The 144179-nt window shown below is 33.5% G+C and overlaps 5 protein-coding genes, 1 long non-coding RNA gene and 1 pseudogene across 7 annotated transcripts; 2 read left to right on the forward strand and 5 right to left on the reverse strand.

Moving 5' to 3' along the window:
- Nucleotides 1–21441: 21441 nt before the first annotated feature.
- On the reverse strand, nucleotides 21442–22167 carry LOC148770229 (uncharacterized). The gene has a single exon (XM_088819063.1). The coding sequence runs from the start codon at nucleotides 22165–22167 to the stop codon at nucleotides 21442–21444; it is 726 nt and encodes a 241-aa protein (XP_088675189.1).
- Nucleotides 22168–41613: 19446 nt separating this feature from the next.
- Nucleotides 41614–42312, reverse strand: LOC105971274 (uncharacterized). The gene has a single exon (XM_088819064.1). The coding sequence runs from the start codon at nucleotides 42310–42312 to the stop codon at nucleotides 41614–41616; it is 699 nt and encodes a 232-aa protein (XP_088675190.1).
- A 13059-nt stretch (nucleotides 42313–55371) lies between these two features.
- LOC148770230 (uncharacterized) lies at nucleotides 55372–56814 on the reverse strand (annotated as a pseudogene).
- Nucleotides 56815–79686: 22872 nt separating this feature from the next.
- LOC105972171 (uncharacterized) lies at nucleotides 79687–81167 on the reverse strand. The gene is made up of 2 exons (XR_016031856.1): nucleotides 80557–81167; nucleotides 79687–79905 (listed from the first exon to the last, which is right to left on the reverse strand). It is a non-coding gene; the product is annotated as an uncharacterized LOC105972171 (long non-coding RNA).
- Nucleotides 81168–82393: 1226 nt separating this feature from the next.
- Nucleotides 82394–84323, forward strand: LOC105962714 (protein MAINTENANCE OF MERISTEMS-like). The gene is made up of 4 exons (XM_012987032.2): nucleotides 82394–82509; nucleotides 82940–83586; nucleotides 83673–83816; nucleotides 83913–84323. Exons 1-4 carry the CDS (start codon nucleotides 82458–82460, stop codon nucleotides 84159–84161), a joined length of 1092 nt encoding a protein of 363 aa, XP_012842486.2. The 5' UTR covers nucleotides 82394–82457; the 3' UTR covers nucleotides 84162–84323.
- A 22103-nt stretch (nucleotides 84324–106426) lies between these two features.
- Nucleotides 106427–108468, forward strand: LOC148770231 (uncharacterized). The gene is made up of 3 exons (XM_088819065.1): nucleotides 106427–106607; nucleotides 107393–107631; nucleotides 108121–108468. Exons 1-3 carry the CDS (start codon nucleotides 106427–106429, stop codon nucleotides 108466–108468), a joined length of 768 nt encoding a protein of 255 aa, XP_088675191.1.
- Nucleotides 108469–135080: 26612 nt separating this feature from the next.
- Nucleotides 135081–139435, reverse strand: LOC105962713 (LisH/CRA/RING-U-box domains-containing protein). 2 transcript variants are annotated; one of them, XM_088819890.1, is made up of 7 exons: nucleotides 139067–139435; nucleotides 138513–138707; nucleotides 138066–138191; nucleotides 136302–136487; nucleotides 135739–135872; nucleotides 135442–135628; nucleotides 135081–135360 (listed from the first exon to the last, which is right to left on the reverse strand). In XM_088819890.1, the coding sequence occupies exons 1-7, from the start codon at nucleotides 139364–139366 to the stop codon at nucleotides 135259–135261; spliced, it is 1230 nt and encodes a 409-aa protein (XP_088676016.1). In that variant the 5' UTR covers nucleotides 139367–139435; the 3' UTR covers nucleotides 135081–135258. The 2 variants fall into 2 exon arrangements, with proteins under 2 accessions (XP_088676016.1, XP_012842485.2); XM_012987031.2 differs by having other exon boundaries at nucleotides 138066–138188; nucleotides 139067–139409.
- Nucleotides 139436–144179: the final 4744 nt, after the last annotated feature.

Genomic DNA, 144179 nt, shown 5'->3' on the forward strand with positions numbered 1-144179 from the left:
AAATGCGATACTGTATACTTGCGGTAATTTATACGTGAGGAAAACGCGTATCAGAAGCCCTCAAATAGAGATGGTGTTCTGCTTAGAATAAAATTAAGAATACTAGAGAATCTTTAGATTGAAACGGGAGGAATTAATGTCATTCCCATAATAAATTCATAAACCGGTCTTACTTTTAATGTTTTGAAAATGAACGGTCGATCCGATCGGTTGAGCAATGAATTGGTGACGGATCCGGTCCAATTAAGGTAGAAACCCGTAAAATTGCAAAATTGGGGTCGCCTTGTTACGAACCGGGATTTTTTTTTTCTATTATTTATTGTTGATTTATTTAAAATTCACCTTATGCTTATAATATTTTTATCAGTGCCTAAAAAAATGATTCAAGGATATTTTAGTACTCTTTGAAATTTAAACAATCTACTATTATATGTGAATATATTGCTTTTGTTAATTATTAAAATTATAGTTGAGTATATGATAAATTTGGTGTTCTCTTCTAAATTTATTATTCAATAATTAGTTAAGTTGGATATTTTAGATTGGTTTTTATTGTGAATAGAATTAATTTCAAATTGTATTCTTGCAATATAGTTACTTTAAAATATATAAGAAAGAAAAATAACGATTGAACCTAGGAAGAACTGGTCCAACCATGACCCCATGTGGCCGTGATTGAACTTGGGAAGAACTGTCCAACCATGACCCAATGTGGCCGTCCCGTTTTAAAAACATTGATTTTGAACACATTTTATGGTTTTCCATAGGATACCTCATTTTCAAGTAGTTTATACCTTCTTTGTCTAGACATTGTCGATGCTCTCTCTTTTGAGGGTGATCAATTTCCCAATTAGGGTTGTAACAAAGATCTGCATCTTTAATTTCTTCACATTTTGTATTTTTAATTAACAAGCCAATTCCATCCATTGGACCACTAGAACATACGTGGTGGGCACATGAACTATTTAAGAAGTGGTTCAAATGGGTTATATGGGATAAGGGGAACTGTGGTAAGTGTTAACTTTTCTTTTTTAAAGTTTGATAGTTTTAAATAGGAAGTTTTTTAATTTTGTTACTTGTTTTTTTAGCTTGTTGTTGGGCCATTGTCGCCGCGACTCTCGTATCCTGGCAATATGTGTTGGATACCGACTCTTGGAGCTTTATTGTTGCCTCGCCCCAAGAGCTGATCGAACAGTTCGAAAGGCATTTTGAAGTGAGGAACACGCATTTCCAAACTGATCAAGACAAGTGTGGATGCCGGAGAGGTGATCCACGCCGTGCATTTGAGTTCATAAAAAACCACGGCATCAATATAAATCCAAACTATCCATTTATAGCCCACCTACGCACGGATTCACAAATTCCCACTGTAAGTATTGTTTAAGTTTGCTTAAGTTTGTTTAATATTAACTAAGTTTTATGTTAATTTTCAAGTTTTCAATTTAATTTCTAAACAGCATTCTGTCAAGATGTTCATTAAGGATTGGCTTGATATGAGGGGTTATTCTGTGGACCGAGTGAGGGATGAATTAAAACTTCATCCCATTGCGGCCAGTATAGAAGCTACCGAAAGTTTTATGCAGCACCGCGGAAATAGTGTAAGTCAATAATTAAAATAACGACTGTATTTTTTCGTGTTTCTTTATTTTATTTTATTTTATTTATTTATTTATTTATTTTATTTTTATTTCATTTTTTATTTTATGTTATTGTGTTATCACAGGACATTTTTCTTGGAGATTATATCTTTCATCCATCTAGTAGTACTGCCTTGCATAACCACGTTGTAGTTGTATACTCAATTGATGAGCACGAGGGAGAACTTTATTACGAGGTTCAAGACTCGAATCTTGACTGGGGAGAAGGTGGTTTTGGCAAAATCTTATGTTCTTTAATGAACCCCATAGGTGCTTGTAGCGGTGCGTATATAAAAAAGGTACACTCAGTTGACGAGCACGAGGGAGAACTTTATTACGAGGTTCCAGACTCGAATCATAGAAATATAACCTTATACTAGTCTATCTATATTTTTTTTTTATATCTATATCTGCACTACTTATAAAAGTGAGAATAATAGGATGGTTTCTTCCATTTTTTGGTTGTCCTAAAATACCCTCCAAAACAACCAATAGCTAAAGGACACATCAAAGGTAAAAATAAACTTTTACCTTATAATAATAATAATAATAATAATAATAATAATAATAATAATAATAATAATAATAATAATAATAATAATAATAATAATAATAATAATAATAATAATAATAATAATAATAATAATAATATTAACAATAATAATATTAACAATAACAATCACAATTATTATATAAAATAATTGGCGAATAATTCAATTATCTTATTGAAAAGATAATATTTTAAAATTGAATAAATATTGTCTTCCATTGGTAACATAGATGTAATAACATAAAAAGCTAATTTTGTTGACCAAATAAAATTTACCAAAAACTAAACATTATATTATTGGACGAAAAGACTAATAAAGAACTGTATATACACACATATAGATATTGAACAATAATGATTGCAAAATATTATTAAAAAAATCAATGCTTTTTCAAGAAATCAATGAATAATAAATTGTATTCTTAATTATTTAAATATATTTTAATTCTTTAATTTCTTAAAGTATCTGATTACTCATAATATCTAAATATATATTTTAAATATATGTCCAATAATTTAATTTTATTTACTTTTCAATTTTATATAAATAACAAGAATCAATTTTTATGTTATTTATTTTATTGAGGAAAGATAATATTTAAATTTTAAATGTATTACACAGACTTTTTAATTGATTAAATTTATAGCATCATTTTTCGATTATTTTTATCCAATAAATAATGAGATATATTAACGGTATTATTATATTTTAATATTACGATACAAAATTATGCTTGAGGGGTAATTGTTACAAATTATACTTTAAGGGGTAAGTGTTACATTGGTTAGAATTTGGACAATCATCAAAGATAAATACGATTAATTATTACATACATGAAAAAAAGTAACCGACTACGTTTAGGAATCAATAAGAATTTGGACAGTCAACAAATAATAAATTTATAAAAAGGAGAATGATACAAGATTACTTCCTCTTGCTCCATTCGTTTATATTCATTTGATAGTATAATAATTATTAAACTGTTGTATTTAGATCTCCGATCGGTAATTGATAAATATCTTCATGCATGTTGAAGTGAAATACATATAATTTCATCTTCCATAATCATCAGATGTAAGTTTAGTCAAATGTATCTCATTCAAAAAGTTATTTTGCATCATCGATATGCACTATCACTTTCTACTAGACTTTTCTAAATTATATACTGCATTTGGTCGAATGAATTCAATTTAGTTGAAGATTATAAATAGAAAGTTCGGATGATAATAAATTTCATACTGTAAGTTGAATTCGTCTTTTAATTTCTATGTTGCAACCATCTATATTACTGGTTTCTGATGTTGCTGGCGACAGGAATTTTAAATTCCATAGTCTATTTGAAAATAAAAGACTGAGATGATAATAAATTTCATTATGTAGCTGAATTTGACTTTTAATTTCTATGTTGCTACCATTTACAGTACTGGTTTCTAATATTGTTGGGATGGGGATCTTAAATTCCATAGTCTATTTAAAAAGATTTATTGCATTCAACATTTACTTTATTTTTATTTTTACTGTTCAAAATTTCTTTAAATTATTTTATTGGCATCAACTTCCCTATAATTAATTTTTTTTAGTTTTATAAAAGTGAGAATATGGAGAGGGGTTTCTTCTATTTTTTTATGGACAAAATACCCTTGGGATTAAGTTTGTAAAATAATTCAGTAAATACAAATCAATTAGCAAATATAAATTAATTAGCTAGCATGAATATGAATATAGTAACGGACGGGATGGTATTATGTTTGATTCAAGGGTACAAAAAGAACACCTCTCACTTAGAGAAATTTTCATAAAACTACCATTTAAGTGGCAACTTAGAGCGTATATAGGAGAAGAAGGTCTTATAGGACTAATTGAAATTTCATATATATAGGGAGATAAAGAGTATTGCGTAAACAAATTAAAAACTACCATTCTTAGAGTGTATTATTAGATTTCAAAGCAAATCTTCACGTGACTACCATTCAAGAAGGTCTTATAGGATTGAGTGAAATTCTTACATTGAGTTAATAAGTGAAGGCTCAGTTCAGATCAACTGTACTACTTGCATTTAATCATACTTCATAATCTTTTTTTTGGGTAATTATTTTTGAAGTGGACTCATCTAATTATTTATTCGTAAAATTAATTTTCTATTATTAAAAGTAAAAATCTGAATTGTAAATGTATGACTAAAATAAGTTCATTTTGTTAATGAATTTTCTCTCTGATTGTTTCTAATATAGACTCTTCAGATAAGTCACCATGTTAAATAAAAACAAATGTAAATAAAAATAATTGATCGTATAAAATTATTTTGATTAAATAATGCAAATCAATTAAATAAATGACGATGCTAGAATTTTCAAAAATGAGTGTAAACAAAAGTTGGTTAGTTCGAAGATGAAGAATAATAAATATTACAATAATATATAACTTTATGTTACGAAGAGAAATCACTTATGCAAATTCAAGAACAAATATGAAGATTTGTTTTATTTATTTTTCTTTGGAATTTTGTGCCAACTCAAGATCAAGCTAAATAATATAACAACAAAATTTATATTTAAAAAATAAATTTGAAACAATACAATTTTTAATTATGTATATAGTGTTGTAGAATAAGCTTTTGTATTTATATTTTTATTAAATATTTTTTATAGTACCGTTGTTAATTTTAATCGGGTACATTATTAATTAATAAATATATAAATAAATAATAAAAATCATGAACCACGTGCAACGCACGTGTCACTTACTAGTTTTTATAAGAGTATGAATCTTAGGTGGTTTCTTCCATTTTTTGTATCAACAAAAATATCATTTGAATAAGTATGATTTGGAGGACAATTAAGTAATATAAGTTGAGAATAATTAATTCATATATAATCATATATAACTAATTGAAAATATGTCCACTTTAAATATGATAATTTAATGTGCATGGCTAAACATTTTTTTTACCTACACGACCTTTCATATGTTTCATGCACTGTCATTTTATATGGATAAAGTCATGGTAATTTATACCAAAAGTTTCATAACAAAAAATGGAGCTTTCAAGTATTTCAATTTGTTTTTTTTTTTGTTTGGACTTATCAGCTGATCTGATGGGATTTTCAAGAACGAGGATGGGTAATACATCGGTTACAAAAGGAATAATTACAGTTTTGATCCCCCAAATTTTTACGTTTTTCACTTTTGGTCCTCTATGTACTGCCGTCAACAAAATACATTCTAATGTTGTCAAATGCAACACATTGGTTCTCTCCGCCTGCTTGATCGCCAAGAATCAACAGTAAACGATTGAATTTGAAAATTTTATGTGAAGAAATTGCAAAAGACCCCTATATTATTTTTAATCTTTCTAAAAACCCCTAAAATTTCATTCAACCTCAATTTCACCAATTAACCGATTTTAACCAGGTCCCTCCTTTTGTTTGACCGTCAAGAAGCATCGATCAACGGTTGAATTAGCGCTAAATTTGATATTTTTGTGTGAGGAACTTGCAGTAAGACCCCTATATTATTTTAAAACTTTCTAAACTCCCCTAAAATTTCATCCAACCCTAATTTAACTCAAATTTCACCAATTAACCGATCTTAACCAATGAACCCAGTTTTTACCACCGATGATTATTTTATTTTATTTTTTGTTGATTCTTTTTCCGATGTTGACTTTCTTTTTAACTAGGTTGACTTTTTTTCAATTGATTTTCTTTTTTGCCGCCATTGACCGATGTTAAATGACATGTTTATTGCGTTGATTTTTTTTTTGTTTAAATTGTTGATTAGCGGAAAAAATATAATAAAAAAAAGTCAAACCAATAAAAGACGGGAAACATAGTATCATAAAAAATTCAAAATAAAAGAAAAAAAGGGAAAACTCAATGCGACTCAACGAAGGGAAAAAAATTGAAAAGAAAAAACAAATATCAACGGTTGGTGTTAAACCAAAAAAAACAACTGTACTAGAATGGTTTTCTCCTTTCCAAATTATTCCACACATACGTAATTCATCTTCTTCATATTTTCTTGGGAAGAAATTTGGAATGCATAGGCGGTTCCACCAAGAAAAAAATGAGAAGAAGAAATTAGGGATTTATAAGAATTTTTTAAATTGTATCTTGATCCAAAAATATTAGATTAAAACTTTGTTAGAAGTTTGAAAAAATGAGGTAACTATTGAATTGCATTGAAACATGTACAGTAGAACCTCGATATAATAATACATGATAAATTAACAACCTCTTTTATTGTAATAGCTTCTTTTGGTCCCAATTCGGTAAAACTGTACCAAATTATTACTTTGATAAATAAAATTTTGATAGTTTCGACTCTATAATTTGTAGAGGTTAAATTGTATAAACAAATTGTATGCAATATTATAGTAGCTAGGTGGCATTTTCACATAAGCTATCTAGCATTCCACATTTATTATTAAAGCATTCTTCATATATGTATCATTAAGGTATGATCCCAACAAGGATCATGATAGCGTAAGAGCATGTACAATGGAGCTCTCCAAAAATTCTCTCGATACAATGGGCTCCACATGCCACGTACTCATTTTCATTCACTTTACCTCCTCTTTAATAATGGGTTCGACATTTATCATTCTCCAAATTAAAATTGCTCAAATGGGTTTATTTTATTGCTCCCTAAAATGCTCTCGAAATATTAAATAGTAAAAATACATTCACTATTAATATAAAAAATCACAAAATTAAATTTTCAAGTTTTTTTATATTCAATTAATAAAATTGATATAATTAATTTGATTTCAAAATTATGAATCTTAGGTGCTATGTTCCATTTTTTGTATTGACAAAAATATTCTTTGAATAAGTATGATTTAAAAGGACAATTAACTAATATATGTTGAGAATAATTAATTCATACATAATCATATAATTAATTGTAAATATGTCAAGTTTAAATATAATAATTTAATATGCGGGGCAAAACATTTTTTTTTTTACCTACATGACCTTTCATATTTTTCGTTCATATTTTTCGTGTACTGACTTTTTATATGAAAAAAGTCATGTTATTTATATCAAAAGTTCATAAGAGGAGATAGAGCTTTCAAGTATTTCAATTTGTGTGTGTGTGTGTGTTTTTTTTTTTCCTTTTTCTTTTTGGACTTATCAGTTGATCTGATGGGATTTTCTACATTGTGATGGGTAATACATCGGTTATAAATGTATAATTACAGTTTTGGTCCCCCAAGTTTGCACGTTTTCACTTTTGGTTCTCTATTTGCTGTCGTCAATAAAATACACACTAATGTAATCAAAAGTTAACACATTGGTTCCCTCCGCCTGTTTGATCGTCAAGAAGCAACAGTCAACGGTTGAATTTGGGAATTTTATGTGTGGAAATTTCAAAAGACCCCTGTATTATGTTAAAACTTTTTAAAAACCCCTAAAATTTCATCCAACCTTAATTTCACCAACTAACCTATTTGAACCAGGTCCCTTCGTCTGTTTGGCCGTCAAGAAGCAACAGTCAACGGTTGAATTAGAGCTGAATTGGGGATTTTTGTGTGAGGAAATTGCAAAACACCCCTCCACATGTTTGATCGTCAAAAGCTGTCAAAAGTTAATACATTGTTTCCCTCCGCCTGTTTGATCGTCAAGAAGCAACATTCAACGGTTGAATTATGGTTGATTTTGGGAATTTTATGTGAGGAAATTTCAAAACACCCCAGTATATTTTTAAAACTTTCTAAAAACCCCTAAAAATTCATACAACCTCAATTTTACCAAATAACTGATTTGAACTAGGTCCCTCCGTCTGTTTGACCGTCAATAAGCAACGGTCAACGGTTGAATTATGGTTGAATTTGGGATTTTCGTGTGAGGAAATTGCAATAATACCCCTATATTATTTTAAAACTTTCTAAACTCCCCTAAAATTTCAGTCAACTCTAATTTAACCCCAATTTCACCAATCAACCATGTTTAACCAATGACCACATTTTATTCCCTTCGTTGATTATTTTATTTTATTTTTTGTTGAAAATAATGTTTTTTCTGCTGTTGACATTCTTTTTAACTAGGTTGAATTTCTTTCAATTCATTCTCTTTTTTGCGGCCATTGACTGATGTTACATGTCATGTTTATTGCGTTTTTTTTTTTTTTTTTTTTTTTTTTATTAAATTTTTAAGTAGCGGGAAAAATATAACTTAAAAAAAAGTCAAACCAAAAGCCGATGGAAAATATAATATCATAAAAAAAGTTAAAATAAAATAAAAAAGAAAAAATCAACGCTACTCAACGTCGGAAAAAAATTAAAAAGAAAAAGAAATTATCAACTGTCGGTGTTGGACCAAGAAACAACTGTACTAGAGTGGTTTTCTCCTTTCCAAATTATTCAACACATGCGTAATTCATCTTCTTCATATTTTTTTGGGAAGAAATTTGGGATGCATAGTCGGTTACACGAAGAAAAAAATTGATAGGAATAAATTAGGGATTTGTAAGAATTTTTAAATTGTATGTTGGTCCAAAAATTTTAGATTAAAACTTTATTAGAAGTTTGAAACTATAAGGTAACTATTGAAACATGTACAGTAGAACCTTGATATAATAATACCCGGAAAATTAATAACCTCATTTATATAATAATTTCTTTTGGTGCCATTTGGTAAAAAAATATCAAATTATTAGTTCAATAAATAAAATTTTGATAGCCCCGACTCTATAATATATAGAAATTTAACAGTATAAACAAAATGTATGCAATATTATAGTAGGTGGTATTTTCTCATGAGCTATCAAGCATTCCGCATTTATTATTAAAGCATTCATCATATATATCATTTAAGAGCATCTCCAACCTTGTAGGTTTTGGAGAGGCACAAGCTAAATTATAAATATTTTACCATCTTTAACCTACAAAACTTGCTCCAATGGAGAGAGCTATAATATAGCCGGCTGCTAAATATCTATTATAATCATATAGTAAAAAGTAATAAAATATGATAAAATGCAAAAATATAGATGATATGATATGGTTGCTGGGGACAGGAATTTTAAATTCCATAGTCTATTTGAAAATAAAAGACTTGGATGATAATAAATTTCATTATGTAAGCTGAATTTGACTTTTAATTTCTATGTTGCTACTATTTACAGTACTGATTTCTGATATTGTTGGGATGGGGATCTTAAATTCCACAGTCTATTTTAAAAAAAAAAATTATTGCATTCAACATTTACTTTATTTTTATTTTTATTGTTGAAAATTTCTTTAAATTATTTTATTGGCATCAACTTCCCTATAATTTTTTTTTTTTAGTTTTATAAAAGTGAGAATATGGAGAGGGGTTTCTTCTATTTTTTTTATGGACAAAATACCCTTGGAATTAAGTTCGTAAAATAATTCAGTAAATACAAATCAATTAGCAAATATAAATTAATTAGCTAGCATGAACATGAATATAGTAACCGACGGGATGGTATTATGTTTGATTCAAGGGTACAAAAAGAACACCTCTCACTTAGAGAAATTTTCATAAAACTACCATTTAAGTGGCAACTTAGAGCGTATATAGGGGAAGAAGGTCTTATAGGACTAATTGAAATTTCATGTATATAGGGAGATAAAGAGTATTGCGTAAACAAATTAAAAACTACCATTCTTAGAGTGTATTATTAGATTTCACAGCAAATCTTCACGTGACTACCATTCAAGAAGGTCTCATAGGATTGAGTGAAATTCTTACATTGAGTTAATAAGTGAAGGCTCAGTTCAGATCAACTGTACTACTTGCATTTAATCATACTTCATAATCTTTTTTTTGGTTAATTATTTTTGAAGTGGACTCATCTAATTATTTATTCGTAAAATTAATTTTCTATTATTTAAAGAAAAAATATGAATTGAAAATGTATGCCTAAAATAAGTTCATTTCGTTAATGAATTTTCTCTCTAATTGTTTCTAATATAGTCTCTTCAGATAAGTCACCATGTTAAATAAAAACAAATGTAAATAAAAATAATTGATCGTATAAAATTATTTTGACTAAATAATGCAAATCAATTAAATAAATGACGATGCTAGAATTTCCAAAAATGAGTGTAAACAAAAGTTGGTTAGTTCGAAGAGGAAGAATAACAAATATTACAATAATATATAACTTTATGTTACGTAGAGAAATCACTTATGCAAATTCAAGAAAAAATATGAAGATTTGTTTTATTTATTTTTCTTTGGAATTTTGTGCAAACTCAAGATCAAGCTAAATAATATAACAGCAAAATTTATATTTAAAAAATTAATTTGAAACAATACAATTTTTAATTATATATATAGTGTTGTAGAATAAACTTCTGTATCTATATTTTTATTAAATATTTTTTATAGTACCGTTGTTAATTTTAATCGAGTACATTATTAATTAGTAAATATATAAATAATTAATAAAAATCATGAACCACGTGCAACGCACGTGTCACTTACTAGTTTTTATAAAAGTAATGAATCTTAGGTGGTTTCTTCCATTTTTTGTATCGACAAAAATATCATTTGAATAAGTATGATTTGGAGGACAATTAAGTAATATAAGTTGAGAATAATTAATTCATATATAACTAATTGAAAATATGTCCACTTTAAATATGATAATTTAATGTGCATGGCCAAACATTTTTTTTTTACCTACACGACCTTTCATATGTTTCATGCAGTGTCCTTTTAGATGGATAAAGTCATGGTAATTTATACCAAAAGTTTCATAACAAAAAATGGAGCTTTCAATTGTTTTTTTTTTTTTTTTTTTGTTTGGACTTATTAGCTGGTTTGATGGGATTTTCAAGAATGAGGATGGGTAATCCATCGGTTAGAAATAGAATAATTATAGTTTTTGTCCCCTAAGTTTGCACATTTTTTACTTTTGGTTCCCTATTTACTATCGTCCACAAATAATACACTCTAATGTTGTCAAAAGTGAACACATTGGTTCCCTCCGCCTCTTTGATCGTCAAGAAGCAACAGTCAACGGTTGAATTGGGGTTGAATTTGAGAATTTTATGTGAGGAAATTGTAAAAGACCCTTGTAATATTTCAAAACTTTCTAAAAACCCCTAAAATTTAATCCAACCTCAATTTCACCAATTAACCGATTTTAATCAGGTGCCTCCGTCTGTTTGACCATCAAGAAGGAACGGTCAACGGTTGAATTATGGCTGAATTTGGAAATTTTGTGTGAGGAAATTGCAATAAGGCCCCTATATTATTTTAAAAATTTTTGAACTCCCCTAAAATTTCATCCAACCCTAATTAAGCCACATTTTGACCAACTAACCGATTTTAACCAATGACCCCATTTTTTACCACCGTTGATTATTTTATTTTATTTTTTGTTGAAAAGACTTTTTTTCCGACGTTGACTTTCTTTTTAACTAGGTTGAAGTTTTTTGATTGAGTTTTTTTTGCCGCCATTGACCGATGTTAAATATCATGTTTATTGCGTTTATTTTTTTTTTTTTTTTTTTTATATTGTTGAGTAGCCGGAAAAAATACAACTTAAAAAAAGGTCAAACCAATAACCGACGGGAAAAATAATATCATAAAAAAGTCAAAATAAAAGAAAAATGAAAAAATCAACGACGGGAATTTTTTTAAAAAGAAACATAAAATATCAACTACGGTGTTGGACTTAAAAACAACTGTTCTAGAGTAGTGTTTTTCTCCTTTCCAAATTATTCCACACATGCGTAATTCATCTTCTTTATATTTTTTTGGGAAGAAATTTGAGATGCATAGGCGGTTACACGAAGAAGACATTTGAGAGGAAGAAGTTAGGTATTTGTATGAATTTTTTAAATTGTATTTTGGTCCAAAAATTTTAGATTAAAACTTTGTTAGAAGTTTCAAAAGATGAGGTAACTACTGAATTGTATTGAAACATGTACTGTAGAACCTCGATATGATAATACCATATAAATTAATAACCTCGTTTATATAGTAATTTCTTTTGGTCCCAATTCGGTAAAAATGTACTAAATTATTGGTTCTATAAATAAAATTTTGATAGTCTTGACTGTATAATTTATAGAGGTTTAGTTGTGTTGTCACCAGATTCTGGAGATTAGTTTAAAGAATCCGGTTGATGGTGTAGAAGATTGTCATTTATTTTAATCCATGTTTTTGTTAGGAAATTATTTAGTCCATATCTCCTAGAGATTTTATTGTATATGACTTTATTTATCTCCTTATTATTTGTATTAGATTAGGAATGATACTGTAAAGATTCTTCCCAATCTAATTTAGGTTGCAGAGACCATGAAGGACTCTATTTCCTTTCGATTGATTTTATGACTCAAGTTAGGTTTAGGGCGGTGAATTCCGTTTCTATATAAAGCCCTCATACTCGGATGAATCCCATGGAGCTTTAATCGAAAAATCCCAGTATAAAGGCTTTGAAGGGTGTAGCTGGTGCTGCAACCCTGTATGCACGTCAAGTGTGGCAACAAAACGGGTTTCTTCTACCAAGCCCTAAACAAGATCGGCGTTAAAACATTTCAGGAGAGGTCGATCCGTCGTCTGAAGAGAGTTCAGCATTGGAGGGAGTCCAAGAGTGCGGATGGAGGAACTAATGTGAAGATCAACAAATTCGAGTCGTGTGCAAGAACGACATATAACATAAAAGAGGGAGTCTTTTAGTGCTTTTAGTAAATACAATATTATACACTAAAATCTAAACTAGTAAAATCTTGTTTGCAGGTCCATGTGAATGTATAGTACATTTGTATCCGAACCACATTAAATTTTGGGCAAATGGCAAATAGGCCCATGACAAGGGCACTTAATTAAAAGAGGGACATCCAACTTTTTTGTCTTTCAAATAAATCCAGCCCATTCAAACTTATTTGCAAATAAGGAAAATCCCTTTATATATAACAAAATTACCCCCAATTAACTGAAACCCAATTCAACTCCAATTTCATGATTTACACCCCAATTTAGCCCTATTTCATCAATTAACAAATTTTAAGTTTTTAACCATAATTTCAATTTTGACCCGCCACCACCGGAGACCGCCGGGCGCCGCCGTTGATCGGCGTTGACTTTTTTTTTTTTTTGAAATTTTTTTTCCCTGAAATTTTTTTCCGGCCGGTCAACTGCCGTTAACTTTTTTTTTAGTTTTGTTTTTCTTAAAAAAAATATTTTAATTAATATTATTGTATTGGCTGCTAAATTACTGTCTCCGGCAGTTATTTAACTGTCGGAGACAGTAATTTAACTGTTAATTAACTTTTTTTTTTTCTTCAAAAATATTTTAATTAATATTACTGTATTCGTTGTTAAATTACTGTCCCCAGCAGTTATTTAACTGTCAGAGACAGTAATTTAATTGTTAATTAACTTTTTTATTCTTAAAAAAAATATTTTTAATTAATATTATTATATTCGTTGCTAAATTACTGTCTCCAGGAGTTATTTAACTGTCGGAGACAGTACTTTAACTGTTAATTGACTTTTTTATTCTTAAAAAAAATATTTTTAATTAATATAACTGTATTCGTTGCTAAATTACTGTCTCCAACACTTATTTAACTGTCGGAGACAGTAATTTAACTGTTAATTGACTTTTTTTTTTTTAAATTTTTTTTCTTAAAAAAATTTATTTTAATTAATATTACTGCCTTGGCTGCTAAATTAATGTCTCTAACAGTAATTTAACTGTCTTAGACAATAATATTAATAATATTACTGTTCGGGAAAATAATATTCATAAAAATACTGTTCGAAATGTTCAGACATTTCATAATATGCAGACAGTAATTTAGTAGTCAAGACAGTAATATTAATTAAAAAAAAATTCTAAGAAAAAAAAATTCAAGAAAAAAAAAAGTCAACGCCGGAGACCAGTGGTCAACGGTGGTTAACCAGCCGGAAAAAAATTCAGGAAAAAAAAAGTCAACGCCGGAATCTGGCCGGAAAAAGTAAATTTCAGAAAAAAAAATATTTTCTGAAAAAAAATTTGGGGGTTAATGTGATATATTTGTTTAAATCTGAGTCAATGTGTAATATTAAGGAAGTTAGAGCATAATGGATGGAATTGATAAGAATTATATTATGGAGGGTATTTTAGACTAAAGACATGGGGATAGGTTTAAGTGAGAGACTGTTTTTTTGTGGACCAAAATGCATTTAAGTCCCATGTGTTAGACCTTTTTGCCATTCGCCCTTAAATTTTTGTGTATTTTATTCTATTTTTAGTAGTTTAATTCTGTATACAAATAAGAATTTTGTTGTGACACTTAATGTCTTAACAAACAATCTATCTCAACAGAAGTAGATTTTTATAGTCATAAATCATCAAACTGTATAAACAAACTTTATGCAGTATTATAGTAGGTGACATTTTCACATAAGCTATCAAGCATTCCACATTTATTATTAAAGCATTCATCATATATATCATTTAAGGTATGATCCCAACAAGGATCATGATAGTATAAGAGCATGTAGAGTGGAACTCTTTAAAAAATCTCTCTAAACAGTGGGCTCCATATGTCAAATACTCATTTTCATTCACTCTACTTCCTCTCTAAAAATGGGTACAACATTTATGATTCTCCAAATTAAAATTGCTCCAATAGGTATATTTTGTTGCTCTCGAAAATGCTCTCCAAATATTAAATCGTAATAAATTATTCACTATTAATATAAAATCACAAAATTAAATTATCAATTTTTTTATATTCAATTAATAAAATTGATATAATTAATTTGATTTCAAAATTATGAATTTGAGGTGGTTTCTTCAACTTTTTGTATCGACAAAAATATCTTTTGAATAAGTATGATTTGAAGGACAATTAACTAATATAAGTTGAGAATAATTAATTCATACATAATCATATATAACTAATCGAAAATATGTAAAGTTTAAATATGATAATTTAATGTGCATGGCCAAACATTTTTTTTACCTACACAACCTTTCATGTGTTTCGCGTCCTGTCATTTTATATGGAAAAAATCATGGTAATTTATACCAAAAGTTTCATAACAAAAGATGGAGCTTTCAAGTATTGCAATTTGTTTTTTTTCTTTTCTTTTTTGTTTGGACTTATCAGTTGATCTGATGGGATATTCAAGAACGAGGATGGGTAATACATCGGTTACAAAATGGATAATTACAGTTTTTGTCCCCCAAGTTTGCACATTTTTCACTTTTGGTCCCGTATTTACTGTCGTCAACAAAATACACTATAATGTTTTCAATTGTTAACACATTGGTTCCCTCCGTCTGTTTCATCGTCAAGAAGACACAGTCAACGGTTGAATTAAGGCTGAATTTGGGAATTTTATGTGAGGAAATTGCAAAAGAACCCTGTATTATTTAAAAAAAACTTTCTAAAAACCCCTAAATTTTCATTCAACCTCAGTTTCACCAATTAATCGATTTTAACCAGGTCCCTCCGTTAGTTTGACTGTCAAGAAGCTACGGTCAACGGTTGAAATATGGCTGAATTTGTGATTTTTGTGTGAGAAAATTGCAATAAGACCCCTATATTATTTTAAAACTTTCTAAACTCCCCTAAAATTTCACCCGACCGTAATTTAACCCCAATTTCATCAATTAACCGATTTTAACCTACGACCCCAATTTTACCAGCGTTGGTTATTTTATTTCTTGTTGAATTTTGTTTTTTTTTTTTTGCGGATGTTGACTTTCTTTTTAACTAGGCTGACTTGTTTTCAATTGATTTTCTTTTTTGCCGCCATTGACCGTTGTTACATGGCATGTTATTGCGTTGATTTTTTTTTTTTTATTAAAATTTTTGAGTAGCAGGAAAAATATAATATAAAAAAAGTGAAACCAATAACCGACGGGAAAAATAGTATCATAAAAAAGTCAATGTAAAAGAAAAAGGAAAAATATCAACGCCACTTAACGACGTGAAATTTTTTAAGAAGAATAAAAATGTCAAGGACCGGTGTTGGACCAAAAAAAAACTGTACTACAGTGGTTTTCTCCTTTCAAAATTATTCCACACATGCCTAATTCATTTTCTTCATATGTTTTTGGGAAGAAATTTGGGACACATAGGCGGTTCCATGAAGAAAAATTTGAGAGGAAGAAATTAGGGATTTGTAAGAATTTGTTAAATTGTATTTTGGTCCAAAAACTTTGGATTAAAACATTGTTAGAAGTTTGAAATTTTAATATTACGATGCTTCATATTAATATAGTAGTATTATTGTGTCATACAATAATAATACTGTGTTGATCGGAAAAAAAAATAACGAAAAACGTAAAAAAAAATCAAGAAAAAGAAAAAGTCAATGTTGTCAATCAGGAATCCAATGTCGGTGAACGATAGCAAAAAAAAATATTAAAAAAAAATCAACGCCGAAAAAAAAGTAAAAACAAAAAAATCGAAGGCGGTCAACAATGACGGTGGTAAAAATCAGTGTCATTGGTTAAAATTGGTTAATTCATGAAATTAAGTTTAGATTATGGTCGATAAAATTGTAGGTGTTTTCAGAATAATTTGAAATAATACATGGGTCCTTTTGAAAATTTCTCTAAGAAAAATCCCAAATTTAGCTATAATTCAACCGTTAACTGTTACTTCATGATGATCAAACAGACGGCGGACCCAATGTGCTAAAATGTGACAACATTAGAGTGCAGTTTGTCGAAGGGGGTAAATGGCGGACCAAAAGTAAAAAATATGCAAACTTGGGGGAATTAAAAACATTTTAAAAGTTTGCTAGCCGTTTTTTGTTTATATGGTGTAATTTCAAAGCAATCTTTTTTGGGATAATATGCTAGGAGCCCCTCAACACAAACTTAGTTTGAAATGGATGATAAGCTCAAAAAAAATATTTTAACTAAATCCTCAGTTCAAAATAAAATTTACCCACATTCTTCTATTTTTGTTTAACCCAAAAAGACCCTTTGTATAAATAATAAAAGATTAGGTTTACCTCTTATTGCTCTCATTCGCTCTTCCAGATCCGTCGCAGAGCAGTAGAGGAGGCTAAATATAATGTGGAGATCTGAAGATTTCGAGGTTCTTGGACGGCGGTGATGCAGTGGAGGGGGCGGGTGTAGAAGAGGGCAATGGAGGTGGCGATGTCTATGGCGATGACGATGGTGGTTGTGGTTAGTGATGGTTATTGTGGAGATGGCCATTGGAGATAGTGGTGAAAGGTTAGATCGATGGTTGGAGGTGATTGAATCAACATATGATTTTTTTTACGGCGCTAGGATTTTGGTTAATGGCTAGGGTTTGGTGGATAAAAGTTGGCGGCGGCTACGAGTTTTTGGCTGCTAGGATTTGGCGACGGCTGAGAATTTGTTTTGAGCCTAGGGTTTAGAATACTACGCCGTAGTAAACCATAGTACATCGTAATAAACCATAGTACACCGTAAACCATAGTACACTATTGTATATTATAGTACACAGTAGGATACCATATTAACAACAGATAAAATAAAAAAAAATGTAAATTGAACTAAAAAAAATGAAAAACATATTTTTTTTGTAACTTTCCATATTATATAGAAAAAAGGGATGTTTTTTTTATAGTTTTAAAATAGTGTAAAAAATGCTAAAATGAAGAAAAAAAAACATGTTTTCTGTAAAAAAAAAAATATTAGATAGAAAAATGTAATAATGCAGATTTAAAAGGTCATAAATGCAATTTGAATTTTACGTAATGTATATTTCGAATTTCTGAGTGGGAGGGCATTTTTGGAATAAATGTTATGAAGGATGTGTAGCAAAGGTTTAGTTAAGCTTGTCATTTAGTTCTAATAATTTTTTTCATTAGAGACCTATATATATCTTAAGGCCCCATCTTTTTTAGGAAAAACAAAATTAATGAAGAGAACCGTAACTAATTAGTAGTATACAGAAAAAACATATTGTATTTTTGGTTCATGTATTAATGTTTTTAGGTTGCAGTAAATTATTTTTAAACTAAAATTTCATAACATATGGGATTGAGTTGTTTGACTGATTATAAAAAATATAAAAATTAATTTTGTGTATCGGTTATGAATAGGAATATTTGTAAAATGTTATAATTTTGATTAGTTAAGTGAAAAGAGAAATTGTTGGGCCCATGTATAATACATAATACTCTACTTTCCCAATGCAAGAATTGCAGTAAAAATGTGCATAAACCAAGGCATAAATGTACATTAAATTAATAAATACTAGTCGGAATACTCTTCCAAGAGTAAAATTTGGTATTAAATAATCGTCTAGATCAATATTAATTTCATCAATTTTCAATTATACAATTCATATTTTTTCTTCTTTTATTCATTGTGCTTTTATACATTTCGGTTCGGTTCGATTTTGGTTCAGTTTAAGTTTATGTTTCGGTTTCAGGGTTTAGGGTTTAGAGTTTCGGTTTTGATTTATGTTCGGTTTCGAGTTTGTCAGGTTTTGTATTCAAATGATTTATTCATTTTGAATTGTCCAAACTTCACAATCCGCTTGGGGCGGCCCAATACTGGTGTTGGCCGATACATTCATTAAAGCCCAGTTTATGAAGAAGCTTATAGACTTTCATTTTCACCTTCTGATTTCCCTCTTCTTGTCTTCTTCAGGCGATTTTAGATTCAAACGCCACCAGCTATGGCAGACTTTGACTCTAAGACGGTTTATCCACCGATGACCGTTGTATCTCAAGGTATAAATGTTTGTTGTAGCGACGGTGAGAGAGGGTACGTAACATACAAATTCATAATTTTCCTTCATTTTTTTCTTCATTCTTCTCTAAGTGAGAGATACAGTCTTAGTGATGGGTAAAATGGAGAGTTATGAGTGTGTTCGAGATATTTTTTTTTTAAGTTTTGGGCTGTTGAGTTAGATCTAGAGTTTCTAGGTTGGTTCGAGGGTTTATCACTTTATAAGTTGAGTGTGGTGAATTAAGTTTCAAGCAGTGCTTGTCACCTATTGGAGTCATTGTCAACTGAATTTATAGACGTGGATTGGATAATTGCGGACTGAGCTGTTGATGTACAAATACAACTCCATGTCTATGAGTTATTATTGTTTCGAACAAGTTCCCAACAAGTTTTGGTTTCAGTTTCAAACTTTGGTTATGGTCGAAAAAAGAAGTCTAAAGAAATTCATTATTAACAAAACACAAAATACAAATAAGTGTTAAATGATCAGAAAATAAAGTATAAATATGTTTAAGTATTTCATTATTAAATAAAACTAGATTCTATGTACACTGTATTAACAAAAATAAACATTGTAACAAGATATTTATACATTTCATAAATTTAATGATATTATTTTGGTAAACTAGAGTAAGCACGATACATAACTAAGAAAAAGATAGAAAAATTCATAGGACACGTCCAACACACGTGCACCTACCTAGTCCACAAAATGTAAGAAAAATACTACCTAGACCTTGCAAACTAATAAACCAACAGAGACCTTGTAAACTAACAACATAATGAAAAATAAAGTGGAACATGAAGAACATCATACAAAATGGGCTACTTGGTTTAATTAATTGAGATTTTTTTTTTGAGGAAGAATAAATTATATTAGGATAAACATGGAGAAGGGAGATTGGAGATCCCAAAATCTTAGTTCAATGGGACAACTAAGTTATGAATATTCAAACGAGCACTTGGAATAAATCCAACTCATTCCTCTAGTCCAAGTGTAAACCTGTAAAGTGTGGTGAGGTTAAGTCAAATGACTTATTCCTATAAGGTGGAGTAACGTGGGATACTCTTAATAAGAAGTCACCTATGTAAGTGAGAAGTGGGGCCACTTCAAATGAGAAACACTTATGAATCCGAGATAAAGTCCAAGGTCGAAATAGACATAACCTGAGAACAAGAGGAGCTAGAAGTATTATTCTGTAAGTGCTGTTGACTTGGTTTACACAAAAAACTGATTAGTTCAAGACACCGCGTTCACTAAGCAATAAGGCTCTGATTGGTTCATGGATTTCAAAATAAGAAAAATGAAAATGTAAAGGAAAAGGAAATCAAAGACTTTTGAAATATCAGTTGTGTTTGGTTCCTAAGTAAAATGGGGATGTAAATGGCTTTGTGGAAAATTATTTTCCTTACTTTTATTTGGTTTCTAGGAAAAAAATGTGAAAATAACAATGAATTATTAAATGGAGTAATTTTATTTTCTGTAAAAAAGAAAATGAAAAACTGTTATGTTAGAAAAAAAACTGTCATGTTAAAAAAAGAAAAAAAAAAACTGTGAATATGAATTTAATTTAATAATTTTTTGTTATGATGTGTGTGAGAGAGAAGAAGAAGAGGAGAGAGGAAAGAAAAGAGAGAGAATAGATAGAGAGACTAGAGAGGAGAGAGAGCACTTCGAGAGAGAGGAGGGATAGAAGGAGAGAGAGAGGGGGGAGAGAAAAGAAGAAAAAAGGGAGAGAAGAGAAAAGAAGAGAATTACTATGCATGGCATTTTCCTTATTTTTTTTGGAGGAAAATGCATTTCCTAGTTTTAGTGTAATTTTTTTCCCACTTTTTCCTCTTAATTACATTACCTAACATTTTACCTTGCAACCAAACATGAAAATCAATTTACCTAATAATTTCACATTTTTACTCATCATTTTCCTTGAAACAATCAGAGCCTAAGTAAATCCGACAACATTTTACTACGGAAGGTTCAAAGCCACAAACTATCTCGCCCCATGCAATAATAATTCGCTTGGACTTTCAAAGTGTCACATGGATGCATTAATCTCATTCATGCGGGGATTATTGGAAAATTTGGGTATAAACCCAAATTTAATAAATATTAAAGTGAGTTCCGTTTATTGAACATGGAAATATAATTTAAAGTCATGATCTACGTTTCAAGTAGATTAATCTAATGTAGTTAATTTCTCAAAATCGATTTTGGAAGAATGAGAAATTAATGCATAAAGATTTACATTTAAATAAAATTAATTTATGGAAATGAGAAAGTGAAAAATCACTATCCCACATTGAAAAAATGGCCTTGATGAGAACATTTTAAATAGTGAAACGTGGTTAGCTAGTAGTATAATTAATAAACAAGTGTTAGCTTAAGTACAAAGTCACACGCGCGCCGCCGCTGCCTGCCTGGTCCGTGACCTGTTGGGCGTTGGGCGGAAAGTGACATGTGTGTCCACGTGCGCGCCTTTTGTACACAAATTTTTCAGTCCTATAAATGGAAAATAATCTAGTCTTACCTCAACTTCTTTTTCCATAATAAAGTTTTGTTGAAATTTCTTTTTCAAAATATACCTTCCAAATTAGAGGGAGAGCCCTTCAGAACAAGATGTAATATCCATCTTAGCTACAACATCCGCAAGCTGATTGTTAGATCTTTTAACAAATTCAAAACAAATAAAACTAAAAGCGGCATCGAAATTGATCTTAATCATTCCTGCGGAAAGGGGTTTCCATGTCGCCGGGTGATTAATTTTCTTAGGGATAATGTTGGTCATTCTTGCTTCACTATACGTTGAAAGAAGCGAAGCACTGGGTGCCATCAAATCGATAGCTGATTCCATCGTCCCTTCTGCATGGATCTCATTATTCCTGTTGTTCCACGCCTGCCACATCACCACAGTTGTCAATTGAAGGTGTTCCTTTGAGAGCGTTTGTATCACATGCCCCAACCACACGCTAAAATTCAGCGAATCCGTCAAGTGAGAATTTGAAAAGGGCTGATTCAACCAAATTCTGGACATGCCACGATACTCATGAGTAACATGAAGAATTGTTTCAACTTCATTACACCTTTGGCATAATGGAGAGTTTGCAATCTTCCTACGGTAAGGCTCGACGTTCGTGGGAAAAATGTTCAGGCATGCCCGCCAAATAAAGATGCGAATCTTTGGTGGGATGTCCATTTCCCAGAATTTCTTCCATTCAAAGTTAGTCAACTCATAAGTGGGCGAGGTGTTTGTATCATCATTGCCGTGCCCAAGGAGAGTGTTTTCCAGGATCTTGCGGTAGCAAGAATTGACTGTCATGTAAATTTACAGTGGGGAGTGAAATGCCAAATTCTTCTATCCAGGGATTGATACTATGATCGGAACTGCCAATATTTTAGTATCGACTCGCCAAAACACCTTCATGATAAGTGAAAGATTCCACGTGTGTGATAGGGGATCAATAATGTTAGCCACCTTGTCCGGAAATGGGCTATCCATCGGTCTCCTAGTAATAATTTTGCGACTTCCCTCGTCAACTAGCCACTTGTTTCCCCAAATAGACATGGTTTCACGATGTCCAATGCGCCTTCTCATTCCCGATTTATGATATGGCCGAGAAAGAAGAATATTCTCCATTTTGCCGACGGTCGAGACCCCACTTCAGCATTAAAGAAATCCCCATGCACAAAGTATTGGCTCTAAGAATCTTGGTCAAGAGCAGCTCGAGGCATGTCATAACACGTTATGCCTGTTTTGCCTAAAGAGCCAAGTTGAAGCTTTTCATTTTCCTAAAGCCGATGTTCCTGAATTTTTAGAGTAGAAAAGTTTCTTCCACGATACTCACGCCATTCGCTTGGAAGACCCATTACTCCACAAGTAGCGTTGTTTGATTTCCTTTAGTAGACTAAAAGAGAGCATAAAACAACTCATAACATAAGTAGGTATTGATTGAAAGAATCGACTTAATTAATACCTCATTTCCCGTATGTGAAAACATCTTCTCTCCCACCCTTTCATCTTATCCCAAATCCGATCCGGTCCGGGAGGTATGCGAATATCTCATTTTTGGTTCGCCCCAGGGTTGCTGGCATGCCAAGATATCTGTCGTGCCTTTCAACACTCTTGAAGCCAACTATGCTGTGAATGGAATCTCGGTTGGCCTGGGAGGTAGAGGGGCTAAACATTATTGTAGACTTCTCGAGATTAATTTCTTGGCCCGAAGTTCTTGTATATTTGTCGAGGATGGATCTAAGAAGTAAAAAAACCGTGGCGTCCGAATCCGAGGCTTCGCGGAAGAAGAGGGTGTCGTCGGTGAAGCAAAGGTTGGAAATTTTAGGGGTTGTTCGAGCCCCTTGCACTCCATAAAGATCACCCTAATTCACCTCCATTCGGACCATGGCCATGAGCGCATATGCACAACAAATGAACATGTATGGGGATAGAGGGTTGCCTTGGCGAAGGATATGAGACAGACGAGATACAAAGAATAATGAGTTCAATAAACGACAAGGGAAAACCAAGATGATCATTTTTTTTCCGGAAAAGTCCATTCAACCTGGTTGTAGGCCTTACTAATATCGAGTTTTATTGGCATATAATTTCCACGCTTATTAGAGTAACTTAATTAATTTTGAAAGCAACGAGAACATTATCAGTGAACCAAATGACATTATAAAGACTAATCAGTCTGTAATCAGTATTTTTTCATGGATTTTCATTTCAGGAATGAGAACAATATAAGTGAAATTTAGGGCTGGTGGAAGAACTGTGTTATTAAGGAATTCAAGGATACAAGAAATAATCTCAGACCTAAAATATGCCAATATTTAGTATAAAATTAAACAAGCAATCCATCGGGTCTAGAGGAAATCCCCGGCTCAATATAACCCATCACATCATCTATCTCTGCCATATCCATCGGGTCCAGAGGGAGTTCGTCTCAAATTTTCGTCGATTCTAATATGTGGCTTTTTAACAACTCTCTGATTCCATTCCGTAAGATCTACTCGACATCCCTTATTATTGCATAACCACTGCTCTAGGGTGGATGGTTGTTTTATATCCAATGCCTATTAATAACACCCTCGCAGTGATCTCTACGGATCCACATAACTTCAAAACAAAGTGGTTTCACTCCCCTTTGTACAGTCTGGATATACTTGCCCTGACACTAAGGAATAATTCACAATGACCCAACCCCAGAGAAGTCATGGGTTGTACCCAGGATTAAAATGTAGGGGGGCTAAGTAAAATTTTTGGGGTTCAGGGCAGCGCCCTCAAAAAAATTAGGTCCGTTAAATTATATATATTGATATGCCTATTTGCCCAACCCAATAGACCCATATTTACTGGGCCACATGCCCAGTTTTAAAACCTATTTCTACGGAGGCCCAATCACATTCAAATAAGGTTTGAGTCCGATAAATTGATCTCGGCCCAATAAATAAAGTATAAATAGAACTTAAATTCATTTAATTAAGGTACGTTTTTATTATTCAATCGATTCATCTGCTCGTATTCTCTCTACTATTACCGACTATCCGCACGTCTGACTTGAGCGTCGGAGAGGTTTCCGCTGGATCAACCCCCGGCTTAGATTCCGTGTTTTCTGTTCGCAGGATTCTTAAGTTAATTAGAGTGTTTCAGGACCATCTAGCTCGTGAACACGTGACGTACCTTGCTCTCCCAGCTCTTTCTAATCCAATAACATCGTCATTTTGGCGCCGTCTGTGTGAATGCATACCAGATCACGTAGCCTGCAAGATGCTCCTGAGTCATCCACTCGGAGAGAGAATGACACAGCTAACAACCTCCCAATTCGCGGAGGCTCTGGCTTGCCACCTCCTCCCCGTGCTCCGGATCCACCTCGCGAAGTCCAAGTGAATCTCCCTCGGGATCCACCACTCGCCGATCCTCCACTACCTGATCCACCGCTCCCTGCCCCCCGAACGTTTCAAATAACAGAGGAAGCACTCCAACGTATGATAGCAGAAGCTTCTACTCGTGCCGCCGCTGAGGTTGTGGCACAATACATCGCCACGATGGGAGAAAATGCTCCCCCCGCAATCCCAGCAAATGCTCCACTCGCGGTGCCACCCATGGCACAACAACGGGTCCAGAACAACGACCATCGGATAAGTGTGTCCTCATCCACCTCGGACCCACGGTCCCGGATGCAGCTATACACCAATCATAGGGAGGCACTGTTAAGTGTATTATTTTACACTTAATTTTACCCTTTAATTGGAGCTTTTGGTGTGTTTTAACGTTAATTGGTGCTTAAAAAGTTGATTTATTGTATTTTAGGTACAAATTGAAGAATTGGAAAAGTATGGGGTAAAAACTGCAATTTTGGAAAAAATGTGGGCCAAAAGTGAAGAAATAAAAAATCTGAAGGAAAATAGCCCGGGACGGCTGTCCCAAATTTACACGTAAAACTAGGACGGCTGTCTGAGAAACAGAAGTAGTCTCTGGTTTCGGGACGGCCGTCCGAATTTTAGTACAAAATTCGGGACGACCGTCCGAGATGACGAAAAGGCGCAGTAAAGGAATCCTAATTGCACAAGGAAACCTTCTTCTTCAAATTTTCCACCCTATATAAGACCAAGCCAAGCACACAATTGGGGATCCATCTTTTACGCAATTTCAAGAGCAACAAAGCAATAACGAAGACGAAGAATTCGAAGACTCCCAGCATAGACTTATCGTTTATGAATAATTTTATTTGCGTTTTTACTTTAATCACGAGTAGCTAATTTTCTTATTTCTAGGATTTTATTTGGAACCCTATGTGGGATTTATGAACCCTTTTCTATGATTTTATGCAAGTTTTAATTCCGGATTATTTCTTCTACTTGTTTTATTAAGTGCATGAACTTGATCACCTTATGTGCTTTTATGTTATTGTTAATCGCATTAATCGGAAGATCGGGTTAATAATTAGAACTGTGGTAGAAGAGCCTTTGTGGTATTAACATAGAAATATAGTTAATCTCTTAGGTAGCCATTATTGAGATTTGTGCTTAATGTTGTGTTCTAGAATTAATTGCATAGGAATACAATAATTGAATCTAGAGTATTATAATCGTAATACACGCGGAAGCGGGTTATGATTAATTTAGCATCTCAGGTTAATAATCCGGGTTAATTACTTGCATAATTGCAGGAATTGGGGGAATAATAATCACATAGGGGGAAAAATAAAATCCTAGGCTTGTTTACTCTGATTAAGTCTTCGTTTTTAATTGCTTTCTTGTTTTTGCTTGCTTTTTAATTTAGTTTAATTTAGTTAATTCTCTCCAATTCGACTGTGTAGGGTGGGCTTGATAATAATTGGTAGGATTTAGCGTCTAGGATTAAATTATTAAATATTCTCTGTGGGTTCGATATCCGGACTTAATTGTCCACTATATTACTTGTACGATACGTGCACTTGCGTGTAGGTATTACACCCAACAAGTTTTTGGCACCGTTGCTGGGGAATATTTTAATTATTTAATTTATTCTAGCTCTAAATTTGAACAATTTTCACGATTCACCCATTTTATTTTTTTTTTTTTTTTTTTAGGTATTGTGTATGCGCAGGAGACTCGATCTTGCTAGAGAACCGTTTGATCCCAAAATCCAACGTACTTTTCGAGCCGCTAGGAGACGTCAACGCGCAAACAATATAATGGCAGGTAAAGAACACAGAGACGCAGAGGGTCATTTACTCGATGTGAATGGAATTCGCATCCAAGACCCACCCCCTCAACTTCCATTACAACCAGTAGTTAGGCCACGAGCACTCCAAGTGGAAACAAGGCATTTGAGTGAGTAAAACTCCAGTTATACCAGAAAACACCCGAATGACCCTGTTTCAGTGCAGTATTGAGAAATAAATCATAACTAATTAAATACATACTCAAATCATGTAAACGACCTATAAAAATGATAAGAACAGAGAGATGCAGAGACTCCAAAAATTTCATGATTTTCTAAGTGGAGCACCTATATGAAAATAATTTTCAAACATCGAGACAAAACACAAAGAAGTTACTAGCCGAAAAGCGTGCATGCATATAGATAGTAAAAATTTGCTTTCGCTTACAAAATACTACGGATTACCGATTAAATATCCAAAAGAGGGTAATCCTAATTGCTATTACACATATTGTCTTTTAATAATTTCCACCGATCGAAGGAAGCGAACGGCAGAAAATACGTAAAACCGTATCAAAAGTCTTTACAAGCATATTATACAAATAAAACAACATAACTAAGTTAAGAGCCAACACAATCCACAACCCCTCCATATGATCTCCTTCCGATTCTCGAGTTCGATTCCCAACTTCACTCCTCGGGCTCCAAATCGGGTATACCTACAAACATACAACACCTATATGAGCCTTTGAGGACTCAATGAGAACCTTGAAGTATTATCGAATACCCATAACACATAGAGCATACATGTATATACATACATATACATTATACATGGACATGCAACATAAATTAAAGCAATCATATACTTCCCTTTTTCGTCGGAGTTCTTCATCACATAATCGTCACACGCATAGAGTGAGATAAATTCTCACTTTTATAACCCTATGATCCCAAGACCATAGAGTGAGAATATCCCACCTTTATAACCCTATGTCATGACACGTATTGAAGATTATAGAATGCGAATTTCCCACCTTTATAATCCTACGATCCCAAGACCATAGAGTGAGATTTTCCCATCTATATCCTCAACACCATAATGCAACATGCATGACATGAAAAATCATCGGGAATCCCTTCGGAAGAATCAATCTAAGTTCCCAGTAAATAACCTCATATTTTTCGAATCCGTCTATCTACGTGGAATCAAACCACCCTTATGCCCTACGGTACCGACTCGGCGTACCCGGGATATTTACCGTAACTCGAAAAACTTTCCATCATATATATATTTTTTTTTAAATTCATGACACTAATGCACCCACACATGCACCCTTCTACTTACCCTTCTCTCATCCTCACACCCAATGATCAACACATAAGCAAGCAAGAGCACATAGAAAGTTACAAATAAAGTTTCATAAAATCATTTAGCCATAAAAACATAATCCAAAATCAATTACAAGAAATAACCGAAATGTTAACATGCAAAGACAATCTAACATCAAAAGTTCATTAAACCTAGCATTTTTACAAGAATAAAATTCAAGACTCCCATCTTTACATTTATTCAAGTGAATACACTAGATCTTCACATGCAATAGGATTTTAAATCAAGTTAGCACAAATTCTTAGTTCTTTCATCATTTTTCATTGAAAACACTAGATCTTAACATGCAAGACTTTAGATCAACCATCAATCACTAGATCTTAACATGCAAGACCTTAGATCAATAATCAATCACTAAATCTTAACATGCAAGGCCTTAACACAACAACCAACACAAGATCAACACATGCAAGATACCAAATAAACCAAATAAGCAATTTTAAGCAACTTTACCTCAAAACTTTGAAAGTTCCATAGTTAAGCCAAAAATTCAATTTCTTTTCACAAATCAACAATCAAACACTAGATTAACACATGCAAGCTACTAATTAAGCCAAATAAGCAATTTAAGCATTTTTCCCCCAAAAATCCGAAAGTTTCATGGCTAGGCCAAAAATTCAGTTTCTTTTCACAAATCAACAATCAAACACTAGATTAACACATGCAAGCTACTAATTAAGCCAAATAAGCAATTTAAGCATTTTTCCCCCGAAAATCCGAAAGTTATCATTTTCTTTTCACAAATCAACAATCAAACACTAGATTAACACGTGCAAGCTACTTATTAAGCCTAATAAACAATTTAAGTATTTTTCCCCAAATTTTCGAAAAAGCATAAAACTTCAAGAACAAAGTTGTCTTTTCAAAACACTAACATGCAATCATCATCTAAGCCATATAATCACATAATATGCTAGAATAAACAATAAAATCACATAAAAACCGAAAATACTAGTGGTGTTGCATGTTTGAGCAAGAATTCAAGAATCCTCACCTTTACTCTTTAGGGGAAGGATTTGTTAGCTCTTTTCTCTCTAATACAAGAAGAGATTAAGAGTTAGATTATATATTAATAAAAGAAAAATAAGAACAAGAAGAACTTGGATGAAGAAGAGCTAAGCTCTTTTCGGAAAAAAAAGAAGAAAGAAGAGGAAGAAGAAGCTTACTCCTAAGCTTGGCCGAAAGTTCTCCTTTTGTTGAAATAGAAGGAAACCTTAAACTTATAGATAGTGAGATTGGAGGTGGAGAGTGTATTTTGATCCTGGGCATTGGATGTATTTATAGAGTTTTTTGAGAGTTCAAAGCCAATGGAGAAGAAAGGGAAATACATCTTTTTTGTGGGGGTGATTTTGCAATTTTCGAAAATGGGAGTGGTGGTGGTTCTTGGGTGGTTCAAGCTTGAGAAGGTGGTGGCTATGGTAGTGGGGGTGTGGCTGCCGAAATGAAGAAGGAAGGGAGAAGAAGAAAGACCTTTGGTCTACTTAAAGTTGAGTGTGGGAGTGAAAAAGCATGCCTAGCTAGGGGACTAGGCTTGAGTATTTTATTCTACGCTCAAAGTACAACCACACTAATGCATGTCTTTTCTTAATTAATATGCAAATTTTTAAATCATGTGTGTGTGTGTGATGTCCGAAAATTCAAAAAATGAGGGAAGGATTTTCTAATTTTCTACACTAATTAAAAATCCTCAAATGCATGAGAAAAAAATATTTTCTAAAATTTTTGTGCATGCATAAATATGATGAAATGCTTATTTAAATTCATATGGAAGAACAAAATCCTAGTTCATGAAAAATAATTTATTTCGACATAATGTCTCAAAATATTTCCTAATCATATATTTCACATAATCACATAATTCACATAATCATATATTTCACATAATCACATAATTCACATAATCATATGTTTCACATAATCACATAATTCACATAATCATATATTTCACATAATCACATAATTCACGTAAATACTAACCATGCAAGAATTATTATAAATTCTAATTTCACAAATATGCACATAAAGGTGGTAAATTAAAATAATAATATTTTACCGAAAATGCGGGGTGTTACACCTAAAGCGTAGTGCTCATTTGGGACGGTGAAAAAAGTCACCAACCGATATTACATAAGCTGAGCTCTTCAAGGCTCAGAGCATCGCTATACCAACATGGAGAAACTTGCTCTTGCCCTCATCAATGCAGCCAGAAAGTTACGTCCTTACATTCAGTCGCATCAAGTGATAGTTCTCACCGACTATCCTCTTAAACAAATATTGAGAAGTCCTGAGACTTCCGGACGACTAGCTAAATGGGCTATAGAGCATAGCGAATATGGGGTCGAATTCAAACCACGCCCCGCCATCAAAGCTCAAATTCTGGCAGACTTTGTAGTAGAGATGACTGCAATAGAGGAGAGCACCTCCATACCCACTTGTACCATCAATGTCGATGGATTCTCTACTGCTACAGGAGGAGGCGCAAGTATTGTACTTACAAGCCCATATGGTGATGAGTTCGAATACGCTCAACGATTTGATTTTAAAGCTTCCAACAACATAGCCGATTATGAAGCTTTGATCGTTGGGATCCGTCTCGCTTTAACACCTGGAGCTCGCAAACTCATAGTACATAGCGACTCCCAATTAGTGGTCAACCAAGTCCTTGGGACCTATGAGGCCAAAGAAGAACGCATGGCCAAGTATCTTGCTCTTGCACTTACCCTCCTCTCCAAATTGGATAGCTACGAGATAAAACAAGTACCACGAGCCAATAACATTGATGCAGACAAATTGACTAGACTTGGAAGTTCTATGACAAGCATTGGAAGCCGGAAAATCACACTCCTTACGGCTTTCTAACCAGAAATAGTCTCTACCGACGGGGTAAATTGCCTCAAGAGAACGAACCCTGTTGGATCACCCCCATCGCAAACTATCTCAAAAGCGGGGACCTTCCGAATGACCTCGTCCAAGCGAAGAAAATAAAGATAAGAGCGGCTCGTTTCTTAATGGTAGGTGAAGAGCTCTACAAGAGAGGGTTCTCCTTCCGCTTCCTCAAATGCCTTAACCCATCTGCAACAGACTATGTGCTACAAGAAGTACATGGAGACATCTGTGGAAATCAATTGAGTGGAAGAACCTTAGCTCTCAAAGTATTGAGACAAGGTTACTATTGGCCGACCATGTATGAAGATGCGAAGAGACTAGTGCAGCGATGCAATCCTTGCCAAGAACATGCCAACATCCTTCATCTCCCAGTCAATTGACAGTCCGATACCTTTCGCTCAATGGGGAGTGGACTTGGTCGGCCCTTTTCCACCAGCAATAGGAAGATGCAAGTTTCTCATTGTAGCTGTAGATTACTTCACCAAGTGGGTGGAACCCGAACCTTTAGCTCGCATTCGAGAGGAAAAAGTCATCCAATTCCTCTGGAAGAACATCGTATGCCTCTTCGGGATCCCACGTTCCATTATTTCAGACAATGGAACCCAATTATGTGGGGACAAAGTAAAAAATTGGTGCCTTGGCTTATCTATTAAGCAATTATTTACCTCAATCGCCAACCCCCAAGAAAATGGTCAGACTAAAGTAACTAATCGTAGTATACTCCAACATCTCAAGACAAGGCTTGGAAGTGCCAAAGGAAAATGGGTTGAAGAATTACCGGGTGCTCTATGGGCATATCGAACAACCCCACGAACAACAACAGGGGAATCTTCGTTTAATCTGGGTTTCGGAACAGAGGTTGTGGCACCCGTCGAGATTGGCGAACCCTCTTGGAGAGTCACCAACTATTCTCCAGAGGCTAATGAAGAAGAAATGCGAGCTAGCCTCGATCTCGTTGACGAACTAAGAGAGATTGCCTCTATCCGACAGCAAATGTACAAGAATCGCATGGCGAAAGCTTATAACTCCGATGTCCACCTTCGTTCTTTCCAAATAGGAGATTTAGTTCTCCGCAAAGCCAAAGCCTCACACCCAATCGGTAAACTCGACCCGAAGTGGGAAGGACCCTACAAAGTAACACAAGTGGTCAACACGGGATCATATCGTCTCGAGAACCTCGACGGACACCCTATAGCCAGAACCTGGAATGTAGTGAAACTCAAAAGGTTCTACCCTTAAGGTATATTCGAAGTTTATATCGAATAATTATAAGTCATTATCCAATCTCCCATATTACAACAGTTTCTTATAAATAACCACCCTTGCAGGCTTTGAGATCTTCTACGTTCCTTAGCTTGCAAAGATGTCAACAACGTACGGGATCTTCCCAATCCATGAAGAGGTAGGTAAACGCCTCACCCTAACTGGGGGGCTATTTCGTTACCCACCTCAACCTCCCATAATCTTCTAAATTTTTCTTCTTATAGATTACGAATCAACTATGATCTTAGATATCGCTCGAATCAACTACTAGAAGATGAAAGACACTCCGCATCTCCCCACGAAGGGTAAACCTACATTCATAATTTGATATAGTCTCAACACATACTTAGCATATCTCCTAATTTATCAACATCGTCTAATTTGACAGGCATGCAAAAACATTCGAGTATATTGAATCAAACATTGGCTATATATGTCGGTGTACGAGAGAATTACTCAAACCCCATCTCGGGTATACAAACCCCTTCCCTACGTTACATCAATAAACAAATATACGAAGTATCCACATCAAACACTTAAAATTTTGCTATCATATGTTACAGACATAAAAGACATCAAGTGTACCCATACATCATCAACATGGCAAGCATGGACAAGCACAAGAAAGACATGGAAGAAGAAGAATTTATCAGTTGTACTCCAAACAATTTTATTATCATTTCTATTTAGACAGAGTTTAATCATATCGAACGATTAATTTTTATATATTTCTCTCCCTTTGCCTCCGATAGGCTTGTAACATTCACATTCCGATTATATAATTCAAGCAAGTCATTTTTCTTCATTCCCCATATTATCATTAACTTACTACTGAGCTATCACATCAAGTGAATATCTTTACAACCCTTAAAACAAAATAGAGATATTAGGATGATCTATACAGCCTAGCCAGCTTGATCATCCAAATTGCTCTATTTCGCTTTTAACGGGTCTCCTACTTAAAACGTGGCCACAGTCTAAACAATATATACGACCCACGAGGTCCAAAATAAAGGGCATGATCCCTAACAAAAAAAAAAAAAAAAAAACTTAAGAGACTGATCCCCTCATCAAGTACATCACGCACAAGGCTAAATGTAAAACATTAATGCAACGCGTCACACCACGACAAAATCATAAAATGAGAAGGAAAAATAACTTCGATAGAAAAGTCAAGGTGTCAACGTGCAAACGAATATAAAATAATGAAGCATGCGGAAGTACTAGTGGATATACCCACTTACTACCAAAAAATAAAAAATAAAATAAAACTAAGTCCTCTTCTCAAGGAGAGTGAGGGAAAAATCATACCAAACTACACTTTACTACTCTAGATATCCTTATCACGAGCCGAAGTAGCTCCGGTAGTTTGGTCATCCGCCTCCGTATCCGATGCTATCTCAGTACCCGCAGCATCAATATCCTCTCCCTCATCGGGAATATCCTCCTCCATACATCGAATAATATTTTGGTCAATCCCACCTGTTGGGTTTCGGGCACGTGTACGCAGCGGAAAACAAAAATTTAATGCGATTTAAACGACTTTAAAGCACATAAGCACATGCCCGACAAATTAAAATCAATTAATTGCGTACCTTTGCGCTTCCAGCGAAATTAAAACAACATACATGCTAAAATGTTTAACTGAATTTAAACCAATTAACATGCTCGCGTTTAAACCAACTAACATGCTTGCAACGATTAACACGATTACATATAATCACATAAAATCATACGAAAGCAAACATGAATATTTAGTTTAAAAGTAAACGAATCGAAACATGGGATTCGTGTGTTTACCTCTTGAAGCGTGAGGTAGGAGCGCTAAGCAAGTCGAGATTGCTACGGAAACCAATCCGTACAATCCGGGGTTAGACTGATATCTGCTTGTGACACTCACAGCATACGCAATATCGGGTCTCGTACATAGCTTGCCATACATTATGCTTCCTATGGCAGAAGCATAAGGCGTCCTTTTCATCTCCTCGATTTCACTAGGTGTTTGCGGAGACATAGATTTCGAGAGACGAACCCCATGGGACATTGGCAAGAATCCCTTCTTGGATTCTTCCATGCTAAACCGTTTCATAACGGTGTCTATGTACAGGCTTTGGGATAAGCCAAGCATCTTCCTTGCTCTATCTCTATAGATGCGTATTCCTAATACGTAAGATGCTTCTCCCAAATCCTTCATTGAGAAACGTGTGGACAACCATGCTTTCGTTTGTTGCAGCATTCCTACGTCATTCCCAATGAGTAGAATGTCATCAACGTAAAGCACTAAAAATATCACTGCCCTCCCACTAACCTTCTTGTATACACAAGGTTCCTCCGGATTCTTCTCAAAATCAAACTCTTTGATAGTTGAGTCGAACCTAATGTTCCAACTACGGGATGCTTGTTTCAATCCATAAATGGATCGCTGGAGCTTGCAAACCGTTTGCTCACTTCCAGAAGATATGAAGCCTTCCGGCTGCGCCATGTAAATTTTTTCCTCAATATCTCCATTAAGGAAGGCGGTCTTCACATCCATTTGCCATATCTCGTAGTCGTACCACGCAGCTATGGCCAGCAAAATCCTAATGGACTTCAGCATCGCGACTGGCGAAAAGGTTTCCTCATAGTCAACACCTTGCCTTTGAGTGTATCCTTTTGCTACCAATCTAGCTTTATAGGTCGATACCTTTCCATCAACTCCAATTTTCTTCTTATAGATCCACTTGCAGCCTATAGGAACAATTCCTTTGGGTGGATCTACCAAGGTCCATACCTTGTTGGAGTACATGGAGTCCATTTCGGATTTCATGGCAGTTAGTGTAGCACCCCCCTCGGGTCGGGCGATAAATCGAACCGGTTTATCGGAAAACTTTAGATAGCGGAAGCAAAAAGGGATCTCTTTGTAATTTTAAAACTTTCGAACAGGACCAAAATGTAATTTCTAAAAATATCCTTTTGGATCATTTGAAAACCTTAAAAGAAAAACTTGAGAATTTCTAAAACTCCTTAGGGTGATTTTTGGTTGTTTAAAATCTTTCGTTTAGAAATAACTTTGGAAAGGGAGATTATTATTCGAGTGCTACATTTATCTAACTATCGGTTTCACTTTTGGTTCGAAAAGAAATCAGAGTTTAAAGCTATTTGGTGACTAGGGATTTCCGGGTAAGAAATGCAATTATCAAAATAAGCGGACCAACTATATTAATATCAAAATAAGGCCCGTACTAGGGTAAGAGTTTAATTCCCTTAACGAGGAAATATTAGAGTTTAAGTTAAACGGAAATACGGAAATTGTTTATAGTTACATCACCAAAATAAAATAAGCATAGTTTATAGACCCCTCGTACGACCCTCCAAAAGCTTCGGCCAAGACTCCGATCCACTACTCGGTCCATTCCGTGGAAGGATTCCTACTACTACCTGCAATCAAAGAAGTATCTATATGAGCTATTAAGCCCAGTAAGAAATCCGAATGGATAACTAGGTTTCAAAATATGGTTTTACGTATTTATATAATATATACACATAAGCATCACATCTTACTATTCGTCGGCAAACAAACATAAACAATCACGTAATTTCATTTAAACACGTAAATCACATAAATCGATTCAATTGCTGAAAATTACCGAATTACCCTTTTCGTGCAAATGCATGAATGAAAACATTTTCTGTTGTTCGGATCCGTGAAAAATTAATTTCTTTACTTGGATGATAAGCATATTATTCTGAGCCCGTTCTTTTGGTGGAATCAAACCACCCCTTTATCTATAGTAACTATGGTTGGAATACCGCCCCCCCGTATCCCGACTTATCTAGCCCAAGCATTCCATTAACTTTTCCTTTCGTAAGAATGAAATCTCTTTTTGTGCAAGACCATGAGACGAATGAGACTCTAATACAAAATGACCACTTTACGACATCACAAATATCAATCAACGAGCATACAAATAAAATTCAAGTATCCACATAATACTTACATACACACGGCAATCCCACACATATCATACACACATATCCATATAGTCATTTAAGCATATCACATAATTCACTTCATTATCATGTTATGCATTTATATAAAACACACATACACACACACAACACACACAAACACACGGCACACACATACACACATGCATGCAGCCCCCAAACATAATTTAGTTTAAATTAGCAAACCATGCTCTTAAAGCACCAACATTCCAATCTTTTCATTTATGGGATTTCTCCCCCTTTTATTCATTTAATGAATCAACATTCTTACAGCCTCTTTAACACATTTCAGCTGCAGATTTTTAACCATTAATTCACCTTCCCACAATTAATACACAAGACATAATGATTAGCACACAAGAGTTCTATTTATGACACATGCACAAGCATTATTTCGAAATAATAGCAAATAGCATCCAAAAATTCTCAAATTTAATTATAGGCTGCATAACTGACTAAATTAACAGATGCAAAAAGAATTTTTCAATTTTCTCAAAAATCGGAATTTTCAAAATTAAAATACTCGGCAAGTAGTGTTGAAGCCAAAAATGATTTTCCCAACAAATATTAATTCTAAACTAAGGCCAAATAGCAAATAATTCAATTCCACTTTTTCCTACTGAGATTTTAAAGATGAAAACATTTTTCTTGCCGAAATTTTAAGAAATTGCAGATTAGTCCTAAAGATTCATAGATCTACACATGCAACCCCAAAAATCTTGAAAACTCATTTTCTTTCTCCAAAATTCCCAAAAAATCGAAATATTAAATCTTTCAACACAAAATGCTTAGATTCACAGATTAAAACATGGATTAAACATGCAATAACACAAATATCAAGATTAGCACAAAATTTCGGATTTTACACAAAAAGCCCTAATTTTTCGAAAAGTGAGGAAATCTTTTAGGTAGTTTCAAAAATCCTTTTTTTCATACTATGATACCCTTCGATTGCAGCAAGAAATTCGAGATTTCTTACCTATCAAAGAGTGTTGGCCGAAGAAAGAAACCTTCAAAAGAAAAGAGGGTTTCTTAGAGGAACAAAAGGAGGATGAAGGAAAATGAAGAAAATAAAAATACAATGTTACCTCCTTCAAGAAGTGGCTCCAAGATTGAACCAAGCTATTTGAATGGAGAAGGTAAGAGCTTTGATATCAAGTTGGGAGGAGTTTAATTCTCCCGTAAGAGGGCAAGTGTTTTTGATGGTGTTCTTGGCATATTCAAGGGTGAAGCTTATATAGGGGATTTGCATTTTGATTTCTCTATTTCTTTCTTGAAGAATTTTGAGGTGTTGGCCGATGAAGATGGTGGTGCTTCGGTGGTGATGGTGAAGAGAACACAAGTGTAGGTGTAGGTGTAAGGAAAAGAAGAAGGAAGAGTGTCTCTTCACATTACTAATCCACATTGAGTGTTGGATTAGTGTAAATCATCACACTTTGACATGTGGACAAGCATGCATCTTTTTCTAATTTTATTTCTTAATTAATAAAATTATTAATTAACTCACACACACACATATCCGAAAACACACACACATATATTTAAATGCACATACCTATAGTCTAGAGTAACATAGCTTATATAGCATATGCATATATGTATGCATACATATACGTATATATGCATGTATTATGCATGTAATTATGATTAAATCATGAAATCACATAATTAAACTAATTATACACATAAATCACATAATTTAATTTAGCACACAATTATAAATATTTTAATCCACTTAAGCACATAATTACCGAAATAAAGTTGGCACATAATTATTCAATAAATTCCTAGCACATAAGTCATATAATCAAATCGGCATACAAGGATTAATAGTATAAATGAATAAGGCACTTAGAGAAATTAAATTAATAAGGTAAATAAATTCCTAAAAATTCTTACGTGAGAATTTCCGGGTTATGGAATTTTGGTTAGGGATTAGGGTTTCGAAAATGTGGGGTGTTACAATCTTCCCCCCTTAAAAAAATTTTGTCCCCAAAATTGTTACCTGACCCGAATAATTCCGGAAAGTGTTTACGCATTTCCTCTTCGCGTTCCCACGTGGCTTCTTCTAAAGTATGATTATGCCACAAGATTTTAACTAAGCGAATGGTTCGGTTACGTAGGGTTTTGGTTTTGTATTCGAGGATTTGAGAGGGTTTTTCTTCGTAGGTTAGGTTGGGGGTTAATTCGATAGGTTCGGGTTTTAGAACATGATCTGGGCTACGAATATATTTACGGAGCATGGATACGTGGAATACGTTGTGGAAATTGGATAGGTTAGGCGGTAGGGCTAGACGATAGGCTCGGGTGCCGATTTTCTCGAGAATTTCAAATGGTCCGATAAAACGAGGTGCTAACTTTCCCCTTTTTCCAAATCGCATTATTCCTTTGAAAGGTGCCACTTTAAGGAATACAGAGTCTCCAACTTCGAATTCTAAATCTCTTCTTCGAGAATTGGCGTAACTTTGCTGTCGACTTTGGGCGGTACGCATTTTCTCTCGAATGTTCTGAATTATTTCGACGGTTTGTTGGACTAGCTCTGGGCCGAGGAATTTTCTTTCTCCAATTTCATCCCAATGGAGTGGGGATCGACACTTGCGACCGTAGAGAGCTTCATATGGTGCCATTCCGATAGATGATTGGAAGCTATTGTTGTAGGCGAATTCGATTAGTGGAAGTCGCGATTCCCAATTTCCTCCGAAATCGAGAATACAAGCACGGAGTAGATCTTCTAGGGTTTTGATGGTTCGCTCGGATTGACCGTCGGTTTGTGGGTGAAAAGCGGTACTAAAATTGAGGCGAGTTCCGAGGGTTCCGTGTAAGCTTTTCCAGAATTTAGACGTGAATCGAGGGTCTCGGTCGGAAATGATAGAGACGGGAACACCGTGGAGTCGGACAATTTCTCGGACGTATAGCTCCGTTAGTTTCTCTAGGCTAAAGGTCATTCGGACGGGAAGAAAATGAACGGACTTGGTTAATCGGTCGACAATTACCCAAATGGCGTCGGATCCTCTCTGGGTCTTTGGAAACCCTTGAACGAAATCCATTGTGACAGCTTCCCATTTCCATTCTGGAATCAGATTGGACTGCAATAGACCTCCGGGTCTTTGGTGTTCTGCTTTGACTTTCTGGCAAACTAGACATTCGGCGACGAATTGGGCAATTTCTCTTTTCATTCCGGGCCACCAGTAGAGTTTCTTCAGATCTTGGTACATCTTGGTTGCTCCGGGATGGCAAGTGTACACGGTCTGATGGGCTTCGGTTAGGATTAGTCGGCGAATCTTGGGGTCGTTAGGTACATAGAGGCGATTTTGGAATCGGACAATTCCTTCTTCGGAGAGTCGGAAATTGGGATTCGAATCGAGGTTGTCGCGAACCTTGAGAACTTGGGGATCGGCTTGTTGAGCGGTCTTAATTGCTTCTGTCAGATTTGGCTGAACGACGAGGGCGTTGATTGATTTGCGGCTAAGAGCATCTGCCACGACATTTGCTTTACCAGGGTGATAGAGTATCTCGCAGTCGTAGTCCTTGACTAGTTCTAGCCATCTTCTTTGTCGCATATTTAATTCCTTTTGGGTGAAAAAGTACTTACGGCTCTTGTGATCGGTGTAGATGGTGCACTTTTCGCCGTAAAGGTAGTGTCGCCAGATTTTGAGTGCGAAGACGACGGCGGCTAGTTCGAGATCATGGGTCGGGTAGTTCCGTTCGTACTCCTTGAGTTGTCGAGAGGCGTAGGCTATAACTTTTCCATTCTGCATGAGTACGGCTCCTAACCCTAGCTTCGAGGCATCGCTGTAGACTATGAATTCTCCAGTTCTTTCCGGTAGTGCTAGAATTGGGGCAGAGGTGAGTCGATTCTTGAGTTCGGTGAAGCTGGCGTCGCATTCTGGGGTCCATTGGTATTTGACGTCCTTTCGAGTGAGTCGAGTGAGTGGCGAGGCGAGTTTCGAGAAATCTTGTACGAATTTGCGGTAGTAACCGGCTAGACCGAGGAAACTCGTTATTTCCTTTGCATTCTTCGGAATTGACCAGTTGGAAACCGCTTCTATCTTGCTGGGATCGACGGAGATTCCACTGGCTGAGACGATGTGGCCAAGAAAAGAGACGCTTGATAGCCAGAATTCGCATTTGCTGAATTTGGCGTACAATTGATGAGATCGAAGAGTTTGGAGGACGGTGCGGAGGTGAGAGGAATGATCTTCTTCGTTCTTGGAGTAAATGAGAATGTCGTCGATGAACACGATTACGAATTGGTCTAGATACGGATGAAAGACTCGGTTCATGAGATCCATGAATGCGGCGGGGGCATTAGTTAGACCGAAAGGCATGACAATGAATTCGTAGTGGCCGTATCTTGTTCGGAAGGCGGTCTTCGGAATGTCGGATTCTTTGATCTTGAGTTGGTGATACCCGGATCGAAGATCAATCTTGGAAAAGACAGAAGAACCTTGGAGTTGGTCGAACAAATCATCAATTCGAGGAAGAGGGTACTTATTCTTGACAGTGATTTTGTTGAGCTCTCGGTAATCGATACAAAGACGAAGGGATCCGTCTTTCTTCTTGACAAACAGCACTGGGGCTCCCCATGGTGAGTGACTAGGTCGAACGTAACCTTTGTCGAGTAGCTCTTGGATCTGATCCTTCAATTCTTTCAATTCGAGCGGGGACATGCGATATGGGGCTTTGGAAATTGGCGCGGCTCCGGGAATTAGATTGATTTCGAACTCAATTTCTCGGTCGGGTGGAAGTCCAGGAATGTCGTCGGGAAATACGTCGGGAAATTCTTGTACTGTTCGGACATTGGACAATTGAGGTTTGACGTCGGGTTCGGAATTCACGACATCTACTAGATAGCCGAAATGCCCTTTATGAATGAGTTTGACGGCTTTTATGGCTGAGATAATTGGAATCGAAATTTTGGCTTGGCTTTGGAATTTTAGGGTTTGGCCGTTAGGTAGAGGAAAAATAACTGTTTTTGGGGCACAGTCAATTTGGGCTTTATATTCGGTTAACCAATCCATTCCTAGAATAATATTAAAATTGTGGATCGGTAGGACGATGAGGTCGAAATTCATAGGTTGGGAATGAACTCGGATTGAACAGTTGGTCACTACTAGGTTCGAGATCATTTCTTCGCCGGAGGGAATAAGTATACTATATTCGTGACTTAACTGACTAGGTTCGATCTTAAGGCTTCTAATTATATTCTCCGATATGAATGAGTGAGTCGAACCGGAATCAATTAAGGCGTAGACAGGTTCGTCGAAAATGTATATAGTACCTGCTATCATTGAGGGATCTTGCTCAATCTGCTCCTTTGTCATAGCAAACACACGTCCTTGAGCACGATTCTGAGCGTTCGGACAATCTCTTGCCATGTGTCCGGTCTTCCTACATCTGAAACACGTGTTCGTTCCTTGTACACAAGCCCCAAAGTGTGCTTTCCCGCATTGTTGGCAAGTTGGTTTGGGCGGTTGTGGGAGTCCAAATTGATTCGATGGTTGGCCTCGGTTTCCCTTGAATTTGTGATTGCCGACGTTAGGTTTCTTCCACGGGCGTTGACTCGTGCCTTGGGATCGGCGGTTCTGTTGGATCTACTTTTCGTCTTGGGCTGCCATCAGGGCTTTGTCCACTAGTTGTCTGAAAGTCGAGGCGTCGGACATACGGATATCTCGTCGGATTTCAGGTTGTAGGCCACGGATGAAGTGATTCTTTTTCTCTTCAGGGTCTCGAGCGATGAATGGGGCGTAGAGACAGCCAAGTTCGAAGCGACGGATGTACTCGAGCATTGGTAGTTCACCTTGACGAAGTTCTAGAAATTCCTTCAGTTTGTGGGCACGTACGTCTTTGGAGAAATATTTTTCGAAGAATTGTAGTTTGAAGTCGGTCCATTGTATAGTGTCGAGGTCGACTCCTTCTTTGACTCCTTCCCACCAGTGACGAGCTTCGTTTCGGAGTAGGAATAGAGCGCAATGCACGCGATCACGATCAGTCATTTGCATGTAGTCGTAGATCACTTCTAGGGATTTGACCCATTCTTCGGCTATTGGCGGATCGGTTCCACCATGAAATTCGGAGGGGTTCATTTTGAGGAATCGTTCGTAAATGGCGTGAGGTGCTGCTTGAAGAGGAGGCGGAGGAGGTTGGTTTCGTCGAAGAAGTTGATCAATTTGTCTTTGGTGGTTTTGGGCTTGTTCTCGAATAAGGTTCGAGAGGTTATGGATGGTTTGGTTAAGGTCGGTTGGTTCATTAGTGGGAGTGCCTTGAGAATTCCGGGTGAGTCGTCTTGCCATAATTTCTATAACCTATTATGCAATTTTTAATTAAAGCACATAAATAAATAAAACATATAATACACATAATGTTACCGAATGGACGAGTCATCGTGTCTCGTTAGTCTTCAAGCCCGGCTTTTGGTTCGTACGAGTTTTCTATAAACAATGCTCTGATACCACCGTTGTAGCACCCCCCTCGGGTCGGGCGATAAATCGAACCGGTTTATCGGAAAACTTTAGATAGCGGAAGCAAAAAGGGATCTCTTTGTAATTTTAAAACTTTCGAACAGGACCAAAATGTAATTTCTAAAAATATCCTTTTGGATCATTTGAAAACCTTAAAAGAAAAACTTGAGAATTTCTAAAACTCCTTAGGGTGATTTTTGGTTGTTTAAAATCTTTCGTTTAGAAATAACTTTGGAAAGGGAGATTATTATTCGAGTGCTACATTTATCTAACTATCGGTTTCACTTTTGGTTCGAAAAGAAATCAGAGTTTAAAGCTATTTGGTGACTAGGGATTTCCGGGTAAGAAATGCAATTATCAAAATAAGCGGACCAACTATATTAATATCAAAATAAGGCCCGTACTAGGGTAAGAGTTTAATTCCCTTAACGAGGAAATATTAGAGTTTAAGTTAAACGGAAATACGGAAATTGTTTATAGTTACATCACCAAAATAAAATAAGCATAGTTTATAGACCCCTCGTACGACCCTCCAAAAGCTTCGGCCAAGACTCCGATCCACTACTCGGTCCATTCCGTGGAGGGATTCCTACTACTACCTGCAATCAAAGAAGTATCTATATGAGCTATTAAGCCCAGTAAGAAATCCGAATGGATAACGAGGTTTCAAAATATGGTTTTACGTATTTATATAATATATACACATAAGCATCACATCTTACCATTCGTCGGCAAACAAACACAAACAATCACGTAATTTCATTTAAACACGTAAATCACATAAATCGATTCGATTGCTGAAAATTACCGAATTACCCTTTTCGTGCAAATGCATGAATGAAAACATTTTCTGTTGTTCGGATCCGTGAAAAATTAATTTCTTTACTTGGATGATAAGCATATTATTCTGAGCCCGTTCTTTTGGTGGAATCAAACCACCCCTTTATCTATAGTAACTATGGTTGGAATACCGCCCCCCCGTATCCCGACTTATCTAGCCCAAGCATTCCATTAACTTTTCCTTTCGTAAGAATGAAATCTCTTTTTGTGCAAGACCATGAGACGAATGAGACTCTAATACAAAATGACCACTTTACGACATCACAAATATCAATCAACGAGCATACAAATAAAATTCAAGTATCCACATAATACTTACATACACACGGCAATCCCACACATATCATACACACATATCCATATAGTCATTTAAGCATATCACATAATTCACTTCATTATCATGTTATGCATTTATATAAAACACACATACACACACACAACACACACAAACACACGGCACACACATACACACATGCATGCAGCCCCCAAACATAATTTAGTTTAAATTAGCAAACCATGCTCTTAAAGCACCAACATTCCAATCTTTTCATTTATGGGATTTCTCCCCCTTTTATTCATTTAATGAATCAACATTCTTACAGCCTCTTTAACACATTTCAGCTGCAGATTTTTAACCATTAATTCACCTTCCCACAATTAATACACAAGACATAATGATTAGCACACAAGAGTTCTATTTATGACACATGCACAAGCATTATTTCGAAATAATAGCAAATAGCATCCAAAAATTCTCAAATTTAATTATAGGCTGCATAACTGACTAAATTAACAGATGCAAAAAGAATTTTTCAATTTTCTCAAAAATCGGAATTTTCAAAATTAAAATACTCGGCAAGTAGTGTTGAAGCCAAAAATGATTTTCCCAACAAATATTAATTCTAAACTAAGGCCAAATAGCAAATAATTCAATTCCACTTTTTCCTACTGATATTTTAAAGATGAAAACATTTTTCTTGCCGAAATTTTAAGAAATTGCAGATTAGTCCTAAAGATTCATAGATCTACACATGCAACCCCAAAAATCTTGAAAACTCATTTTCTTTCTCCAAAATTCCCAAAAAATCGAAATATTAAATCTTTCAACACAAAATGCTTAGATTCACAGATTAAAACATGGATTAAACATGCAATAACACAAATATCAAGATTAGCACAAAATTTCGGATTTTACACAAAAAGCCCTAATTTTTCGAAAAGTGAGGAAATCTTTTAGGTAGTTTCAAAAATCCTTTTTTTCATACTATGATACCCTTCGATTGCAGCAAGAAATTCGAGATTTCTTACCTATCAAAGAGTGTTGGCCGAAGAAAGAAACCTTCAAAAGAAAAGAGGGTTTCTTAGAGGAACAAAAGGAGGATGAAGGAAAATGAAGAAAATAAAAATACAATGTTACCTCCTTCAAGAAGTGGCTCCAAGATTGAACCAAGCTATTTGAATGGAGAAGGTAAGAGCTTTGATATCAAGTTGGGAGGAGTTTAATTCTCCCGTAAGAGGGCAAGTGTTTTTGATGGTGTTCTTGGCATATTCAAGGGTGAAGCTTATATAGGGGATTTGCATTTTGATTTCTCTATTTCTTTCTTGAAGAATTTTGAGGTGTTGGCCGATGAAGATGGTGGTGCTTCGGTGGTGATGGTGAAGAGAACACAAGTGTAGGTGTAGGTGTAAGGAAAAGAAGAAGGAAGAGTGTCTCTTCACATTACTAATCCACATTGAGTGTTGGATTAGTGTAAATCATCACACTTTGACATGTGGACAAGCATGCATCTTTTTCTAATTTTATTTCTTAATTAATAAAATTATTAATTAACTCACACACACACACATATCCGAAAACACACACACATATATTTAAATGCACATACCTATAGTCTAGAGTAACATAGGTTATATAGCATATGCATATATGTATGCATAGATGTACGTATATATGCATGTATTATGCATGTAATTATGATTAAATCCTGAAATCACATAATTAAACTAATTATACACATAAATCACATAATTTAATTTAGCACACAATTATAAATATTTTAATCCACTTAAGCACATAATTACCGAAATAAAGTTGGCACATAATTATTCAATAAATTCCTAGCACATAAGTCATATAATCAAATCGGCATATAAGGATTAATAGTATAAATGAATAAGGCACTTAGAGAAATTAAATTAATAAGGTAAATAAATTCCTAAAAATTCTTACGTGAGAATTTCCGGGTTATGGAATTTTGGTTAGGGATTAGGGTTTCGAAAATGTGGGGTGTTACAGTTAGCCAATGTCCCATGTCCGCATCCGATACGGCCTCATTGTATGTTCTTGGATCTTGTCCAAGATCAACATGATCTTCATCATATTCGAGGAGGAATAACCTATCCGGCATTTTCCGAACTCTTTCGGATCTACGTACCGTAGGTTCAGGAGGTATATTAGTGGATTGTTGTATTGGTTCGATTACTTGTTCTTGCGTTTGAACTTCACTTTGTGGTTCTTGAACTACCTCAAGTTCTATCATGCTGCCCTTTCTATCGGATAGAAACTCCCTTTCCAAAAAGGTGGCATTTCTCGAAACAAACGTCTTTGCTTCTTTGACATAGTAGAACTCGTATCCCATCGAGTCTTCGGGATACCCCACAAAATAGCACAAGTCGGATTTACTATCCAACTTATCTCCCACTAATCGCTTCACATAAGCGGGACAACCCCATATCCTAATATGTTTGTAGTTGGGTTTCCGGGAATGCCAAAGTTCATAAGGTGTGGATTTAACTGCTTTGGTGTTAACTCTATTCAGCAAATACGCGGCAGTACGAAGTGCATGACCCCACAAGTATGCCGGTAAGTTTGTGAACCCCATCATTGATCGAACCATATCTAATAAATTTCGATTCCGACGTTCGGAGACTCCATTAAGTTGAGGAGTTCCCGGTGGAGTCCATTGGGATTGTATCCCATTCTCTTTTAGATAGTCAATGAACTCGATGCTCAAGTATTCTCCACCACGATCGGATCGCAGCTTCTTAATACTTCGTCCGAGTTGCTTTTCCACTTCGTGTCTAAAATCTTTGAACCTTTCAAATGTTTCAGACTTGTACTTCATCAAGTACACATACCCATACCTAGAACAATCGTCGGTAAAGGTAGCGAAGTAGTTATATCCACCCTTCGCACTAACACTTAGTGGACCACATACGTCTGTATGGATCAAATCCAAAAGACCCTCGGCTCGTTCCATTTTCCCTTTGTAGGGTGACTTGGTCATTTTCCCTTTAAGGCAAGATTCACAAGTTTGTAGTGATTTCACATCCTCCAAAGAGAACAATCCTTCACTAACAAAATCGTTCATCCTTCTTAAAGAGACATGACCTAATCTAGCGTGCCAAAGTTGTGCGGGGTTTCGATCTATCTCCTTACGTTTTGCTGATATAACATTAATAGGTATTTCATTTGGATTTAGTTCATACAAGTTGTTTAATATTCGTCCTTTGCAAATTAAATTCTCATTCTTTTGTATAATGCAAATCGAATTTCCAAAACCAAAAGTAAAACCTTCAATATCTAATACATGAATAGAAATAAGGTTTCTAATGAGGGACGGAACAAATAAACAATCGTTCAAAACAATAGGAAAACTAGAATCCAAAACATTTAAGTAAATTGTGCCAATGGCTTCAGCAGCAACTCTTGCTCCATTTCCCATCCTTAGGTAGGTCTCACCCGCTCTAAGCCTTCGACTTCTTGTCATTAGCTGCAAATCATTGCACAAATGTGAGCCACAGCCCGTATCCAATACCCAAGAAGAAGAGTTGACAGACAAATTTACGTCAATGAAATACGTACCCTTTTCAGAACCTTTCTGCTTCAGGTAAGCCTTGCAGTTGCGGCGCCAATGTCCTTTCTTTCCACAGTGATGGCAAGCATCATCAACTTGCTTGCCAACCTTTGCTTTGGGGGCCCCACTACCTTCACCCACTTCGAACTTGTTGTTTGGGAAGGGAACTCTTTCATTTCTCTTCTTTTGGAAAGAACTCTTCTTTCCAGAAGTAGCAGCAATGAGAACAGACTTCTCTTTCTTAATGGTGGACTCGAAGCTGACCAACATGTTCATTAACTCATCCAAGGGAGGATCTAGTTTGTTCATGTTGAAGTTCACTATGAACGATTCATAGGAACTAGGGAGAGATAACATGATCAAATCCAACGAGAGCTCGGCCGGGAGGGTGACATCAAGATTCACTAGCTTTTCAAGGAGAGTGATCATTTTGAGACAGTGCTCGTGGACCGAAGTCCCTTCGCGCAGTCTCGCCGTGATCAACTCCTTTGTAGCACCGTACCTCGATGCCCTAATATTCTCACTATACATGCTATCGAGATGAGCCTTTATATCGAAAGCATGCATGTGAGACTCATATTTCCTCGCAAGCGCGGGCTCCATGGCGGCTATCATATAGCACCTAGCATGAGTGTCATCTTTCTTCCAAACTTCATAAGTTTCCTTTTCAGCATCAGTCGTTGTGGCAGGTATAGTGGCGGGAAGTCTCTCGTTCAAAACATAGAGACGCCCCTCAACAGTTAGCACAAGCTTAAGACTACGCAACCAATCTAGGTAATAAGGGCCATTGAGTTTATTGTCGAGGATTGACATTATGGGATTCTTAGACATGATTATCTGAGACATATAGAGAAGAGGATTATTAGAGATTCGCGTTAAATGATTGTTACAATTAAATGTTTGGACTTATGTTATTTAATTGTTCTCCCACTAATTTTATCGAGTTCCACTTCCCTCTAGTAGACAAACGAGAAAACTGATTTTTCTTAATGGGCTTTAGGTCCAATAGACAAATATAACCCGTAGTTAATCTAGCCCGATTATATTTGCCCAAAGGTAGATCACAATCAATCATATCCACAATATGACCCTAAATTAATTTTCCTCACACTTGATAATGACCTAAGTTAATCTCGCGAATATCAAAATCGTCGTGTGTCAAGTCTAACCTACCAATCAAAGATGCTCATAGAACCTGATTATGCCAAACTAATGCAGTCCCTAGTTAATCTAGCCGACCACGTTAATCCAACATAACCCTTTTCTATGGCTACCTTCATCGCTATGTCAATTGAATTACAGCTTACTCTACCGTAGCACTCCCCGCTAACACGGCTTACTGCACTACAACAAAGGGCTACACATAATCCAACCGTTGGCAGAAGGAAAGAAATAACTCAACAGATTGGGTCATTCTTTATAGCTTGAAATGATTCTCAATTAGATTAAGAATGAGGGGTTTTATTAAAAGTTTTATCTCATCAGAAGGTTCGGATTGGTCTATGTGATTCCTACATCTATGTTCTCTAAAGGTATATGGAAACGCATATTGTCCTAAGAGGAACATACGACCTAATTATATAATTAGTTACATTAATTAATTATCGGGTTTTTTTTTTTTTAAATAATTATAGAACCTCAACTAGCATAAATCATTCAAATAATGTTGAGGTACTACTAATTAAGTTGAACTATAATCAATATTATATATGTGTTCTATTAATTGAAATCAATTTAACAATTTAAATTAACTAATTAATCTAACACCTATTTACTAAAATAGATGATTGTCGATCCAATTATCTAATTGGGATTAATTGAAAATAATTTTTCAAAAATTAAAATCAATTTGTTTTAAGTTTAATTTTAGAAATCTGAAATATTATTTTTTTTTTTTTTTTTTCAGTGAACCGGTTCGGCCCAACAGGTCTGACCGGTTCGGACCGAAGCGGTCCGGTTCTGCCCGGTCCAGCTGACCCAAATCAGTGGGCCGGGTCAGTCGGACCGAGAACCGGTCTGACCGACCCGAATCCACGTAGATTCGGTCAACTAGATCGCACACAACCAACGAACCGGCAGGTTCGACCGGTTCGATCCGAACAATTAAAAACCGATGTTTTAAAAATAATTTCAGATCCGATTTTCCAATTTTAAACAATTTTAAAGCTGGAAAAATTCTAAACAATATTTCAAAAATATTTTAAACTTGCGAAAACTCCCAATTACATAATACAACAATCACTACTTTAATAAATCGAACATGCATAAAATCATAGCATATTATACGACGCAATTAATTACGCAACGAGATCTGATACCACTGTTGGGTTTCGGGCACGTGTACGCAGCGGAAAACAAAAATTTAATGCGATTTAAACGACTTTAAAGCACATAAGCACATGCCCGACAAATTAAAATCAATTAATTGCGTACCTTTGCGCTTCCAGCGAAATTAAAACAGCATACATGCTAAAATGTTTAACTGAATTTAAACCAATTAACATGCTCGCGTTTAAACCAACTAACATGCTTGCAACGATTAAAACGATTACATATAATCACATAAAATCATACGAAAGCAAACATGAATATTTAGTTTAAACGTAAACGAATCGAAACATGGGATTCGTGTGTTTACCTCTTGAAGCGTGAGGTAGGAGCGCTAAGCAAGTCGAGATTGCTACGGAAACCAATCCGTACAATCCGGGGCAGCAGCGGTGCAGCGGCAGCAGCGGTGCAGCGGCAGCAGCGGCGAGACGGGCCGTGGCGGCGCGTGTAACTCACGCGCGGTCTTCGGGCGGCGCGTGGGGTTGCGTGCGGCTTCGGCTCGTATGCTGCTCCGCGATTCTTCGATCTTCGATCTTCCTCCTCTCGGATTTCACCTCGTATACTTCGATCTACTAAACACGTGGCACTAGACACGTAATAGTTAGAAAAACGGAAAAAAAAAGAAAAGGAAAGAAACTACCAAAGCAATCGGCCGATGAACGGCCGATTCCGGCGAAACGGCGGCGTTGACGGCGGTGGTGGCCGCGGGAAAGAGAGGCCGAGAGAGAGAGGGGACGGCTAGGGTTAGGGCTAGGTCTTGTGTGTTTGTGCAAGGCCTATAAATCAAGTATTTATAGTCCCTTGCATAAAACCCTAACGGGCTTAAGTTGGACCGGGCCCAACAGCTTAAGCTCGTTAGTTCCTTTACTTGCTCGTCTCTCTCAATTCAATGATCAGAAAATTGCAACAATTACATTTTCGGAATCATTATAATATCCTCGTCATTACGAGTGCCATCTCTCATTTTCCAACTTTCCAAAAGTGGAAACCCTAGTTCAGTGCACTTTCTAAATTTGGAAACTTCCCGATTTAGAAAGTTCACTTACACGTTCGCCTATTCTTTTCCTTTTCTTATTCTCATTCATAATTCCAAATTATGAATGTTGGATCCAATCATATTGACTTCCAATCATGCAAAGATAAACTTACTTTATCTCTGACCATTTATTCAAAGATCTCATGTGCACAAGCAGTGTGACCCTCGATGGTTCAGGTGTAAGCTAGCCGTGGGCCCACAACCCTTTGTGGTCAAAACTCGTCCCTTAGAGTTACGATTAAGATGAACCTCGTTTCACCTTAATCACCCAACGAATCAAGATTGGCGTCTAGCAACTACGCGTCATGATTCCCTAGATACAAATGAAGTGCCTGCAAGAACCTTCAGATATAGTTAACGTACAGTACGGTCCCTTCGATACATATGTCCCGATCGAACTAGAGGCATTGGTTCATCGAGACCTCTTTATATGTTCGATGACGGTGCGATCGTTCCAAGTGTTGTAATCGTCACGTGCATGACTTAGAGAATCGAATTCTCTACTCATCACTTAGTCAGCTCTGGCCAGAGACTTAGAATGATTACAAACTTTCAGAACACACAGGACATCCAAGACTATTCTAGCGATCGAATACCCGACTACAATGCACAGACCTCCCACTAGATTTCGGACTGCACGAACACTGGCCCTTGGGATGGTCCTCGGTGGAACTCAGGGACATGTCACGATACAGCTGGTCCTCTAGTGAAGTCACGGTGATGTCTAGGTCATAAGGACTAATGGTGTACAACTATACCATAGATATCTCTACTCGATTATTGGGAACCACTTAGAGATTTCTAGGGTGAGGGAGTTCAGTGAACTCGTCAACTTACGAGCACCCACTTATGCATGCCGATATCACAATACCGTTTAGTGATGAGATGCAGTACACATACACTAAGTGCTAGTCTTTATTGGAAAGGCCGATATCCTCATTAGTGGCGTAACCCTTCGACTAGGAACACGTTTAACAGTTATAATACTTGAGTAAATATCTCACGATCCTAACGATCAATTACCAGTACTTGTAATAATTGTAAGGACTATATATATGCTTGTGACAAAGGGACAAAGATATAGAATGCCAAGGTGTTTTATCATTAATACGAATAAAGGTTCGTTTATTACAATAATAAATACGAAAGACCACAGCCACATGTTGGCTTGTTGGTCACCTACTCTAACACCACCAACCTTGCGTAAGTACTGACGACACGTTCTAACCAACGGAGCATAAACACCAGCTATCGCTCGTTCCTCGTTCATTGCTCGAAAGATATCACTCTTATGAAAACGACGCTCACCTTCTAACATGACCAACTCCTTGTAGGCGGCTCCAGCTGATAAAGCAATAAACCTCTTCCCCATAAACTTCTCGGTATCATATTTCTTTTTCAGCTCGTCATAGCACCGATCAAGCTTTGTTAATTCAACTCTACTCGCCTTAGTCTCGCTCCTACTAATCTCCAGCTCGTATGTCCTTTGAATGAGTAGAGACTGTTCCACTTCGAGCTTGAATTCCACTGCCTCTAACTGAGCCTTTAGGTCTTTCTCTCTTGCCTTCCAGCCAGCACGCTCCTCTTCTTTCTTCTTTCCGACTTGCTCCTCATGCCTCCCAGCCAGCACGCTCCTCTTCTTTCTTCTTTTCGACTTGCTCCTCATGCTCGATGAGATACATCCATGTAGCTATGAACTATCTCAAAATATCGACACGAAAACATTAGATTATCAAGGCATATGGTTTAAATAGAAAAACATATTAACCTAAAATAAATATTTACCCGACACATGTCTCTTTCGGCCAACGAAAGCATGCGAGTAATTTACCCTTCGGAATCATATTACTCGGGTCAAACTCTAAATCACATAACCTCGACTCCCTAATACGCTTCCTCATATTCTTCATTATCTTGAAAGTTGCGCATACTGGATTCCAGACAAGGGGAACATCGAACGTCGGAGCCCTCACATAGAAAAATAAAGCACTCCATTTTCCCTAACTCAATTTAATCGCCTTAAAAAATTTGTAAGGAATCCGAGGATATGTGCAGAAGAATGGTAAATTACTCGCACGATGTAGCGTAAACAACGCCTTGAACATCTCGGTGCTAATCGGTAAGCCTACTTCTGTCATTCTCAGACGAAACGCCTCGAACGTGAGAATTACGTTCGGAGTTAACTGACTATACCCTATCCCAAATTCCTCGCATATCTTCAAGAGGGTCATGTCAGGCATAATTTGCGAAGCACAAGTCAAATAAGCAACATATTGTGTATGGAACCCGTTAGGTGGTGCATACAATCGCTCGCCTTTTATAGGCAAGCGCCTCTCAATATTCCTCGAAGCCCAAACTAGCTGACGAAGAACCCAGAATTGCGATTCGGTCAACGAAGAATCAAAATCCACCAAGTAAAGATTAATTGGTTTTATTTTCTTCCCTCTATTTTTGTCTATAATGACATCTTCACGTGGAATGTCATTCTCAGCTCCAACATCTCCATCCGGATTTACGTCGCTCTTGGATCCCTCCGATTCATTAGACAAACTCGACTTAAGTGATTCTTCACCATCACTTCCAAAATCTACAAATTGGAACCTAAGACGTCTCCTACTAGTACCAACCTCATCAATAGTATTAGTAATACAAACATTTGATACCAAATTATCACTTCAAGAAGAAGCACGTTGTCGCTCCTCGAAATTTGATAACAAATTTATTATTTTATCTCACGAACCTCTCAACCAGAGAATATATTCTTTTCCACAACAGATTATATGAAGAAAAATCAATAAAGTACGGGGATAAAAATTGATTACTCACCTATATTTATTACACGCGAATCTTGAAACTTCTCCCTACTGACTTCAAAAGGAATAAATTACTCCAAAAAAAAATTTATATTTAAGCACCTTAAATATAAATCCGTCTACCAATCCAGACTGCAAAATAATAATAAAATTTCATTATTATCTCTTCGTACACGACACAAACATGAAAATCAGAATACAAGTCTATTCTCGACACGATCCGACACCTTTCTCAACTTCGCTCCCACATCGATTCGAGAGTGGGGGGCTTAATGATATGCCTATTGGCCCAGCCCAATAGACCCATATTTACTGGGCCACACGCCCAATTTAAAACCTATTTCTACGGAGGCCCAATCATATTCAAATAAGGTTTGGGTCCGATAAATTGATCTCGGCCCAATAAATTAAGTATAAATAGAACTTAAATTCATTTAATTAAGGTACGTTTTTATTATTCAATCGATTAATTTGCTCGTATTCTCTCTACTATTACCGACTATCCGCACATCTAATTTGAGCGTCGGAGGGGTTTCTGCCAGATCAACCCCCGGCTTAGATTACGTGTTTTCTGTTTGCAGGATTCTTAAGTTAATTAGAGTGTTTCAGGACCATCTAGCTCGTGAGCACATGACCTACCTTGCTCTCCCAACTCTTTCTAATTCAATATCCCATGTGATCTAATAATAGCATCATCTAATATATATATATTAGATGTATATATATATATATATATATATATATATATATATATATATATATATATATATATATATATATATATATATATATATATATATATATATATATATATATATATATATATATATATATATATATATATATATAATAAATATCTAACAAATCAAGATAAATTAAAAATAGTATTTAAACATTAAACGATAAGTAATAAAATAAAACTATCATATATTTTGTCCCACGAAAAATTCTAAACAATTAGATTTTTTTTTTAATTAAAATGAACTCAACGATCTTTCATTGTGTAGAAATATTTTATAATCGAATATGTGCTAAAAGTATCAGCAATATCCCGCTCTATATGTAGAAGCATGCAATCTCCAAGAAACTCATCTTCCATTTTGTTTCGAAGTTTAGTTTTAGTAAGCTTCATAGCAGAACATGCTCACTCTAGTAGCGGTAGAAACAGGAAGAAGTAATATCAGGCAAATCAATCTGTCAACCAAGTAATATATTTTATACTTTTTCGCCTGCACTAACCCTTCACACAATGTTGCTAAAGTTGGTATCTGACATAAATCTGGATGTTTGACCACGTCGAGATAATAATGTTGCAACTGAAACTTCAAGAGGAGTCTTTCTCGTTCAGTGAAATCCTCAGGATAATATTTTTCAACATAAGTGCAAATATCGTCAGCATTAAACGACTTATATGAATTACTAGGATCTAAAGCGAGGCTAAGATCGAGTCAAGAGTTCTACTGTTTGATCACAAAATCTGCTATTCAACTCTTTCAACTGAGTGTTTGTTGTGGTATTGAAGATATCAAAATGAAAAGGATGCTCAATAGTAATATTAATATCACGAGGTTGATGAATCGATTTTCCTCGGCCTACTTTATCAACACCATTCATATCAGGCATCTCAATATCCTGGCTTTCACAAAATGATGTAACATCACTCAGAAAAGCATCCCATCCATTATCTCTCAATTTCTGCAAGAGTTGCTTTGTCGTTAAAACATGATTCGTAGCATTTAAGATATCTTGAGGCTTTTGCTGTAAAGTTTGACAAAGAACATCAGTAATTCCCATAATTTCTTTCATCAAAATCAGAATAAAGACAAATTGAAAAGGATGTCATGGTAGAATAAGCAGAATCAGCATCACCGCGTTGAGAAAAATTGGCGCCATCAACTCTAATACTTTGAAGCACAATACCAGTACCAATAAACATTTTTAATAAGCTACATATTGAAGAAAAGTGAGAACCCCATCGAGTATTACCTGCCTGTTGTAAATTACCAATCTGGTTAGCTCATTTACTAGTCTCAAGCTCACTAATCGATATCAGACGAGAAATTTCAGCCTGTTGTGCAGTAAGTAACTCACCATTTCGCTTTGTAGAAGCACCAACAATATTGACAATAGAATCCAACTTCATGAAAAATTGTTGCACAAGAATCACTTCCTTGGATGCTGTAACTAGAGCCAATTGAAGTCGATGAGCGAAACAATGCACATAGTATGCATATGGACAATCCTTAAAAAATAATGCTTGTAACCCATTCCATTCACCACGCATGTTGCTTGCCCCATCATAACCTTGACCTCGAAGATTGTCCACACTTGATGCATGATGAGAAAGAATAGTAGATAAATCACACTTAAGAGTCAATGCAGCAGTGTCTTTCACACTGACAATTTCAAAAACACGTTCTTGAAGAACACCAACTTTCTTGACAAACCTCAAAACAAGAGCCATTTGCTCTTTTTTTGATTCATCCCGTGCTTCGTCAACAAGAATAGAAAATTTTGAATCTCAAATATTTTTACGAATTTTGGTTCGCACTTTTGTAGCAATGATATGCAATATCTCCTTTTGAATCTTGCCAGACGTGTATTTGGCATTATGAGGAGCTTTCTTCAAAACTATTTCAGATACTTTATCATTATACCTTGCCAAAAGCTTAACCATTTCGATAAAATTGCCCGGATTTGTTGATTTTGGCCCTTCATCATGTCCCCGGAAAGGGCATGATTGATATGCAAGCCACCGGACACAATCAATCGATGTTTTCAGCCTCAAGCGATTCTTAAGTAGTTGTTATGCACTTTGGTTCATCATAATATTGTCAATATGTCGAGATTGATTCATTAAATCCTCACATAATTTTACTGCAGCAAAATGTGTGGAAGAATGATCTCCCACGTGACTTAGAAAAGCACACTTCTTTTTATCGTTAACCTGTTTCCAATTGCGAAATCCTGCCACAGTAAATGCATTTTCCCCAAAATGTGGATTTGGCTTACTTGCAAAAAGATAACAAGGTAAACAATATGCAGCATCTGTTGTAGGTGGATACTCTAACCAGGTTGGAAATTGGGCAAACCAAGAGTGCTGAAATCTCCTTGGATATTTGGTATTATTTGAATAGGGATATTTGGATAAGTAAAATTGATATAGCCCCATTTTGATGTAAGACCGTCGTATTTCATCTTGTTGGTTAACACGATACTGCCAAATTTGCAGACTTGTTCCCAGATCACGTTCCAAAATTAATTCTTGGTTAGAATCAATTGTAGCAGTCTGTTCAACTTGATGAGCAAAAAAATGATCTTTATGAGCAAAAGTTTCGACTATTTCTCGGTCATCAACAACGGAACTATCAACACCAGGTGCCTTCGGCACTTCATTGACACTCTTAAAAAATGTTCCAATTGGTCTATTTTTTATTCGCTTAGATTGGTGTGTAGACATCGCAATAACAAAACCTACAATTACAATTAATTAAAACGAATCTACGAAATATTAAGCTCGATAAACCCCAAATCAATGAATACGACTATGAAAAAAAGTTATTCAATAAAATTTAAATTTGATGTAAAGAACCCATTTATGATTCCACAAAAAATAATTCATTGAGTCAACTACTAAAATCTTAGATATCCAAGCAAACATAGAAAAATAAAAAATAAACATAACGATATTATTTCGAAATCAAAAAATAATAACAATTAGAAAATCATCCAAATATAAAGAAAGAAAAATAATAAAAGATAATAGTAAAATTTTTACCTTCAAGTTTTTGAGAAAAGAACAAAAGTCACGATACACGAAGCACCTTCTTTTCTATGTTTTCTTGTTTTGTCTTTTAGTTTGTAGGAATAGGATTTATATTGTTTTATATAAGTTAGAGGGACCACAATTAGTGTAGGATATTATGTTACGGCTCTTTACTCACTTCAATTAGGTTTATGTTTTATTTTTTTCTTTTTGTTTTAAAGTCTTATACATATAATATATATCTAATATAATAGTATTAATTATTTTTTTTGGGGGGGGGGGGGGGGGGGGGGGGGGCGGCAACCGCCCCCTCTGCCCCTACTAAGTACCGCCTCTGGTTGTACCTTAGCTTGGGTAAACAAAGGTCGTCATGCAGTTGTTAGAGTAGGTGACCAACAAGCCAACTTGTTGTGGTCTTTCATTTATTATTGTAATAAATAATCATTTTTCGTATTAATGATAAAAAAAACCCTTTTGGCATTTTATATCTTTGTCCATTCCTTAAGCATAGATGTAGTCCTTATAGTTATTATGATTACTTATAATTGATCATGAGATATTTAGTTAAGTAATATAACTATCAAGCCATGTTCTTAGTCAACGGGTAAGGCCATCAATGAGGATATCGACATTTTTTCATTTGAGACTAGCACTTAGTGTATGTGTACCGCGTCTCATCGGTAATCAATATTGTGATATCGGCATACATAAGTGGGTGCTCGTATAGATGAGTTCACTGAACTCCCTCATCCTAGAAATCTCTAAGCGATTCCCAATAATCGAGTAGAGGTTTCTATGATATAGTTGTACACCATTAATCCTTAAGACACAGACATCAGTTCAACTTCATTAGAGGGCCAGCTATATCGGTACCTGTCCCTGAGTCCCACCGAGGACCGCTCCAAGGGCCAGTGTTCGTGCAATTCGAAATCTAGTGGGAGGTCTGTGTATTGTAGTCGGGGATTCGATCACTAGAATAGTCTTGGATGTTATGTATGTTCTTACAATTTGTAATCATTAAGTCTCTCCACAGAGCTCACTGTGTGATGATTAAGGAATGTGTTTCTCTAAGTCATACACAAACCGATTTCAATACTAAGAACGTTCACAGAGTTATTGAGCTATAAATGAGGTTTCGATGAACCAATGCCTCTAGTTCAATCGGGACATATGTAACGAAGGGATCGTACTATATGTTAACTATATCACGCGGTTCTTGCAGGCACTTCATTTGTATCTAGGGAATTATGACGCGTAGTTGCTAGACGCTAATCTTGATTCGTTGGGCAATTAGGTCGAAATTAGCTTCATCTTAGTTATAACTATAGGGACGAGTTTAAACCACAATGTGTTGTGGGCCCACGGCTAGCTAACACCTTAACCATCGAGGGTCACACTTCTCGTGTACATGAATTCCTTGAGTAAACGGTCAAAGAGTAACTGTTAGTCTTTGCATAAATGGAAGTCAATATGATTAAGTTCAACATTCGTAATTATGAATTATTAATGAGAATAAACTAAGAAAAAGACTAGCCGATATTTTAGTGAACATTCAAAATTGGGAAGTTTCCCGATTTAGCTGGTGCACTGAATTAGAGTTTCCACTTTTAGAAATTGGAAATTAAGAATTGGCACTCGTATTGACGAGGATTTGATAACGACCTCAAAAATATAATTGTTATGATTTTCCGATCGTTGGTTTGAGAGAAACGAACAAAGAAATGATATTGGACTTGAGTTGTTGGGCACAGACCAACTTAAGTCCACTAGGTTAAATCACAAGACCCTACAAAATCCTGAATTATAGAATCTTGTGAAAAAAATAAGAAGCTCTAGCCGCTCATCTCCCTCCCCCTCTCTCTCTCGGCCGATCTCTCCCTCGGCTAAACGCCTCCGACGCCACTCCCTTTAGGAATTCGCCGTGGTTCTTCTTTTTCTTTTATCCAATTACTTTTTTCGCTAACACTCTAGTATCTAGTGCTATTAGGGTGTGGAAATCAGTGTAAGGTGAAACCTAAGAGGAACGAGCAGCAGCCCCACGCGCCGCCGCTGCCCAGCACGTGAAGTCCACGCGCCGCCGCCGCCAGATCGCTCCTCCAGCCGATCAGATCTGTTGAAGTTGGTATTTTGGCAGCTAGCCATCGTCTCGTCTGCCAAGTCACGCATCGAGGGTAATTAATTAAAACCACTAGTTTATTAATTAATTAAGTCATGTTAATTTTATTATATGTTATTAATTAATTATTACATGATAATCATGAATTTATATTTTATGTTTACGAGCATGCTAAATGTTTTGGTTTAGGCAATTTAATTATATATGTATGTATTTAAATTGTGCGAGAAGCAACAAGGTACGAAATTAATTGTTATATTGTACACGTGATTATTTGTTAAAACTCGTTTTTCAAATATTTTTTTATTTATTTTCCGCTGCATACATGTGCCTGATTTCCAAGAACAGCATCTCTGTAGACCCTATCTAGACCGTATTGGGTTGTTGTCGATTATTTGACCAAGTGAAAGGGAAGCCACTAAATCTCAAATTGGTCAAGTGGCATGTATCGATTTTCGTTTGAAATGCTTCAATATATCATGGAGCCTTCGGGTTGCCACCTTCCTTTTTTGAGTTGGATAGAATTTTGTTAAAAGTAAGGCCAAGCTAATTGGGTCCTGATGGGTATGGGCAATTTGCTATATGTCCTCCTATAAGAGATTATATGTGTTAAAATCCATTTAATAAACTCTAATTTCGAGCAGATTTTATTATTTTTAATTTGTCAAAAGTACCCCTATCAATATAGTAAATAAATCATCAAATTTCCCCTATTTTTCTCCCTATTATATTGCAAATTCGAAAATTAGAATTGCAAATCTCTTGATATCGATTTCTTCCATGTTTCTTCAAAACCAAAATCTCCACAAATTCAGAAGCCTTCCATAGGTTTGGGTGTCTGAGCGTTTGCAATTTACAAGGTCGTTTGCAGTTTGCATTCATTCTGTTTTCCTTCGTTCGATTTGTTGTTTCCCAATCTGCCTTCGTGTCGTTTGATGTTTAGAAATTGTTTGTTGTTCGGTAACAACTCAGGTTGTAAAACATGCACCACCGCTACGAACGTCGCACCACTGCCGCAGCCACCGTGTCCGCTTATGACTCTGTAAAATGCAAATAGCAAACTAATAATTAAAACTTGCATTATTGAATTTAAAACAACAAACTACCTATGAATTCGCCAAATACAAACAGCAAACCGAACAAGTAAAAAAATCAGCATCATCTAATTACAAACAATAAAATGAAAATATGATATGCAATATCTAAATGCAAATAATAAAAAAAAAAAAAATACAAAACAAAAATATCATACATATCATAAAAATGCAAAAAACAACAATAAAATTATAAGAAATATTCTAAAAATGCAAAAATTGCAATTTGCAGTTTGCAACAAAATTTACTGTTATCGGTTGCAATTTGCAGTTTGTGTTTAATGCTGCAATTTGATTTTGTTGTTTCATTGTTTTGTTTTTTGCTATTTATTGAACCAAAATCAATTAGAAATACAACATACATTATAAACTCACTACAAATAAATACAAAACGAGAAGAAAAAAAACTCACTTTGTGCAAGCAAGGAGCGATTTATGTTTGTTGTCCGCTTTTAACTCTTTCACCGAAAAATCATCCATTAATGTAAAGCTCCCATTTTTTTTTCTTCCCTACAACATAATCCAAAAGAATTTGAATTCCAAAGGGATAAAAATCGAACATATGTAATCGAGAAAGGTTATAGAGAAAGAAAAAAGCGAGAAACACGAGATGGAGAGGAAGAGATAGATGAGAGATTATATAGGAAAAAAGATGCGTAAGATTGGAGAGAAAGTGAGTGATATATGAGATTTGTTTTCTTATTAATTGAGATTTGTTTTCTTATTAATTGAGGGTGTCTATATACTAATTGTTTTGTTTTATTTATATTATTTTTTTTATGACAAAGGACCTATGCCTATATTCATCTAGCAACTAGGATCTCTACCTATATAAGTCCAGAGCCAATTCCCCCTATATTTTATGTATGACATATATCACACAGTTATATCATTGTTGTAAAATGACTTATCAAATCTAGTTCTTCGGTTCATGATTGTGGAACGATGTAATGCATAAGAGCATAAATAAAAATATTACAGAGAGAAGGAGATGACACAAATAAACAATAAAATGCGCAGATAGATCATTGTGGGAGTCATTTAGGGAAGGGAGTATTCTCATTAATGTAGGATAAAACCATCAATAGAAGTTACAAGAGGTTACAATAGTGAGAAGTTATAATCTAGTGGGAAGTTAATTAACTTCCTCCAACAAAAACTAGAAATAGGAATACCCATAGTATTTATAGTATTTACATCACTCTCCCTTGGAGATACCTATTGAGCCCCTATTGTAATTTTCATGTTGCCTCGTTAAATCCTTCTGACTAATAAAAACCCAGTGGAAAAAAAAATATTGGTTAGGAAAAAAAATACAACGCACAATCTTTCAATCAAGCGGGAGAAAAACAAGTTGAAACGACCGTTGAAATTCCCAAGGACATGTTAATTCCCGATTTTGAAAATTCATCATTGGAACTATTGCAATTTGTTTAACCGTGTTTTATTGAGTAACATATCAAATCCGGATTATTTCAAAGGGAGGATGGTCCTTGCGCTGACTAATGATTGCCTAGAGTTTGTCAACGACTACTTATGTTCGTTCGTTCCCCGCAAAGAGAAGTTGTACCTCAGCGCGGATAGTATATGCAAGGATGTGAGTAGAGTTCAGAAGTTAACGCTCAAACTTATTCGATCAAATTCATCAACGCCGTATTGTGCTCCGGACTCCCTTCACATAGGTTGAAACTCCACGAAGGTGTTTATGCTATTCTCATACGAAACATCGATCAGACAAAAAGACTTTGCAATGGAACCAAACTTCAAGTTGTTAAAATGAGAATTCATATTCTTAGCTGCAAGATTATATCCGACAAAAATATAGCTGATGTTATTTTTATTCTTCGGATGACGTTGGTCCCGTAGAACTCAACTCTGCCCGTAAATTTCAGAGGCGACAATTTTCGTTGATGGTTTCCTTTGCAATGACCATCAACAAGAGCCTTCAGGGTCAAAAACTTTGCACGTCATTTCGTATCTTCCCGGATCTGTATTGAGCCATGGTCAATTGCACGGTGCCCTATTAAGAGTCAAGAGTTGAGTTGATATAAAGACCATAATCAAGTCCGAATTCGACGGATTGTCGAATATTACTAGCAACATCGTGTACAAAAAAGATGTTTCAAGATATATAAATGTATATATATTATCTAAATATCAATTATTTATTATCATGTTTTATCTTATTTATGTATATAAAATATATACTCTTGATGCGATAAGTTTGGTCTACTATTTTAAGACTTATATAAATGTACAAGCCGTATGTATAGAGAACTCGACTCTATTAATTTTGGGTAAATCACAAAAAGGCCATGACAAGGGCATTTAATTAAAAGAGGATCTTCAATTTTTTTGTCTTTCAAATAAATTCAGCTCATTCAAACTTATCTGCAAATAAGGAAAATCTTTTTATATATACCAAAATTACCCCCAATTCATTGAAACCCAATTCAACTTCAATTTCATGATTTACATCCCAATTTAGCCCAATTTCATCAATTAACCAATTTTAACCCTAATTTCAATTTTGATCCGCCACCACCGGAGACCGCCGGTCAGCCGCCGATGACTTTTTTTTTTTTAATAATTTTGTTTTTTCTAAAAAAAATATTTTAATTAATATTACTGTATTGGCTGCTAAATTACTGTCTCCGGCAGTTATTTAACTGTCGGAGACAGTAATTTAACTGTAAATTGACTTTTTTTTTTTTCTTCAAAAATATTTTTATTAATATTACTAGGGGTAATGGCAAATAGGCCCATGACAAGGGCACTTAATTAAAAGAGGGACATCCAACTTTTTTGTTTTTCAAATAAATCCAGCCTATTCAAACTTATTTGCAAATAAGGAAAATCCTTTTATATATACCAAAATTACCCCTAATTCATTGAAACCCAATTCAACTCCAATTTCATGATTCACACCCCAATTTAGCTCAATTTCATCAATTAACCAATTTTAACCCTAATTTCAATTTTGACCCCAATTTTAACCGTAATTCTTATCAATTCCACCAATTATGCTCTAACTTCCTTAATATTACACATTGACCCCGGATTTAAACAAATATATCACATTAACCCCCCAAATTTTTTTTTTCAGAAAATATTTTTTTTTCTGAAATGTTTTTTTTCCGGCCAGATTCCGGCGTTGACTTTTTTTTTTTTTTTTTATAATTTTGTTTTTTCTTAATTTTTTTTTTAATTAATATTACTATCTTGGCTGCTAAATTACTGTCTCCGGCAATTATTTAACTGCCGGAGACAGTAATTTAGCTGTTAATTGATTTTTTTTTTCTTCAAAAATATTTTAATTAATATTACTGTATTCGTTGCTAAATTACTGTCTCCAACAGTTATTTAACTGTCGGGGACAGTAATTTAACTGTTAATTGACTTTTTTATTCTTAAAAAAAAATATTTTTAATTAATATTACTGTATTCGTTGCTAAATTACTGTCTCCGGCATTTATTTAACTGTCGGAGACAGTAATTTAACTGTCGGAGACAGTAATTTAACTGTTAATTGAGTTTTTTTTTTTCCTTAAAAAAATTATTTTAATTAATATTAAAATACTGCCTTGGATGTTAAATTACTGTCTCCAACAGTAACTTATCTGTCTTGGACAATAATATTAATAATATTACTGTTGGGAAAAATAATATTCTTAATGTTACTGTCCCAAACAGTAATATTACTGTCTGAGACAGTAATTTAGTAGCCAAGACAGTAATATTAATTAAAATATTTTTTTTCTAAGAAAAACAATTCATAAAAAAAAAAAAAAAATTCAACGCCGGAGACCGGCGGTCTCCGACGGTCAACGCCGGAAGCTGGCCGGAAAAAAAAACATTTCCGAAAAAAATTTATTTTCTGAAAAAAAAAAAGTTTTGGGGGTTAATGTGATATTTTTGTTTAAATTCGGGGTCAATGTGTAATATTAAGGAAGTTAGAGCATAATGGGTGGAATTGATAAGAATTATATTATTGAGGGTATTTTTGACTAAAGACATGGGGATGGGCTTAATTGATAGACTGTTTTTTTTGTGGACTAAAATGTATTTAAGTCCCATGTGATGGGCCTTTTTGCCATTTGCTCATATTACTATATTCGTTGCTAAATTACTGTCTCCAGCAGTTATTTAACTGTTAATTGACTTTTTTATTCTTAAAAAAAATATTTTTTATTAATAAAAATGCATTCGTTGCTAAATTACTGTCTCCAGCAGTTATTTAAATGTCGGAGACAGTACTTTAACTGTTAATTGATTTTTTTTTTAAAATATTTTAATTAATATTAACTGTATTTGTTGCTAAATTACTATCTCCAGCAGTTATTTAACTGTCGGAGACAGTAATTTAACTGTTAATTGACTCTTTTTTTTCTTAAAAAAAATTATTTTAATTAATATTACTGCATTAGCCGCTAAATTACTGTATCCAACAGTAATTTAACTGTCTTAGACAATAATATTAAGAATATTACTGTTTGGGAAAATAATATTCATAATATTACTGTCCCAAACAGTAATATTACTGTCTGAGACAGTAATTTAGTAGCCACGACAGTAATATTAATTAAAATATGTTTTTCTAAGAAAAAAAATTCAAAAAAAAAAAAAGAAAGTCAACGGTGGTTGACCGGCCGAGAAAAAAATTCACAAAAAAAAATTCAAAATAAAAAAAAAAAAAAAAAAGTCAACGTCAGAATCAAGCCGGAAAAAAAAAATTATTTTCTAAAAAAAAAAATCGGGGGTTAATGTGATATATTTGTTTAAATCCGGGGTCAATGTGTAATATTAAGGAAGTTAGGGCATAATGGATGGAATTAATAAGAATTATATTATGGAGGGTATTTTAGACTAAAGACATGGGGATGGGTTTAATTGAGAGACTGCTTTTTTTTTGTGGACCAAAATGTATTTAAGTCACATGTGAGGGGCCTTTTTGCCATTCGCCCATTAATTTTAGGGGTTTGTCTAGGGTGCGATCCCAGCAACATAACTTATATGAGATATGCCTCTCAAATCGTGTCACTTGTCCCAGCAACACGATTAATTTTTTAATGATTTGTGTATTGTCTAAAACACCCTTATTACAAATATCTAATATTTAAAAATATAAATAATAAATTTTTATACGAAATATCTTTTGTACTCCTTGTATCATATATATAAAAGAGAGATATTTTGAACTAAAACCTAAACCTACACCTAGTGTAATTTTGTAAATTAATAAATCTCTAAGTTAACACTAATTCCCTATATTTGCATATACCATGTTTCTATTAATTTTTTATTTTTCTTGTCCACTATAACCACCCACTAACTCATCATGGTAGAAGTTATCACACCATGATCTCAACCCCATTTCAATTTTATTGTTCTATTTAAACTCTCGAGAACTCCACCAAAAATCACAATTTTTTTTTGCCAAGCATCTTCTTCTTGGTCATTTAAAATTTTGTTCGTCTTCTTCTTCACCACCACCATTTTCCAACGTAAGCAATTTCTTCTACAGGTAAACAATACAATAATGTATTTAGATTTATTTTATATAATATGTTTAAATTTCACATCACATAATATTTGCTAACGATTTTGATTTTTTTGTACAACTCATGCATAAATTATATTCACAATGACTCCTCCCCATATGTCAGTCATATGCCTTCACAAAATGTTCATCTCTTTCATTGTTTGGTTGACCATGGTATTTTTCGTTTTCATAAACCTATTATGCCATTTATTTTATTTTTTCGTAAATTCATTATGTTTTATCACTTCAGGGGGTCGCCGTCTGTTAGCGTTGGAGGCACAAAAATTGTTCCAGTGTTAGTAACATTGCTTGGTAAATTGGTGTTCCAACATCTTCGCGAAAACCTCGCGTTGAATCTGATTTCACTACAGTACAATCCACTAATATATTTGTGAAAGAAGAATCTGAATCAAATTTCTCACGGAGTTGGTCATATTGTGAGGAAATCTCAGCGAACGGATTCTTTTTAAGCTGCATATATTGTGACTACTGTATGGAGCGTGTGAGACGTCCGACTTGGTGCGTTGCATGCATTGTAATTTCACCACAATGCACCTAGAATGTGTACAAGTAATGGGGTGGATCAATACACACTTGATTTTGATGATCTCAGTTGGGGTTGGGTCTGTAGAATTTGCACAGTGAAATTTGTTCTTTTTTATAAACTAGTAAGTGACACGTGTGTTGCACGTGGTTCGTGATTTTTATTTAATTATTTATATATTTATTAATTAATAATTTACTCGATTAAAATTAACAGCGGTACTATAAAAAATATTTAATAAAAATAGAGATAACAGAAGCTTATTCTACAACACTATATATATAATTAAAAATTGCACTCTTTCAAATTTATTTTTTGAATATAAATTTTATTGTTATATTTTTTTGCTTGATCTTGAGTTGGCACAAAGTTCCAAAGAAAAATAAATAAAACAAATCTTCATATTTGTTCTTGAATTTGCATAAGTAATATATCTTCGTAACATAAAGTTATATATTACTGTAATATTTATTATTCTTCCTCTTCGAACTAACCAACTTTTGTTTACACTCATTTTTGCAAATTCTAGCATTGTCATTTATTTAATTGATCTGCATTATTTAGTCAAAATAATTTTATACGATCAATTATTTTTATACACATCGGTTTTTATTTAACATGGTGACTTATCTGAAGACTAAATTAGAAACAATTAGAGAAAAAATCCATTATACCCTCTCTGTGCAAAAATCGTAATGAATACACTTCAGATGCATATACACGTACACATATTATAAGAATAACTGAATAAACTTATTTTAGGCATATATTTACAATTTAGATGTTATTACGTATTAGTCTTGATTTAAATCCCTTACTACATGGATTGTAAATATTTTTTTTCAAGTTTTTCTTTAAATAATAGAAAATTAATTTTACGAATAGATAAATAGATGAGCCCACTTCAAAAATAATTACCCAAAAAAAAAAATTATAAGTATGATTAAATGCAAGTAGTACAGTTGATCTGAACTAAGCCTTCACTTAGTAACTCAATGTAAGAATTTCACTCAATCCTATAAGACCTTCTTGAATGGCAGTCACGTAAAGATTTACTTTGAAATCTAATAATACACTCTAAGAATAGTAGTTTTTAATTTGTTTACGCAATACTTTTTATCTCCCTATTTACATAAAATTTCAATTAGTCCTATAAGACCTTCTTCCCCTATATACGCTCTAAGTTGCCACCTAAATAGTAGTTTTATAAAAATTTCTCTAAGTGAGAGGTGTTCTTTTTGTACCCTTAAATCAAACATAATACTATCCCGTCGGTTACTATATTCATGTTCATGCTAGCTAATTAATTTATATTTTCTAATTGATTTGTATTAACTGAATTATTTTACAAAATTAATGCCAAGGGTATTTTGTCCATAAAAAAATAGAAGAAACCCCTCTCCATATTCTCACTTTTATAAAATTAAAAAAAAAAAAAATTATAGGGAAGTTGATGCCAATAAAATAATCTAAAGAAATTTTTAATAATAAAAATAAAATTACCGTAATGTTGACTGCAATAAATCTTTTTAAATAGATTGTGGAATTTAAGATCCCCATCCCAGCAATATCAGAAACCAGTATTGTAGATGGTAGCAATATAGAAATTAAGAGGGTGTTTGGCTAAGCTTATAGGGAAGTTGATGCCAATAAGATAATTTAAAGAAATTTTGAACAATAAAAATAAAAATAAAGTAAATGTTGAATGCAATAAATCTTTTTAAACAGACTATGGAATTTAAGATCCCCATCCCAGCAATATTAGAAACCAGTACTGTAAATGGTAGCAACATAGAAATTAAAAGTCAAATTCAACTTACATAATGAAATTTATTCTCATCCAAGTCTTTTATTTTTATATAGACTATGGAATTTAAAATTCATGTCCCCAGCAACATCAGAAACCAGTAATATAGATGGTAGCAACATAGAAATTAAAAGCTGAATTCAACTTACATTATGAAATTTATTATCATCCGAAATTTCTATTTATAATCTTCAACTAAATTTAATTCATTTAACCAAATGCAGTATATAATTTAGAAAAGTCTAGTAGAAAGTGATAGTGCATATTGATGATGCAAAATAACTTTTTGAATGATATACATTTGTCTAAACTTACATATGATGATTATAGAAGACGAGATTATATGTATTCCACTTCAACATGCATGAAGATATTTATCAATTACCGAGCAGAGATCTAAATACAACAGTTTAATAATTATTATACTATCAAATGAATATAATCGAATGGAGCAAGAGGAAGTAATCTTGCATCATTCTCCTTTTTATATATTTATTATTTATTATTTGCTGACTGTCCAAATTCTTATTGATTCCTAAACGAAGTCGGTTACTTTTATTCATGTATGTATAATAATTAATCGGATTTATCTTCGATGATTTTCCAAATTCTAACCAAATTCTAAAAGTCTCCGTGCAACATAGAATTTAATCAATTAAAAAGTGTATGGAACACATTTAAAATTTAAATATTATCTTTCCTCGATAAAATAAATAACATAAAAACTGGTTTTTATTATTTATATAAAATTAAAAAGTAAATAAAATTAAATTATTGGACATATATTAAAAATATATATTTAAAAATTATGAGTAATCAGATACTTTAAGAAATTAATGAATTAAAATTTATTTAAATAATTAAGAATATAATTTATTATTCATTGATTTCTTGAAAAAACATTGATTTTCTTAATAATATTTTGCAATCATTATTGTTCAATATCTATATGTGTGTATGTACAGTTCTTTATTAGTCTTTTCGTCCAATAATGTAATGTTTAGTTTTTGGTAAATTTTATTTGGTCAACAAAATTGGCTTTTTATGTTAGTACATCTATGCTACCAATGGAAGACAATATTTATTCAATTTTAAAATATTATCTTTTCAATAAGATAATTGAATTATTTGCCAATTATTTTATATAGTAGTAGTTATTATTATTGTTATTGTTATTGTTATTGTTATTGTTCTTGTTATTGTTGTTATCGTTGCAATTATTATTGTTATTATTGTTATTGTTATTATTGTTATTGTTATTGTTGCTGTTGTTGTTGTTGCTGTTGTTGTTGTTGCTGTTGTTGTTGTTGCTGTTGTTGTTGTTGCTGTTGTTGTTGTTGCTGTTGTTGTTGTTGCTGTTGTTGTTGTTGCTGTTGTTGTTGTTGCTGTTGTTGTTGTTGTTGTTGTTGTTGTTGTTGTTGTTGTTGTTGTTGTTGTTGTTGTTGTTGTTGTTGTTGTTGTTGTTGTTGTTGTTGTTGTTGTTGTTGTTGTTGTTGTTGTTGTTGTTGTTGTTGTTGTTGTTGTTGTTGTTGTTGTTGTTGTTGTTGTTGTTGTTGTTGTTGTTGTTGTTGTTGTTGTTGTTGTTGTTGTTGTTGTTGTTGTTGTTGTTGTTGTTGTTGTTGTTGTTGTTGTTGTTGTTGTTGTTGTTGTTGTTGTTGTTGTTGTTGTTGTTGTTGTTGTTGTTGTTGTTGTTGTTGTTGTTGTTGTTGTTGTTGTTGTTGTTGTTGTTGTTGTTGTTGTTGTTGTTGTTGTTGTTGTTGTTGTTGTTGTTGTTGTTGTTGTTGTTGTTGTTGTTGTTGTTGTTGTTGTTGTTGTTGTTGTTGTTGTTGTTGTTGTTGTTGTTGTTGTTGTTGTTGTTGTTGTTGTTGTTGTTGTTGTTGTTGTTGTTGTTGTTGTTGTTGTTGTTGTTGTTGTTGTTGTTGTTGTTGTTGTTGTTGTTGTTGTTGTTGTTGTTGTTGTTGTTGTTGTTGTTGTTGTTGTTGTTGTTGTTGTTGTTGTTGTTGTTGTTGTTGTTGTTGTTGTTGTTGTTGTTGTTGTTGTTGTTGTTGTTGTTGTTGTTGTTGTTGTTGTTGTTGTTGTTGTTGTTGTTATTAGTATTATTACTATTATATTAGTATTATTACTATTATATTAGTATTATTACTATTATATTAGTATTATTACTATAATTATTATTATTATTATTATTATTATTATTACTATTATATTAGTATTATTACTATAATTATTATTATTATTATTATTATTATTATTATTATTGTTATTATTATTATTATTATATTTTTACCCTTGATGTGTCCTTTAGCTATTGGTTGTTTTGGAGGGTATTTTAGGACAAACAAAAAATGGAAGAAACCATCCTATTATTTCCACTTTTATAAATAGTATAGATATAGATATAGATATAGATTTAGATATAGATTTAGATAGATATAGATATAGATTGTTTTCTGCTTGAACATACAGTTACAGTGTGTTTTCTTATTGTTATATTTTCATCACCGATGTAAAAAGTTTGATTAATGCAATTTTATTTTTTTCTTAGCCAACATACACCAATTATCCATTTTCTTTTCTCTATTCATTATTGTCCGGTGACTTATAGAATTTATTAACAAAGTTTAAATATTTTTCTTCTTTTGATTTGATTTCATTACATAAAAAAATCAAAGAGCTTTTCTAAAAATAGTAAATGCATATTGTACAGTATATGCATATTCATATATAGGCAAATAAAATTAGATTTTATGTAATATAATATAATCTGATTAATATAATATATTAACACCGCAAATTCATCTTTCATAGTCACTGAGAATTTTATAAATAAATTTGTAGGAATTATTATCAAAGGCCTAATTCAGCATAATGCATTCAACATATGAATAAATTAAATTTCTAAGAAATCAAAGTTTCCACGAACTTTGAGAAATCAGATTAAAGACATTTATAAATTATAAATGTAAATAAGTTAAACATATCAAAGTTTCAAGTTTCAATAGTCGTATATAAATTAAAGATTTTATAAATTACAAAATGATCCTAAGAAATCCGAATATTTACCATTAAGCCCAATTCTATTATAACCACCATAATATAACACATAACCTCTCCCACAACTAGATGCACTATACAGACCCACTACCCCACTACAAGTTCGGTTTTTATTAATTTCTTTATTCACAGGAGGATTATTTACTGAGTTGTTTTTTAGAGGATCAATTTCCTATCCACTATCCCACTACTTAGGTGGTTACCATGTGTAAAACACAACCGAAACACCAGTTGTTTTCTATATATATATATATATATATATATATATATATATATATATATATATATATATATATATATATATATATATATATATATATATATATATATATATATATATATATATATATATATATATATATATATATATATATGTATTTCATTCTCACACCCTCTTCACTTTTCAATATGTATATCACGAACCTTTTGTAAGATTTCTATAATGGCTCCCAATACCACGTACATTGTTGACCTTAGTGTTAGAGTAGGTGACCAACTAGGGATGGCAATTTGACCCGCCCCGACGGATCCCCGCCCCGAAATTTTCGGGTATTATCCGCCCCGAAAAAAAATGGGGCGGGTATGGGGATTGAAATTTTTTTTTGACCGGGTACGGGTACGGGGATGGGTTTGCCTATACCCGCCCCGTAGACCCGCCCCGTACCCGTCCCCGTACCCGCCCGCATTATTTATATATATAATTTATATTTTTTAATTATAATAATAAATATAAATAATTAAATAGTAGTAATATATTAAATATTAGTTAAAATGGGAATTTTTAGGTTTTCATTATATAATTAAATATTAGTATTATAATTAAATATTGATTTATTTTTTGAAATAAACCTTTAAATTATAAGTAAATTTCATATTTATTTATTAAAAAAAAAAAAGAAAAAAAAATAGACGGGGATTTTTACCCGCCCCGATACCCGTGGGGATTTTATGGGGCGGGTATGGGGATTCATTTAATACCCGTGGGGATTTTTGACGGGGATGGGGATGGGGATTTCCATAGCGGGGCGGGGATGGGGATTGCAAAACCCGCCCCATTGCCATCCCTATGACCAACCAGTCAACATGTGGCTGTGGTCTTTCAATTTATTCTTGTAATACATAATCATTTTTCGTACTAATGATAAAAACACCTTGTCATTTTATATCTTTGTCCCTTGTTCAAACATAGATATAGTCCTTACAGTTATTACAATTACTTGTAATTGATCTTTTAGGATCGTGAGATATTTACTTAAGTATTATAACTATTAAACCGTGTTCCTAGTCGAAAGGTTACGCCACCAATGAGGATATCGGCATTTTCCATTAAGAGACTAGCACTTAGTGTATGTGTACTGCGTCTCATCAGTAAATGGTATTGTGATATCGGCATGCATAAGTGGGTGCTCGTAAGTTGACGAGTTCACTGAACTCCTCATCCTAGAGATCTCTAAGTGGTTCTCAATAATCGAGTAGAGATCTCTATGGTATAGTTGTACACCATGAGTCCTTAATACCTAGACATCACCGTGACTTCACTAGAGGACCAGTTGTATCGTGACCTATCCTTGAGTTCCACCGAGGACCGCCCCAAGGGCCAGTGTTCGCGCAGTCCGAAATCTAGTGGGAAGTATGTGCATTGTAGTCGGAGATTCGATCGCTAGAATAGTCTTGGATGTCATGTGTGTTCTCATAGTTTGTAATCTTTAATTCTCTGACCAAAGCTGACTAAGTGATGATTAGGGAATTCGATTCTCTATGTCATGCACGTACCGATTACAACACTTAGAACGATCGCACAGTTATTGAACTACAAATGAGGTCTCGATGAACCAATGCCTCTAGATCAATCGGGACATATGAATCGAAGGGATCGTACTGTATGTTAACTATATCACACGGTTCTTGCAGACACTTCATTTGTATCTAGGGAATCATGACGCGTAGTTGCTAGACGCCAATCTTGATTCGTTGAGTGATTAAGTTGAAACGAGCTTCATCTTAATTGTAACTCTAGCTAGGGACGATTTTAAACCACAAAGAGTTGTGGACCCACGGCTAGCTTACACCTGAACCATCGAGGGTCACGCTGCTCGTGCACTCGAGTTCTTTGAATAAACGGTCAAAGATAAAAATGTTTAATCTTTGCATAATTGGAAGTCAATATGATTGAGTCCAACATTCATATTTGGAATTATGAATGAGAATAAGAAAAGGAAATAACTAAGCGAACATCTTAGTGAACTTTCTAAATTGGGAAGTTTCCAAATTTAGAAGGTCCACTGAATTAGGGTTTCCAGTTTTAGAAATTGGAAATCGAGAATTGGCATTCACAATGACGAGGACGGTACAATGGTTCCGAAAATATAATTGTTATAATTTTCCAATCATTGAGTTGTGAGAAACAAACGAAGAAAGACTAACGAACTTAAGCTATTGGGTCCGGTCCAACTGGTCTTGCACTATACACAATACACAACCCTAACCCTAGCCTCTCAACTCCTCACGTCCGATGCCTCTCCTCCACTGCCGCCGTGACCGTGGCCGTTGCCCGTCGCCAGAATCGGTGCCCACGCGACGATAGTATTTCTTTTTGTTTTATTCTTCCGTTTTATTCTAACTTTTGCGTGTCTAGTGCCACGTATCAGTTGAATTCGGTATACGAGGTGAAATTCGAGAGGAGAAAGACAAATGAACCGAATTGCCGAAACGCCGTTGTCGATTCGCCGCCGTACGCGCCGCTCCAAGTCAGCGCGTGAACCTCACGCACCGCCACTGATCCGCGCGTCCGCCGCCGTCGCTTCATCGGAGCTTCTCCCGACTGCACGGATTGGTTTCCGTGGCAGTCAGCTTCAATCCGAGAACTCGCCTCATGCTTCGAGAGGTAATTTTCGGATCCGTATTGTATTAGGTTTTAATTTAATTAGATTAAATTAAATGTTGATATTCGCAGTATGATTTGCTTGAATGATTTCGTGAATTGTTTATTTATGAATTATGATTTACTGCGAGCATGGTACGTGATTTAATTATCGAATTATTAATATGCATGTTGTAATTTAAATTTCGTTGGAAGCATTAAGGTACGCAATTTATTGCTATTATCGAGTACGTGTTTATATGATTAAACTTGTTTTTCATCTAAAATTTTGTTTTCCGTTGCGTACACGTGCTCGATTCCCAACACTTAGTCCGACAACAGTCTCTTGGAGAGTTATTGTACGAATAATGTTGATGTGGTTTGTTCCACGTTACGACAAGAAAGATGATTTTTTTAGTGTTGACATGTTGCTCATGGATTCCAAGGTGATATGCAAAGCGTTATTTTTTCATTTTTTTTTTATATTTAAGTACTTCTACAAAGCATTTGTATAGTGTTGATAATATATATATATATACATGTATATATACTGATGGCAGAGCGGCAAGGTATATGCGAGCATTAAAAAACAACGTATGAATAGATTCAGAGCTATACTGAAGGAACGAAAAACATACATGTTATGTAACTTCATTGTTAGTGAAAACAGTTGGATCAACCACCATTACATCATTCGGCAATAAAGAAATTCGTACCGTTAGCTTTTATTTTATGGAGTTAAAAGAAATTCTAAACAACAACAAAGATGATTGGTTGGTTAAAAGGTAAAATTGGAATTTTTCATCTCTTATTAATTTTCACTCGGTTAAAGTAATACCAATCAACTGATTGTTTCTTAGATGTAATTGGGCATGTGGTCGAGACAAATCCAACAAAGGAGATAGCCATCAACAGAAGGACCAACAAACTACTTGATGTAGTTCTTCAATATTTGAAGTACCAATTATTGTGGTTTGATAATGATAATAATTACTACTGTTTTTATCTAAAAGCAAATTTTCTAATCAACTTTTATCATTCGTCTTTTAGTTGTACGTTGAATGAGTTTTTTTTACGTGGACAGTGGCAACATAATTAATTGTTCTTTATGGAACTCATATGCTGATAAATTGGATGGGTTCTTGGTCAATCACGACCCACAAAATCCAATTATCGTTATATTAGCATTTACATAATATTGTCAAATATAACTTTAATCTTCAAATTTGTTTACAATGAATTATTTTAATTATTATAAAATTAGTAATAACTTATGTTAATTATAAAATTTATTTGAACTAATAACTTAATAAGTTAAATAATATTACTATAATATTTTTATGTAAAAGAAAATATTAATATAACATTATTATTACATACACTTATTATAAGAATACCTCATTGTGCAATTTTCACATGTTTTCTAATTATAATCATTTTACAAGTAATTATTATATCTCATGACTACGGATTTGTCGTTACATTATAACTATTGTATTGTATTGATATTACAGGAGCAAGATCTCCTGCATTTACTTAATTATTAATATGAGTTTTCTATTTTGTATTCAGTTATGTACACAATAGAATTTCAGAAGCAAGGACTGTCGCATGCTCATATACTTATCTTTGTACATCCTGACTTCAAATACCCAAATCCAGAAGATATCGACAAGATAATATCTGTTGAAATGTCTAATCAAAATGAAGATCTTGTGCTTCATAGTTCTGTTAGTTCTCTTATGATCCACGGTCTTTGTGGTGTATTTAATCCAACCGCTTCATGCATGGAGGATAGGAAGTGTACAAGGCACTTCTCCAAAAAATTCAATGATTGAACATCTAATGATAAAGACGGTTATCCACTGTACAAGAGAAGGGATAATGGCAGGGTAGTCAAAAAAAGGAAAAAATAATATTGATCATAGATTTGTGGCGCCTTATAATCCATATCTGATGAAAAAGGTACAAAACATAAATTCATATTTGCTGAAAAGGTACAGCAAGTTGTGCTGGCGAGTATAAATTCCTCACATTTGTGGTGGCATTGTGAAGTGTTAACATTAACAAAAAAAATATGAGGCTTTCTTCAACAAGTTCTAATTGCGAGGAATTGAAGAATTTGGGTGTTAAGTATAGGTGATGGTACTAATGGTGACGACAATGATGGAGTTATGGACATTGAGATACCTGATGATTTGCTCATAAAATCAGCAGGTAACCATTTAGCGTTTATTACTAAATAAACTTACCCAAATTTGCTCGCAAATATCATGGATTCTGAATACTTACAACAACAATCTATATTGGCACCTACAAATGAAATTGTTGAGAAGGTGAACGATTACATGATGTCTTTGGTTTTGGAAGAGGAAAGAGTCTATCTTAGTTTCGATAGTCCATGTACGGCGAATGAGAGTGTCGACTCACATCATGACATTCATACTCCAGAGTTTTTGAATACCATTACATCTTCAGGCCTGCAAAACCAGGAATTAAAGCTAAGAGAGGTGTTTGTGTTATGTTATTGAGGAATATAGATCAGTCCAATGGGTTGCGTAATGGTACAAGATTGACCATTATTCGGTTGGAAAATCGCGTTTTGGAAGCAAAAATAATATCAGGCTCTAATGTTAGATATAAGGTCTTCATTCCAAGACTGTCGTTAACACCGTCAGACAGTAGAATTCCGTTTCACTTTCAGAGGAGGCAATTTCCCATTGTTTTTTCCTTCGCTATGACAATAAATAAAAGCCAAGGTCAATCTCTCCAAAATGTTGGTCTATATCTATAAAATCCTATTTTCTCTCACGAACAACTGTACGTAGCTATTTTAAAGATACTTATAGTTGACAAAGAAGGAAATACTTCAAAAAATACAACAAACGTTGTTTATAAATAAGTATTTCAAAATTTAAGGTATTTTTTTATTTGCAGTTTTTCACATTATTTCTTATGTAAGCCTTGTATTCAACTATGCATAATGTGTTCTTATTGTTTTGCAAAGTGTCAAGATGCAATATCATTAAAATGAATGCATTGCCTCTCAGTTCGAATTTCACACAATATCAAAGGTTATTGTTTTCCGTAAATTTGTTTCGTATTTTTCCTACCAATAATTTTTTTTTGTGTTATTTGAACTCATATATGATCTAGTAAGAATAGTTAATTTGCAGTAATGTATTGGGGCCGGTGAAGTGCAGGCATTTTTTGAGCGGTTAAAATGCGTTTGTGAAGTGTTTTATTTTTGGGGCTATAGGATAAAATCCCTTTGTTCAATTTTTACATCTTGATAAATCCAATTCTTAAATTGTTATTTGCCATAAACCCAATCAACCCAAAATACCTTATATGCCCCAATTAATTATTCCAACAAATTAAAAAAAAATTTATGTTAATATATGCAAATCCTTTAATATCTCCCCATATCATGCCATTCCAGTTCTTTTTTTTTTCCTTTTGGTTTTTTATTTTTTTAATGCTTTTATTTATTCTAATATAAAACAAAAATTGGTTTTTTTTTATCTAATCTTTTGTTAATTTTCCGTTTTTTATGTAAATTATTTTTTTCTTATTTTAATTTTTCATATTTTTAAGTTTGATTTTTTTTAAAATGGATTTTTTAATGGTTTTTTTTTCTTAATTCCAATTATTGTTAAATGGTTTTTTATTCCCCAATTTTTTTGAATAATTTTTTTTTGTTTAATTATTTTTTTTATTTTTTTATTTCGATTAAAAAATATATTAATTTTTTAATATTTAAACAAAAAATCCAACGGGTTTATCAAAGTGAAATCTACTATAAAATTATCAAAATCCGCTATAAATTTGTTGTAAACCACTATAAATTTATCGAAAACCACTATCGAATTAAAGTAAAAATGATTGTAATATTAATGTAATTCACTACAAACTTACCGAAATCTTCGTAATTCACTACGAGTTATCGTAATCCACTAAAACCACACATAAGAAAACGAAATTCACTATTCCTAAACCTAGATCGCCTTCCATCTCCCATGGTCACCGATGCCTCCCCGAAATTTCAGAAACAGAGCTCATCGAAAAAATAAAAAACACTACACAGTAGTCAAAATTGAAATCCACTACATACTCATCGAAAATCACTATGCAATTAACGTAATCCACTTTAATATTAACTAGCATTTTTCCCCCGTGCGATGCACGGGATATTATTTCAAGAGTAAAAAAAAAATCAATTTAATACATAATAAGAAAATATAGTACACACACATAGTAAAATTTAACAATATAGTATTATTCATATTTTATATAACATTATTTTGTTTAAATTTTACATATTGAGATTTATAATCCAAATATATAGATATAGATTTAACCTATCGAATTTCTATCTTTATCTCTTAAAATTTGAGATACATTAATGAAAAATAAGAGATTGATAATTTTTGAAAATTAGTACAGAAAAAATATTAAAAATAAATAATTAAATAAATACCATTAGGGTTTTTTAGGGTTGCCCAGCGTTTCTTTATTTTTATATATAAAGATTAGTAGAGAAAAAATATTAAAAATAAATAATTAAATAAATACCATTAGGGTTTTTTAGGGTTGCCCAGCGTTTCTTTCTTTTATATATAAGATATAATCTGCTACAAACTTATCGAAAAATACAAAAAATGTGGATATTCCAATACGAATTAATGTAATCTACTACTAATTACAACTCAAAAATAACAACAACAAAAAAAAAAAAAAAAAAAAAAAAAGAGAGAAGAAGAAGAAGAAAAAAGAAAAAAGAAAAAGAAGTTAATCCACTTTTGGTTTCAGGTCGCTGAATCCGCAAGTTTCTTCCTCCCCTCAGCAATTTCACCAAAAAAACCATCAAGAACAAAAAATTGAATACAATAGTGGTTTTCGATAAAATTGAATTAAAAAGATGGGGCCATTTGATATACACCCCTAGAATGGAAAATATATGGGGATAAGTCCACCCCTAATTTTTTTTCTTTGAGATACACCCCTGGAGGGGCAAAAGTACTATTATGCCTTTATTTGTAAATTTTAACCAACTACATTCAGCTTTTCCAACTGCATTCAGCATTATTGCTAACTGCACTCCACATTTTTAGACCTGCATTTATCATTTTTTCAGATTTTTTAATATAAAATTATAAATTTTTATTTTATTATTATTTTTTTATACGTACCATCTTTTTGTATTTTTTTAATTTTTTAATTTTTAATTTTTTAATTATTTTTAATTTGTAATTTTTTATTTTTTTTTAATTTTGTTTTTTTAATTTTTTTAATTTTATTAATTTATTTTATTTTTTAATTTTTTAAATTTTTTTTTTAAATTTTTAACTTACTGTACTGAAATTGACTACACATGACTATAGTATACCACAATCATGTATAGTTATATATAGCCATGTACTGTTTATTTACCCCAAAGTTATGATCGATCGATTATAAAAACCGTTGATTATATATATAAAAAATCATCTATACCAATAAAAAAATTCAAAATTTGATTCTAAATAATTTAATGCCTAACAAAAAAGTGAAAAAAAAACACAATCATCAAGATCACTATACATCAGAAAAACTACATAGCTTGTATATAAATATATATAACTACATGGAACTATAGATGACTACAGTTATCTATACGACTAAATTTGACTCAAATCGCACTTGTCAACACGAGAACCGCTTGTTTTGAACAACGAACACAATCCACTCCGCAAAAACTTACTACATAGTAGTTCAAACACCAAGACCTGTGTAAACGAAAAAGAGTTAAACAAACAACGAATTTTGGTTCAAATTTAAATGTGCACACACGCACTATCACCCACTGGTATACATAGATACTCCCCACATAACTCATACATGACTACATAGTTTATATATAATTATATATTACTACATGTGACTACACCATATATTATTGTATGTTACTACACGTGACTATATATTACTACATGTGACTACACCATATATTACTGTATGTTACTACACATGACTATATATGACTACATGTATATGACCACATGTGACTATATAAATGCATGTGACTTTATTTGTCCCTTCAAGTACCTGACTTTGTTCTCCAAGCGATACGACACAGCTTATATTATCAAAATCAAATTACAAACAGAGTATGCTAGTCATTATTCTTCGTATAACCAAAGGTCAAAGATCAAAGCAAGTTGAAGTGGAACACCATAGATAAAATAATAGTTGAAACACACGTAAAGTAGTCACCTATTTCATTCTCGATAAATAAAATATGAATATCATATTACCAACAAAATATTCTCATCACGAATCTACATATACTCCCAAGTATAAAAACAAAAGTAAACAAATCATTTGAGGACCAATAAACAGTGATTCAATATATTAAGAAGCACATTAAAATTCATTACCTTTTCTATGCATTCAATGGATGAACAGTCAGTTTTGTCGCACCACCACCAGGAACAAGTTTCGAGTTTTTTTTTTATTATATTTCTTGCCACAACAATCGTGTTTTATGTACAAGTCAACTCCTAAAATTAAACTCACTGCTTCACAAGAAAAAAAAAAGAAAAAAAATTAAAACCAAAACTCAAAAAATAACTGCAAAATTCGATGATGGCTGTACAAAAAATACTTTGGTGAACTCAAAAAATACCTGCAAAATTCGAATTACATTACATGAAAAATACAAAAAAACAATGAAAAACACTTTATTGATAAATTTACTTCGGTGAACTATAGTCACAAGTAGTTATGTGCATTATTGTTACTGCACATGACTAGATATGACTATATGTAGTCAACTATAGTCAGATGTAGTTATGTTCATTCTTGTTACTACATGTGACTATATATGACTCCAGGTATACGATCACATCTACACCACTAAAAAAGTTTCCAGCAGTTTAAGATAATGAATTATGATCTGTTCTACTTTCCTCGATTGTCGTTGTCGAATGTTGTTCTAACATTCATTATACATTATTAAAAAAAACAGGAATACAGCAGACAATTGTAAATAAATAGAAAAGAACCTAAGTGTTGAAAAAATCAAGAAGAAAGTTTCCAATATATCCATGGAAGAACAATTGAATGATAAATATAATATCATAAATGTTGATATTTGAAGTGTTAGCACCAGAATGTTTAACAGGACATCAGTAGCCAAATTTCTATTAAAAAATAAAAAATAATAAAAAAATTGAAATCAGTGGCCAAAATTCCTATTAAAAAATTAAAATTAAAAAATTGAAAAATAAGTAACAAATTATTGACTGCAAATCAATTGATTTTTTTTTATCAAGAAATGTAATCCTAATTAAAAAGTTGAGGAACCCTAATTAAAAAGTTCAATCAGTAATGTTGTGTACCATTGAATACATATATGTATTCCTCCAGGCGTGTACTCTCCTTTCGTGCACCTAGAATGAGGCGATCCATATTCAAAACTAGGAGGTTTTTTACTAGAAGAGAAAAAATCTTAGGACCTCCTCATATATATTTTCAAAACTAGGGGGTTATCACTCATTTACCCTAAAAAGATATTAGACTTTAATTATAAATAGTTACTTCAATTAATACGTTCTTGTCAATTATTAAGTTTCATTGATTCAAATATTTGATTAACGTTTACTAACTGAAATAATTTGAGCTTAATCAATCAAATTTTACTATTTGATTAAACTAAATATTAAAAGAAAAATCACAATATATTATTTTGAGTATATAGATTTATTTTAAAGTAAGAAAACTAATTGGAATGAGTTATAATATAAATATTTTTCTTCAAAATAAACATCTTATTTTATTTTGTATTCGAATTCCTAACACTATCTATTTAATTAACCTAAGTGAGATTGTATTAAGTCACGCATTTGTTTATATTTAATTGAGTATTCTTTATATTTTTCAACAGTATATTTTAATAATGTATATAATTAATAATAGATGTTTGGGGATATTGAACCGGAGTTCTTTATACTTTTTAAACTTTATTATATTAATATTTTTAATAATTTTCTTAACATTATTTATTATCACTTTACATTGTGTCTTGCCAATATATAAAATGATTGTTAGATTTGTTTATATAAGTTAATGTAATACAAACAAAATTAATTTGTATTTTGTAATTAAAATCAAAATTATATTCCAATGTGGAGGAGTAGATCGGCCCGGCAGTAAGACAGTGGGTCCAACCCACTCCACAAAATCCAGCCCATTTACATAGCTCTATATATAACAAACAACAAACAATGCAAGGGAATAAACAACTAATTAGGGCTTCGTTGAGAGGAGAGCGAGAGACATGGGATCAAACGGCTTTCTGGACCGCAGGAAATCGAATTATGATATGCAAGGTAATAATTACGGATATATTTTTTAAACTCAAGTTTAATCCTGAGTCCGAAACCGAAACGGTAGCGGTGAAACGCCGTTCAAGGATAAGCAGGCTACTCAGACAAGTCAAGGAATTGTGCAAGCTCGTTTCTTTCAAGACCGAAACTTTTTTTTTTTCATTAAATTATTCAGCTCCAATTGATTTTTTTTTATCCTATGTATAAACTACTACTATGTGTCGGTAGACGGCTGTGGCGATCGAGATTTCGGTTGCATTTTGTATTATAAGTTTCGGTTGTATGGTTGAGATGCATGTATGGTTATTTGTTCGTATTTCATGCTTTGTAGTGATCTAGTTTATTGTTGTATGAACTTTGGTACTTGAAACTGGGGCAAATTAGTACTGTGCAATTTTGTTCTTAGTACTTTGTGATCTGTCATGTTTTGCAGAAATGGCCTCTAATGAGAAGTGTGCGCAATTTTCCGGTTGTTCGCCCTCGAGCTTTAGGGATACGATTGATAAAGTAAAATTAAAGATGGGGACCGCACAATTGGAGGCTATCAAAAGCACTCCATTTGGAATTTTTCTGAATATGCCAAACCTTAGTCATAGTTTGACTAAGGTGTTAGTCGTGATGAGACGTTTTCAGGCTAATACAATGTCGTTTAGGTTTGGAGAAGAAATTGAGGTACCTTTTGTAGCCTCGGAGTTTTCTATGGTGATGGGGTTGCGGTATATTGGGCAACCTATTGACTTAAAATTGGAGATGAAGTCTTCAATTTTTGACGAACTATTTTGCGGAAAAAAAGAAAAGACTTTCAGAAATGAATTAGCTGACCTATTAGTAGATTTAGCTTGTAAGGATGATTGTATAGATGATTTTTGTAGAACATACATTCTTTTTGTTTGTAACTGTGTATTATTTCCTCAAGGAAACTATTCGACCCCGTCGTTTATTTTTCCGTATTTAGAGGATTTGTCGGATTTAGGTTCGTATGCCTGGGGAAAAGCGGTGTCCGATTACTTGATCGGTGAAATGAGGGCAAATGCAACTGGAAAGAAGACGTACGTCAATGGTTGCACAATCGGATTATTAGTAAGTAATATATGTTTTAATATCAATTTTTATTTGTATTTTGATTCTTAATTTCCATAACATATGCATTTTTATAAAATTGGCAGGCTTGGTTATATGAAAGGGTCCCCTCTATCGGGTCCCCGACAAGCTTGAGCCGATTCCCTCGATTTTTCCGGTGGGACAGCAGCAAGACAGGCCGAGAAGAGTCGAAGTTTCAAAAAGCACTAAGTGAACTTACAGCTGAAAAGGTAATAACTTGTTGGTACCACTAGTTTATTTTCTCTATTTATGCAAAATTGTGAAGTACACTGATAACAATTTGTGTTAATTATTTGTTTGCTTAGGTTGTTTTGTTTATTCCAAAATCCGAAGAGAGCAAGTTGATCAATCTTCCAGCCAGTTGTTTGGATGATTGCACTAATAGTGGATTTAACGGAGCAGAAGTTCTTCTCGAAGCGAGAGATGTTGAAATAATAATTTTGAAGAAGAAAATTGAGGAGCTAGAAGCTATTCTTCAAGCTAGAGATCAAGAAATAATAATTTTGAAGAAGAAAATTGAGGAGCTAGAAGCTATTCTTCAAGCTAGAGATTAAGAACTTGCTGGTGCGAATAAATCTTGCAAGTAAAATTAGTGCAGATTGAGAGAATATTTGGTTAATTGCATTTTGTATTTGAAACTGGGGAAATTAGTACTCTGCAATTTTGTTCTTAGTACTTTGTGCTCTATCATGTTTTATTAGTGCAGATTGAGAGAATGTTTAGTTAATTGCATTTTGTTTACTAATTTTAGGTTGTATGGTTGAGATGCATGTATGGTTATTTGTTTTGTAGTGATTTAGTTTATTGTTGTATGAACTTTGGTATTTGAAACTGGGGCAAATTAATACTGTGCAATTTTGTTCTTAGTACTTTGTGATCTTTCATGTTTTGCAGAAATGGCCTCTAATGAGAAGTGTGCGCAATTTTCTCGTTGTTCGCCCTCGAGCTTCAGGATACGATTGATAAAGTAAAATTGTATAATAATAATAAAAAGGAAAATATCCTACACACTTCAATCTCTTCTTTCTCAAACCCTAATTCGCTCTCCTATCCCTAAACGCCAATTCGCACTCCAAATCCTATTTTTTTCTTTCAAGACCGAAACTTTTCACCCCAAAATCATCGATTTATGGATCACTAAGAAGACCGTTCGCCGATATCTTTTGGGGTTTTTTTTTTCCATTAAATTATTCAGCTCCAATTGATTTTTTTTTTTTTTTATCCTATGTATAAACTACTACTATGTGTCGATAGACGGCTGTGGCGAAGCTCGAATACGATCTAGATTTCGCCGGCTATAACGACCCCGCAGCCGCGCAAAGATTCAAGGGTTACGTTCAATTTGCAATCAACTATGTAACTTTTTTGCCTTTTTGTATTCGATCAACCAAATTTAAGGACAACTTGCTTATTTTGTGCTCTATCATGTTTTATTAGTGCAGATTGAGAGAATGTTTAGTTAATTGCATTTTGTTTACTAATTTTAGGTTGTATGGTTGAGATGCATGTATGGTTTTTTGTTCGTGTTTTATGCTTTGTAGTAATCTAGTTTATTGTTGTATGAATTTTAGTATTTGGAAGTGGGGGAAATTAGTACTGTGAAATTTGGTTCTTAGTACTTTGTGTTCTGTCATGTTTTGCAAGTAAAATTAGTGCAGATTGAGAGAATATTTAGTTAATTGCATTTTGTATTATAAGTTTCGGTTGTATGGTTGAGATGCATGTATGGTTATTTGTTCGTATTTCATGCTTTGTAGTGATCTAGTTTATTGTTGTATGAACTTTGGTACTTGAAACTGGGGCAAATTAGTACTGTGCAATTTTGTTCTTAGTACTTTGTGATCTGTCATGTTTTGCAGAAATGGCCTCTAATGAGAAGTGTGCGCAATTTTCCCGTTGTTCGCCCTCGAGCTTTAGGGATACGATTGATAAAGTAAAATTAAAGATGGGGACCGCACAATTGGAGGCTATCAAAAGCACTCCATTTGGAATTTTTCTGAATATGCCACACCTTAGTCATAGTTTGACTAAGGTGTTAGCCGTGATGAGACGTTTTCAGGCTAATACAATGTCGTTTAGGTTTGGAGAAGAAATTGAGGTACCTTTTGTAGCCTCGGAGTTTTCTATGGTGATGGGGTTGCGGTATACCGGGCAACCCATTGACTTAAAATTGAAGATGAAGTCTTCAATTTTTGACGAACTATTTTGCGGAAAAAAAGAAAAGACTTTCAGAAATGAATTAGCTGACCTATTAGTTGATTTAGCTTGTAAGGATGATTGTATAGATGATTTTTGTAGAACATACATTCTTTTTGTTTGTAACTGTGTATTATTTCCTCAAGGAAACTATTCGACCCCGTCGTTTATTTTTCCGTATTTAGAGGATTTGTCGGATTTAGGTTCTTATGCGTGGGGAAAAGCGGTGTCCGATTACTTGATCGGTGAAATGAGGGCAAATGCAACTGGAAAGAAGACGTACGTCAATGGTTGCACAATCGGATTATTAGTAAGTAATATATGTTTTAATATCACTTTTTATTTGTATTTTGATTCTTAATTTCCATAACATATGCATTTTTATAAAATTGGCAGGCTTGGTTATATGAAAGGGTCCCCTCTATCGGGTCCCCGACAAGCTTGAGCTGATTCCCTCGATTTTTCCGGTGGGACAGCAGCAAGACAGGCCGAAAAGAGTCGAAGTTTCAAAAAGCACTAAGTGAACTTACAGCTGAAAAGGTAATAACTAGTTAGTACCACTAGTTTATTTTCTCTATTTAATGCAAAATTGTGAAGTACATTGATAACAATTTGTGTTAATTATTTGTTTACTTAGGTTGTTTTGTTTATTCCAAAATCCGAAGAGAGCAAGTTGATCAATCTTCCAGCCACTTGTTTGGATGATTGCACTAATAGTGGATTTAACGGAGCAGAAGTTCTTCTCGAAGCGAGAGATGATGAAATAATAATTTTGAAGAAGAAAATTGAGGAGCTAGAAGCTATTCTTCAAGCTAGAGATCAAGAACTTGCTGGTGCGAATAAATCTTGCAAGTAAAATTAGTGCAGATTGAGAGAATATTTAGTTAATTGCATTTTGTATTTGAAACTGGGGGAAATTAGTACTCTGCAATTTTGTTCTTAGTACTTTGTGCTCTATCATGTTTTATTAGTGCAGATTGAGAGAATGTATAGTTAATTGCATTTTGTTTACTAATTTTAGGTGGTATGGTTGAGATGCATGTATGGTTATTTGTTTGTATGTCATGCTTTGTAGTGATTTAGTTTATTGTTGTATGAACTTTGGTATTTGAAACTGGGGCAAATTAGTACTGTGCAATTTTGTTCTTAGTACTTTGTGATCTGTCATGTTTTCCAGAAATGGCCTCTAATGAGAAGTGTGCGCAATTTTCCCGTTGTTCGCCCTCGAGCTTCAGGTATACGATTGATAAAGTAAAATTAGTCTTATAGTACTTTATTACCGCAGATGTTGTACTTTGGAAACATTAAAACAAATTATCCCAAAATGTAATTATCCTAAAATGCGAGGGCTGATTTTATAATTATAGGAAAATGAAAGTAAACAATGGATGATGCAAGCAGTATAATAATAATAAAAAGGAAAATATCCTACACACTTCAATCTCTTCTTTCTCAAACCCTAATTCGCTCTCCTATCCCTAAACGCCAATGCGCTCTCCAAATCCTATTTTTTTCTTTCAAGACCGAAACTTTTCATCCCAAAATCATCGATTTATGGATCACTAAGAAGACCGTTCGCCGATATCTTTTGGGGTTTTTTTTTCATTAAATTATTCAGCTCCAATTGTTTTTTTTTTATCCTATGTATAAACTACTACTATGTGTCGATAGACGGCTGTGGCGAAGCTCGAATACGATCTAGATTTTGCCGGCTATAACGACCCCGCAGCCGCGCAAAGATTCAAGGGTTACGTTCAATTTGCAATCAACTATGTAACTTTTTTGCCTTTTTGTATTCGATCAATCAAATTTAAGGACAACTTGCTTATTTTGTGCGTGTTTTTTGTGTCCAAATACGAGTTGGTGGAAGTGTTGAGAGCATTCAAAAGTCTACCAGTCAGTTACATTTACTCATTGTATTTCATCTTTACCGCCAAGATCGACGACGATGGTGATTCCGCTCCCAAAACTTTTAAAGCAATTATCGGATTTTCGATGCATAAAGTTGTCCTGTTTTTCGTTGACATTGTCGATGCGTCTGCGATTTCGCCTCTTGCTGGTTAGTGATACGATCTCTTGAGTATCATAAATATTTCCTACGAAACGTAAGATTTATTCTTTAATATTTATCTCTGCATAATAAAAACCCTAGCACAAGAGGTTTTATCTATCCTACACCCGGTGAAGGTTACACCGGGTGATTTTTTACCGTTGATCTACACATACCAATGTGGGTGTGTGTGTGTTTGTGTGTATATGAATGGTAAAGATCTACCAGGTGTATTTCACCCGGTGTAGGATCTCAAAAGCCAGCACAAGACGACTATTTAAAGATAATAAACCCTAGAATCCTAATCTAACTAGGAAAGGTAATTACCTATACTAATTAAATACCTAATAATCTCCTAAACCTAAACACACGACCTTATATATATATTATAAATATACTAATCTTATTAATTAATAATAAAATACTAACTAAACAATTAATTAAATAATATATTAAAGAATAAATCGTATCAAACCACCCCTCTTGAAATGAACCTTGTCCTCAAGGTTCGAGTCACTATGGTCCCTCTCCTTTGCGTTTCCACCTATGTTTGACTTCATCGACTTGCTTTCCGATTGACTCCGAAAAATAAGATGAACGACCAAGCTTTTTACCACATTGTTCATGCTGAACCAATGAAATTCCAAAGGCTACTTCAGCAAAAATATTCAATATTTTTCCCGACAAATAAACTTTTTCCATCGTCTTGTTAGCTTTTATCTCATCCAAACTGACCATCGGTTCTTCGTATCTTTTCTTTTGAACACCATGGAAATCTCCTAATATCCACTGTGTCTCTTCGTTCTCCTCCCTGGTTAATTTCTCGTCTTCGTCCCACTTTATCTCAGTTGACTCCGATTCTTCTTCTTTCGGCTCTTCGTCCCACTTTATCTCAATTGAATCCGATTCTTCTTCTTTCGGTGAACTCACAAAAATTTGGGGTTCTTCGAAAAAGGCATCGTCGTCCTCTTCCTCTCCCTCCGGCGATAGGCTCGGCAGCGGCGGCGGTGGTGGCTAGCTCTTTGAAAAATTCATCGTCGTCCTCTTCCTCTTCCTCCGGCGATAGGCTTGGCAGAGGAAGCAACGGTGATGGCGGCGGTGGCGTTGGCGGTGATGGGCGGCGGTCCCTTTGGCTTTTGTGATGGCGTTGACTTCGTCCTTTACTTCGTTCGAGCAATTTCTGAAAATCAATCCGTAATCTCTCTACGGATTTCTCCAATCGCTCTAACCGTCTTGTTTCGGACATCATGATTTTCACAAAGTTTTGATGTGATCTCAACTTTGCTCCAGCTTAGCTTTGATATAATCTCTGCTTTGCTAACGAAGCGTTGGTGTTATCGCAACTTCAACGAAGCGTTGGTGTTATCGCAACTTCGCTCTGATACCAATTGATGCGATCTCTTGTGTATCATAAGATTTCTTTACTGAACGTAAGAAAACTCTTCTTTATTATTTCTCTTTGCATAATAAAAACCCTAGCACAAGATGACTATTTAAAGATAATAAACCCTAGAATCCTAATTTAACTAGGAAAGGTAATTACCTATACTAATTAAATACCTAATAATCTCCTAAACCTAAACACACGACCTTATATATATATTATAAATATACTAATCTTATTAATTAATAATAAAATACTAACTAAACAATTAATTAAATAATATATTAAAGAATAAATCGTATCAGTTAGCTGCTTGCTATAGGTAAATTACTTGCTCCCGACTTTTTTTCTTATGTTTTTGAAATATGGTACACACAGAAATTGAGTTAGCGGCGGCTACGGTTCTTCTTTCTTGTCTGATTGGTCCTAGGTAAGGAGAGTGGCAAGTTATAACAAGAATTGATGCCCCATGGTCGTAAAATATAAGGTTAAATGCTAATTAAATTATAACCCGAAAAGATGGAAACCGTAAAATGTGGTTTTTGTTTGTTTATGTTAACAGTTAGTTTGAGAATGTTGATATCATTAGGCATGAGTAGCGGTACTAATCGGATGGATTGGATCGAAATTAGCACTTTCGAAGAAATTCCTTTCTTATTGGAAGTGGAAAATTGGAGTGAAAAAGTGTTTCGAAAATCAGTAACTTTCGGATATGGATCGGGGGAATTCGAAAATACCTAATTTTTTAGTCACCTAAAATAATATACATAATTATATTGATATTATACCAGGGTAATATTTGGAGAGAAACAAAAAATTGGAATTTTCGGAATTTTTTTGGAAAATCGGATTTTTCGGAAATTTTTGGGAAAATCGGAATTTTTGGAAATTTGGATGTGATATTATGAGTGCTCAAAACATATTTTTACTGTATTATGCTTTTTCACTTGAATTTAACAGCACCTGGGATTTTCCATTTGCAGGTAACTCCGAGCTATATGATGCCTCTGGAATTCGATGTCGGTGTTCTTAATGTTTATTTCGTGCATTTAGAGAATCTCTTTCTATCCGATGTATGGTGTGGAGCTATATGTATGTAATTAACTTACTTATGTTGAAAAATCGGTTGCTACTGCGATTCTTGTTTTAGGCCGACGAGGTTTTTTAACGAGGCCCGTATTTTTATTAATAAGATGATGTAAACATCTTTTGAAAAGAAAAAGGAAAAGTAATACTAGTCTGACAGGTGTATTTAATTGGGTAGTGTTTTTTTAATAAGGGTGATCCAGCCATATTTTCAATATTAGTAGAAAATCCACTATTTTAATGATTCTCGAAAATAGCCTTCTGAAAGACGCACACACAAAATCCGAAAATTTGAGATCCCTACAATCGTGTGTGATTATATCCCAAAAATTCGCTTCCCAAATCTTTCCATAAACTCCCATCTGCAAACTCTAATTTTTTTATATATAATTTAAATAAATTTAAATTTTCGTTTTTTTTATTATTTTATTTAAAAACTAACAATAATAGCTTTAAAAAATATTTTTCTTTTAATTTTTTATTTAAAAAATTTTTTAATTTTTTTTTTAATTTTTTTAATTTCCATTTTTTTTTTGTTCGGTATCAACTATAAAGATTCTAAAACCAACTATAATATTTCCGAAATCGACTATAATTTCGAATTTTTTATTTCATTTTTCTTAATTTGAATTTTCAGTTATTTTTGGTATTTTTTTTCGAGAAAACAACTATTTTTTGCCATGTTTTAATAAAATACAACTGTAAATTGTAAAAAAACTATTATAAAATAACTATTTTTTCCAACTGTTTGTTTTTTTCGCCATAATCAACTATTAGAAAACTGTAAAACAATTATATAACACACAGTGGTTTACAAAAACAAATTTACAAAAAATAAAAACAACTACAAATGAACGAAATCAGTTATAAAAGAAATGGTACAATTATAAATTGTGTAAATCAACACAGAATATCGAAAACAATTATAAAACTACTGTAAAGTTCTCGACAATAATTATAAAATAAATTAAAATAGCAAAACCCGAAATCAACTAAAAAGTAACGGAAACAAGTATAAACAAAATTGAAAAACATCATAGCAAAAATGATATAAAGAAAATCACAATAAACAAGAAAAAAAAAAAAACTTTTTGCTTGAATTGAACGGCACCAGATCTGAACTTGGTCGCGAAGCGTTTTGCATCGTCGGGTTTGTCGGAATGACGAATACAAATGTGCCTAAATTCAACACTAAAAAAAATTGAAAAAGAAAATAACAGTGAATTTGAATTAAAAAAAACTAGTATCAGAGTAACACACCACACCCCCCCCCCCCCCCCCCTGTCATAGGAACCTACAGGGCTGTAAGCACTACTCTCTGTGCTGAAAATGTGGAATCTAAACTGTGGAATATGCTAATGTGAGAGAATGCAATTATCTTCAACCAAACAAAATCCTATATCGTGCGCGGAGAGGGGAGAAGGCGGGTACAGTGTGGTGGTGGGAGGGAAGAGTGGAAGTCGGGCATCCACTCATTGGCCGCCGTCACCAACGACGAGACGCTTGAATTGGTTTTAACAGGGCCGCAGATTTGAGAACAACGGTTGCAGGGTCTTTACTCGTCATTGTCGAGATGTGTCGTCGCCTTCATCGCGGCCTCTATCGTCGCCGCCTCCATCGCCATGAATTTCCATGTCAACTAATGTTGAACTTAACTAATGATGAGTCATCCAACGACCCGCCACCGGAGAAAAAATAAAAATAAAAAATAAAGATAAAAGAAAAAAAAATGAATGTCAACTAATTGAAGTTAACTAATGCTTAGTCAGCTAATCAGAGCTCCGACGACTCGCTGCCGGAAAAAAATATAATCTGCTATATTAAATGGTCAATATAAATGTTACATATAGATGATACCCACATATTTTTTCTAGATCAAATAAAATATTTAAAGATACCCACATATTTTCTCGATACCCATTATATATTGATAGTTGTATTTCCAGATTTTTGTTTCATAATTTACTATTTACTTTCTATTATATGTGTCAATCTTCTTTTTTCTTTTCTTTTAGCAATTTCTTTTGCTATTTAATTTATGTTTAAGAATATAAATCATAAACTTATTTTTATTGTTTATCATATACTGAGAATAATAATTAGATACAAAAAGCAATTGATAATGGATATTAATTGATATGATTCTATATAAAGTTTAAATGGAAATTATATTTTTGACAAGTAGTAATACCTACATTTGACACATGTTTTATGGATCTTCTTTTAATTTGTTTCAAATAATAATAATTTTATTCAACTAAGAGTAAACAAATAATCACTAATTTCATTATACGGCAAAATTACTAAATTTAAACGTTTAATTTATAATTATGTCAACATTACTTACGTATTAGTATTAGTATTAGTATTAGTATTAGTATTAGTATTAGTATTAGTATTAGTATTAGTATTAGTATTAGTATTAGTATTAGTATTAATATTAATATAAGTATTAGTATTAGTATTAGTATTAGTATTAATATTAATATAAGTATTAGTATTAATATCAGTATCAATATCAGTATTAGTATCAATATCTGTATTAGTATTAGTATCAGTATCATTATCAGTATTAATATCATTATCAACAACAACACAAGTATGAGTATGAGTATGAGTATGAGTGTGAATATCAGTATCAGTATCGGTATCAGTATCAATATATGTATAAGTATTGGTATGAATATTAATATTGGTATTAGTATTGCTATTAGTATTGGTATTAATATTAATAATAGTATTAGTATGAATATTAGTATCAGTATCAGTATCAGTATCGGTATCAGTATCAATATGTGTATGTGTATCAATATGTGTATTAATATTAGTATCAATATCAATATCAGTAGTAGTATCAATATCAATTTCAGTATTATTATCATTATTATTATTATCATTGTTATTATCATTATTAGTATTGGTATTAGTATTAATAATAGTATTAGTATGAGTATTAGTATCAGTATAGGTATCGGTATCAGTATCACTATTTGTATGTGTATTAATATTAGTATCAATATTAATATCAGTAGCAGTACCAATATCATTATTATTAGGGTAAATTACACACACCCCCCTGAGGTAAGCGTAAATAACTGTAAGGTCCCTGTGGTATCGATAATTACATTCACCCCCCTGAAAGGTAGTTAAAAACTCTAACGGGATAATGCATTGGATATATTATTCCGATAGGGTTCTAATGGACTATTGGTTTCATGAAGTGGTGAACACAACTAAGAGTTATGGGTGATTTAAAAAATATTGGGGGAGCCATGTCACCCCATAACTCCCCATAACTCTATGTTATCTCCACAACTAGCTAAAAGTAATAGTCCATTAGAACCCTATTGGAATAATTTATACAATGCATTATCCCGTTAGAGTTTTTAACTACCTTTCAGGGGGGTGAATGTAATTATCGATACCACAGGGACCTTACAGTTATTTAAGCTTACCTCAGGGGGGGGTGTGTAATTTACCCTTATTATTATCATTATTAGTATTATTATTAGTATTCGAATTTATATTTGTCTTGGGGGGAGGGGGGACCCGAACCTAGACCTTTACCCTATTGGTAAATGCTAGGTACCAACTCTCCTAATGATGGTTGGTTAATAGTAGCGTTGATATTAGTATTAGTATTAGACTATTAGTATTAATCATCGTATTAATATTATGATTAGTATTAATATTAGTATTATTAGTGTTGGTTTTAGTATTAGTATTAGTATTGGTATTAGTATTATCAATGTTGGTTTTAGTATTAGTATTAGTAGTTGTTGTTAGTGTAATATTAGTGTCAGTATTAGGGTGGCATAAGCAATTGTACGCCGCAATGTCGAGAGTTATAAGTAGATTTGAGATAAAGATATTTATCAACTCAAAATTGGGCGATATAACTAACTTTACGAGCAATGTTGTGTACAAAAGATTTTCAGCGGATATGAAGGTAAATCACAAACAAAAGTATATTTTGATTCAATAAAATATTTTTTTGGGTATTATTTACATGTATATCAACTGTTCAAAGTTTTCGTTCGTTTTATTTTATCCAAAATAATTTTAAAAAAGAAAAATTGATCCCGTGCATCGCACGGGTGAATTACTAGTAATCTATATATAATATAAAAAGAGGATCTATGCCCTCAATGATTGACATGTGGCAAATGATGATGTCATTTATCAAAATTGCTTAGTTGGAGTTCAATTGATGAGGTGGATTTTTCAATTGGTGAGTTGTCAATTTTATTTTGGTATGTATTTAAGTTATTTCCTATTTAACATTTATACACTCATTTAAACAATTACCACGTGTATATATTTTATTTCCAAAGTTAATATTTTATAAATTTGAAATAAAAAAATCTTATTTACATTTCCAGTATTTCAAAAATATATTTATTGAAAAAAATTATGATACTCAATTTTTTTACGAATATTCAAATAATATTCAGAAAAAAAATCTTTTTTAATATTAAAATATTAAAATAAAGGAATACTTTTTTTTTTTAATTTTTAATATTTTGGAATATTCGAATATCCATTCCATTAAAAATAATATTTAAACAAAAATATTTTTATTTTTTAATTGGACTATTTAATAAATATACAATATTTTTTGTATATAATTTCTATTATACCGTATTTATAAATATTATATTATACCGTATTTCAAATCAAAAAAATAATTATACTATTTAATAAATATGCAATTTTTTTGAAATTTTAAATTTTAGCAATTTCTAATATACCAAATTTCGAATTGTAAATACAATATATTATAAATACATTATACACTATATTTCTAATACCTTATTTAAATTTTAACAATTTATAATATACGATATTTCAAATTGTGAATACAGTATATTATAAATACATTATACAGTATTCTATACAATATTTGTTTATTATTCGATTTCATTACCATAAATAGTTTGATTTATTAGTTTTGAAATATGATTTCCAGATTTTCATTTGTTGTATTTGGTAAGTGTGTAAATAAAAAATCACCATTTATTTGAATTAACAAATAATTTTTGTTTAATTATGTCAACTACATTAATCACATTTTTTGTCAAATAGGACAACAAATTTTTAAAACAAATTTAATTTGATTGATTTTAATTAAAGTTTTCGGTTTTAATTTTTTGTGTTCATATCAATATAATTATGCATTAGTTTATTAGTTAAGCAAATTATAATTGTAAAAGGGCAAATATATATTGTATTCAAATCATCTTCACATCAATTAGCACGGTTTTGGAAGTATAGTGCATTCAAATCAAATTTTTCATGTTTAAAGAATTCATTTAAAAAAAAACAATTAAATTTCAAATTGGATTTAACAATTTGTCAACCAATAACGTATCAATCATAATATTGAATTCAACTTTCTAAAGTTGAATTTCGATAGTTATGTTAATTTTTTGGGTGTGAATTTGGGACGGACTCCCCATTAATAGATGAAAAACGGATGCCACTTATTTAATGACATGTGGAAAATTAAATTAAATATTAGTTAATAATCTTGATGGGACCCAATTTAAAATTAAAATCCATTGGCGAACGTAGTGAATTGTATATTTTCTCTTTGTTTGTGTCTTATTTTTTTTTTGAGATAAAAATTTAATTTCCTTAGATTATCAATTACCAAAAATTTTACATATTCTTTTATTTAATTGTTTTGAAAATATTTTTTTTATTTAAATCGAAATATTCAAGTGTGAGTCTCCTGCTGTCACGTGTCTTTTTTTGTATTTTTCCAAAACCCTTAAAGGTTAACCCAAATGGGAAAATATATAATAAGTAATTAAATATTACACGTGAGAGCAAAAGACTCACCGGCCAGTATTTATCACTGGGTGTATGGTGAAAGAACCATGGTTGTACACAATAAAAATATTTTATTAAGAATTATGCTAATTAAAAATAAATAATGCAAACTAAGATGTGAAGCATGACAAATGTCAACAAATTTTAAATTAACAGAGAGATAAGAAAAATAAAATACAAATAGGATAAGTATTTCTAATTTAAAAAAAAAAAGGTTTGAAATGTAGCGAGAGAATGATAGTGCAATACTTAACTCTTTTGTACAGGTGTCATTCAATTAATGGACTCCGTTTATCACCTATTAACGGAGAGTCCGTTTATAATTTAATCTCTAATTTTTTACATTAAATAAGTATTTCATTATTCATATATAGTTAACTTAATTATCGTATGCAAGAGAAGTATAAAATCTCGCATTTCTCCACTCCAAAATTCTCCATCCATTTCTATCATCATCACCATCATCATCATCATCACCCCGCTCCCGTGCACCAAATAAATAAGTAAATAATAGTTTGATTATTGCATTGTTTATTATGTGTTTTTTTCTCATTTTTTAATTATCTCAAGTTCTAATTTTTTGTTTTGTTTTTATCTATCTCTAAATTTATTATTATTATTTATGTTTTGTAGAAATGGCTAGCATATGTGTCATGTGCTTAAAAGCTTAATTCAAATCATGATGATATTATCATGTGCCATAATTGCAGGGATTGACAAAGTCGAGAAACTTATTGGATGCGGAAAAGTTAAACCGGATGTGTTGAAATATTGTTCCATATGTTACAAATTAAAGGATGTATACACAAGATACATTTTCTTTAAAATGATATAATAGGTAGAAATTGTTTGTAGATGGGATTCTTGCTATATACATCATATAAATTATACTGTGTTTCAGCCTTTTTATGCAAACAAGGTATCATTGCAGATGATTTTTGACAATTGTAATTCTGATTATATTTCACCATTATATATCGTTCTTTCTCATATATTATAGAACATTACTTATGATTTCCGCTTTTTATTCGGTCATTGGAGTTTTTTAGTTTTTTTTTTTCGTATTCATCTGTTAAATTTTGTTTATGGTTAAATTTTGATCATTGGATTGTGTTTATTATGACCTTTGGTTTCGCTTTCATTACAATACAAACATATCTTTGTTTGTTCGGACTTAAGTCAGTTCTGCAAATGTCGCAATTTTATTATTGTATGTCTTTTTAAATCACAACAGTAGTCAATTTTTTATTATATAATAGTATGTCTCATATGTTGATTTTATCCCTCATTTATGTATAAAACAAACGAAATATACATTTATCTTGAGAGGATGCTATATAATATGATATTATTTACAAAGTAGTTTACTTTGATATATAATAGACCAAATATCATATGATATATATCGATATATTCGCAGTATACAATTAACGACATATTTCCTTCTATAATAACATTGATTTGATATTGTATTGCTATTTCTACCATTTTTTAAATGGAGTAATGAATTGTTAATCACTTCAAAAAATTTAGGTGTGTTCTTTGTTTTTTTCTTTCTTAAAATTCGTCAAAAACTTTCAGAAGTTATATCCTTGATTTGTTTATTTTAATTGTCATTATTATGTGATTTTTGTGTCTGGTTAATGGGATAATGTGAGTATAACCTTAGGAGTAAATTGCAAAAAAACTCACGACAAGAGTTTTTAATTAGAAGAGGGAATTAATCTATTTTGACCCATAACCGTATTTTGACCCTAATTTTGACCTGTACTTGACCCTAATTTTTAGTATATTATTGTCTTGGCCTGCAATATTATTGTATCAAACAGTAATATTTATTTTTCAATGTTAATATTACTATCTTGATTTTAAGTAATATTAATATTATTGTCTCAACCAGTAATATTGTTATTAACAAATAAATATTACTGTTTTAATTATTATTATTATTATTATTATTATTATTATTATTATTATTATTATTATTATTATTATTATTATTATTATTATTATTATTATTATTATTATTATTATTATTATTATTATTATTATCATGGCATGTAAAATTACTATCTCACACAATAATATTAATATTTATATTATTGTATAAATAGTGTATTACATCCCAATATCAACTAATCAAACAATATCTGTATTTGTTTTAATTAAAATTAGTATTATTATTAGTAGTATTAGTGTTAGTGTTGGTGTTGGTGTTGGTGTTGGTGTTAGTATTGGTAATGATATTTGTACTGGTATTGGTATTGGTATTGGTATTGGTATTGGTATCCGAATTAGTATTAGTATTAGTATTAGTATTAGTATTAGTGTTAGTGTTAGAGTTACTGTTAGTATTAGTATTAGTATTAGTATTAGTATTTGTATTAGTATTAGTATTAGTATTAGTATTAGTATTAGGATTAGGATTAAAATTAGTATTATGATTAGAATTAATATTATAATTAGCATTAGCATTAGTATTAGTATTAGTATTAGTATTAGTATTAGTATTAGTATTAGTATTAGTATTAGTATTAGTATTAGCATTAGTATAATTCCTATACATTCTTTTACTTCTTCAAATAAACGACATTGCTTTACAAAAATGAATGAAATCGATGCAAGTAGAAATAGCTTAGCATTAGAATTAAGATCAGGATTAAGATTACTATTAACATTAGTATTGACGCATTAACATTAATATTAACGCATTATCAATATCAATATCAGTATCACTATCAATATCATTATCATTATCAATATCATTATCAACTGTCAGGATTAGTGTCAGCATCAATGTCAGTGTTAGGGTAAGTGTTTGTATCATTATCAATATCAGTGTGAGTATAAGTGTTGGTGTGGGTATCAGTGTTAGGATTAGTATTAATATTAATATTGGTATTAATATTAATATTAGTATTAGTATTAGTATTAGTATTAGTATTAGTATTAGTATTAGTATTAGTATTAGTATTAGTATTAGCATTAGCATTAGTATTAGTATTATTATTAATAATCATATTCGTATTAGTCTTAGTAATAGTAATATTATTAGTATTATAAAAAATATTAATACTAGAAATATGATTAGTTTTAGGAATATGATTAGAATTAGAATTAGTATTAGTATATTAACATTAAGATTATAATTATGATTAATTTTTAGCATTAGAACTAATATTAGTATTAATAGTATTATTCGTATTAGTATTAATATCAATATTAGTATCATCATCAATATCAGTATTCGTATCAATATCAATATTAGTGTCAATATCAGTATCCATATCAATATCAGTAATGTTAGTGTCAATATACGCGTCAGTATACGTGTCAGTATTAGTATTTGTATTTCGTTGTTAATGACTAACTTGCAGACTATTTTTCTTGAGTTATCAGGTACTATTTTCATTGCTACAGTCAGTTATTTTACATAAGATTCAGATAGTGTATTCGATCTTATTACAAAGAATATTTGTACCATTTGTTATAATTGATGTCATGCGTTTCAAGTTTTGCGGGTTGCTTATTTTTATGTAATAATTAATTGCATTTCCTATGTTACAAGTTTGTAACAAAAGATAAATTATATCTTTTTTTAATTTCATTTTGATTTCATTTTACTTGAATGCGATTTATGCAACGAGAACGTTGATTATATATACTAGGGTAAATTACACCCACACCCCTGAGGTATGCTTAAATTAAGGTATCCGTGGTATCGATAATTACAATCACCCATTTGAAATGTAGTTATGAACTCTAATGGGATAATGCATTGGATACGTTATTACGATACAGTTCTAACGAACTATTGGTTTCAGGAACTGGTGGAGACAACAAAGAGTTATGGGTGATTTAAGAAATATTGAGGGAGCCATGTCACCCCATAACTCCCCATAACTCTATGTTATCTCCGCCACTAGCTAAAAATAATAGTCCATTAGAACCTATCGGAATAATGTATCCAATGCATTATCCCGTTAGAGTTTATAACTACATTTCAGGGGGTAAGTGTAATTATTGATACCATAGGGACCTTACAATTATTTAAACATACCTCATGGGTGTGGGTGTAATTTACCCTATATATTATTATTTTTTCTCATTTCGAAACTCATTCACGTGCATCGCACGGGTGAAGTACTAGTAATCAAAGTAAAATAAGATAGAACAAACCCTAATTAAGGTTTGAAAGGGTAAAAAAAGTATAAATCAATTATTTGATTTTATATCATACGAAACTTAAAACTAAAGGGGTTTTAATAAAAAATTTAAAAAAACACTTAAACTTATCCCATATTATGTAGATTGTCGGATCAATTTTCGGTGCGATTTTTCAAAACATTGAATGTCAGCAGCTCAAAATTCCCAGGTTCAATGAATTGTGTTTCCTTAAAACAAAAATGAATAGATATTGGAAGATGAAATAATAAGATTAGGGCATTCTCGTCTTTTTACTCTTGGTCATCAAAGATTAAAATAGCAATGGGTGCAGTGTGCATCAAAACATGTTACACAAGGGGATATGAGTGAATTTGTTTTTGACGGGGTGGTATTTGCAATTAACTCATATCTTAATAGTTAATTAATCCTGTTTATAAAGACGGTAGGTTTTTCAGAATTGATAAGAGGAGGTTACTCGATTAATATTATGGTGTGTGTTTGAGTTATGCTGTATGTGTGTGTTTATATATATTATATACATATTCATTATTATTTTCATTTTTACTATTACAAAATTGACAATAACTAATTGATGGCATAATTTTGTTATAAGGGGCCAGAATAAGAAGCACAAAAATATTAACAAACACAAAAAATATTCATGCTTTTAAAGTTGGTAGAAATAAAATAAAAATATTCAATACCAACAACATCGCATATTAATTAATTAATTTTATGGTGTAATAACGCTCAACACTAACATTAATTATTGCAGTAACATAATAATATTTTTTGGGCTAATGGTAAAGAGGCCATGACAAGAGCACTTAATTAAAAATGGGATATTCAACTTTTTTTTTGTTTCAAATATTGCCAGTCATTAATTTGTAATTAAGGAAAACCCTTTTATATATACCAAAATTACCCTCAATTCTTTGAAACCTAATTCAACTTCAATTTTATGATTTACACCCCAATTTATCTCAATTAACCAATTTTGACCATAATTCCAATTTTGACCTGCCACCACCGAAGACCGCCGGTCTCCGGCGTTGACTTTTTATTTTATTTTTTGAAAACTTTTTTTTTTCCGGTAGATCAACCGCCGTTGACCGCTGGATCTCTGGCGTTGATTTTTTTTTTCGTAAAAAAATATTTAAATTAATACTACTGTCTTGGCTGCTAAATTACTGTCTCCAACAGTAATTTAACTGTTACTTGACTTTTTTTCTTAAAAAAAATTATTTATATTAATATTATAACCTTGGCTGTTAAATTACTGTTTCCAACAGTAATTTAACTGCTAGAGACAGTAATTTAATTATTAATTAATTTGTTTTTTTTCAAAATTTTGCTTGTTCTTAAAAAAAATTATTTTAATTAATATTACTGTCTTTGTTGATAAATTATTGTCTCCAATATTAATTTAACTGTCTGAGACAATAATATTACTGTCTCAGACATTAATTTTACTGTATTAATTGATTTTATCTTCTTGGCCTGCAATTTTGCTATTTTCGACCGTAATATTACTGTCTCATGCAATAATATTATTGTTTGGGACAATAATATTAGTAATATTACTATTCGAGAAAGTAATATTCATAATATTACTGTTCCAAAAAGTAATATTACTGTCTGAGATAGTAATTTAACAGTCAAGACAATAATATTAATTAAAAAAATTTAAGAAAAAATAGAATATCAAAAAAAAAAAAATTCAATGCCGGTTGACCGACCGGAAAAAAGAAATTAGAAAACAAAAAAAAAAGTCAACGCCGGAATCTGGTCGGAAAAAAAATATTTAAAAAAAATTATTTTCTGAAAAAAAAAATCAAAAAAATATTAAAATGGGGGTTTATGAGATATATTTGTTTCAATCCGGGTTCAATATGTAATATTGAGAAAGTTAAAGTATAAATGATGGAATTGATAAAAATTATATTATGAAGGATATTTTAGACTAAAGACATGGGAATGGACTTATTTGAAAGACTGTGTTTTGTGTAACCAATGTGCATTTAAGTTCATTGTCATGTCCCTCTTTGCCATTTGCCCATAATTTTTATAAGAACATTTCTTTATAAAACTTTTTTTTTTTGTACAATAATTTTGTCTAATAAATTGTTCTAAATTTTTAAATGACCCCGTGCATTGCACGAATGAAATACTAATAAATTTTAGATTATGAATTAACCAAAAAAATTATATGTAGTGTTTCTTTTTAGCCATGTTCGGGTTAACAGATTGATTAACCAGGTCGATAGGCCAACAGTCAGAACTAACCGATTCACTAGTGTCACTCAAACTTACACAACTGTGATTATTATGAAGACTATTCAACTAAAAATTGTTAGCTTCCTACTATTTAAGCGTCCAAACGGGACGCCAAAAGCAGTGTTACATGCCCAAATCGGGCGCGGGAAGTCGTTATGCGCGCCTAAACCGGGCGTGGAATATTGGACCGGGCGTCCGGTTTGGGCGTGAATCGGCTTTTGCGCGCCCAATTTAGCCGTGAAACGTATTTTTCGGCGTCCAAATTGATCGTGAGTCGTGTTTTCGCGATTTATAGAACAAAAACGAACAAATTTTACCTCATTGAGTTCCGAATCTCAATCTTCATTCGATGCACTCATTTTTCTTTGTAAATCGCTACAATAACATGGGTTTTGGAACGATTTCTAATATAAAAGCTATTAAAAATAAAATTCTAGAGAGAGAAAAATAGGTAGATAGTGGATTATTTAAACCCGTATTCGTAAAACTAATACCGCGAATATCACCTTCCATGTTAAAAACTCTTTTGTCGAGTGGATTTTACTACAATTATATTTGTAGGAATGTTAATGATGTGATTGTAATTCTTAATATTGTATGATATATTTCTTATTACAATTTATATTGTCATGCATTTAATCCATTAATGTCTTCAGTTTTGGTTGACAACGCACGGGTACGATTACTAGTTGTATTGAATTTGAACTTATGACAAATGAAACTTAAGGATATTCTGAGAATGCGATTTTTTAAATTAAAAATATTTAATGGACTGATGTATAGTAATATTGTAGAATCTCGATAAATTAATAATCTCACTTAAATAAGATTTTACCACGGTCCCGAATCGGTGAAAACGTATTAATTTGATAATCTAATATTTCGCTAAATTAATAGAATTTATGAATCCGACTGTAATAATTTATAGAGTTATAACTTTATTTGGTTTGAATGGTCCTAAAGTCAAATTACCCATTTTTAATACAAATAATGCAAATTTATATTTTGTAATTAAAATCAAAATTATGTTCCAATGTCGAGGAGTAGATCGGCCGGTCCACAAAATCCATCCCATTTGGCATTTACTTAGCTCTATATATATTATATGCAATTAAACCTCTATAAATTAAGGGGATAATTAGAGAAAACCCCATTTCCAAGGAAATATAGTTAAGGAAACACCCCATCCCAAAAATAATTAGAGAAAACCCCCTTACTTAATATTCCACCCATGTGATATTTTCATAATTCCAAAACTACCATTAATTGTCTATATGATACGAGCAACCAGGAAACTGTTTTGATGCTTTTATTGTCTATAACAACATTTCAACCTCAATAGATAACAATTTGTAATCCCTGTTCCAGTAAGTCCGATGATTGTACTATATGCTCAAACTGTGCAAAGGAAGAGAATCTGAACTCTATTGCAAGTCAATATAAAATGGTAGGTAATCTTTCCTTTGTTTTTAGTTTGTTCAATCCATGCACAACTTTCTATCTACTCCAAATATTTGAATAATTAATTCATAATATTGTTTTCTGCAGTTGGTGAATTAGAGGACCTTTTTTGGTAGGATATGGACACAATGCCAGGAGTGCCAAGGCTCTCTTCATAAGGATGTTCTTTGCACTAGGTAAGTTAGTTATATTTGTTAGTTTACGTTTTTTAACGTTTTATTTTGTGGTCCACTAATCTTTATTTTAATTAATTAAATTGTGGGTAATTCAATTATGGTATTAAGGTGATTTATGGTTTTTACTTTGCAACGTAATAAGACAATAAAAGACCATGATGGGTGGGATTTGTCTTCTGCCGTTACAAAGAATCGTGGCCCTCTTCTCTCGTCTATAAAAGCATCCACAACTCTTCTCCTCAACAATCAGACGCAATTGAGAATTCCATCACTTACAAAATACTAGTGAGTTGTGATATTAGAGGATAGAGAGAAGAAGGTATGCCTACGAATAAAGTTCTCACAAGGAGATTCGAAGGAGGCCTGGCTAGGCTCGCCTTGTAGATTGCTATCGTTAATCGTTCTATCGAAATCCATGGCGAACGGTATGTCGATAATCCCAATTATGTGCTTATGTTCTTAAGATAAATTTGATTTCAAGATTAGGTGATTAAGGTTTTCCGCATAAAGTTAAATAAAAGTCTTTCAATTGGTATCAGAGCAGGATTTTGAAATCAATTCATCTTAGAACTCAAATATGTTATATGTTAATTATACGGTTTTCGATTTCATGAAATAAAATATTTAAGATGATTTTATTATTTTGATGAACGATTCTCTTGCTCCGTGATCCGTATGAATAAGAATATCTTGAGTGCGGTATTAATATTATAATAACAATATTTGGATATTATAAATAATATCTTGGTACATGTTGATTTTGATTGAATTTATATATGTGTGTACTGTATTCAAATACAGCGTGTGTGTGTGTGATTTGATACACACGTAAATTAAAAAAAATTAAAAATTAACCCTTAGTGGGTTTAATATGTTACGGCATATTACATGTATATGTTATTTCTTGTGGTGTTTACTTTTCAATTAAGTATGCATAATATATATTTGTACCACAAATTACATAAGATAATGAGATGTACAACATGGTGTATGTGTGTGTTCAATTATATGCAATTTGTTAATACTCATATATTTTATAATTATTTTGCATGATTAACGTTATCACTTAATTAAAATAACGAGAATATTATTAGTTTTATATTTATGAAATTTATTAATCTTGTAGTCGCTAACGTGACCTAGATTAGTAAAAATCTAATAAATATAAGAACTATATGAAAGTTTAACCATTTACATGATATTAAAGATTATAATATTTTCAAATTGCAGTCATAATTAAGAAATTGAGACTAGCTCAAAGGATAGTCGATTTTACTTAATTATAAACTGGGTAGGGTATCATAATTTGTATTACTTAGCAATTAGATTTGTTTACCTAAAGGTAACATGACTAATTGACGACTGAGATAGATTATGTTAGACCCTACTTAGGTGTTATAAAAGATTATTTACACCAAAATAGAGTGAACAATAGGTATACTGTATTCACCCAAAGGCGAACTTGTAGTGATATCGATAGTTCATCTTATTTGACTCAAGGTCTTATGTGAGCATCCTTTTATCTTTACCTTATTATATTTGCTATATTTATTTCAGTTGCTATTCCTACTTCATTGTACTCGCATGCTTCTGGTATTAAGACACTCAATGGGTCAAATTTCTCCGAATGGTATGAACAAATTCAATTCACCTTGGGTGTTATGGATTTGGACCTAGCATTGCTTACTGAAAAACCTGGGGAAATAACGGATGCTAACAGTGAGGAAGAAGTTAGCCTGAACCAAGTCCAATAGGCTTAGTCTTATGCTTATTAGAATGACTATTGCTAATAATATTAAGACTTCTCTTCCCGAGGTTGACAATGCTATGGAACTGTTAACGGCTATTAAAGAACGCTTTAAATCAGCGGACAAGTCGTTAGCAGGGACACTCATGGCTGAATTGACTACCATGAAATATGGTGGTGATAAAGGAATTCAGGAACACATCCTGAATATGACTGATAAGGCTGCCAAACTTGGAGCTCTTGGCATGAAAGTGGAAGAGTCCTTCCTTGTGCAATTTATCCTTCACTTACTTCCATCAAAGTTCGGCTCATTCAAAATTCACTATAATACTCAAAAAGATAAGTGGAATTTGAATGAGCTGACTAGTATGTGTATCCAAGAGGAAGTGAGATTAAAGTAGGAAGGAAATCACTTTGCATTGGCTGTAACTCATGGAAGTATGAAGAAAAAAGGGAAATTTGTGAAGAGTGGAAATAAATTTGCACCAAACAAAAGATATGAACCTGGTGAAAGTAGTCAGCGTCATGGAAAGGCTTTTGTTGTCACCTGTTACTTTTGTAACAAGAAGGGACACGTAAATAAGGACTGTGAGAAACGTAAGGCTTGGTTCGAAAAGAAAGGTATTCATCTTTCTTTTGTATGTTATGAATCAAATCTTATTGAAGTTCCTTCTTACACTTGGTGGCTTGATTCTGGTTCTACAACTCATATCACAAATTCATTACAAGGATTCCTTTCAACTCGGAAACCGGAGGAAAATGAAAAGTACATCTATATGGGGAACCGTCTCAAATCAAAAGTGGTGTTTGTTGGCACTAATCGCCTCATATTAGAGACGGGTCACAAGATGGATCTTGAAAACACTTTTATGTACCTTCATTTTCTAGGATTTTGGTTTCTTTGTCAAAACTGTATGTTTGTGGTTATTCAGCTTGAATTGGTTGTGGAAAACTCAGTTTTATGTTTAATTCAATAATAATTGGTTCTGGTATTTTATGTGATAGTTTATATAAAATATCTTTGAATCATGAGTTTGAACAATCATTATTAACCACTCATTCGGAAGTTGGCGTAAAGCGAAGCCTAAATAACGAAAATTCTTCTATCTTGTGGCATAAACGATTGGGGCATATCTCCAAGGAAAGAATCGAAAGATTGGTAAAAACTGGAATTTTGGAAAATCTAGACTTTACTAATTTTCAAATGTGTGTGAATTGCATTAAGGGTAACCAAACCAAACACAATAAAAGAGGTGCCACAAGAAGTAAAGAGCTTCTTGAGTTAATCCATACAGATATCTGCTCACTACCTATTCCATGTTTTAGTGGAGAAAAGTATTTTATCACCTTCATTGATGATCTATCTCGTTATGGTTATCTCTATCTAATTCATGAAAAATCTCAAGTTGTTGACATGCTTGAGGTGTTTGTTACGGAAGTCGAAAGACAATTAGATAGAAAAATTAAAGTTATACGATCAGATCGGGGTGGGGAATACTATGGTAGATATGATGAGTCGGGACAAAATCCTGGCCCATTTGCTAAATTCTTAGAAAAGCGTGGTATTTGTGCTGAATACACAATGCCTGGAACACCACAGCAGAATGGAGTTGCTGAACGTCGTAATCGTACTCTTATGGATATGGTTAGGAGTATGTTAAGTAATTCAACTATACCCATTTCACTTTGGAATGAAGCCTTGAAAACCGCTATGTATATCTTAAAACGGGTTCCTAGTAAGGCAGTCCCCACAACTCCTTGCGAGTTGTGGACTGGTAGGAAACCTAGTTTAAGACATTTACATGTTTAGGGTTGTCCAGTAGATAATAGAATATACAATCCAAATGAAAAGAAATTGGACCCTAGAACAAGTTCTGGATATTTTATTGATTATCCACTAAAGTCAAAACGGTACAGATTTTATTGTCCTAACCATACTACGAGGATAATTGAAACTGAAAACGCCAAATTCTTAGAGAATGGTGAAGTTAGTGGGAGTGTTGAATCAAGAAAGGTAGAACTTGAGGAAATTAGGGTGGATATTTTACCATCTTATTTCCCGCAAGATAAAGTTGATCTTCAACCTATACAGTAGGTTGAAACAATTGATTCGCCACTTCATTCACCACTTCAGGAAGATGTCATCATTGGCAATACTGTAGAACCACCACAACCGGTAGCTTTGAGGAAATCTCAAAGGGAAAGAAAATCTGCCATATCCGATGATTATGTGGTGTATCTACAAGAATCTAATTTTGATATTGGTATTCAAAATGATCCAGTTTCATATTCACAAGCCATGAAAAGTAAAGATTCTAGTAAATGGATTGATGCTATGAATGAAGAGTTGAAATCAATGGACTATAACGGTGGTTGGGATCTTGTCGAATTGCCTAAGAACAGTAAGAAAGTCGGTTGTAAATGGGTCTTTAAGACCAAACGTGACTCTAAGGGCAATATCGAAAGATTTAAAATTCAATGATACCATTACTTCATTTGGATTTGAGGAAAACACTGTTGATCAATGCATATATATATATATATATATATATATATATATATATATATATATATATATATATATATATATATATATATATATATATATATATATATATATATATATATATATATATATATATATATATATATATATATATATATATATATATATATATATATATATTATCAAGGATTGGTTTTTTGGTTCTAATAATGAGTGCTGCTTGTCTATATATATTATCAGTCGAGATTGCCCAAAATTTTACCGGAGGAAAAAAGCACAGCAGAAGCCAAACTAAAACTAGACCGGTGGAACTTGTGGTGAAGTTTCATTTGTATATGCTCACATCTTAACTATACACATAGGATATATATTTTTCATTTTTATGAATATCTCTACTGTACAACATTTTTTACGATATCCAGGTAGGTAACTAATGGTTGAGATTTTGGCCGACGTTGGAAGGTGGTCTTGGTGAAAATTTAAACAAAAATCTGATCCATTAAAATAAACTTGTAAAATATTTATCTTCCAAGGACTAATATTGTGTATACTTCGGATTTCATTTAGCAAACTATCAATTTCCGTCTTGTTTATTCTCATTTACATATTTTCACCGTCTTATTTTTCGAACCTCATTCCTCGTAATTAGTCATGTTTTTCACTTGTCGGCCACCGCTAATTGTCTTGCATTTTGAATTTTACTTAGGCAGCCAATATGTGCAATCACAAAATTTCTAAGGGCAAGACCTTACTTGATGCAAGACCAAAATATGAATATATTTACGAAGAACAAGCTTGAAAATTACAAATATAACCCCAATATTGATTTTGATATTATTCATTCAAGTTAGACCTAATAACTATTGCAAGACCACAAAAAAAAATAAAAAAAAAATTGAAAAACGAGAGGGAATGCCTTAGCGGGAGAAAAGAAGAACACAAGGTGAGAAGAATTGCCGCCGCCCAACTGCCGGTGCTTGAAGGGAAGAGAAAAAGAAGATGGAGGAAGAACGAAGGAGGAGAAGAAGAAGAAGAGCATGAAGAAGAAGAAGTGAGGAAGAGGAAGAAGAATAACAAAAAGAAAAAAGAAGAAGAAAAAGAAGAAGACAACGATGAAGAACAAGAAGAAAAGGAAGAAAAAAAGAAAATTCGACATGTACATGTTGATTTTTTGTTGAAAAATAGACATTTAGATGTCGATTTTTTTGGCAAAAACATCAACATGTTGATTTTTTGGCAAAAAATCGACATGTAGATGTTGATTTTTTGATAAAAAAAATCAACATCTAGATGTCGATTCTTGTGACAAAAATCGACATGTATGTGTCGAATTTTGACTGCGCGAATTTTCTTTTTGGAAAACTTAAAAAATCAATCACCTAGCTATAATAAGTACATTTATTCATAGTTTGTTTTCTACTTTTTCTATAGAATTCTTCATACTGATTGATGTCCTGTGAATCCATAATAGTATCCATTGCATGTTTTAGTAAGATTTGAGGGTTTTGGGTGTTGAAGATTTTTGGAAAAGATGAAGAATTGTTTTTTGAAGAATTTGTGTGAAATGAGTTTGTAAAGAAGATAAAATGCGTTTTGTTGGTGTGGTCTTGCACAAAAGAAGTTGTGGAGTTTTGTAATTCTGGGTTTTGTATTTTAGTAAGGGTATAATAGTCTTTTAGTAATTTATTTGGTTAAACATTAGATTTGGTCTTCCCCTAAGTAATCCATTCGAGCTTGCAAAGGGACAACAACCTCTTACGCCGCACACTTTGGCTACGGCAACCGATAGAAGAAGTTCAGGAGCATTGAAGATGGCTAAGTCGTGGGATGAACAAGCCAACTTAGCGCAAGCGTGCCTTGAGAAGGCTAGGCAACATATAAAGAAATGGGCGGACGACAAACGACGACCACGAGAATTCGACGTTGGGGCGCAAGTAATGGTGAAAGTCTTGCCCCAACAGTTCAAGGCATTGCGTAGCATGCACAAGGGCTTTGTCCGGAGGTACGAAGGACCATTCCCGATGATCACCAAAGTCGGCAAAGTTTCGTATCGCCTAGAACTTCCAAGTTCTTTAAAAGTCCACCCGATCTTCCATGTGAGTATGTTGAAGCCTTATCACGAAGACAAGGAAGACCCAAGCAGAGGAGAGTCATACCGAGCACCACCCATCATGACTAAGTCATATGATAAGGAGATCGAGGAAGTGCTCGGCCGACAACTGAAGCGACGTAGCGGTGTTCCACCGAGTATCCAATACCTCATCAAATGGAATGGACTACCCGAGTCTGAGGCAACGTGGGAGACTAAGGAATACTTGTGGTAATTTCAAGATCGTCTCCACTTGTTCGAGGCAATGAGGACGTCGCCGAATTAGGCGGGGGAGGATGTCACGGCCCGCCAGTTTTGGCCCAACCCTTTGCCAGTATCCCTTGGGTTGGGAGGTTAAGGAAGCCAAAAAACTTAACCCAAATAGGGTTAGGCCCAAGTTGGCCCAAATGTGTAGGGAGAAGTAGAGATTCTTGGAGTATTCTAGAAAATATTTTAGAACCCTCCCATTGTAGATATTTTGTAGGAGTTCTTTGGAGTGTTCTAATGAACAACTCCTAGCCGTTAGATCAAATAGATCTCCACCGTTCATTAAGGAGGTGGTCTAGTATAAATAGGGGTAGGGTCCTCATTTGTAATAATAATAATAATAATAATAATAATAATAATAATAATAATAATAATAATAATAATAATAATAATAATAATAATAATAATAATAATAATAATAATAATAATAATAATAATAATAATAATAATAATAATAATAATAATAATAATAAAGAAGAAGAAGTTAGAGTCCAAGATTTCTCTTAACCGCTCTCTCTCTGCCTTCACACAAACCCTTAACCCCTCTCTCTCTCTATGTGTGTATATATATATATATATATATATATATATATATATATATATATATATATATATATATATATATATTTACGAACGTGAGTTGATTTTTAAAGAAACTAAAGAACAGTCTATCGTACTCTCTCTCCGATATGGGAATTCACGGCTTGTATGTATTGTTAAAGGAGATTGCTCCCGCCACGATCAGCAAAACCAAATACCCGCATAATTATAGAAATAAGAAAGTAGCCGTTAATGCATTAATGGTGGTGTACGAATTTCTTAAACGGCCTGTGAAAATTTTGATGCACGATAAAACTCCTACAATAGTTCATTTTCCCCGCGTTCTGTTTGTCGGTTAATACATGTTTAATGATTGGCATATTAGCAGCACTTTTATCAGTGTAAGTTACCGGTTATCAAATCTTGTTTTGCTCATTTTTCTGTATTTCGTTTATCTATACACATCAATAAACAAGTGAACTGTCACCTAGTGTTTGATGACCTAAGTAATTATTTTAATACATGGTTTGCTCGACTTAACTCTGGTTTAGTTAAGCTTTATGCCACGGGAACTAGTAAGAAGAGGTAGGCTGGTCTTTACAGGACCAACCCAAATAAATTCGATATGATGAAGACCAAAGGTGAGCCAAGCTAAGCGTTTTACGTCTGTCTAAAAATTTAGGAAAAAAATTAAAATATTTCGCCACACATTAGTACTAAAAACTCACTTTAATATTGAATTTTAATAGCATACCATTTTTTAAAGTTATGATAACCACAGATTATGGTAACTCACAATAATTCGTCTACGCAGTACTTTGACATAATTGTTCGGTTCCCAGGATTTTGAAACACGTGGGTTTTTCCACAAAAGTGTTTTTAACTCTCTTACTTTCAAACTAAATTTTAGTTATGACTTAGTGGGCTAAGTGTTATGACTTAGTGGGCTAAGTAGTGCTTAGTGGGTTTAATTGTGGATATTTTTCTATCTTCTAAACTAACCCACTAACCCATTTTCTTGAGTGCTCTTGTAGTTGGTTTTCTTGCAGATCATGGGCTGAGAAGTGGAAGCTTGGCAAGTCTCAAGACTCAAGAAAGATGTAGATTTCTAAGAAACAAAAAATCGAGTGCTGAAGAATATTCATGAGAATTTTAGTGTGTTTCTAGAATCTGTTTGTACGTACTCCTCACGAGTACATTCTTTGAAATCTAGAATTTTTAGTATTTATTGTAACACCCCACCTTTCCAAAACCCGAAAATCCTAAAACCCGGAAATTAATATTCCTAACTCGAGAACCCTTAGGAAATATTATTATTACGTGATTATAATTATGTTACTTACGTGAATAATTACATGCGTTATTATATGTGTGATTTATATGATTTGAATTTCCGTAAATTAAAATACTATGAAATTTCGTGGATTACGTGGTTTATGTGAATAATTGCGTATTCTTATTTATTTGATAAATTATTTGAAACTTGGCACATTATGTGAATTGTATACATATATATATATACACGTACATACATGCATGCGTACGTATACATACATATATACTAGTACTTGCATTTTATATTTGAATATATATATATATATATATATATATATATATATATATATATATATATATATATATATATATATATATATATATATATATATATATATATATATATATATATATATATATATATATATATATATATATATATATATATATGTGTCCGAAATTGTGTGTGTGTGTGTGTTCGGATGTGTGTGTGTGTGTTAAGATGCAAGTTGTGATTTAAATTAAATAAATAAATTATGTTTAATTAAGCATGCACTTACACTTGGCACACACTAATCATTTTATCTAAGCCTACACTCAACTCTCTCATTAGTGAGATGAAGAGACACCCTTCATCTCTCTTCTTCCAACACCTCAACCATCACTTGTCTTCCTCTCCTCCTTCCACCGAAGCCATCACCACCATCATCGGCCTCTCCTCTCTCCACCTCATTTCTCATTTTCAAAGAAAACCCCAAAATTAAAATGAAGGTTCCTTATTTAACTCTTGCCATAGACTACTCCAAAAACACAATCAAAACCACTTGCCTTCTTTCGGGAGATCAAAACTCCTCACTCCTTGAAGCTCACACCATTTCCTTCACAATCAAGGTGGCTTGGTTGGACTTTGGTGCTTGAAAGCTTTCCTCTCCTTTCGGTCATTTTGCTTTCTTCGATTTTAAGGTAAGAAATTCGATTTCTTGCTGCAATTAAGGGACATCAATAGTATTGAAATGATTTTCATGAAATTTTAAAAGATTGGGGAAGATTTCGAAAATTTAGGGCTTTTTGATGAAAAATGGAAAAATGAGTGTTCTTGTTAAATTCTTGTTCTTGCATGCATCATCTATGTTGTTAGTGGTTAGATACAACATTTATTGGCCAAAAGCCTAAAAAATTTCATATTTCAAAAAGGGTTTTTAAGGAAAAATGAAATTTTTAACTTCTTGTGGTTGCATGTGTAGATCTTCGAAAGTTTGGGCCAAATCTGTAATTTTTGTAAAGTCTGTCCGAAAAATGTTTTCAAAACTGTTTTCCAGCATTTATTGAACAAAAAATTTCGGATTTAAAGAATTTTGTAAGAAAAGTTGATTTTTGAAATTTTAGTAGACTTGCATGTGTAGATCTAGAAATTTTGGGGCAAAATGTGTAATTTCCGAAATTTCTGCATAAAGTGACTTTTCAACTTCATTTTCTGCATCTAGTAAAGTGGAATTTCAGATTTGTTAGGGTTTTTCATGAAAAAGTGGAAATTGAACTTCTAGTGTGGTTGCATGTATAAATTTCGAAACTTTTGGGTCAAAACTGCAATTTCCAAAAAAATCTCTCATTTTTAAAGTTTGGATCTGTTTTTCAGCAAGTATTAGATAGGAAAAAGTTTTATTTAACAAGTTTTAAATTAATTAGAGTTATGTTAGAGTTTTGGATTTTTAAATTGAAAAAGGGATTTTCCTAGTTTTTAATTTCAAGAAAATTCGAAACTTTGTAAACATTTAAATTTATTTCAGAATCTGAAATTTGAGTCGGTTAGGAGTTCTAGGATTTAATTTGAGAATTTTTGGAACTAGTTTGCTAATATTTCGAAATTAAGACAATATGCATACCATTTAACATGTTTTGTGCTTTAATGTTTATGTTCTTGATTTAATGGTGATGAGTGATGAATTTTTAGTATTTTGGTACTTTAATTACTGTTGGATGTGTTTAATGGTTGTGGGAAATTGATTGACATGGATTATTACCTAGATGTGGAGATAAGTCCATTAAAAGAAAGGTAAAAAGGTATTTGTTCTTGAGCTTGCTTTGATGAGCAATTAGTGATGTTTAATGTGTTGATTGTGCATGTATGTGTGCTGAAAATGTGTGAATGTGTGTGCGCTGATTATGCATGGTGTGCGTGCCGTGTGTGGTTGTGTGTTCATGTGTGTGAATTTGGGATTTTTGCCCAAATTATAAATGTGTGGTAAATTGTGGTATTTGTGTGATTTGTGGCACTTGATTGATATTTGTGATGTCATGTGTGGGTTATAGCATTATTTCGAAAAGTTGCACTAAATGATTTTTACTTGAAAGGTTAATGGAATATCGGGTAATAAACAACTCGGATATAGTGGGCCGGTATCCAACTAGGATGATGTGGTAGTGGTTTGATTCCACTTAGTGAAAACGGGCTCGTAACAGGTTTATTATTCGGTACAGAAATTAATCTTTCACGGATCCGATAAAAAGAAAATGTGTTTTTCATGATTTTCACAAAAAGGGCATTTTAGTCATTTTGCATAATTACGTGATCTTATTAAATGATGTGTTTTTGGTGAGATATGTGATTTGACCGATTGCCTTTGGGTTGTTGTGCGAAACGTGGGTAAGAACGGGTATACAATATTATATATTATTTATAACGTATTTCCAAAGTTTGATAATACTCGGATTTCTTACTGAGCTTTATAACTCATATAGATGTCTTTTAATTGCAGGTAGTAGTAATCCTCAACCGGGATGGATCGAGTAGTGGATCGAGGTCTTGCCCGGGGTTTTGGAAGACGTACGAGGACCTATGAACGATGCTAGGCTTTTGGTTATTTTCTTTTGGTGGTGTAACTCTAAAACCGTAATATTTCCCTTTCGTACTTTTGAACTCGTTTCCTTATGAATCGTACTTATTCCCTACTTTAATATGTTAAATTCCGTAAATTACTATTTTCATGCCTTCGTTGGAAAACTTCGAATTATCCACCAAAATAACCTTTTCGAACTCTGATTTATTCTCGAACCGAAAAGAATGTTTAGTGAGAATATAGCACTCGAATAAGAAACCTCCTTTCGAAACTTACTTCTAAATCAAAGCTTTGCATTCGGCTAAAGCAATCCAACAAAATTTTCGAAAATCCAAAGCCTTCAAATACCCAAGAGAACGTATTTTTAATAATTGCATTTTCACCCCATTCCAATGTTTCAAAAATGATAAAGAGATCCTTTGCTTCCGCTAGTTTAATAAAGATTCCGATAAACCGGTTCGATTTATCGCCCGTCTAGAAGGGGGGTGCTACATTTATCTTTTTGTTTCTAGATTTGAATGTAAGAATGATCATGTTAATGATTCATTCATAAGGAAGAAGTTTTCGTACATCTTCCCTTTGTATTCTTGGAATACTGTTTGTTTAATATAATTTTTCCGTCCTGTAAAGGGCAAGTTCACAAGTTTTTACTTGTGAACATTTTTATATCTGAGTATTGTCTTTATATTTCCGCTGCATATTTACTTAAGTGTCATAACACTTAAGACAACATCTCTGTATTAAACGAATTCAGGACCATAAATTCTTTCAATTGGCATCAAGAGCCAACACTTGACGTACACTAAGTGTTTGTTCCTATTTTTTTACAGAAACAAATTCGTGATGGATACTCAGATGACTGCTTCTATGCGACCTCCTGTACTTGATGGCACAAACTACACCTACTGGAAAGTCAAGATGAGGGCGTACATCAAGGCCATTGATGAGAGAGCCTGGAGATCTATTCTTACTAGATGGAAGCCACCAACAATCACAGATGCGGATGGGGATGTATTTCCAACACCAGAATTACGGTGGACATCAGACGATCTATCAAATGCCAATCAAAACTCAAAGGCGTTAAATGCAATCTTTAATTCGGTAGATTTAACAATGTTTAAATTGATTTCAGTGTGCACTTCTGCGAAGGATGCATGGGAGGTTCTTCAGCTACATTGTGAAGGATCAGACAGTGTCAGAAGAACTAAGCTCAGATTACTTTCTTCCAAATTTGAGAGACTAAGGATGGAAGAAACTGAAACAATTTCTCAGTACAATGAGAAATTGATTAATTTGGCTAATGAATTTCAATCCTTAGGTGGTCCTTTGAGCAACGACACACTGGTGAATAAGGTATTGAGAACTCTTCCAGAAAGATTCAGCAAGACAGTTACTGCTATTGAGCAGGCCAAAGACACATCATCTCTACGTCTGGACGACCTAATTGGTAGCTTAAAATCTAGAGAGATGAACTTTGAAGATCAAAGAAAGGAGAAAGGTAAGGCTATCTCAAATGCACTCCAGGCAGAACTAGAAAATGAAGAAGTTGCTACGGAATATGATGATGATGCAGAGGAATGTCTCAACAATGTGGCATTTCGAATCAAGAAATTCAATAGGGCATACAGACGAAGTGGAATCAAGCCCAGACAGTTGTTTCCAGATGGCTCTCCACAAAATCGACAAACTCAGCCCCGGAACAGATCCATTCCACAGAGAACATTTCCCAAACCTCTTCTCAAAACACTTTAAAAAATTCTTCATTTATTTGTTCAAATTATGAACCAGCTAACATGGATCATATTAAATGCAGGGCATGTTCAGGATTTGGACATTATGCTAATGAATGTGCAAATACCTTGAGAAGAAGAGGAATGAGTCTGATTTGTGCTGTCAGTGATGAGGAGGAAGAGCAACCTGAACAGACAGAGGAGCAGCAATCTACCAAACAGGCTCTTTCTGTCAGATATATCACTGAAAATTCTTCTGAAACAGAATCACAAGGAGTTTCTCTAGATGCTGCAACACTTTCTGAAATACTTTCAGTAACAGAAATTTCTGAGTTAGATGATAACCATTATACATGTTTAAACTCTATTTCCTTGAATGCAGCAGAATCAAGTAAAGAAGCAGTTAGAAATGAGGAAGAAATGTTTAAGAAGTTGTTCAGCGACTTGGAGAAGAAGACTCAAGCTCTAGATGCAGCCAACAAGGAAAATTCTTCCCTCAAAGATACAATCACACATTTGGAGGTTGGTATCACCAAGAAAGATCTTGAACTGGCAAAGGTGAAAGATGAACTCAAAGAAGCAACTCTAGCAATCAAGAGGATGAATACCGGCACAACTAAACTCGAAGAGATTGTGTCACTGGAAAAGTACAACAAAAATGAAGGTCTAGGGTTCAAAAAACAAGTGAAGAAATACAAGCCAGCAAAGAAGAATGAAATTGTCTTTGTGAAAGAGAAGGGTTCAAATGGAAAAGAATGCAGAAACTCCACAGTCACCACTCCAGAGTCCAGAATAAGGGGGTACATTTGTCATTACTGTTTCTCACCAGGACATATTCGTCCATTATGTGAGAAACTAAGTATTGACAAAATGTTGTACAGGATGAGTCACAACACTCCAGGGAACACCTCCAAGAAAAAGGTAGAATTTACCAAAAAAGAGTGTAGAATATGGACTCCCAAAGGTAAACTTATGTGCAAAGCAGTATACACTTCTTTAAATGCTCACATTTCAGGTTCATGGTACTTTGATAGTGGATGCTCTAGGCACATGAATGGAACTAAAGAGTTTCTATCAAACTACCATACACTCAATGGTGGACATGTAACCTATGGAGGAGGAGCTAAAGGCAAAGTGGTTGGACGTGGAACACTCAGTATTGAGGGACTTCCAAAACTTTCAAATGTCTTACATGTTGAAGGATTGGGGTCAAATCTCATCAGTATTAGTCAATTGTGTGATGATGATCTACGTGTTCAATTTGATAAATACTGTTGTTCTGTGTTTGACAATCAAAATCATTGTGTACTGACAGGTTCCAGATCAATGGATAATTTTTATCAAACAGGTGACACCATCTCATGCAAGAGCTCAAGAGTAAGTGAAGTAGAGCTGTAGCACCAGAAACTTGGGCACACAAACTTCAAAAATCTGAAGCTGCTCAACAAGTACAATGCCATAAGAGGAATTCCTGATCTCAAGATCAAGGACATTCCTATATGTGGAATGTGCTAGAAGGGAAAGCAAACTAGAGTGCCACACAAAGTGTTACAACACGTTGGTACCACCATTTGTTTCGAACTTGTACATATGGATCTTATGGGTCCTATAGAGGTAGAAAGTCTAGGTGGTAAAAAATATGTATTTGTGTGTGTTGATGATTTTTCAAGATATACTTGGGTGTATTTTTTAAGAGAAAAATCTGATTCTTTTGAAGTGTTCAGAAATTTGTACAGGTTTGTTAGACTCAATTCCAAGTTTATATTCGTAGAATAAGGTCTGATCATGGAAAAGAATTTGAGAATGCTTTATTTCTTGCTTTTTGTAATAAAAAGGGTATCAAGCATGAATTTTCTGCTCCAAAAACTCCTCAGAAAAATGGTATTGCTGAAAGAAAAAACAGAACTATCCAGGAGATGGCTAGGGTAATGATGAGTGCAAAAAATTTGTCTAAACGGTTTTGGGCTGAGGCTGTCAACACAGCATGTCACATCTCAAATCGTGTGTATCTAAGATTAGGGTCTATGATGACCTCATATGAAATTCTTTATGGTAAGAAACCTAATCTAGAATACATGCATGTTTTTGGATGTGTTTGCTATATCCTAAATGATAGAGATCATCTAGCTAAATTTGATTCAAAAAGTGATTTGAGTTTGTTTATAGGATACTCTAATAACAGTCATGCTTATAGATTATATAACTTAAGAACTCGAACCATTATTGAATCTGTAAATGTGGTATTTGATGACTTTGCTAATCTCCGCAATAAAACAGCTGAAGATGAAGTTGATGACCTGATTGCTGAAGGAGAAACAACCGGAGGAGACACTACTACCACAAATGCTCCAGATATAGACAGTCCTGTCTCAAGAGAAGAGGGTGTTGAACCAAGTGTTACCACATCTGACTCAATACAGCCTACAGAGAGCACAAAAGCTGAATTGCAGCTAACTCATGATGTCTGCAGAAAGGAACCATCAAGTAGAATCCAGAAAAATCACCCCTCTACTCAAGTTGTGGGAGATATCTTTGATGGGATAAGGACCAGAAGAAAAGAGAGAGTAAATTACAGAGATATGGTAAGATTAAGATTTGCAAATTTATCTTTTGAATGTGCACTAACTGGAACTACTTGTTTTGTATCTTCAGTCGAACCAAGGAATATTGCAGAAGCACTGAAGGATGAGTTTTGGATTAATGCAATGCATGAAGAGCTGAATCAGTTCATCAGGAATGATGTTTGGTACTTAGTTCCCAGACCAAGTCATGTAAATGTAATAGGAACTAAGTGGATCTTCAAAAACAAAACTGATGAAAAAGGTACAGTTGTTAGAAATAAGGCTAGGTTAGTAGCACAAGGTTATACTCAGATTGAAGGTATAGATTTTGATGAAACCTTTGCTCCAGTAGCTAGAATTGAATCTATTAGGTTACTTCTTGCTATAGCATGTTTTCTAAAAATCAAATTGTATCAGATGGATATCAAAAGTGCATTTCTAAATGGTGTTTTAAATGAAGAAGCATATGTAGAGCATCCCAAGGGTTTTGAAGATTCTGCCAAATCTGATCATGTGTTCAAGCTTAAGAAGGCTTTGTATGGTCTTAAATAAGCTCCTAGAGGTTGGTATCAACGACTCACTGACTTCTTACTTGAAATACAATTTACTAGAGGAGAAGCAGACATAACTCTATTTGTTAGAAGAACAAATAACCATATCATTATTGTACAGATATATGTTGATGATATTGTTTTTGGTTCTACTTGTGCTAACCTCTTACAGTCTTTTGTAGATTCTATGTCTCACACTTTTGAAATGAGCATGGTAGGAGAGTTGAATTACTTCCTAGGACTCCAGATCAAACAGATAGATGAAGGAATTTTTGTAAATCAAAAGAAGTATGCTCTAAATCTGGTCAAAAGGTTTGAGTTGGAGTCAGCCAAGCACATGAAAACTCCAATGGGTTCAAGTTAAAAACTGTCCAATGATGATGTTGCTGAAGATGTTGACAGTACCCTATACAGAAGCATGATTGGAAGCCTTCTGTATCTAACTGCAAGCAGATGGAAAACGATGAAACGATGTTAAGGAAATAAATGCCAAGTTGGGGATGAGTTTAATTGAGAGACTGTTTTTTTTGTGGGCCAAAATGCATTTAAGTCCCATGTGATGGACCTTTTTGCCATTCGCCCTAGATTAAAAGTCAAATTATACAATTCCTAAAGTCCGGATTTGTTTGCCAAAATATAGAAAGTCAAATTATTGAAAACCAATTGTCAAATTACTTTCCGAATTTTGCCTTGCCGGTTTTGTTGCAATATATTTACGGAAAATCAATGATAAAGAATGGATCTTTAAATGGAAACAAAAAAAAATTTAAGAATGGGGTACACATGGATCAAAATGAACCAATGAAAATGAATATTTCATCCATGTGTACAATTGGAAAAAAAACTGGAACAGAGGAAGGCGGTTAATCGAGTAGTTGGATCAAGTGCTGAAAATTATATATGATAATATGAAGTATTTGGATCGAGTGCTGAAAATTACATATAATTATTAACACGGAAAGACAATTACATATGATAATATGAAGTAGATCATCATATGAAGTAGTTGTAGCGAGTGTTGAAAATTATATAAGTATTAACACAGAAGTATATAAGTATTATCATATGTAATTAATTACATATGATAATATGAAGTAGTTGGATCGAGCGCTGAAAATCACATTATTGTGGGACATTATATAGCATGGATTATTACGTAATTTTGAAAATATTTTAAAAATTCAAAATTTGAATTTTAAAATGAGCGGCAATCTATAATTTCGAAATCATTGATTATATAATTAAATTATTTGATTTAATTTGACTTAGATTTGGAAATAGTTAATCATGGCAGTTAATAAATATGTATTAAGTTAATTTTGAAATAATTAACTTTGTTTGACGACTAGTTGAGCCACCTAATCCGAGAAAAGTTAAGTCACAATAAAAGACATAATTTACCTTATTTAATGATGCATATAATATGGGAAAAAATATAGTTACGAAAAAATGTAAACATTGTCCTTATTTGGTAAACACATAATCCGGAACAAAAAAAATAAAATTGATTTGAATGAATCATATCTTAAATTAGAGGTAGTTGAATATATCATATGTATATAATATTATTGTTTTAGTGTTTTTAAAAGAGAAAGTAATACTCATACGAAAATTTTATCTCTTTCAAAAAAAAATATTATATATTTTTCAGAAAAAAAAAATCAATAATATTATATCTATAAAATCTTTTATTGTACATTATTGTATTTTATTAATATATCGTTAAATTTTATTAAATGAAATAATGAAATAATAAAAATATTTATATGTTGTGTTTTAAACAAATATAATTTATTGAATGCATATTCCGATATTCTATAATTAAGAAAAAACAAAAACGTATTTTATTATTAAAATAGTCGATTATTACAATGAAAAAAAAATTCCTAAAATTTATTTGGATATTCATATAATATGGACATTCAAACAAATATATTTCGAAAATTATAGTATCAATAAGATAAATATTTTTCGAATTTATATATAGATTAAATGCATTAAAGAATATATGTATATGTGGTAATGTTTAGATGATTGTGCAAATATTAAATAGGAAATAATTTAAACACATACCAAAAATGAAATGCCAACTAATCAATTTGAGATGCCACATAACCAATTGAAACTCAACTAAGCAATTTGGAAGTATAACATCAACATTATCCACATGTCAACCATTGAGGGCTAAATCATTTTTTATAATATATATATATATATATATATATATATATATATATATATATATATATATATATATATATATATATATATATATATATTGATGATGCTAATTACTAGCTCACCTAGGGTGGTGTAGAAAATGAGCTGGGAGAGCAAAGCAGATCAGTAGCTTGACAACTTGATGATCCTGAGGTACCTGCGATCATAGAACACATGAACTAAGCCGGGGGTTGATCCGGCGGAAACCCCTCCGACGCTCAAGTCAGACGTGCTGATCATAGAAATAGTCCAGAGAATACGCGTTTTTGTATTGCTCAGTTAATAGGACGTACCTTAATAAAATGAGGAAAACCTCTATTTATATGTCGTTTATTGGGTTGGGTTTGCTTTGTTGGGCCCAAGCCTTACTTGAAGGTGTTTGGGCCTCGGTGATATTAGTCTTCGATATTGGACTCGTAGCCCAGTAGGTAAAGAAATTGTAGGCCCATTGGGTTGGCCCAATTAGGCATATCATTAAGCCCCCCACTCTCGAGTCGATGTGGGGGCCATGTTGTGATGGGTCTCAAATCGTGTCGAGAGTAAAAATTGGAGAAGTCGATCATTGGCGTATGGCCTAATGGTATGCGAAAACGCGTTGGAGCGTGTGTCGGAGGGGTGTGAATGCGCGTTGGCGCATAGCGCGACAAAGTTGCCGCAATATAAATTAATCGAGTCGTCGGTTTTGTCCCGCGACGATGTAGTAGCGATTTATCTCCTCGTGGGAGCTATCTTGTCGCGGGGTAATAGTGTTGATCGAGTTATCTCCTCGTGGGAGTTGTCTCGCGATAATGTAGTAGCACGGATCAAGTAATCTCCTCGTGGGAGTTGTCTCTGGGGTAATCGAGTTGATCGAGTTACGTCTTCGTGGAAGTTGTCTCACGATAATGTAGTAGCACGGAGCTAGTATTCTCCTCGTGGGAGTTGTTATTTTTCGACATTTTCAATGTTTTGACGCGTTGCTTGTATGTGTTTACATATAGCTTTCTGCGTGATGTACTTGATGAGGGGATCAGGCTCTCAAGATTTTTTTTTATATGGGGGTCGTGCCCCTTGTTAGACCTCGTGGGTCTTAAGTATGTTTGGACCGTGGCCACGTTTTAATGAATGACCCATCGAAAACAAGTAGATAAATTTGAGTAATCAAGCTGGCCAGGCTATATAGATTCTCATAATATCTCTAAGTGCTTCTAGGATTGTAATCGTGCTAACTTGAGCTTGCGATTATATGGTGAATTTCGGGCGAGTTGTCTCCTCATGGGAGTTGTCTTGAGCGAAGTTGTAGGAGCATTGGATGATGCGCGATTTAGGTGCGTGTGGATTGAGGTTGCTCTGAGCGAGTTGTCTCCTCGTGGGAGTTGTTTCGCAGCGAGTCTTATTATCGAGCGAGGTGGTTGCACGTGGGAGTTGCCTTGCAACGGATTTGTAATATCGAGCGAGTTAGCTCCTCGTGGGAGTTGTCCCGCTGCGGGTTGGGATACCGAGCGAGTTGTCTCCTCGTGGGAGTTATCTCGCTGTAGGTTGTAGTACTGAGCGAGTTGGCTCCTCGTGGGAGTAATCTCGCTGCGGATCATAGGATGGAGCGAGTGGTCTCCTCGTAGGAGTTATCTCGCTGTGGGTTCGTAGGACCGAGCGAGTTGGCTCCTCGTGGGAGTTTCCTCGCTGCGGATCGTAGGATGGAGCGAGTGGTCTCCTCGTAGGAGTTGTCTCGCTGTAGTTTTGAGACTAGAGGGGGTTAGCTCCTCGTGGGAGTTGTCCCACAACGGGCTATAGGACGGAGCGAATGGTCTCCTCGTGGGAGTTATCTCGCTATGGTTTCGTAGACCCGAGGGAGTTGGCTCCTCGTGGGAGTTGTCTCGCTGCGGGTTGTAGGACGGAGCGAGTTATCTCCTCGTGGGAGTTGTCTCGCTACGGGTTGTAGTTCCGAGCGAGTTGGCTCCTCGTGGGAGTTGTCTCGCAACGAGTGTGTAGGGCCGAGCGAGTTTGCTCCTCGTGGGAGTTATCTCGCTATGGCGTTGAGACCCGAGGGAGTTGGCTCCTCGTGGGAGTTGCCTCGCAACGGGTTATAGGACAGAGCGAATGGTCTCCTCGTGGGAGTTATCTCGCTATGGTTTCGTAGACCCGAGGGAGTTGGCTCCTCGTGGGAGTTGTCTCGCTGCGGGTTGTAGGACGGAGCGAGTTATCTCCTCGTGGGAGTTGTCTCGCTTTGGTGTTGAGACCCGAGGAAGTTGGCTCCTCGTGGGAGTTACCTCGCAACGGGTGGTAGTACTGAGCGAGTTGGCTCCTCGTGGGAGTTGTCTCGCAAGCCCCCCACTCTCGAGACGATGTGGGAGCCAAGTCAAAAGGGGTACCGGATCGTATTGAGAGTAGATCGGTGATGTAGTCTTGCGTTAATCGTTGGCATGGCGTGGAGAAATAATATTTTTTTTTATTTTCCATTTGATAGCGAACGCAATTTGGTAGGTGCGTTAAAGAGCTCGCGCAATTTGGTGGAACGCGTTGAAATTCTCGTGCGATTTGATAAAGCGAGTCAAAATCTACGCGCAATTTGGTGGAGGGCGGTGAAAGTTGTGCCCAATTATATGGGAGCGCGCGCTCCAAGGAAGCCTAGGGAGGCGCGCGCGCGTGCATGGGAAGGCGCGCGCGCGTGCGAGGTACCTTTCTCTTTTTTTTTTTTTTTTTTTTTTTTTTTTTTTTTTTTTTTTTTTTTTCTCTCTCTTCTGACGCGCGCGTGCAGTGCACGCGCGCGCGTCAGGCGCGTGTATGCCACGCGCGCGTGCTGTGCACGCGCGCTTCCTTTTTTTTTTTTTTTTTTTTTTTTTTTGGCTGGCGCGCGTGCTGTGCACGCGCGCGCGTCTTGCGCGTGTATGCCACGCGCGCGTGCTGTGCACGCGCGCCTCCTGTCTTTTTTTTTTTTTTTTTTACCGCGCGTTCGCGCGGACCGATGCACCCTTGGGCGGAGCGCGCTGACGCACGCGTTTTTCTTGTCTTTTTGTCCTTTTCTTTCTTTTGTCTTTTTTTGCTTCTTTTTCTTTCTTCTTTTGTCTTCTACTCTTTTTTGTTGTTTTTTTCTCTTTTCTTCTAATTCTCATCTTCTTTTTCTCTCTTTTTCCTATTTTCTTCTTCCTTCTTCTTTTTTCTTTCTTTCTTCTTCTAATTCTTCTTCTTTTACTCTCTTTTTTCTTCTTCTTGTTCTTGTATTTTTTTATCTTCTTCTGCGGTCTCGCATGCGCGATTTTACCCCCCCTTTTTTTTTTATTTGGCTGATATTCACCCCCTTGGGGATGTTCTATTTTTTGAGTAGGGAGATTATCCTCGTTCCTTGAGATGGGATATGCACCCCCTTGGGGATGTTCTATTTTTTGAGTAGGGAGATTATCCTCGTTCCTTGAGATGGGATGTGCACCCCCTTGGGGATGTTCTATTTTTTGAGTAGGGAGATTATCCTCGTTCCTTGAGATGGGATGTGCACCCCCTTGGGGATGTTCTATTTTTTGAGTAGGGAGATTATCCTCGTTCCTTGAGATGAGATGTGCACCCCCTTGGGGATGAAAGGTAAGGGTCATGCCCAACCTTAGGATGGAGATAACTGCCCACTGTAGGATAAGGCGCTCGAGACCTATGGTCTGAGGTGGATGCGCACGGTTGTGCCATTGGTTCGCGCGTGCGCGTCAGCCCTTTTTTTTTCTGTTTTTGAAGTAGGGATGTGAAACACTTGATGGGATGTGAAACCCCTTGGGGTTGAAAGGTAAGTGGATGTACCACCCTTGAGATGAGATGCCCAACTTTAGGATGAGATAGCCCCCCATTTAGGATGAGGCGATCACGAACCATTGGGGTGAGAAGCCCAACCTTGGCGATATATGGTGCCACTGATTCAGTGGCAGCACGAGTTGAATCTTCCGTGATCATACGCTGAAGGTCTTCTTCGGTTATCTGAACCGTTCGAGAAGTAAGTAGAAATTGATCATGTTGAGGACCCAGTGGGGCCTCACGAGGAGGAGCGTTGGCTCCTGCTATGACGATGTATGGTGCCACTGCTTCAGTGGTAGCACAAGTTGAAGCTTCCGCGATTATACGCAGAAGGTCCTTATCGGTTATCTGAACCGTTAGAGGAGCAAGTAGAAGTTGATCTTGTTGAAGGTTCGGCGATCATATGCTGAAGGTCCTCTTCGGTTATCTGAACCGTTCGAGGGGGGCGGGAGTAGACCCCCAGAGAGTCGATGACCCATGGCGAATGAAATGTTTTGGGGGCACTGTGAACCCCAGGGAGTCGATAACCCTTGGCGAACAAAATATTTTGGGGGCAGATGTAAGCCCCCAGGGAGTCGATAACCCTTGGCGAGCGAAATATTTTGGGGGCAGATGTAAGCCCCCAGGGAGTCGATAACCCTTGGCGAGCGAAATGTTTTGGGGGCAGATGCGAGCCCCCAGGGAGTCGATAACCCTTGGCGAGCGAAATGTTTTGGGGGCAGATGTGAGCCCCCAGGGAGTCGATAACCCTTTCTAGTGTTGAAGGGCCTCCTCGGTTATTTGAACCATTCGAGGAGCAGGGAGTGGTGGATCGGCGAGTGGTGGGTCCCGAGGGGGGATCACCTGAACCTCGCGAGGCGGATCCATGGGATGGGGAGGAGGTGGCAAGCCAGAGCTTCCACGAGGTGGGAGGTCGTTAGCTGTGTCATTTTCTCTCCGAGCAGACGCCTCAGGAGGATCTTGTTGGCTACGTGATCTGGTTTGCATCGTTCCCACAGACGGCGCCAAAATGATGATGCTAATTACTAGCTCACCTAGGGTGGTGTAGAAAATGAGCTGGGAGAGCAAAGCAGATCAGTAGCTTGACAACTTGATGATCCTGAGGTACCTGCGATCATAGAACACATGAACTAAGCCGGGGGTTGATCCGGCGGAAACCCCTCCGACGCTCAAGTCAGACGTGCTGATCATAGAAATAGTCCAGAGAATACGCGTTTTTGTATTGCTCAGTTAATAGGACGTACCTTAATAAAATGAGGAAAACCTCTATTTATATGTCGTTTATTGGGTTGGGTTTGCTTTGTTGGGCCCAAGCCTTACTTGAAGGTGTTTGGGCCTCGGTGATATTAGTCTTCGATATTGGACTCGTAGCCCAGTAGGTAAAGAAATTGTAGGCCCATTGGGTTGGCCCAATTAGGCATATCATATATATATATATATATATTTTCTTAATATTTAAAATGTATTCGAAATGATAATTATAGTACAAATTAAGAAATAAAAATATTGTAACAATATTTCGAATTAGTATATTATTCTCGTGGTTATATTTTAAGGGGTTTTTGTGCATAAGTCCCTAACCAACCATCTTTAATATTCTAGGTTTAGGGCCTCTATTTTTTTTGCCAATAAGCACATCCCTTTAATATCTATACAATATATAAAGCCAAGGGACACAATTGATATTTTCACATCTCGAATTCTGACCCCACATTTATTTATTACATTGTAAAATAAAATTAACATTTATGATTTACATGGATACTAATATGATAACAATATAATTATTTATTTTAATATAATTTATTACAATATTATAATTTCTAATATTTTACATTTACAAAATATAAATATTAGTTTATGTTAAAAATCAGATATTTTTCGTAATATTTAATAATTTGTTCTTTTGAATTTCAAAATATACATTTTAATTTTTTTAATATTTAAATACACGTGTTATGTTTTTTTTTTTTTTTTTGATTTTATTTCAATAATTTTGGATCATATTTATTTGTTTATATTCATTATTTTGAAAAGAAAATTCGATTTACCATTCTTTTGTATTTGATTTTCTGTTCCGTTTTAAATTGATTTTAATATTTCAATTTTTTGTTTTTGAAAATCATTATTTTATTTGTTTCCCATATACATCATTGGATCATATATAAATCATCTATATTTTATTATTGACTTTTTTCTCTGTTGTTTCGTTTTTTTTTCTGACATTATTTATATTTTTTTATTTACGTTTATTTGTTGTTATTTACTTTTCAATTTATTTTTCCCTTCTTATTATCTATATATAATATAAAAATAGGATATATGCCCTCTTTAAATGATATGTGGCAAATTCCTATGTCACACCTCCAAATTGCTTGGTTGGAATTCAATTGATGATGTTGAATCATCAATTGATTAGTTGACATTTTTATTTAGGTATGTTTTTAAGTTCTTTCATATTTCACATATGCCCGATCATTTAATAATTACCACGTATATATGATATTTAATGAATTCAATATCCTATAAATTTGAAAAATATTATATTATTTATAATTTTAATTTTATGAAATATATTTTTCGCCTGTCCTTTTTAAAAAAAATCAGATATATATATATATATATATATATATATATATATATATATATATATATATATATATATATATATATATATATATATATATATATATATATATATATATTCTACACTCTATTTTTTATAGTGAAATAATCATAATTATATTTATATACAGTTCAGTAATTTTTTTTATCTCACGTTTTAATTTAATTTTCCGAAATATATTTTTCGAATGTCTTTTTGAAAAAAAAATAGAAAACTCACTTTTTCATGATATATATTTTCGAATAATTTTTTTTAATAATACTATTCAATAATAATAATAATAATAATAATAATAATATTAATAATAATAATAATAATAATAATAATAATAATAATAATAATAATAATAATAATAATAATAATAATAATAATAATAATAATAATAATAATAATAATAATAATAATAATAATAATAATAATAATAATAATAATAATAATAATAATAATAATAATAATAATAATAATAATAATAATAATAATAATAATAATAATAATAATAATAATAATAATAATAATAATAATAATAATAATAATAATAATAAATAGGTAATACTAGTAATACTAGTAATAATAGTAATAATAATACTAGTAATAATAGTAATACTAGTAATAATAATAATAATAATAATAATAATAATAATAATAATAATAATAATAATAATAATAATAATAATAATAATAATAATAATAATAATAATAATAATAATAATAATAATAATAATAATAATAATAATAATAATAATAATAATAATAATAATAATAATAATAATAATAATAATAATAATAATAATAATAATAATAATAATAATAATAATAATAATAATAATAATAATAATAATAATAATAATAATAATAATAATAATAATAATAATAATAATAATAATAATAATAATAATAATAATAATAATAATAATAATAATAATAATAATAATAATAATAATAATAATAATAATAATAATAATAATAATAATAATAATAATAATAATAATAATAATAATAATAATAATAATAATAATAATAATAATAATAATAATAATAATAATAATAATAATAATAATAATAATAATAATAATAATAATAATAATAATAATAATAATAATAATAATAATAATAATAATAATAATAATAATAATAATAATAATAATAATAATAATAATAATAATAATAATAATAATAATAATAATAATAATAATAATAATAATAATAATAATAATAATAATAATAATAATAATAATAATAATAATAATAATAATAATAATAATAATAATAATAATAATAATAATAATAATAATAATAATAATAATAATAATAATAATAATAATAATAATAATAATAATAATAATAATAATAATAATAATAATAATAATGTGGGTTGATGGGTCATGGCCCATGGGAATGTGTAAGATGGAGGGACATAAATGGGAAAATGAGTGGCTGAAATTTGGAGTGAGTTTTTCTCAAATTGGTGCAAAATAATTTGGGTCTTTCTCTATTTTTTAAAAATAGTATTGAGAGGCTTATATCAAAGAGCCCCTAAATTAAGATTAGTGGTGAAAGTCGGATGGATCGGCTCGAAATCAGTTTTTTTGGAAAATTGCCAAAAAAATTTGGAAGTACAAAATCATTTCCAATTTCAATTCCAATATTTTCGGAATCTAAAAATTCATTCAAATTCCAAAAGGCCCGGAAATTTTAGAATTCTGTAAAAAAATCGGAAATCACATAAGCTTTAAAATTTCAAAACTTTGCCACATTTTTAAAATGTTCATAATTTTCAAAAATAAGAACATTCAAGTAGATAAAAGTAAAACTAATAACTACTAAATTTCAGTTCAAAAAAATAAATAAAAATAAACACAGCGTAATATTCAATAAAACTTCTAACAAAAAAATCATTATGTCAAAATCCTAAAACAAAACTTATAGGTGTATTTTTCGGGAAAATAATATACATTACTTATAGGTATATTTTTCGGGAAAAAAACAGAATTTTTCAGAATTATTAAATCGAATCGGAAATCGGAAATTCCAAATCTATTTTATATAATTCCAATTCCAATCCAAAATAATCGGAAAAATTCGGAAATCATAATTTCGGAAGTCGGAATGAAAAAAGTTGTTCCAAAATCGGAACTTTTCGGATCGGAACTTTTCGGATCGGAACTGGTGGAAATTGGAAATTCCGTTCCAACTTGCACCCCTAGTTGGGACCAACAAAATCTCGTTAATTTAGCAAAATATTAATTTATCGATAAATTAATAATTATTAATTTACATTAATTAATAACTTATTAATCTATGAAATTACTTTTATTATTATTTTCAATAAATACATTTGTTTTAAATTACGTGTATATTATTCATTGTACCATTAGTTCAATGCACTATAGAGCCTGTTTCACGAACGAGGGCTCTTAAAGCAGCAATAGTACAGAACAATTTTATGTTGAGTTATGAGAAAACTATGCCGAAAGTTCTAACCATGTTAAGAAAAGTGAGGGACGAGATTGATGTAATATGAACTTCAACAAAAAACAAGCAACAATTGAATTATATTTCATTAAGCCTTCATAGATCTATAAAATATGTACTGTACCATATAATTTAAAAATTATTTTTATGCATTATTACTTGCACTATTGCACCAAAAAGGCGAAATTCCTCGCCCCCAGGGCCCCCATCCCTTGGCCCGACAAGGATTGATGGAGGAATGTAAATCATGGTAACTCAACGGCCCGTTAAGGTAGCGGACCCGGACCTGGTGCCCACAAGGGACCAACCCTCATTTGGAGTTGAAATTCCCACACTTCGGCTGCCAGGATTCGATCCAAGGACCTTGCACCAACTTACCACCTCCGGAACTAGTTGAGCTACACTCAGGCCCGGTTCTGAGGGGAGACGAGAAAGGCGGTCGCCTCGGGCCCCCGATTTTTTATGAATTTTAGGGGCCCCCGATTTTGGAAAAATAGTCCTTATACATTAGTAATATTTATATATATATATATATATATATATATATATATATATATATATATATATATATATATATATATATATATATATATATATATATATATATATATATATATATAAGACAGAAAAGAGAAATTAAAGAAGAACTATGATAAAGATTCATCAACTCTTTGTCTTCGATTCTCCATTATCTCGTTCTTCTTGTTTTAAGATTGCGTAAAAAAAATTCCAGATCTTCGTAATTGTGATTATCTTATATAGGTGTACTTGAGACTTGAATATATAGGAGTTTCCTTGTGCAATTAAAATTCATATAATGCGCAGTCGAAGAACTACAGACGGCCGTCCGAAATTTAGTTCATTTTCTCAGACGACCGTCTCAACCTTCTATTAGATTTTTTTTCCTCCCGGGATGACCCGTCGGAGAATCAGCAGAAATCTCCAGACGGACGTCTCAGTTCTATTTTTGGTCTGCAGTTGGTTGTCTTCCCTTGCCCCTTCTTTACCGTTCCATCCTCTAGACTCCCGATTCTTCAATATGTACCTAAAATACAATAACCAAGTCATTAAACATCATTCAGTCAATAAAATTCCACAAAAATCCTCATCAGAAAATATAAATTAAGTGTAAAACTTACACTCAACACCTCTCAAAAAAAATCGGGGGCGATGCCCCCGTACCCTTCAAGTTTTTTAACCTACTATGTTTTAATTACTTCGAACAAAAAAAACAATGTTGCTCTTGCTAGGGGCCCCCGTTTCAAAGATCTACATAATTCGCCTTGGGCCCCCGAATTCCTAGGAACGGGCCTGGCTACACTCATGCGGGCATTTTTATGCATTATTAATTTATATATTATATGGGGCTTATTAAAAATTTCAAATGTTTATTATCTTATAAATTTAGCGAATTATTAATTTAGCACGTTGTATTTATCCCTGAGCCAGAACCGGAATAATTATTATTTAAACGAAATTATTAATTTATCGGGTATTAATTTATGATGTTCTACTCTATATATATATATATATATAACAAACAACACAGGATAGCCAAAAGAGAGAGCGCCAAAAGGGAATAAACAACAACTAGGGTTTGGTTGACATGGCTTCTAGTGGGTCCACCGACCGCGTGCATGTTTCGGAACCAAAGGGATCGTATTTGAAAATGGCAAGTGATTACCGCAAGTTCAAAATCGACGATTTATTTGGACGAGTCGAAAAACTGAAGTTGGATTCTGAGACGGAAACGGAAACGGTAACGGAAGCGGTGAAACGCCGTTCAAGGATAAGCAAACTACACAGACAAGTCATGGAATTGTGCAAGGAGGCTTCTGTCAAGACCCAAACTTTCCAGCCCAAAACCGTCGATTTATGGATTACTGAGAAGACCGTTCGCCGTTATCTTTTGGGGGTTTGTTCTTTCTCTCTCTCTTTTTTTTTCTTTTTTTTTAATAAATTATTTAGCTTCAATTGATTTTTTTTTAATCCTATGTATAAACTACTATGTGTAGATGGCTGTGGCGAAGCTTGAATACGATCGAGATTTCGCCGGCTATAACGACCCCGCAGCCGCGCAGGGTTTCAAGGGTTACGTTCAATTTGCAATCAACTGCTTCAACACAACACACGTATGTAATTTTTTGCATCAAATTTATTGAGCTGATAAGTGGTTATATCTTATTTTTAGAATTAATAATAATAAAAAATATGGGTAGAGGTACTTATTAAAAAAAATCTTATTTGCTCTCCAACAGCTTATTTTTTTAAAATTTAAGATCTTTTTATAAAAATATCACACCTTGGAAGAGCTTATAAGCTCTTAAACATCTTATAAGCTCTTTTTGACATCTTATAAGCTTAGCCAAACACCCTCTTCATGTAAGGATAACTTGCTTATTTTGTGCGTGTTTTTGTGTGTGCGCAGTCGACCGAATACGAGTTGGTGGAAGTGTTGAGAGTATTCAAAGGTCTACCAGTCAGTTACATTTACTCACTGTATTTCATCTTTACCGCCAAGATCGACGACGATGGTGATTCCGCTCCCAAAACTTTTAAAGCAGTTATCGGATTTTCGATGCATCAAGTTCTCGTGTTATTCGTCGACATTGTCGATGCATCCGCGATTTCACCTCTTGCTAATTAGCTGCCAGCTATAGGTAATTTTTTTTTCTCTTCCAATTTAGTATTTACTGTATTTTTAATTGTTTTCTTAACGTGCTCCAACTTTTTTCCTCACATTTTCGAAATATGGTACATACGAAAATTGAGTTATAGGCTACGAATTCTTCTTTCGTGTCTGATTGATGATAATGCTATGTTAATAGTATCTACAGCTGGTCGTGGTTAGTTATAACAAGAATTGATGTCCCCATGGTCGTAAATGAGGTTAAATGCTAATTAAATTATAACACGAAAAGATGGAAACCTTAAAATGCGGTTTTTGTTTGTTTATGTTAACAGTTGGTTTGAGAATGTTGATATCATTAGGCATGAGTAGCGGTGCTAATCGGATGGATTGAATCGGAAATTAGCACTTTCGAAAAAATTCCACTCTTATCGGAAGTGGATAATTGGAGTGAAAAAGCTTGTTTCGAAAATCAGAAACTTTCGGATATGGATTGGCGGAATTCAAAAATATCTAATTTTTAGTCACCTAAGGTCCCGTTTGGTTGTCAAGATAAGTCATGATTAACTAAATAGTTGGACTTAATTTGATGTTTGGTATCCTCAATAAATTGCTGGGTCGACCCGCCAAAATTATATAATATGGTTTATCTTGCCTTATCTTGACTTATCTTGCTATCTAATGAGTTTTTTTGTCGGACGTTTCAAGCTCCAATAAAATAATTGGGTCTCATTAGATTATTTAATCTTATCTTGGCTAATCTTATCTTGCCAACCAAACGGGGCCTAAGAGAATATACATAATTATATTGATATTATAAGTGTAATATTTGGAGAGAAACAAAATCGGAATTAACAAAAAAAATCACACCGGAAATTTTGAAATTGTAACCGGACCCATTCGTTTTTTTCTTTCTTCACACAAGCGAATGCCGCTCAATGATACGCCATTATTCAGTTATTCAAACTTACACAACTGTGATTATTATGCAGACTATTCAACTAAAAATCATTAGCTTCCTCCTATCTATTATTCAGCCAATTTTAAAAGCAAAGAAAACAAATCTACTACAGTGGTTTTAGCATATATGTACAACAGTCTGAATAACGACGAGGCCACATAGCAACTCAGCAGAGAGTTTTACGCACATATCGAAATGACAACAGTTGAAAGAAAAAACAGACAACGGTTTTGCGTTTCATATACAGAAGATATCAATCTAAGAGATGAATGCTTTCACCACATCTTTGTACTCACAAACTAATCCTGTTCTCGGACAACTGATCTTCCCACCGTTTTGCTTCGCCATTTCCTGAAGGGCCTGCTCACAAAAATTATATATTATTTAGTAAATTATTATTATAATCTAAGAAAAATTATCGAGGGAAATCGATTAACAGACCCTAGTGCTGTAAACATAGCCGTTGGGCAAGACGAGAGGTGGATTATCACAATCCATGAGCTCTTTGCTTATGTAGCAAACAAGTTTAGAGTGATGCTGCTTCGAGAATGGAAGTGGCATTGCTAGTTTACGGAAGCCCTCTTGCGATAGAGGATCCTCATTCGTGCAAGTATTTTTGTAACAGTATCTAACCCCCCCCCCCCCCAAAAGTCAAGGCAAAAAACACGGACATAGTTTTAACAGTTATTTTAGCAGTAGAGAAATAATATGTATCTACGAGATTTTAGTATTGGATACGGGGTCTTCAATGCACATAAGCCAGCTTGCAGATATATATGCAGTAAAGGCTCAAGAGTCATGCCATACAATTTGTAGAATTCTTGCTTAAATTGGTCGACCAAAAAATCCCATTGCCTTTCTTCGAACAATACCTGCAAAACAGTAATTTTATCTCGAAATGTTAGTTTCAGTCCATGTGTTACGTAAATTACATCGACTAGATTATTCATACGAGATAATTTGTGTCAGAATATCTGTGAGATAACTGTCTATCATAATTAGAATTTAGCAGTTATATTAATGGGCCCATAAAATATGCCATATGTTAATGAAATAGTATCTAACGGATGGCATACGCGTAACAGTGGAATTGCTGCATAACCTAGATAACGCTCATTCTAAGTTAAATTGAAGGAACTGTTCTTGAAATATTAAATTACTATATTACCGACCACAATTTAGAGAATGAACGGAACAAACCATTAAGCTTAAGCAAAGCAAATGACGGCAATATCAAATTCTCAGAGAATTTATAAGAATGGAAGTTTGAAGAGTCGGAGTAGTTAGGGAAGTATTTTGACCTTGTACGTTGAACATTCAGTGTTACTTCTGAAAGCAAGGGTTGCCATAACACGCTGCAATTCTTTCATATGGGTAGCTCCCCAAGGTGCCAGGTACTTTCGAGCGTATGATATAGCTTGCATACTATTTTCAGTCCTTACCAACTCGATGAATTCTTGCAGTCTCAACTGGAACTCAAATTTGCTCTGAAAAAGCACCCAGCACTAAACAGGTTTAGTATAAAGTACTGTGATACAAGTTCATAAGCTTATGATCGACTGAGTGTATAAAAAATGCAGAAACTCGAAGGAAAAAAAAAAAAAAAAAAACAAAAAGAGGACAAAAGATCAAGCAGTATTTCATACAATTACAGTGTACTATCTACTGGAAATTTGTTTTCCTACTGAATTAATTGTCCTGCAATGAATATGAATGATGCGATAGTCCTTTAATTGGAAGTTCAAAGGTGCCCAAGAAATGACTGAAGACAGGAAACATTTTGTTAGATAGAAAAAGGATAGGCTGAAACAACATCGTATGATTAGTCAGTGGGGAAAACTTAAGAGTTTCACCAATAAAATTTAAAAAGAAATTGCACCTGATATCTAACTAAGAAATTCCACTATGAAAATAACAAGGAAACAATGAAACTAAAGAGAATACTCTGAGAAGAAGAATTTTGACTTAGCTAATTCCCTCCCAAAACCGATTGAAACTGTTGAAAATTAAAATTTTGTCGGGATGGCGGAAAGACAGTGTTTAAACTGTTGAGCAAGGTATTAAACAAATATCTAATGATTGTTCACACGTTTTGTTCTTTAAGGAATATATGTTCATTTTCTTGTATTGTTCACTTTTTCACTTGTACTAAAAGAGCAATTTGGTTGAAACTGAGCCACTGGCCGATGTGCTTAATTCTAAAGTTAGCTCCATTGAAAAAATTCATGAAAGTGACATCAGAAAACGATACTTATCGTTGAATTAAAAGTAAATTCATGAGATTCAAAACATAACCACCCAGCAGTAAGCCTCTAATACATAAAGCATAAGCCAAGGAAAGCATCTTGATAGGATCGGCTGGTGGAAAGAGAAGTTTAACTGGTGGAAGCAAGTAATTGAACAACTCCCATAGAGGAGTGAAAGTCGAAGAAAGATCACAACTAGAGGTCAGCAGTTGGTGGTCATGGTGGTCAAGTATTAATGTCAATCTTTTTCATGACATGGATCCCAAGTCTCGCATTCAAAATTTGACGTTAACAGTAAGATGAAAAATAAGTGCAAGAAGCTTAACAAGCATTAGGGTAACCATACATGAAATGTTTGGACATAGAAAACTTAGCTATATTTGCCCTTATTCTCTTACTGAAATTCCAATTGCTTCTAGCAATACTGTATCCATCCCATCCCCCGCCGACACACACAGCACATGCACATAATATATTACCAACAACCCAAACCGACCTGCGTCTTAAGTGACTTGTGCATAAACTTGTGTATCATTGATGCTAATATGGAAACAGACCATAATAATTTAGTCTTCAGTGGCTAATCAATTTCCCTGCACCTAACGTATTCCAATAGTTTACAATTATTTTAGAGTACTGAATTTCTCCTGAATTGACCAATTTCTATGCATAAGAATCTTCATCCAATGTGAAACGGAAAAATGATAACCACCAACATGATTCTAGATAAAGGGAGAAAGCGCATATCTCTTCCAACTCAAATATTAATGTTGAGCTATAAGAAAAGACAAAGGGAAAAGAAAGCTAGAATGTGATTACCTTCGTCTTCTTCAACCTGGATTTGTTGTCAGCACACCAAGCTAGAGCAGGGGCCACCTCCTTCTTTTCAAGCGCTTCAATTACCTTTTTTGCCTCAAGAAACACATCTATATCGACAAGATCCTGCTAAGATAGACCAGAGGTTATTTAGACGCCAGCGTGTCATTTCTATTAAAACTCCAACATGCACGAGCAGTAACAAGTTATGAGGTCTACTCGAGAAATAAATTGACTAGTTACACAAATTTGCCTGTTTGTTTGTTTCTAATTTTAACCAATTCGTAAATCCAACATAAATTAGGAATGATGCTGAGACTTCAATCAGATTATTGACATTTACTCATATTCAAAGGTGAAAGTGAATCCAGAAGAACTTTAACAATCGCATACGTCACCAACAGAACAAGTAACAACCTGACGAATAAAATGATTCAAAAAACTTTTCACCTGAATATTGCTGCTCTCAGCAAGCTTTACGGCAGTATCGTAATATGACATTCTCAACATGTAATCAACGAGTATACGCTTCAAGCGGATGCTGTTCCACTTGGGCAAATTGTCCACTTCTGCAGATTCTAAATGTTCCAGCCTGGCCCGGCATCTCTGTGCTTGTAACTGCTCTGTTTGACTTCCCTCTTCCAACTAATTCATCAACCAACGAATAACAAATGCCATATTATCGAACAGAGATGAAAATGACTCAATTTACCGCATCCAATTTCCGTGATTAAAATTTAATAACATCATGCATTATTTAGACGACAACTCACAAATTAGAAAAGAAGAAATCCAGAATACTAATTGTATACTTCTTCTTCGAGACAAGAAATCAAGATTACAAGCCTCAAATTCTCTATTGAAATCAAATTCTTCTTAAAAAAAATCCATACGAACTGAAGATTATTGATAATTCACACGAACCGAAACCAAAATCAAATTAAAACTGGTGATGCAAATCTAGTGCCGAAAGGGGGAAAAAGGAAAGGATACTAATTACACACCTTTCTTTTGAGACCCTGCAATCGGGAGACGAGAGAAGTGAGCTGTCGAACGGCTTCTTCTCTGGAAATTTCAGAGGCGGCGGCGGGGACACCGGAAATGACGGCGGAGACTTCTTTCTCGACGGTGCGGTGGTTGTAGCGGATCGTCTTCTTGTAGTGCTCGAAGGGAACGCGGAGGAACTGATGTTCGAGTTTGAGTGACTCCGCCAATTTCGCCAAATTCGACGGAGGAGGAGCAGCGATGGGGGTGGCGGTGGCGGTGGGCAGTTGCGCATCCATTTCCATTGGAGTAGACGACATTTTTCTCTTCTCTGCTAAAATGTAAAATGTGAATATCTTTTTTTTTTTTTCTTTTTACAATATATATATAAGAGTAAAAAGTGAGGAAAAGAATATAATATTATAATCGAACTAAATAGTTCTCATTATTATTCTTTTTTATAAGAAAATGTTATCGGGTAAATTACGAAGCCTTCCCTTAACTTAAGCTAAATTACGAAAAAAGCTCCATCCCATGTTAGTTTCCATCTTACAACTGCCCCTTAAAGTGTGATTTTCAAGAAACCTTTTTTATTCGAGCAAATATTCACCAATTCTACTGCGACTGATATGTCATTTTTTGATGCTATTTTTTTGAGACAAAAATTACGTTGATGGGGCCTTTATATGGAATCTTTATTCTTCTTATATAATACATTCACAATCTTTTAGTATTACCATTATCTTTCTGAGGGTAATTTGTATCTTCAAAAAAGTAGCATATAGAGATGTCAGGTCTACAAGGTAGAATCGATATTTTGCAAAATATTACATGAAATCAAAAGGATTCCGTGCAAAATTACACAATAAAGGATCGGTGTAAGACATAAACAAATGTCGAGGGAATTTTGGTAATTACTGACAGATGGAATTATTTTTTGTAATTTAGCGTAAGTTCAAGAAGTTTCTAATTTGCCCATAATTATATTAAAAGGGAAGGGGTAATTATCGGCCGATTATCGGTCCGACCCGACCAACCGACTCTTACAAATATGTAAAACCATTACCGGTCCGACTATTGTGAGTCGGGTAATGGTTGGCAACCGACTTTGTCGGTTGCCTTAACGGGTCGGTTGAAGTTATCGGCCAATATCGACCACATTAATTAAAAAAAAAATTTATTCTATTCCTCTATCAAAATGCAGCAACAAACATTCCAAGATTTCATGCCCAAAATAAAATTTCAACAATATCACATATTACAAATTAAAATTCCAAAAATAATATAAAATACGAAAATGAATCACTTTCAGCCATTCACACTTTCACAGTACAAAATTCTGAAATTTTTAATTTTAATTTGAGAAACATAAAAATTCATAACTTAGAGTTTAGAAGGGCTAGAGGTAAATCTTTGGAGGAAACAATGGCGCGTCGGCGACGATGGGCTCATAGAGAGAGATGAGAGATACATCGGCAAATATGGTTGATAGAGAGAATAGTCGAAGACAAGGGGAAAAAAAGAATAGAGTTTTTTCCGTTGTGTATTTTTATTCATTTCACCGAAAGGTCAAAAATTAAATATTGAAATTAATAATCAGTAAAAACAAAAAGAATAATATAAAAAAAATTATAAAAAAAAAAAAAAAAAGAAAAATAAAAAAAAAGTCGGTTGGTCGGGTAATATCGGCCAACCGACTTTTCAACAAATTAGAAACTATACCCGACCCAACCATGCATGGGTCGGTTAAAATTATCGGCCCGACCAAAACGAGTCGGTTGGTGGGCAATTATCGGCCTGAATAGTCGGGCAGATAATGGGTCGGTTGTCGGGTAAAACCGACCCATGAACAACCCTAATTATCAACGCATTTTTTTCCAGTTACAGTATGAAATAATTCATTTGTTGAGAAACCTTTTTAACTTTTTCCAAGTTTTCTCAACCTCCAAATAAATCAAACTTTTTAGGTCGTGATTTTTTCTGCTACAGTCAGTTGGAACACACACAATTATCAACATGGCCAACATCGATCCCGATAATGAAGTAAAAAAATACGTTTTCGTCTAATAATCGTCGATTTTTATGCATTTTGTGTAGGATATCACGAAATTTGTCATTCCATTTCGTGTTGTCCTTCACGAAATGAACATCAAATTTTGTTTAGTTAATTATTTCGGGCAAGACACTACGAAATCTTACAACATATTTCGTGGTTTTATGTACGAAATAAAGGATAAAATCATTTATTGTTTATTTCGTACATTCGTATACGACATGTAGCATAGTATTTCGTGAAATTGTATACGAAATCCCTATTGTTTTTTTTTTTTTGCAAGTATCTAACTAATTTATCTTTCTTTAAGCAGTAACAAGGAGATAACTTGTATTTTGATCCCTTAATTTTGGAGCGAAAAGAATATGAAGATTACTCTCACTTCTTCTAAGTTGATATTGTGTTCGATATTGGAGAAGAATTAATCAAGTGGGCGAAAGCAACTGCAGTTAGTCATTCTCACCGTTTGATTTGTCAGTAACCGTTTGATTTGTCAGTATAGAAGGGAGAATGCACAATATTTGACGTGTGAAAAATACAGACATGGCCGATAAACGAATATCGATGTGGAAGATGTTAGAAACACTGGAACAAAAAAAATGTGGTTGTCTGTTCAAATTAATTAGTAGAAAGTCAAGGTTTGATGAATTATGGTTGTTGACTCTCATCGATGGCAAGCATACTCATCCTCCGACATTGTTTCCTCACAGACATAGTACGACTAGTCATATAACTCCACGACAGAAAGCAAGAATTAAAGAATTGAGAAATTCTCACGTGAAGCAAATGTTAATCATGGATAGATTGATGAAGGATGATCTGATGATACAAACCTCTATGAAGCATGTTTACAATGAATTGACCAAGATTAAATCAGAGGAAATGGAGGGGATGGTTGTTATTCAGTTTATGATGCATAACTTTCAACAAGGAGGTATCGATATTGGCATCGTGTCGAAAGTGAAATGAACAACACAATAACAGATGTTATGTTTGCTTGCCCTGAATCGATTAAGCTACTACAGTTGTTCCCGTACATTATATTGATGGATTGCACATACAAAAACCGATAAGTAAGTAAGCTTTTACGATTGTTTTAAATTTTAATTGTAATTTTATATTGTATTGTTTTAATATGTACAAAAAGTTGATGTAGGTATGAAATGACTCTTTTGCAAATAATTGAGATTACTCCAGTTGGGAATAATTTCATGATTGTTGTTGCATTTATGTCGCATGAAGGTGCAGACACCTACGAGTGGACTTTGAATTGATTGAGAAAGTTTTTAGCTAGTGTTGAACCTCATGCGATCCTAACAGACGGGGAGTTGGGTCTCTTGAAAGCACTGCCTAATGTCTTTCTAGTTTCGTATCACATGTTGTGTATATTCCAAATAAACAAAAATATTGAGGCAAATGCGACGAAATTTATAGAAGGAAACAAAGAGCAAAGTCTTATATTCCGACGTGGGGTGTGAGCTAAGCTGGTGAAAGCAGAAAGCGAAGAGGAGTATCAGTACAATTACAATGAAATTGTTGGACGATATGCATGATACCCTAGAAATCATACAGTATTTAAATGATACGTGGTTGATCTACGAGAAGAAGTTTGTTCGAGCCTATACCCGCAATGTGTATCATTTTGGCAACATGAGCACCAACAAGTATTCCATGCTTTAGTTATTCCAGTGATAAAATATATTATATAAAGATCATACTTATATTATAATTTGATTGTCGTTGTAATCGGACAGGGTGGAGGGTGCTCATTCTTCTGCAAGGGGTAGTTAAATGTTTAGACCGGAGGTGTTGATAATATGCAAGACAAACTTCAAGACCAAGTTCATATCCAAATTAGTCAATTGAAGTGCGATTTTTCATTATCATCCAAGATAAGGAAGCATACTACAGCATGATCGTGCTTTCAGGGTTTGGTTTGTTACATTACGCATTTGGCATTGGAGAAATTGGATCCAGAGATGGACTCCCTGGCAATTCAAGATCCGAGTATTTGCATCTACTATCTTTGGAATACTCATGGGATCTCTCTCCCGTGTAAAATTGTGCAGAAAATGGAAGATAATGACATGTTATCCATTTCAAACGTGCATCATTCTAGAGTACCATGGCAGTTGAACCTTTTGAACTACCTAGATATCAAGTAAACCGCGAGGTGATTATGGATAGACAAATTGATGACCTGAATTGCAATTTGAAGAAAATGAATTACTTGATCAAGATAAATGTCGTAGCCTCATTGCGTGGCATCATTTATCCGTGTACGGCCCATCTGTCCGAGCCATTATTTGTTAAGACCGAAGGACGATCAAAGAATAACTCGACAAAGAGAGACCCTTTCGGATGGCAGTATCATCTTGATTCGGAGACAATTAAGTCGTCTTATGGTTTTAAGGGTCGTCAATCCTCACCTGCAACAAAGATTCCTAAAGAAAAGATTGATAGAACCACTAATGGAACACCTCAATCGAAGATGAAAGGTCGTAGTTCTCGTATTCCCACACAAGAATCTGATGGCCCTCCAATACATGCCACATGAAGGAATCTATTTCTATTTTTTCATGCCCAAATTTATGGTCCGCCTTATTCAAGATTATGTCAACGTGATGGCGGATGGAAACTGTGGGTACCGTGTTGGGTAACAGGCACGTGTACGCAGCGGAAAACAAAAATTTTATGCGATTTAAACAATTTAAAACACATGAACACATGCCCTATAATTGAAATCAATTAATTACGTACCTTTGCGCTTCCAGCGAAATTAAAGACAACATACATGCTTAATAATTTAACCGAATTTTAAATCAATTAGCATGCTCGCGTTTAAATCAAATAACATACTCGCAACAAATAAAACGATTTCATGTAATCACATAAACTCATACAAGAACGAACATGTACATTTTATTTAAACGTAAACGAATCAAGAACAATGAATTCGTGAGTTTACCTTTTGAAGCGTGAGGTAGGCGCACTAAGCAAGACGAGATTGCTATGGAAACCAATCCGTACAATCCGGGGCAGCAGCCGTGGAGCGGCAGCAGCGGCAAGACGGGCCACGG

The sequence above is a fragment of the Erythranthe guttata genome, chromosome 6 (genome assembly GCF_056151865.1).
Source record: "Erythranthe guttata isolate IM_541 chromosome 6, IM_541, whole genome shotgun sequence".
Classification (NCBI taxonomy): Eukaryota; Viridiplantae; Streptophyta; class Magnoliopsida; order Lamiales; family Phrymaceae; genus Erythranthe; species Erythranthe guttata.

Bases quoted from the DNA above. Each gene is read 5' to 3' on its own strand.
- LOC148770229 (XM_088819063.1), bottom strand. From the start codon at position 22,167: ATGACAGTCAATTCTTGCTACCGCAAGATCCTGGAAAACACTCTCCTT.
- LOC105971274 (XM_088819064.1), bottom strand. From the start codon at position 42,312: ATGGCAAGACGACTCACCCGGAATTCTCAAGGCACTCCCACTAATGAA.
- LOC105962714 (XM_012987032.2), top strand. From the start codon at position 82,458: ATGGGATCAAACGGCTTTCTGGACCGCAGGAAATCGAATTATGATATG. The intron at 83,587-83,672 runs GTAAGTAATATA...TAAAATTGGCAG, and splicing joins GTTGCACAATCGGATTATTA to GCTTGGTTATATGAAAGGGT. The intron at 83,817-83,912 runs GTAATAACTTGT...TTGTTTGCTTAG, and splicing joins GTGAACTTACAGCTGAAAAG to GTTGTTTTGTTTATTCCAAA.
- LOC148770231 (XM_088819065.1), top strand. From the start codon at position 106,427: ATGAAGAAAAAAGGGAAATTTGTGAAGAGTGGAAATAAATTTGCACCA. The intron at 106,608-107,392 runs GTATTCATCTTT...AAAAATCTCAAG, and splicing joins GGCTTGGTTCGAAAAGAAAG to TTGTTGACATGCTTGAGGTG. The intron at 107,632-108,120 runs GTTAGGAGTATG...TCACCACTTCAG, and splicing joins ATCGTACTCTTATGGATATG to GAAGATGTCATCATTGGCAA.
- LOC105962713 (XM_088819890.1), bottom strand. From the start codon at position 139,366: ATGTCGTCTACTCCAATGGAAATGGATGCGCAACTGCCCACCGCCACC. The intron at 138,708-139,066 runs GTGTGTAATTAG...TTGATGAATTAG, and splicing joins TGCAGGGTCTCAAAAGAAAG to TTGGAAGAGGGAAGTCAAAC. The intron at 135,361-135,441 runs GTCTGTTAATCG...TTTTGTGAGCAG, and splicing joins GCTATGTTTACAGCACTAGG to GCCCTTCAGGAAATGGCGAA.